At 35.8% G+C, this 144,179-nt stretch overlaps 1 protein-coding gene across 1 annotated transcript; it reads right to left on the bottom strand.

Annotated features, from left to right (window-relative positions):
• Positions 1–49,521: 49,521 nt before the first annotated feature.
• Positions 49,522–92,454, bottom strand: LOC142348161 (lactosylceramide 4-alpha-galactosyltransferase-like). The gene is made up of 4 exons (XM_075399391.1): positions 92,377–92,454; positions 90,574–90,698; positions 69,184–69,293; positions 49,522–49,904 (listed from the first exon to the last, which is right to left on the bottom strand). The coding sequence occupies exons 2-4, from the start codon at positions 90,684–90,686 to the stop codon at positions 49,657–49,659; spliced, it is 471 nt and encodes a 156-aa protein (XP_075255506.1). The 5' UTR covers positions 90,687–90,698; positions 92,377–92,454; the 3' UTR covers positions 49,522–49,656.
• Positions 92,455–144,179: the final 51,725 nt, after the last annotated feature.

A 144,179-nucleotide genomic window follows, 5' to 3' on the forward strand; every position in this document is an offset into this window, starting at 1 on the left:
TCTGACTGGTCGTCTGTAAAAGCTATGTTATTCATACAATATTTTTCAAACAAAATTTTTTCCATTTCCGATTCTCTAAGATTGTGTCAGGCATGCAATGAGACAAAAATTTTATCGTTTGAAATTTAGATTGAAATTTTTGGACCTAAAGGTGGGAAAATAAATTTGCAAGATGTTAATGTTGTAATACGTTTTTACAGTGATCGACGGTGAGTTCAGTGGGAGAATTTCTGTTTTGTCTTCCAAGGTTATGAGCTCAGTGTCACCGAAGAACGGGCAAATTCGCGCTTTCTCGTAGTTTTGATTTCAAGATCTATCAACCGTGAAATTAGCTTGCCTAGAAACTATTTTATCGTATGCACCTGACTTTGGTTTGTTCTTCCAGAAAGAGATCGATGGCTGACTTTTAACGAAACAAATAAACTATAAAAGTTTTCCTCTTTACTAAAAACTAAGTTGTCAACACTGAACTCTCAATTGAAAGTTTCTCACATCAAGCATCTCAGCCGATTTGACACTTAATGTGAAATTTTTCCACTGAAGGTAAGGAAAACTGCCCGTAAAAATTGGAAAATTCTATTGTAATTGACTTTTATTTCTTAATGAAATAGTGAAATACCTGATTTTGGAGTTTTTGTTTAGATTTTTGCTGTGCTAACTTGCGAATACTAATGGATAATTGATACCAAGTATGTGAAACCGAACATTCGCATCTCTAACCTTTTCACCCAAGTTAAATGATGATATAGCTGTTATCAGGTAAAGAAAAGTGCGTCTGCTAGGTAACCGACCACTGATTCTCAGATCCCGCACAGTCTTTTCAGTTGTTTATTGCTGCCAGCAAAACACCAGAAAACTCTGTGCCTCAAAAACAAATGTAGACTCTTACCACAATAGGAAAAAAAACAAAGTTTACACCTTTCAGACTATGAGGTGGTTACAAACTAACCTATCAACCTATTTAAGACAAAGGTTTTGGATTTTACAGGCGTTGAAGGAAATGAAATTCCTCTGTTGTGATTCTGATGATGATACTAATGAGCAGGAACGGAATCATGAACAAATTGATGATGATGAGTGGGAAGATTGCAACATTATATGTTTGCTGGTGTAGGAATAGAAATCACAATTGATATAGGTTTTGGTAGCAAAAAAAATGACTACAGCTTGCATTTGTTAAAGAATCTTGCGATGCTAATTTGATGGTAGAATTTAAAAATTAGAAAAAGAGCGTTGAAAGACACATCATTGAAGTCATCCCTTGCCAGCTAGGGAAAAATTATAAAATTGTTGACCTTTGTAAATGTCGACTCAGAATACAATAATTATAATAATCTACACGACATATGAAAATAAAAATTCTTCGGAACCGTCCATTAAGTCTCAGAAACCAGCATAGCGTATACAAACCCAATTAAAGATGGAGCCAAGTCAGACAAAAATAATGAGAGCGGGGATAATAAGAAGAGCCAAAGAGATGAAAGTAAAAATTATAATTTTTACTTTCATCTCTTAAGAGGAGACATTTAAGCGGAATGCTTCGTCATAAAGTGACAGCTACCAGCCAGTTTTTCGTCAATTTTTTATGAGTAATTTACTTTTATTCGTTGAAAGATATATGGCATTGTATAGCACTCAGGTATGGCCTAAAAAATTTGTTGACAGATCTTTCTTCTCAATCTGTTTCTATGCGAAGATGTCAATGTGAATTTTCTCGTATGAGTTATCTCTTCAAGTATGACATCTATCCAATATGTGAATTGTAGTTTTTCTAGTACTTTTTTCAAGATTTCCTAAAATCAATGTCGCTAAACATTTATATTTGCAAAATTTTGTGAAAAAAAAACATTTTATTGTCAAAATAGTATAAATTTAGTGAAGATTTAATTGCGTTATCAATTTCTTCATTTGACTGTCCTGCTATAAATTCTGCTGAGAAAGCAAATTTGCAAAACCAATTTTGTTGTTAAACGAGAAAAGAAATAATTTGGTAACTAATTTTATTTGAAGCTTGTATTTTTGCAAAATCGTATTTGATTAAGAGATAAAAAATGAGTTTTATTTTGAAATAACTACAGTTAAAAGGTTTTTCTGCCAAAAATGGTGTCCCAAAATATGAAATTCTTGAAAGTCATTTGAAAAATAAGTCAAATTTAGTCTTAAGTTTCTGTAAAAACTGCGTAGTTGGAAAAGATATTTGGATCGAAAACATCATTTTTAATGTTGTTTCGGTTAAAAAATACAATAAACAATAGAATGTTTTCGAGATTCGGAAAAGCTTTGTGTGGTGAAAATAGCCAAAATTATTTTTCTTTGTTTTAAAGGACGCATCGTTATAATATTGAAATCTTCTCAAATTAGTTTTCATAGTAAAGATTTTTAATGACAAACGTATCTTATTCAAAATTGCTTTTTTTCATGTCATTTTAAACTTAGATTGATTTCAGAAAGTATGTTTTACTGCAAAAATCCGTTTTTATTATGCTTTTTGGCAGACTAATTTGAAAGGAAAGTTTTTTCATTCAATTGTACGTTTTTTTATTGTGCAATATTGCAATATAAATTATCAATTAAGATAAAAAAACTGATTTTAATACAATTTGTCAAAAAAGCCTTTAAACGGATATGCTTACAAAATCTTGTTTAGCAGGACGCTTTAGTGGAAAAAACACAACAATTTAGTTACCCAATATTGGCGTTATCTTTTTTTCAAAAATTTCACCTTTTTTATGTAAGTTTCTTGAAAAATGAATATGCAGAACCTATTTTTGAGGCAAGAGAAAAAATAACTGAAGTTTTTTTATTTGATAGATGTGTATTTTTATGGTGCGGAAAATTTAAAAATATCTATATTCGCAATGTTAAAATTTACTGTAAAATTTGCTATCTAGAAAAATTGTTTTATAAAACATTGCAATGTTTTGAAAATTACAATGGTCAAGATTGTTTTTTTCAAACAATATTAAAATTGAAAAGTTTTGCTAAACAAAAATATGGTTTGAGAATCTAACTTTTCGGAAAATATGTTATAAAAAAGTCACTTTTAATTCAGTTTTCAAAAACTTTGTTTTTTCAATATAATTCTTGTGAAATAAAAATTTTTCCTGAAGAGTAAAAAAAATTGGTAAATTTAAATTGACGCAGGTAAGCTACACTGTTGCTAAGATACGTACTTTAACGTGAGTTCAGGTAAAACTTACCTTAAGTTTGTTAGGGTTAATTTATCTTAAATTACCTTAAAATTTTTGTAACTGTCTGCTGTACATATTTGCACATTCCAAAGAACATTACCAAACAAGATGTTGAGGTTGGCTAAAAACGTTTCTGTTTCACATCAGCAAAAGAAACAGTTTAGGCTAGAAAACAACAAAAAAGACATTTCAAATGCAAAAAAAAACGTTTTTGCTTTACTTGAACTCATTTTTAGTTTAAAAAAAATTTCACTCATTTGAAAAAGTCTTTTTAACAAGTCAGCTTAAAGTGGCTCACATACTCTTTTCGATATAAAATCAACTTATAGACGTATTCTAAAATGCAATGAGCAAAAAAAGGTCACGAGGTACCTACATTTTTAAAGCAAAACCGAGTTTTGTTTCATTCAGTGAAGCTAAATAATTGTTATTCTCAATTCACTCCTTTACCACTATTAATTTCAGTAAAAAACACTTTTGATTCATTTGTCCTCTGCTCTCCTTAATTGCAATTAGATGACCTACTACCCTGCTAAAATTATCAGTTGCCTTAACTGAGGGGAAGAATAAGTAATCAGAATGTACTGACGGCTCTTTTCAAATGCTTTCTTCAAATTTTGCGCAATTAAACAAACAACTTTGTTCTTGTTTTCTTGAATCCGTTTTTGTTGGTCATACATCAACAAAATTAGCTTCCAAAGCCACAAAGAATAGTTTTTGTTGCACATGAAGACATTTTTAGTCTTCATTGGGGGTGAATTTAAGATGAAATTCAGTTGTTATTTCAGGTTTTTCAACTTAACGTTCACCGTAATTTTCGCAAGTTTTTCAGGTGATGTTTAAAATATGTATTTCAAATTTTCAAGTGTGTTTTTTAGGTAAATTTGAGGTGTGTTTAGATAAAAGTCGAGGTTGTGACCCCGTTTTTTCTGGTGTTTTTCAGGTAAAGATGAAGCAAGTTCAGGTTAGATCAAGTAAAGCAAAACCACCTGAATGTTGAAGGTAAGTTAAGGTGTAAAATTAGCTGAACAATAATATATGTGAATTTAGCCTTTTAATAATTCTTTAACATTTCGTGGGTTTTTGTAATTGTTTTTGTTTTGCCAAATCAATAGTATCAATATGCAGTTTTTACGAAATGCCCAGAAAAAATTTGATGTCACTTCAAATTTCGGTAGAAACTTTTTTTCTCTTTCCCTTTTCTTTCGAAGGTATTGTCTTTTATTAATTGATGCCAATTTCAATACGCAATCTTCTCAGAAACAAACTTTTAGGAGAAGGTTTGCTAAAACCAATTTAGTGAAAAACTATATCTTTTTGAGATAGTGAAAACTTAATAATAATTAAAACTTTGGTTACTGCGTAATCGCAGTAGAACAGCATTAGACGCAGCATTCTCTACATTTCAGTCTGTTTTTTTTGAGCAGCATTGCTCTTTTTTGGTGACTAGAGCCAGTTTTTTGCGTCTGAAACTGTCACGTGGTACCATCATTGCAGCCATCATTGGAGAGCGAAAACTTGCATATTTAAAAAAAGCACTCTCAAAATTGACTTTCTTATACTATTTTTAAGTAGGACATTTTTCGGAAATTTATCATCATCTATTTTTAAAATAATAGTTGTTCCTGAAAAGAAATTTGAGAAAAAAAAGCATAAAAAACCTGATTACTTGTTTTAAAAATGCATTTTTCAGAATAACACATATTGGAAAAAATCAAATTTCAAAGAAAAACTCAAGTAGTTTTCTTCAACAGTTTTTTCTGAAAAGCGTATTTTCAAAACAAATTTTAAAGGTCAATGTAATATTAAAGGTCAATTTGTAATGAAAATAAGTATTAATGCAAAAAGTTTGCACAAAACTCAATTTTGCGTACATTCAGTTATCAAAATTCAAAATTTTCATGGCCGTTAGATTTTGCAAAAGATTTTTGTTCCATATTTGTTATACTCCAGTCTTTGCTGAGCGAAGTCTCCCTAATTAAAACACAAATCATTCCTTTTAAATAAGATTCTCAGTTTTTAATTAAATAGTTCGACGGCAATTTTTGGTTCACAACCTCATCTATGACTAACCTAGCTCTTTTTCTGCTGAAGTTGTTGCCATTTCTTTTGTGTACATGCTAAAACAACATCAGGGAACTTGGAAATCGAATAGGAGTCCCCTATAGCAGCCAATACAACCGGGGGTACAGATAAACGGAACAGCCAAACAATAGAAAACTGGAGAAAAACTGAGATTCAGCTATAGAAAAGTCTAAAAGCTGACAATTTTAGGGACCGATATTTGATTTTAAAATAAGAGAGAACCAGATAAAATATTGACAAAGTTTGTCACTAATTGAATTTCTATTCGCAAGTTCAGCGAGTGATGTTTTGTTTTCGTCTTTGGTCTGAACACCATTGGCAATTCATTGAACATAATAATAAGAAAGAAATATGTGTTTGCGGAGATTCTCTGAAACAACAGAAGAGATAAAGAATTATAGGAAAATTTCGTCGCAGTAAAAAGTTAACGTTATTGTCAATGCCTTAATTTACAAATAATATAGAGTAACCTAACAAGCTTTAAAATACATTTTTCAGTGTGTTCCGAAGTTAAATTACATAATTTTAAACTGAATAAAATGTACTAGTTGTTTGAACCCCCTCACCTGTTTTACAACCCAAATAAGTACAATTCATTCTAATGCTAATGCTGAAAAACCGAGCACGACTACCCAATATATGTGTAATACCCTCCCGGGTTGACCAAACTTACTTACCATAAAACGGACCATATATGGTCCATAAAAGTCCATACAAATTTCCGTTTTATGATCTTGCTATGGTTAGTAAGTTTCCATATATGGTCCGTTTTATGGATAATAAGTTTTTCTACGAGAGTTTTATTTTTTCCTACTATGGTAATATATGAATGAAAGAGAGGGCCCTGCCATATATGATCCGTTTTATGGTTAGTAAGTTTCCATGAATGGTCCGTTTTATGGTTAGTAAGTTTCCATATATGGTCTGTTTTATGGTTAGTAAGTTTCCATATATGGTCCGTTTAATGGTTAGTAAGTTTACATATATGGTCCGTTCTATGGTTAGTAAGTTTTCATATATGGCCCGTTTTATATACGAATCATATATGGCAGGGCCCTCTCCTTCATTCATATATTACCATAGTAGGAAAAAATAATGCTCTCGTAGAAAAACTTATTTTCCATAAAACGGACCATATATGCTATTAACCATAGCAAGCTCATAAAAGGTAAATTTTATGGACTTTTATGGACCATATATGGCCCGTTTTATGTTTAGTAAGTTTGTCTGGTCATAGGACGTTTCGAGAGCTGAAATAGGTAAGTACGGTACCATAAAATTAAACTACGGAATTTTGAAATTTTATGCACAAAAACGTTGTTTTGGAACTGCTTGTAGACCTTTGGTCTTCTTCTCAGCCAAACTCAAAAATTTTTATGGTCGTTGTATGTTTAGTAAGTTTCCATAAAATCCATATATGGCGTTTTATGATTAGTAAGTTTCTTTTATGGTGGTCAACCCGGGCTATACTTAATACCCTATACCCTACTACTCTATACCCTATACTTAAAAAGGATAAATTTCGGCAGTTTGAAAAACTTTTACTTTGAGCAAGAGGGCTTTCAGCAATAGCAGCCGTACAACAAGCGAAAGTAATCATAAGCCAATGCAGCAAGGTTTGAAGACAGTTGAAGACATTTCACTGAGGGATAGATTTACGTAATAGGTCTAAGATGTGAAAATATCAAAGTTGCAAGCCTGATAGTTCAGCCAAAGACACGGTCAAAAACTTCCAATTTAAGATGGGAACTCAAGCAAAACAAATTTATTCAAACTTTATAATACATGCAGCAAAGATGGCATGAGGATTATCTAAAAACTTTAGCTTTTGAAAAAGAAACAGCGCAAGTAGTGCTTACCTTCAGAGCGTAAGAACGAACAAAATGAGCGCATCTTTTAAGGTCAAACCAAACTGAAGAAAAACAACCCTAGTTGAGAAACCTGCGGTTAGAAAACGTAAGAAACCGTCAGTATCGTCGTTATTTTTCTAGCCAAAAACGACGAAAGCTCTTACGTCGGTGTCGTCGTTTTTAGACGTAACACAGATTCGGGATCGAAGTTTTTTCATCGCAAGCGAGATTCGGTATCGTCGTTTATTAAATGTAAGAAAGCATCGGTATCGTCGTTTATTAAATGTAAGAAAGCATCGGTATCGTCGTCTATTAAATGTAAGAAAGCATCGGTATCGTCGGTTTTCAAACGTAAGAAAGCATCGGTGTCGTCGGTTTTTAAACGTAAGAAAGCATCGGTATCTAGAAATTTCAGATTTTTAGAAAGGGCTGCGCCTGAAACAAATTATATTTAAGCACTACTGTACCAAACGCTAGCAATTAAGGAAACGTGTTTACGATATGAGCATTTTCAGGATGGTTTTGATGAGTCAGCAGAAACTACAACAAACAAAATTCATTACATCAGAAAAAGAAATAATAAGCCTGAAAAAAATCAACAACTGATTTGATAGAAAAACAAAACACAAAAAAGGCACGCAAAAAGTAAGACCACAAACAGAGCAAATTAGCACTTGCGAAATCTTACAAATGCTTCAGAGTTAGAACACAGAGGAGAAAATACCGGGAAAACAACAACTAGCTTCAAACCAGACAGCAACACTACATCATTAGTATAAAGCGCTAACTAAGCTATAGAGAGTTCAGGCCTTGCAACCAGCCACAATGAAGCGGAACACCAGTTCTCAGTTGTTCAATGCAATAACGTTTGAAAAAACAGTCAATACTCCTCTAATTACTTGCAGCAACATATCATTAAGTTATCAGACAAGTTATAGAAGGTAAAATTCGTTATCAAAGTTGGATTGCAATGAGTTTTCTCTCCTAGCAACAATCAAAAAATCTAAACCACCCAATATTTAAAATTCGGAAAAAATTTACTTTTTGTTGCAAGAGAATGAACCGTTCTTGAAATATTCAGCATTATACGCCTCAAAAACTCCAATTTCACTAATTTAAATCTGACAAAATGCGCTGAAGAATGAAAGAAAAGAGCAGAAAGCAGAGTAAAAAAAAGCACTGATAGACTGCAACATGAAAATTCTGCAGAAATGAACAAAACACAACCAGAGGTGCAGACAGAACACGAAGAGCAATCATTCAGTTTAGATCCAGAACTTGAGAACTTGAAACAAACAACGTCAGTTTAGGAAAAAAAACCTGCTGAAAAACCAGAGGTAAAAAAAAAGAAATTGCAAATGTAACATGTTCAGAATAGATAAAGCAGTACCATCAGTACCATTGGTATTTAAATTAGGCAACCTGAAATATTGCACACTGAAAACTTTTCTAATGTTAGAGTTAATGTTCATGTAATACTAGACAATTCATTTTTTGCCAAACACAATGTTAATAATTGTTTAACAAAATGCTACTTTAGGAGCTTCGGATGAGCACTAGAAATTCACAAATTTAAACCAAGTACTTAAGTGCTGTAAAAAAATATGGAGTCGTCACACAAAAACAACAAATTCTTCAACCAAACAATTAAGCTGTGATCCCTGAACAGTTTGAATTATTTTGGGACCTCGGTGGTGTTATAATGCTGACTAAAATCATTTAAAAACTGTAAAAATTGCTAACGTAAAGTTGAGTATATCAAAATATATCGTATCTATGCATTGTAGTATTACGAGAGCCGTTACAAATGAACGGATAATTAATCCGGCATTAGAGCGAACGTAGTTAGGCGCTAATTAACCATTCTTTCGCCGCGCGCTAAATAAACTAACGCTTGTTAAGACTACCAGTACACAAGTATTTAAACAACTCAGTTCGACTTATTTAAATAACACAACTTTAGGCCTGGATCTCCTCGCTTATATCCAGGACAGAAAATGTACGTTGTTGAACGTAGGCGGCCTGTAAAACCACAGTTTTTTTTATTTAAATTACTTCTGCTTTTGACAGTTGCAATGCAGATCTTTCCCCCCAAGTTCAATAAAGATGAGGCAGATTGCTTCAGGGAAAAAGACAATAGAGTCTCATAAAAAGCCCCCAAGAAAACCACAATTGTTGCGGTTTTAGAAGAGGGGAAAAGCAAAAAACAGGCGCCTACGAAATCAATAATTGATGCTATCAGCTTTTTAGATTTTTATTATTTTTTTGAAGTTTCAATAAATTTTCCGTGAGATAAAAAAGAGTTAATTCTCTTGCCTTCTCGGCCAATAGGAAAATTAAGAAGCACCTCACTATGAACGTGAGTTTGTGATTCGCTCCCTGCGGCCCAAACGGAGCTGAGAGGAATTTATTGTTTCTCTCAGCGAAGTGGGACGGAATAAAATTAGAGAGACAGAAACAATTTCTAGAGATCAGCAGCAGACAACTGCTTTCTTTTTTTCAATAAATAACTTGAAAATTTCAACAAGAAGATAATCGAATTAATTTGTTTAAAGAACTTAAATATCTATTTCTGTTTTTTTTTGCCGTCACGAACTGAACAACTATACATCCGAACGATCGCCTTGCAGCTCATCTTGATTTCACCACTACATAACTGGTAATTAGCAAACTGTAATTTTATATTTACTCTTTTATAAATTAAACACTTTCAGCCCCCCAACTATTTTAAATTGAGACTTATAGCACAGACAGGTCTTAGGCATATATCTTTGCCTTCGATTTGTTATATTTTTTGTCAAGTTTGACTGGCATACATAAAGAGATCCCGTATTGTGTGATCTGTAGCAGCCCAGCCAAATTTGATAGCTTTTATGTGACTAATAGAGTTAGATCTTCAAGAAATAAGCCGAGCAAATCAGTGTGAATATAACCTGATAACAAACTGGCTATTTTTAGTACTTTTTCTGCCCAGAAATGACTCCATCAGAGAAACCTTATCCTGGAAATAAAACATTTTTTTTCCTGGCTCCAAAAACTTGTTCAGACCAGGCTAATCTAGCCCGCCTTAAATTAGAAATAATGAGAATATGTATTCTGCCGGAATTGAAGCAGCTGATTCAAAAACAACACGAGTACTCCCAATAACAAGCAACATTACACCAGACGAAATTTTAATTGACTTATTTGAAAAGAGAAAAAAAAGGTTTTCAACAAAAACTTTAGAAACAAAATATTTTGAAAAACAATAATAATAAACAGCAACATAAAAATCCAAGTGGACTTACCGCAGTTATTCAGTATAGCACCACTATGTAGGAAGACGTTACTTCAAGTAAAAATTGAGTTCAACCCCTAACTGGAGAAAAAACCGATAATTTACATAAAATGTAATTTTTAGAATTGACTTGCAAAAATTGTATAACAAATTTGAAAAACGAATTCAACAGCGTAACTGATGCTGAAAAACCTGATATAGATATAGCGAACAGAAAAATTTTCTAAATGATAAAGTTGTACAAGCAACATTTAACAAAGACAGTCAATTGTTCACTGAAACTGTTTTACGACAAACCTAGACCCTATTAAAAAAAATGCTATCAGCAACTAAAAACCAATCCGAGAAGATGAAGCAAGGAAAACAAAAAGTCCATCTGACAGACCGCACTCCTTGATAAATTACCAAGGGACCAATCAATGCCCAACAAAGAAAAAATGAAAAAAATTAGAATTTTTAGCCAGTTTTTTGTTAATTTTTGCGAAACTCAGATTTGATGTTATAACCAATACAGACCTGAAACTAGGTCTGTATTAGACCCCGAAAGCAGGTGTCTCAATCTACTCTAAAGAGCTGCCAACCCCGGTTCACTTGAGTTTTGAGCTACATATTGAACTAGAATTATTGGTTTTTCTCCTCTAATGAAAACACAAGCCCAATCAATGTACGCCTAAAACTCTTGTCGCTCAAAAAAATTGAGGCCGGCTTTGAATTCGGATATAATTCTGAGAGTAAGCTACTTTTTCAAACGTTAACCTGAATACCAACTTCCCCATATCCAACATGAATGATGATGCTCCAAACTCCTTCGCATGAAAAAATAACATAATTAGATTGTTCTCGCGCGCCCTAAAATTTCTTCCATTTTGCCCATCCGTACTTTGCATGATTTTAGTTCAATCCGGGAAAAACATACAAAAATCATTTTTTCGCCTTGAACAACGAATTCCAGCCTAACACAAGAAATTGCTGTATATCCACCAACTAGATTGAAATTGTCTCCAACAAATTTCCAAATGAAAAAATAAAGAATTTTTTAGACTTCAAGATAGCTGAAAGAATTACTCCAAAAATGGCAAAAAAAAACTAAGTTATTAGAAGTACCAACGATTCCGAAAACAACTAAACAAGCAAAATGCCCGATTTCTTTTATTCAGTTATTCCGAAATTACGTTCCTAACCTATGATTGAAGACGCTGCCTTTCCTTAAACCTTTATAGAGTGACTAATTATACTCAATATTGAAAAAAAACTGAAATCAAACGCCCGAAGTAAAACAAACACCCCTTTGAACCAAAATTGTATAAACAGACAATTATTTTTCAGTTTATTTATATACCCGGTGGAATTAACTTTGCCTCTAGTTGACACTCAATGAGAGAAAACCATATGTCTGCAACATTGTGTTTAAGACTCCCTGGCCAAAACCAGTTAGGAAATTTGAATTATATGCAGAAGAAGAAAACCCTCATACAGGAATCAATGCTATGCTCGGTAAATGAAACTCTGCAAATGACATAATAAAAAAAGATCGAAAAGCCAAAAAAAACGCGGATTCTCAATGCGATTTTAAAAACGAAAGCTGAACGTAAAATTTTTTGAAGCTGAAGGGAACTATAGGTTAGAAAATCGTTTCTAGTTAAACACCGCAGATTGTATTTTTTTACTACAGGAGATTCGGGATTTAAGCAAATATATCGAGCAGAATGGACAAGTCAAAGAACAAAACACAAGGAGGACACTGGAGCTTTTCTCAATTGCTCTCAGCATAACATCCGGCGACCTCATATAAAGTACTTGTCAACAACACTAAAAAATTTTAAGCAGTTAAACAGAAATAAGATCTCTGACAATGTGGTTCACTTAAACGTCTACAATAATAAAGGGAAAATTTTTTAACAGTTCTGCAATTCTTCGCTTCTGTGGAAAGAAATATGTCGTGGTCGATAACACGGGTCAAAGAATTCAATAAGTTGAATTTTAAATCAAATTTTGAACTGAAAATAAACAAAAATTAGCTTGTATTTATAGTGGTTATCTATGCAAAAATATACAGAGAAAATTTAGATTAGCTAAAAATATTTTACATGATTGGCATGTGAATAGATCTTAACTCCGAATCCCGGAGGTGGTTTTCTATTTTTATCAACATTTCATGAGAATCATATATGGCTTGGGTACAATCGAGTTCATTAGTTGGAGGTCGGTGGATGTTAAAATCAGGTTTCTGTTGGAGGGAGAATTTACTTCTGACATATGATTGATAGGTCAATAAGATAATGATCGCGCCAAAACAAAATTAGAATTGAGTTTAGTTTTGTGGCCGGCCATTACTTATCGACACAGCAATAAAGTTCGTTAGGTAAGTTCTTCTTTCGTTCTTTGAAACTTTAATAAAGAAAAATTCTAAGTTTCTTGATGTTTCTTTGAAACCATCACATCCTCCCTCCTTTTTTAAGCAAGTTTGTGGGTATAGGTTCTCCAAATCTGTCGGGTTGTTTATTGTTTCATGTTGATGTTCGTGAAGGCTCTGAGGTTTTGGGTTGTTGGTGCTCTGCAGATGATGTGGCCGCAGAAGCTTCATCTTGAAGTGAAGGTCCCACATCTGTGCTCTGAAGTTGTTGTTCTGATTGAGATATGGGTCCCCTCCACTGCTGGTTCAGTTTTCACATTGTCCTCGTCTAATCTCGCAATTTGGTTGTCGCTCACTAGAATAGTCCTTGCTGAGATTTCGGGCTGTATGAAAGATGTGTTCAAGCCCTTCCTGATGATGAAGGTAGCAGGAACTGTCTTTGTCTTTTCGTTGGCCTTGAATAGAATGGGTTCGCACAAGTCGAAATCTGCTATTGCTGGTAGTCTCACTCTGCGTCCCAACAAAAGTTCAACTGCATTTTTGAACCTCGTCTTTGAAGTGTTGCGATGTGTCATCAGTGCCCTTTGCAGGAATGCTCCAAATGACACATTAATGTTGGGACTCCACGCTTGAAGAGCCCGCTTCACTGTCTGAACTGCTCTTTCAGCTAGTCCATTAGCTCCTGGATGATAGACGGGTGATTCCATTTTCTTAATTCCCAGTGATTCACACCACTGTTTAAGATCATCACTTACAAATTCAGGATCATTATCAGAAACTAAAGTTTTTGGTATTCCGAATCTTGCAAAGATTTGACTAAGATATATTTTAACTGTTTCTGATGTTCTATTTCCCGCGGGGAAGGCTTCTATCCAACCAGAACCCGCGTCAACAATTAGTAAGATATTGCCTTGGTCCTTAGCATAACCCCAGTCCATGTGGAGCCGTTCCCAAACGTCGGCTTCTGGCCAAGTAGAGACTGTGTTTCCCAGGCTAGGCCTGTTCAATTGACAATTCTTACATTTACTAAAAGTGTTGAACGTCTTGGATAATTCCAGGCCACCATGCTATCATTCTGACTGATGCCTCAGTTGCATTCTTCCCGGGATGTGTCTCATGCGCTTTTGCCAAAACCAAGTGTCGTAGTTTGGGTGGAATGAAAGCAACAACAACTCTGAAGATGATTCCATTATGTAAAGTAAGTGCATATTTCTGTTGTTCGAATCATTTTTCCGCTTCTGAACATTGTTTCCAATTGCCGCTTTTGATTCGTTTCAATATGTCCTGGAAGAGTCTGTTTGTTCCAAGTTCAGTTTTGTTTTGTGCTTGGGTCCCCAAATCACTGTGGGCGAAATAGATGTTAGTGATTGCGAAGCACACTCGATCGTTGTCCAATTCGTCTTCGTCAAAATTCATTCTGCTCAACGCATCTGCATGGGGTATCTGCTCTCCTGGTGTGTACCTCACCTCATAGTCGAAACCCATTAGAGCTATTGCCCATCTTGTGATTCTCGCTGATGCTGTCTTCGGGATCTCCTCGTATGGTGCAAAGAGATATTTGAGTGGTTTGTGGTCAGTCTGTAGGGTAAACCGTCTTCCAAGAAGGAATTGTTTTAGTCTTGTGACCACAAACACAATTGCCAGTGCTTCCCGCTCTATGATCGAGTAGTTTTGCTCCGCTGGAGTCAATTTTCTTGATACATATATGACTGGATGTCCTTCTTGCGAAAGAACCCCGCCAATGGCTTTTTCAGAGGCGTCAGTAGTAACTGTTGCTTCTTTTTGTTGACTATATGGCTGTAATAGTGGGTTAGCACATAATTCATTTTTTATGTCTTCAAAGGCTTTTTGTTGCATTTTGCCCCATGAGAAATCGCTATTTCTCATGTTATTTAGTGGTAGCATTTTTGTTGCAAAATCAGGAATCATTCTTCCGTAAAAATTAGCTAGCCCAACAAACGATTCGAGTTGTTTATTGTTAGTTGGTGCTTTTCCATTTTTTTTCAACATGTTTGGTGCTGTTCCCTCCTTTGAAATGGAGTATCCCCAAAAAACTAACGCTATCAACTGGTTTTGAGTTAGATTTTTTCTCATTAATAGTAAAATTTTTTGCACGTAGTCGACTCTTGACTGCAAGCATTCTCTTGTCGAACTGCTCCTTGGTAGTTCCTTACACCAATACATCGTCTTGAAAGATCACAACACCATTGATTCCTTTGAGTGTTGATTCGATGCAATTCTGGAAGATTGAAGAAGAGTTATTCAATCCCTGAGGTAGTCGGCACATCTTGAACAGTCCCTGAGATGTGTTGATTGTGCATATATCTTTAGCTTCTTCGTCAAGTTCAATTTGATAGTAGGCGTCTGATAGGTCAATTTTACCAAAGTATGAGGCCCCATGTAGGTTGTGGAAGATCGTCTCCATGTCTGGTATTGGGTAATCCTCATCCATGACCTTGCCATTGATGTGCACTTTCAAGTCCACGCAAAGTCTCAGTTCTCCACTTTTCTTTCTGTGCCAGACCACTGAAGATGCATTAGTGACTCCTCCAGGCTGTACCGGTTCAAGGATGTCTTGTCTGACCATTTGTTCCAGCTTCTCTGTGACCTTGTCTTGAAGAGGTAGAGGTATTTCTCTGGCTTTGCAGAACATTGGCTGTGTTCCTGGTATCAACTTCACATGAGCTTTGTAACCCTTCACAGCAGGTAGGTGCTCGGCTGTGATGTTGTTCACACCGTGCTTGGGTAGAAGGTCTCTACCAAGTAGTCCAAATTCTTTATCAGACTGCACAACTGCTAGTTGTTTTTGCGTGAGCTTGCTTCCGTTCCACTCAACGTCACAAGTAAGTGATCCCAGAAGCGGTAATTGATGACCATCATAAGCTTCGAGATGTCTTATCTTACCATCCAACTGAGGTTTACCAAGCTCAGTCCATATTTTTGATGATATCACTGTGCCATCTGCACCTGTGTCTACCTGCATTTTTACTTTGCAGTTATTTGTTGAGATATATTCCCATGTCACAGACATGCTAAAGAATTGTTCTTTAGTAAAAAACTTTCCCGTCTCCGATGCTGGAGATGCTCGCGCTGAAGAGACATTTTCTTCTTCGAAAAATTTATTCTGTTTATTGTACTGACCTGAATTTGGTTGGGGTTTGCTTCCACACATTTTTGAGAAGTGTCCCATCTTTTCACAGGTGTTGCATTTTTTACTTAGCGCTGGACAGGGTCTACTAGAGTGTGGCTTACCTCCACACCTAGTGCACATGTTGTTGTTTTTATTAGCCGTAATTTTTTCATTTGGTTTTCGAAAGGTCTTTTTGAAGTTGAACCCAACTCTTTCCTTCACAATAAAGGGCTTATTACGTGATGAAGAACTTGCAAAAGCCATTGCTTGACTTCTGAACTGTAAGCTTTCGGTCATTTCAGTAACCGACATTGCTGGTTTTGCTTTAATGCCGTCTAGTAGTCTAAGTTTTGCTTCAGGGTCCCTCAAACCTGAGATAAACTTTATTTTTACCAACTCCTCTTCGGGGTTGGCTGCTGTTTTCAGTTTTTCGAAAAGCTACAAAATACACCATCACAAAGTACCTAAAGGAGTCACAGCCCATCAACAGCAAGGAACTTGCGAACAATAAGCAGCTCAGTAAAATATGAATATGTTTTGTCATGAATTGTCTAAACAGCTGGCAAGTAATATGTACAGTGAAAAGCAGTTAAAACTCAAATTTCAACCAATCCGACACCTTTAAATAGTTCCGCTGAAATGCGGCAAACAAAACTCGTAGGCCCCTAAAATTTGGAAATAAAAATTTTGTGTTAGTGGAATGGACATTTTTTTTGCAAAAATGTCTATTTGCAGTACCAATTACAGACGCAATCGCCAACAGAGTTGAGCAAGAACTATCGAAGGGTTTTTTTAAGCAAAACTCCACTCCAACACGTCACACTGAGCGGAATAGGAAAGAATTTCACTTCGGAAATCTAATTATTTTGAAGAAATGGTTGAAGTCTCTGAGATCTGCTTGAAGTCACTGAGATCTTCTGACATTTATCGAGAACCGCAAAGCGGTTCGAGATATTTAGTGAGAATTTCGAAGTGACTTCTGCAGAGTCATTTAACCATGCTTAAAACACGAAACGCGCACGTTTTAAGATGACGAAAGTCAACGAAATTCAAATTCTGGCTAAGTACCAACTTCTTGCATTTTGACTTCTGACACTTTAGACTTTCGCATTGAAATATGAGCGCTTGAGTGCTTTAAGTACATTTGAAACACGCACGTGCAAGTTTTAGAATGCCAGAACTTAACAGTGCCAGACTTTAGAATGTACGATTTTCTCCATTAATGCCAGACTTTCTCAGTGACTTCATCAGAGTCACGTAACCTATACTTGAAGCACGCGTAACAATAAAACCCAATGAAAACACCGAAATACAATGTCGAAAACAGAAGATAAATAGATGGTATGGGTATGCACCTCATGAAATCTTTTTACAAAAAATCCGCCCTTTTGTTCGACATTTAACTGTTGCCGTCAAACTGATTCCATGACAAAGAATGCACTAAGCCCTTATACCTTAGGTTCTCAAGTACTGTAAGGAAGGCTGTAAGAACAAACCAACAGCTGCGTATCTGAAACACATAAAACTATGATCAAGAAATGCTTTAAAGCAAAAAGAAGAAAATTCATTTTGCTCAATACAGAACTCAAAATTACAAAAAAAAACAACGAAAAATTACCACCAAAGAACAGAAAAAGATACCACTTTATAAAAAGAAATTAGTTCCTATCGACTCAATTTATTTAAGAGAAGTGAGTAAGACAAACTTTCAAAAGGTACTTCAGAATAGATGGAGATTTTTTCGCTCGAACCGAAAAATCAGTTACGTTAGTGTTCCGAATTTAACAGCAAAACACAAAAGGAAAACAAGACGCCAGAATATCTATTAAACATCCCAGTTAATATGGGAACAATTACAACACGAAAGACAGTAGAAATGAAAATGATCATGTCACTAAGACATGTAGCAAGAGAAAACGCTGAATGAAAATTAAAATGCAACTAGCTGAACTACTATATATTCAACGAGAGTACTGAACACGATCTTTCGAGTCATATGATAATTTTTGCTACATTAACATCACAAAGATTGCAAAATATTTTGAATTTTAATCTGATATTTTCCATTCTCCATACTTGTTTGCACGTTTTGAACCTACAGCTGTTGCCATTCCAAAAGCCACCCTCAGTGATGGTACCCAGTCATCACTCCATACAACCATTACTCCTCATAATCAAAAATCGGATCAGTTGATAACTAATTTTGATCAACATCTTCAGGGCTATTAACACAACCTAAATACCAAAGACACAATCTAAGTAAAACTCAGCTATGAATCCATCTTAGGCAGCCCATTTGAGTTAAAACAAAGACTCAAATGGAATAAATCGCGCCCTAAAACTCAAGCCACAACGACATCCTGACTTACAAATAAATTTTGATCTTTTTTCAAGAGCTTTGGTTCTCTAACAGTCCCCATCTATATCTTGTAGCCAGTAACGCTTGTAGTCGATTGTAACGCTTTTACAAACCCATTTGATCAATTTCAGTGCTATCAAACCTGTTACAGAGCCTGAAACCTACCTAAAACACTCAAATTTGTTTCAATTGAGTTAGGATTTATCGTTGACCAGCTCTGTTCAACCCGTTGTCTATACTAAAGCTAGGCCAAAGTTGACCATTATATCAGATCTAGGCTCAACACCAAAAATGCTATCAAGAATCCGTCAGTTTCACTCCAATTGCCCCCAAAATATGGTTTTTGAGGTTTGTTTGATTCTTGACCCGCAAAACTGAGGGACATTGAATATTAAAAATCGCCGAGGTCACCAATTTTTAACCTTTCAGGTTCCAAGTGTTTTAGAACCAATTTGCACATTTCATAACCCAAATTAATTATAAAGCCCACGTGAGCTTTAAAACTGATAAAGGTTAAGAATTGAACAATTTGGTTCTAAAAAACTTGGAACACGAAATGCTCAAAATTGGCGACCTCAGCAGTTTTTAATTTTCACTGTCCCTTAGTTTTGAAGGCCAAGAATCAAACAAACCTCAAAACAATATTTTGGGGGCAATTGGGGTGAAACTGATTGATTTCTGATAGCATTTATGGTGTTGAGCTGAGGTCTGAGAAACTGGTCAATCTTGGCCTAGCTTTAATTATATAGAAGGGGTTGAACAGAGCTGGTCCACGATAAAAGCAAAGTTAATTGAAACAAATTCGGGTGTTTTAGGCAGTTTTTGGGTTCTGTGACAGATTTGACCGGACAGAAATTGATTAAATGGGTTTCTAAAAGAGTTACTATTGACTAGTACTGGACTAGCTACAGGACATAGATGAGGACTGTTAGAGAACAAAATTTTTGAATTAAGATCAAAATTTATTTGTAGGTCAGGATGTCGTTGGAGCTGGAGTTGCGATTTAGTCTTTGTTTTAACTCAAGTGGTCTGTGTAGGGCGGATTCATAGCTGAGTGTTGGATAGATTGTGTTCTTGGTATTTAGGCTGAGGAAATGACGCTCTAGATTTTGATTAAAATTAGTAACAACTGATCCGATTTTTGATTATTAATAGTAATGGTTCTTTGGAGGGATGTCTGGGTATTAACACGCATTAGAATTTCAATTATTTTGCTGAAGTAACCATTTTTGAACCAAGTGTTTTCGGGTTCCAAGTGTTTTAGAACTAATTTTTTCATTGCATAAACCATATCAATTTTAAAGCTCACGCTGATAATCTTCATAATACTTATTTATGGTCGAAAAATAAAAAAAAAACGTTGAATTCTGGCCAAAAAACAGCAATGCACAACAACGAGCAAACATTAGCTCTTTTTGTACAAACAAGGCCCCTTTCATCCACCTTGCTACCTCTATCATCAAATCAGCACCCCAGTTAGCTCAAATTAAGTTAGCAGTACCTAGTAAATCCCCCTGGAACAGCAAGGTTTCAACAAATATTTATTTTCTATTGAAACTCAAAAATGACTGAAAAATTTCCAGACTGAACTCATGACTTCATAAATTAGGGGTTAACACCATCCTAAAAGGGCTCGAAAACCAAAAAAAAATCAAATTCCCCAACTAATTGATTTGTTGAACCATTAAATACAGGTTGTCAGAGAGACCCATCTGGAATTTAATAAAAATTACTAATGTTTTTTTGATGCCTAAAATTTTTTATAAAAAAAAATTTAACATTTTTGTTTTTATGTGCAACAAGTTTTATTTATGTGTCAAAACACCCTTCAAAAACTATATTTTTAGGCAATTACTTTGACCAAAGTTTCATTTCCACTATAAACTTACGGTTTTTTTCTGCGTCTAGGTGCAATCTTGTGACTTCATTAGCAATACATTCAGATTCAGTTTCAAAAAAAGGCTTCAAAAAAATTTTTCTGTAATTTTTTCTAACGTTGTGTCCATCTTTTGACCCAATTTGGTATCCACAACTCCTAAAATTGTTAGTCCCGATAGTAGTCAGCTTTCGAATTTCATCTGAAAATTGGCTTTTCATTCTCTTCAATATGTTTGATAAATCTCAAGCTATAGCTCAAGAAAAACAACCCCATGGTCAAAAACTTCCCGAAAACTTTTTTATTTTGACTTATTTGCAAAAACTACAATTTGGCACAATGCTAAGGCCAAACAATTTTTGGTCCAAAATGAGTCACGATCACGAAAAATGTCCCTTTTTTCACTCAACAGCGCCCGTTACTCTAGCAGCCCCCCCCCCGTACTTTTATTTGAAAACTCAAACGCTTCTATATGCAAGGTCTCGACTTCGGTTTTATCAAAAAAGGTTTCCAGAAAACTCTCAACGTCTCATTATATAAAACAAATGTTTCACTTACATTGTATTCTCTAAGTTTGGGCTAAATAAAAATTGGATGGAAATAATTGAATTTCGTGCTCCGGTTTTGAGTCAGAAATTGGAACAGTGATATTGAAATTCATAAACAATCGAAATTTGAGAGCATCTCCGCCAGGGGATTCGAGCCACATGTTACCGATAAGCTTTGACTTTCTGAATGTATATAGTACACTGTTCTCATTAAGAACGACCAACGAACTTTTAACTACCAAGCTGAAAACGGAAAAACTAAGGGAAATGACTCACCAGAACATTAGGTTGTTACGCCTCTCTCTTCCTGGAAACAGATCACGTTCACGTGCTGAAATCAACATGACTTAAACGATAACGATGTGCTCCAGTACTTGAAAGGTATTAAAAGACATGCGAATTAATGGTACCAACTGTCGTGAAAAGAATCAAGGAATGGGCTTTAGAGTTTCCAAACTCCATTAAATTGTTGGCTGCGGAAAAATTATCGTCGAAAGATAACCACGATAGACTTGATGCAGGCCTCTTCTTTCTTTTTTTGGTTTGAACTTGACCATTCTCCTTTGATTTGTCTGCAGTAACTACCACCAATAAAAACGGTCAATTTTGACTTGAAGCAGTTCCAACTGCCGTTTATTGCATGCATAGTTATTTTTAGCAAACTCCAGTCTTGTTTTTTTTTGTTTTCTTTGCCGGTCGTTTTTGTTCTTGATTTTTTTGTTTCCTTTTTCTGTTTTTTCAACTCCAGTTGTAATTTGCCTGTATTTTTCTTCCTCTCCACAAAATTATTCGATTTGACTTATGTTTTTGTCTTTGTTAATTATTTTTGTCCTTGCATCTTCTATCCGCCTCTTTAAGTCTTCATTTTCGGCCTTCAACAGCTTCATCTTGTTTAGAATTCTTTTCTTATCCTTTTCCGCTGACTATAGCTGTTGACTAAAATCTTGAATTTGTCTGTGCTCAACCTTTAAGATTTTAATGTTCTCTTTTTAAGTCTCCATCTTGATCTGGTGTAAAAAACCCATCTAACTCTTTTTGCTTTTTGATTCTGGATTTCGATCAATTTAGAGTAAGCACCTAGCTTTTCCGCCACCAATGTTCTTCTGTATTAACATGCATGCATTTTTTGTGAGATCGAATACAACCCTGCCTTCTTTGAACTCAGCCTTGACTTCTATTTCTTCCGTAAGTTATCTAATATGACCGGATATCTACTTTTCCCAAAGTCATGTTTTCCTAAAGTGATACGCATAAAATGGGAAAATTGTCCTTGAACGGATCTCTAGTCCTGTTGACTTCCTTGGCCCAACAATCGAGTATGAAGCTCAAAAAATAACTATAAGTCTTCATGTGCAGTCGGGCTGCTTAGCATTTCCCCGATAGATCGGTTGTTGTTTTTTTGTTGCTGTGTCGTTGTTGTTGATGTAGTTGTCGATGCCTTGTTGTTGTTGAATGCCATTCGGTAATCAACTAGACCATTCTAGCTTCTGATTGCATGGCCAATATCCTTTCTGTAGTAGAGAGGCTATCTCTCACTGCTCTGAGGCACTGCATCCAGCAGTGTTTGGTTCAGAATGCTAGAAACTACACGCATTTATTCACGATAACCCTCTTAGGTCCAGGCAAGCAGAGCGAACGGATAAAAGAGCGAGGCGGCTGTCCACAATGGAACGGCGTACATTATTATTTCAACGAAAAAAAAACTTTTGTACACAGTATATGAAATAAAAGCGATGTCAATGCTGTTAACGCGAAGAGTGCAGGTTTCTCAGTCTATACCAAAATTCTGCAGCTACGTTTTACGAAATTTCTAATTATCTCCTTGTTAGCATTCGGAACAATTCTCCTCTGAAGTTTGGATTGAATTGGCTAAAATCGGGATGTGCATATTTGTTACAAGTTTCAAAGTAAACCACCTGACCAGCTTGTACTTCAGGAATATTTCAGAACGCACGCTCTTGCAATTTCTTGCCAAATCTCATTGACTAAACACACTCAGAGGTCCCGGATTCCACTCAACGGAATGATCACTTCCAGGACGCCTCCAAATGCCTTCAGTAGTTTTATACACATAAGGTGCAATGGGATCAAAAGAAGTTAGTGTATAGTTGAGAGAAACTACTTGACTGATGGGATTAAAAAATTTCTTTTGGTTGAATTAACCACAAGGATGGATATTTTCTCAGTGCAATAAAAAAAATCAGCAATATTTACTGCCACTTTTGCTCATTTTTGTAAAAAGTAACTTTGCACTAGATTTCTCTGCCTGAAAAACCACCAAAAAACCTGTCCCGAGGAACCAATTGGGATTGTCTAGATTAGAGGAGGGGATATTAATCCGTTCAGCATCACTTGTCTCCTTTCACAAAATTCCTGTCTGATGAGTTGAAAATCCGTTGTCTCGAAAAGTCAGCATTTACAGGCATAAATTTTTATCTTAATTACATAGACCAGATTTGGAATTGCATAAAAATTAAAATCTACTGATCGAGTTTTGGCTGTTGTTGGTTTGACACTGCAGGATCAGACTGTTCAATTAATATTAAGTACCTCGGCGTATTACACTCTGTAAATTACTCTACGTGAGATATGAACAATTGGTGATTTCACCACTAATATATTGGGCCTATCTAGATCCTATAAGGACACCTTTGATGTCCTCATTGATCAAAGAAAGGGGATTTCACATTGTCCATTTTGCAGATCCCCCAATAAATCATGAACAAACTCTCATCAAGGAAACATCGGTATTGTTTTCTGACTCATAGGATCCTTCTTTATTAGCAACCATGGTTTTGCCGTTCTGTCTAGGGAAACATCTTCTCTAGTAATTACTATTTCCCATCACTACTTCGCCAGTAATTGCTACCAAGCAAAATTTTACTGAACCTATTGTGTTTTTTCGATTGCACACCATCAGCACATCAAAAGCCAAGTTTTAAACCTCCTCGGATGAATCTAGCGGTAAAGTAAAAAAATATTTTCGCTCCCCTGCTTTCGGTTGTCAACGGTCAGAAAGTCACTCCATTGTCGATGTGAATGTACTCCCTAAACCCAACCGGGTTATATATGCATCAATAAGAGCATCGCAGATAGTACTTGTTTTGATCTCTTGAAGAGGCTCAAACTACCAAGAATTGAGAGATGTTATCACTAATTGTGAAGATGACATAATGGCAACTGCTGATAGGCAATGGACAATAGAATAACGCAAGATATTTTGTAAAAAAAACTTGTGAGGAGGACCATACCAACAAGGAAACGCGAGGTTTTTGTTTCGAATCCTTCCATTTTTCAAATGGATCACTTCTTAAGATCAAAACTTCAACATGTCATTTCGGGACAATAAAACTGTTTCCAAACCCGATTTAAAGTTTTAGCTACGCATAAATGAACAGCGGCTTTTCCTTTATGAAGCATAGATAAAATTTTGGAGACTACGGTTTTTGAGACACAATATTGCTCTTTTTGAACTGTTTCATCAGTTTCTACAATCTGTCGATAAATACAGTTGTCCCTCAAATTAGGAACTCACATTTATGACAGTACCTTGTTAAATCTGTTGGCTCTCCCAAAAGTTGTGACCTTTGAGGCCTATTTCGAAATATCAACCAATTACGCACCTTTCCAATGGTGTTGTTATTCTCCTGTTATCTAGGAATTTCGAATTTGACTGGGTGTTCTATTTCAACTGTTAACACATTATATGGAAAATTGTTGTACGCAACAATTCATCAGCACGTGCCAATTGTGTTCATGGTCGGTGTTTGATTGCAAATTCAAATGAACTTATCTTTTCAATCCATCTAGCTACCAAGCCACCGGGTTCTTAAACAGATTACAAGCACATGAGGGCCCGATGACCAGTTAATACATCTACTTTGCGACCAATAACATATTTTGAAATGTACTGTGTAACGTAAACAAGGGCGTATAGTTCTTGTTTTTTTGGTGAGTAAATACACTGCTCTTTCTGTAATACTTTGCTAGCATACAAAATAACTTTTCTTTGATCACTTTGGCGCTGAGTGAGCACGACTCCCATACCTAAGAGAGACGCGTCTGTACACAAAACAAAGAAGTCGGTCTGCGTAGGAGCCCTCATTATTGCCTTTTTCAAATACTCAAATGCTTTACTGTAGTCTTCCGTCCAATGGAACCGAGATTGTTTTCTCAATAATTTCTACAAAGGTTGCGCTGTGTTACCTGCTTCACTGTTTTTGGAATAAGCTATGCACTAACCATTGCTAAATCAACAAAATCAATTTAATTGCCATCCTTGGAAATGATTCGATCTAGAAAAGGGCTTATTTTTTGGAAAAGTTTAGATGTTGTCAGATGTTGATCTTCATCTTCAGTTTCCCTTTGGTGGAAGCGGGTTGGTAGATCCAGGTTTGAAACACAATAACTATCTTGTAAGCGTCCTAGAAAAACTTAGATCAATGGCAACGGCCACAAACTTTTACCCCTCCTAACCATTCAGTTAAGGATAATCTATCACTAAGTGGTTGCTGCCGTCTTTTATTGGGGTGCCGATTCCAAATCAGTTAGATAATTTGAGAGCAAGCTTTCACGAAAATAATTAAGATTTTTCACATTTTGTGTTCGTGGCTCTATGTGAAACTCTGCTCCTCCTAGCTTCCTCCTTAATTTTGATTTGAAGTTTACTTAAATCGCATCTTCCAAGGTCCTTTTGTCTCGCGCAAGTAGATGTGAATACTGTTCAACAAGTCGATATGCCGCCGAAGGCTGTTCAACTTTAAACTCTTGCGAGTCCTCTGCAAAGATTGACTCTAAATATGGTTGACAACTTTTATTGGGACAGTTTAAAGGACTAACGGTACAACTCTCAGGTTCTTAATTATCACTGATTGGCATACAAACTACTGTACAGTTCAGAATTCATAATCTTTACTACATTTGGGTATAGACATGAGCGCTGACGCAATTATGTAAAGCTCACTCCGGTTGTCTAATGGTTCAACCAAGCCAACTAAATCAACACAAATTGTTGCCCAGGCACAAAAGTGGGGTTTGAGTAGTATCTAGGTCCGACGTAGGCCTTTAAAAAATGAGACTTCCGTTTCCTGACGGAAGCATTGTATCATTAAGAACTTACACTAAGTTTTTGTCGGGTCCAAGCAACTCAGTAGTGGAGGGACTTACACCTAATAGAATTCCTGCACCTACATCTAACTGACCCAAAAAGAAATTGATTTTTTATTTTTGATCACAAAGCATATATCCATTCTAAAACTACTGGGAGACTTATATCAACAGCCACGTAGAAAGTTCCAGCAAATTTTGCGCTGTCGTGAAAGCATTCACAGAAAAAGCAAGTCTTTCAAACAAAACAGAGCGCGACTCCATTCAGTTACCAGAGCGGATTGTATATCAGACTTCCGTTTCTTCGCGGAAGCATTGTAGCATTAAATACTGACATCACGTTTTTGTCGTGTCCAATCATTTTAAGGTTGAGAAAACTACTCCAACTAGAATTTCTGCACCTACATCTAACTGACCCGAAAAGAATTATATTTTGCATTTTTGTTGTCGAAGCATATCCATTCTTTAACTACTGGGAGACTTATACCAACAGCCACGTAGAAAGTTCCAGTATACTTTGCGCTGTCGTGAAAGAGTTCACACAAAACGCGAGTCTTTCCTACAAAACAGAGCGCCACTTCATTCGGATAACAGAGTGGATTGTATATCAACTGACTCTCAACACACGGTTAAAGGTTCATACTCACCAGAACTGACTCTCGCATAACACTGATAACGGAATCTTTCAGAGAGGTTAGATGATATTCGAAAAAATAAAACGGTGAAGACGGATTGAGTTGTGAAATCCCATATATTGGGTGCCGTTGTATCATTTAGTAAGCGCGACATGACCAAGTAATTCCAATCACGAATTATCTATTACGCTTTTGTTTGTGGACAGTTTCTTCTTGTATGAGAACAGAAACCGCACTCATTTTCAACAGTTGCGACAATCATCTTTGTATGATCCTCACGGTTGTACTAATAGCACACATTGTCTTTAGTAAATTGATCGCGTCAATTGACGCTTGGTGAACGGGATGGATTCGAATGAGGTCTAACCGGTGAACTAGAGAAAATTTTTTAGCCAATTGGTACTGGCGAGGAACCAGTGTTTTCCATCAATATCTCCTATTTTTTCTTTCCCTAATGTTAAATTTATTTCAAGAAAAACACCTCTATTGATCATTATGAATTTTTCTGGGGCCCATATGATCTATATGGTGGTCTAGAGTCTCCTCCAGAGTAAGAGTTAATTTGACTGATAGCAATTTTATACATTATCGAATCCATTCGATTTATCAGTCCATCAATTGATCTTCACTCTTGAGCACCTGTCTTTGAATTATTACCAATGCCAACACTTGGCTTGGGATCTCTATTCTATAAATTATTTCTGAGTGTTCGGTTTTTTCAGAGCGCCCGACAAGGAAATGTCTTTATTCTAATTTTTAAGCAGACATTTGATCAAGCAACCCTTCTACGACGGTTTTAACAACGACATATTCTCTAATTCCTTCAGAGTCATCGGGATTTGCTTTATTTAGCCAGAAGTTGTCCATCCACGAGGACTTCAGTAACTCCCTCAGATTCACTTTGATTTCGTTTTGCAAGATCTTCTCGGAAAAACTGCAAAGGTTATAGGCATTGTTTCTCAAAGCATTCTGAAGATCTTCTGATCTTTTCCGGTACTATTGACTGCAATTGATAAAATTCTATTGAACCATCTCCTAACCTAAGTTTAAAAATCTGATGTCTCTTATCGTGTATAGATTGTTACCATCACCAATTAACATCAGCATCGCTACGAGGCGCCTACCAGTTTTGCAAATTAGCTAATAACTCCAGTTGTGTGATAAATGCCGATGGATCTTCCGCGCCAATACAATGTTCCGGCTAAAGCATGCGAGCGGTTTCTGTCGAAGTGGTCATTTCGACATGAAGCGTAGCTTTGCTTTGCTTGGGATTCCAAACCAGATTTCAAGTGTGTGCACTTCATTTTTACTAATTGATTCTGCCCATGAACTCGAAATTACCCGAATTTTTGTTTGCAAAAAACTAAACCAATATAACTTTCCTTACAACGTTGTTTTGCTTCTCCGGCATAATTAGTGATTTTCAATAGGATTTGTTCTTGTTCACAGATGTCATTTTACGACAATCTTAACTTATAAAACCTAACCCTCTTAACTTTTTGTATATTTTCTTTTGGCAATGAAAGGAGTTTAAAAATTTCTGTCACCATTCTAGCAACCCCGTTACTATTATTTAGTAACTCAAATCATATAATATGCATCAGCTCGTATTGGGTTTTGTCGAAATGAGTTACCAGAAAAATTTCCAAGTCTGTTTATTTAAAACAATTATTTCCTTTACATTTTATCTTTAAGCGTTGGTTTCAGTAAGAATTAAAATGTAAGAAGTGGAATTCAAACTCCGATCAGAGTAATTTTGAATTAGAAATCAGAAGAGTGATAATGAAAATTTATACAATCAATCTAGTGTTGAGTTTCTCCGCCTCTAGGGGTTTGCTATACTTGTATAAAATACACTGAACATGTTTAGAACAACCAACAAACTCCTAACTTACAAGCTAAAAAAACTAAGCGAAATGACTCATCAGAATATTCGTTTGTTACAATAACAAAAAATAATTGTCTTGACAAAAAGTCTATTGAACTTTCGAGACTTATTCCACTTACAGTGAAAGCGCAAACTCACAGAAAGTTTGCAATTGATGATGAAAATACATGAGGGAAAACCTATTTTCATAGCCTCGTTGTAAAAACACCGTAGGTCCATTGTCGGTATCATTAGAATAAAAATTTTAGCAAATCCAACGTCCACTAGACAAGTACTGCGAGTATACGATCACGCTACAATTAAGAAGAGCCACCATCTCTTCAAACTAAACATTCAAAGGTATCTACACTTTTAAATGTACTGTTACCGTGTCCTAATTTTAGTAACTTGATATCCATTTATTGCGAAACGCAGGATAGTGTGCTGAGAGAAAAATTCGGGAAGATAATAGCTTGATCACAGTCCATAGTTAACGCAGGATGGTCTGATCGGAAATGGTTTTGAGCTACTGTAATTTGATCACAAATAATGTGGCGCGCCATTTGGTCTAATACAACAAAATTCACTCACTGTTAGCGTTGTTCTGGTCTTAACTTTTTAAACATGGGGTAGTCTAAACTGAGATTTTTGAGCGCTGATCTGTTTGATGAGGAACAATTTCATTCACACGATAGTTAGATTGGAGAAATTTTCCAGCGCATTTGGGTCTGATTATAAAATGCAGGTGGGTTTGAACAAATGTGGCTTTAGAGCGCACTTCAGTCTAGTCACAGAATATTTTGAGCTCATATTGGTGCAGAAATATTGCTGTGACCTTTTTCGACTTATCCAGAGGTGGATTAGAGTCACTTTGACTGCAGACAACGTTTCCAGCATAGCTGAGTCTGAAGAATTTTTCGGTTTTTGTTTGCAACGGTCTGATCAGAGAGGTTTTTGGTCTGAGACGAGTTTATCAAAGATAATTTTTTGTGTGCGACACCAGCCAGGTAGTCAATTTTTCGTTAATTTCTCATTGAAGAATATGAAGGAAATCAACTGACGTTAACCGAGCTAATAAAAAACCCATAGGCAGCTTTTGACCATACACTGAAGCAGTTATTAAAACTTTTCAAACTCCTTTCTTATAATGCCTCCATCCCTGAGGTCAATCAGATCAGAGACTACTTTGAACGCAGGATAGTCTGATTAAAAAATTCTGCGACCGCTGGATAGTCTGATAAGGAAGAAATTTTATCGTAGAGTAGTCTTATCAGAACCACTTTTGGGCGAATGTTTGTCTGATCAGAGATATTTTGAGCACATTTGGGTCTGATCATGAAACGCAGGTGGGTCTGATCAGATATAGCTTTAGAGAGAACTTCAGTCTAAACACAGATTTTTTTGAATGGAGAAGAAAATTTGAACACACATGAGACTGATCAGAGTTGGATGGGTAATTGAGTTGGATTAGAGGATGTTGCAAGTTGTTTTGATCAGAAACGTTCTGATCAGAAATTGTCTGTGACCTCAGCCTGGGATATAATTTTTCTCCAATTTCTCATTGGAATATTGGAATGCGCGCGTTGAATAATTTAGCTTGCACAACAAATTAATTTCAACGCTTTGAAGTAAATCGCGGAAATCAGCGGAAATTATAATAACTGATGATATGACGTTACTCGGCATTTGGCCTTACGTTACAGATGTTACAAAATCACTCCAAACTTTCTCCTTATGCTTTGTAGTTTTAGGTCAGAAATTGTTATTGATTCTATTAGAGGACAGATAACAGACTAAAATCGAATAAATTACTCCCGAAAAACAGGCGAGTGGTCCTTTGTTTCGTAGCCTGCTTTCAGACAGTTGGGCAATGGGCGCTGGCTCATATGAGCCATAAGGCTTCAACGATGTTGTAAAAGCTTATTATAGAGCACTATTGAAATTTAGCGAGGAAACATGAAACTTCAAATTGAAAACTGATTTTAAGTAGTATACTTTTGCAACTTCAATTCAGATGCACAAGTTTTGCGATTGAAAAAGCAACATTGATTGGACAAAAAGGTGAAAAAAAATCCAGGTGATTAAATTACGTCAAATGAAGATGTTGCAAGAAAGACACTCACGACTACAATAATTGCTTCAAACTTTGCACTATGGAAATTCATCACCCGGACCCTAGTAGCCTTGTACAGCTGTACTGATTCCTCAGAGAGTCTTTTTTACTATAATTTTTGGTCTGAACAGCGTAAAAAGTGACATGATCATTATCTGATCATATTAAAAACACATACAGTAAGCGAAACTCAACAATTCACTTCTGTTAAAATGAAAATATCATCAACAGAGACCATAGTTTTATCTAACAATAGACTGACCACTCGGACTGAACGGTCTTTAATTTTTCAAAATATTCATTTAACAAATTTTCGAAAAAGAAATTGAAACCTCGAGCATGCATGCTGAGCGTGACGGTAAAACAAATACCATGTTTAAATATTAAACATTATTTTAGAAAATACCCTTTACAACCAGTAACGATCATTGAAGTGTGCCTGGATCACATTGGTACCTGGAATCGACCAATTTAGAAGTCATTTTTAACTTCACGACCGGTTCTTTTTAGAGCACAAGTCTTTTTTCGCATTAAAATGGACTACGTGCTGTTTTAGCAAATACAGAAAAACAACAATTTGTTTTTCTGTGCACACTAAAAAAGTTCAGATAAATTTACCTGAACCAAGTTCAGGTAACTAGAAGTTCAGGTGAAGTTCAGTTGTAAAAGCACCTGAAATACACCTGAACTGTATTTCAGGTAAATTTTTACCTGAACAAGTTCAGGTGTGGTTATCTGAGAATAACTTTTTTTCATGCAGCAGTGAAACAACAAAAATTTAGCAGTAAACTAAAACACAATGTCCGGCATTTTTTAAATTGTGCAAAGTTTTGAATGAATTTTGCATCAAATTTTCCCACTCTTCAGCTCTACTGATAATTCTAGTTCGAAGAAGTATTTTTGGAACCATTAAAAGTTTCTGAAATGAACAACAATAGCGACGTTTCAAAGTAACGGTTTAAAGAAACTTTAAACTTTTTAAAATCATAACAACAGGAAACGCAGTGGTTTTAAAGCGGATCAACTTTAATCGAATCATTCTCCCATAAAATTTTAAATCAAAAACAGTCATTCTTGCATAAAATACATCTCCAGAGAAATGTTTACAAAAATTCAGGAACGGTAATGACATAGGGTCCCCGTTTAGCTTCCAGTTCAATAAAAGTCTTTCAAAATCGGATTGAGATTCTTTTTAATTCGAACTAAATGCATTTTCCAACATAAGCTCTGCATCAAAACCCTGTCCTTCGAACTGAAATCTGTTTGTAAATTTTAGGTACATGTTTCCGAAACAGGGCTCTCTACAAATTATAGGGGACAAAACAAACATTTATGGAACTATTTCTTGCCGTTTATTAAGTTTTGCAAAGTTACGGTTAAGTTTAAACTAAAGGTCTCCCACTCTTCAGCCCCACTGATGCTTCTATATAGAACAAGTAATTTGAAAGCCATTTGGGGTTTATGAAGTGGATATCAATACTGAAGTTTTAGAAACACGGTTTAAAGAGACTTTAATCTCTTTAAATCATAACAACAGGAGATGCATTGGTTTTAAAGTGAATCAACTTTAATCTAATCTCTCTTCCTTATATATTATATCAAAAAACATTATTCCTGCAAAAAATTGACTTCTGGAAAACTGGATTACTCTAATATAGAAGCAGTAACGACATATGGTTGTTATTTAGCTTCCATTTTTTATAGTCAGTCAGATTCAGATTGATTTTTGTTTTAATTGAAACTGATTCCATTCTCCAACATAAGCACTGCTTCAAAGCCCTGCCCTTCGAACTAAATTCTGTTTGTTAATCTTAGCTACATGTTTCTGAAACAGGGCTCTCTACAATTTATAGGGGACAAAACTTAAAAATAAATTTTTTCCACTCCTCAGCCCTACTGATGTTTCTAGATCAAACAAGTAATTTAAGAGCCATTCGGGGTTTATGAAGTGGATATCAATACTGAATTTTTAGAAAAATGGTTTCAAGAGACTTTAATCTCTTTAAATCATAACAACAGGAAACACAGTGGCTTCAAAGTGGATCAACTTGAATCCAATCTCTCTTCCTTATATATCAAATCAAAAAATATTATTCCTGCATAAAAGTGATTTCTGGAAAACTGGATTACTCTAATATAGAAGCGGTAACGACATATGGTTGTCATTTTTATAGTCAGTCAGATTCAGATTGATTTTTGTTTTAATCGGAACTGATTCCATTCTCAAACATAAGCACTGCTTCAAAACCCTGCCCTTCGAACTGCAATCTCTTTGTTAATTTTAGGTACATGTTTCCGAAATAGGGCTCTCTACAAATTATAGGGGACAAAACAAACTTTTATGGAACTATTTCTTGCCGTTTATTAAGTTTTGCAAAGTTACGGTTAAGTTTAAATTAAAGGTTTCCCACTCTTCAGCCCCACTGATGCTTCTATATAGAACAAATAATTTGAAAACCATTTGGGGTTTATGAAGTGGATATCAATACCGAAGTTTTAGAAACACGGTTTAAAGAGACTTTAATCTCTTTAAATCATAACAACAGGAGATGCATTGGTTTTAAAGTGAATCAACTTGAATCTAATCTCTCTTCCTTATATATTATATCAAAAAACATTATTCCTGCAAAAAATTGATTTCTGGAAAACTGGATTACTCTAATATAGAAGCGGTAACGACATATGGTTGTCATTTTTATAGTCAGTCAGATTCAGATTGATTTTTGTTTTAATCGGAACTGATTCCATTCTCAAACATAAGCACTGCTTCAAAACCCTGCCCTTCGAACTGCAATCTCTTTGTTAATTTTAGGTACATGTTTCCGAAATAGGGCTCTCTACAAATTATAGGGGACAAAACAAACTTTTATGGAACTATTTCTTGCCGTTTATTAAGTTTTGCAAAGTTACGGTTAAGTTTAAATTAAAGGTTTCCCACTCTTCAGCCCCACTGATGCTTCTATATAGAACAAGTAATTTGAAAACCATTTGGGGTTTATGAAGTGGATATCAATACCGAAGTTTTAGAAACACGGTTTAAAGAGACTTTAATCTCTTTAAATCATAACAACAGGAGATGCATTGGTTTTAAAGTGAATCAACTTGAATCTAATCTCTCTTCCTTATATATTATATCAAAAAACATTATTCCTGCAAAAAATTGATTTCTGGAAAACTGGATTACTCTAATATAGAAGCAGTAACGACATATGGTCGTTATTTAGCTTCCATTTTTATAGTCAGTCAGATTCAGATTGATTTTTCTTTTAATTGAAACTGATTCCATTCTCCAACATAAGCACTGCTTCAAAGCCCTGCCCTTCGAACTAAAATCTGTTTGTTAATCTTAGCTACATGTTTCTGAAACAGGGCTCTCTACAATTTATAGGGGACAAAACTTAAAAATAAATTTTTCCCACTCCTCAGCCCTACTGATGCTTCTAGATCAAACAAGTAATTTAAGAGCCATTCGGGGTTTATGAAGTGGATATCAATACTGAACTTTCAGAAAAATGGTTTCAAGAGACTTTAATCTCTTTAAATCATAACAACAGGAAACACAGTGGCTTCAAAGTGGATCAACTTGAATCCAATCTCTCTTCCTTATATATCAAATCAAAAAATATTATTCCTGCATAAAAGTGATTTCTGGAAAACTGGATTACTCTAATATAGAAGCGGTAACGACATATGGTTGTCATTTTTATAGTCAGTCAGATTCAGATTGATTTTTGTTTTAATTGGAACTGATTCCATTCTCAAACATAAGCACTGCTTCAAAGCCCTGCCCTTCGAACTGCAATCTGTTTGTTAATTTTAGGTACATGTTTCCGCAATAGGGCTCTCTACAAATTATAGGGGACAAAACAAACATTTATGGAACCATTTCTTGCCGTTTATTAAGTTTCGCAAAGTTACGGTTAAGTTTAAAATAAAACTTTCCCGCTCCTCAGCCCTACTGATGCTTCTAGATCAAACAAGTACTTTAAGAGCCATTCAGGGTTTATGAAGTGGATATCAATACTGAAATTTTAGAAAAACGGTTTAAAGAGACTTTAATCTCTAAATCATAACAACATGAAACGCAGTGGCTTTAATGTGGATCAACTTGAATCCAATCTCTCCTCCTTATATATCAAATCAAAAAATATTAGTCTGTCAGAGTCAGATTGATTTTTGTTTTATTTGGAACTGATTCCGTTATCCAACATAAGCACTGCTTCAAAGCCCTGCCCTTCGAACTGCAATCTGTTTGTTAAATTTTGGGTACATGTTTCCGCAATAGGGCTCTCTACAAATTATAGGGGACAAAACAAACATTTATGGAACCATTTCTTGCCGTTTATTAAGTTTCGCAAAGTTACGGTTAAGTTTAAAATAAAACTTTCCCGCTCCTCAGCCCTACTGATGCTTCTAGATCAAACAAGTACTTTAAGAGCCATTCAGGGTTTATGAAGTGGATATCAATACTGAAATTTTAGAAAAACGGTTTAAAGAGACTTTAATCTCTTTAAATCATAACAACAGGAAACGCAGTGGCTTTAATGTGGATCAACTTGAATCCAATCTCTCCTCCTTATATATCAAATTAAAAAATATTAGTCTGTCAGAGTCAGATTGATTTTTGTTTTATTTGGAACTGATTCCGTTATCCAACATAAGCACTGCTTCAAAGCCCTGTCCTTCGAACTGAAATCTGTTTGTTAATTTTAGGTACATGTTTCCGAAACAGGGCTCTCTACAATTTATAGGGGACAAAACAAACATTTTTGGAACTATTTCTTGTCATTTATTAAGTTTCGAAAAAGAATTTGAAACCTCGGGAATGCATGCTGAGCGTGACGTTAAAACAAATACTATGTTTAAATATTAAACATTATTTTAGAAAATACCCTTTACATCCAGTAACGATCGTTGAAGTGTGCCTGGATCACATTGGTATCTGGAATAGGGAAATTTAGAAGTCATTTTTAGCTTCACGACCGGTTTTTCTTAGCGCACAAGTTTTTTTCATTAAAATGGACTACGTGCTGTTTTAGCAAATACAGAAAAACAAGTATTTGGTTTTCTGTGCACACTAAAAAAGTTCAGATAAGATTACCTGAACCAAGTTCAGGTAACTAGAATTTCACGTGAAGTTCAGTTATGTTGGCGCCACTTCAAATCAGCTAGAAAAGCCATTAGACAGCAAGAAATAAGGTTTGAAACTGAAAAAACTTAGAATTTGTCAACACTCAAAAATGGTAAAAACCGAAAATTTTCACAAGTCGACCCCAAAAATTTGTACACCCGATTTTGAGAAGGCAAAACCCGAGCAACCCGAAGATATAGCACAAGGTTAGAGTAACCCCTAAGCTACTCATGGACGCAACGAACGTAATTGCATCATACCAACAAGTGTGGCTATTAGCACTTAAATGGTGCAAAATTGGCATTTTTCGATATTTTGTTATTCATTGTTAATTTTCTTGAGTTGTTTATTTTAAGATACTTTAGATGACCAATAAAGGTCAAATACCGTTAATTCAAGGTTCAAGGCATCTAGAGCCACGTAATAACCATCCATGTTTATGTCAACAAAAGTAAAGGTTGCAGTAATTTGACATTTATTATGTAAACAATGACCTAAATCATTTTCTTGATTAAGCAATCAGAAATATGTAGCAATGATGTTATAAATGATAAATATTTGATTATTTACTTTAACCCAATTGTTTGATTAGTGAAACCGTATCGTATTTAGATCCATTAGAAATTGTTACCAAGAGCAGTCTTTTTGTTAAGTTTTGCTAGATCTTAAGATCTTGCGAGTTCTAAGTTAGTTGAGCTTACTTGACGAGAAGTTAGCAACAATACTAGGTACTGGCTGAAGCCTTAGAAACTTCAGCACGAGATTGAACATAGACTATCACTAAGGATTTTCTTAACTTCACTCAACCAAATTATAGTTACAGTCCTTTTAATACGTCCGAGCGACTAACTATTTCTGCGAGTTAATTAGTCAATCGAACACAGTGAAGAACCAGGCCGGCGTCAAACCAGGCTGTGATATATCGGTTCCGCTGAGATTCTTGAGCAGCCGCAACATTTGGTCCGCCGACCCGGACAACATCAACCACAACAGTGACTTGAACAGCAACGAATCTTCGATTCGACCTGGTGGACCAAAACACAACCAGCAACCAGCAAAAGTCCCAACAGACACTGGAAGACAGCTGATTGGAAGGCAAGTAGTCAACTCAAGACGTTAGAGAAAGAGCAAGCTGACCTACTCAAGTCCTTCTCCAGACACCTCAACGAGCTAGAAGGCTACCTGACACAAAACAAACAATGACGGCCGAAGGTGGTTATCAATGTTTCTTCGAGACCTACGACAACTTGGAAGACAACCAACAACGGCAGAGGTTACTATTAAAACCAAAGCAATTTGAAAACTTTGACAATGACACCAAGCGTAGATTAGAAGAAGAGAGTAATTTGGCGTAAATTAGAGAAAAAAGTTTTGCGATGGGTAGTTGACAAAGTAGCAGATCTACGCGAAATTGAAAAATGTCGCGCAGTAGTCGTTGACTACAGGAAGGATTCAATGCGAGCGTACAAATTATTGGAAGATTCTGTTCCAATCGTGAACGAATTGTTAAATCTCGAAAAGAAATTCAAAGCAGAAAATTTAAGTGACTCCGAAAAACAGATACTGTGTAATCAGGCAGAACGGTTATTAGAAAAGCAAGATGAAATTTTTGCAGAATTTCTTCAAATAATGAAGACAGAAGCTTGTCCCCAAGGGTTTGCGAATTTGAGTAATGTTAGAAGTTACTATCGAGACCTGATCAAGCAGTACAGGTGCAGCAGGGATTGTCGAAATCAAACATCGTTAGTGTCATCTACATCGGCTGGTGACAAAGGCCCAAACGAGACTGTAATTGATACAGGAAATGGAGCACTAGAAAACGCTGAGAAAAAAGTCGAGGTCTCTTCCAGGCATTGTGCTACACAAGGAAGCAGAAAACAACCAAGTACCGCCAACTCGCGATCATCGAGAAGGCGATAGATAGATGAAATGGAGCTCAAAAACCTAAGAGATAAGAAAGAAACAGATCAACGACTGCGAGAGCGGCAGTTGGAGTTGGAGCAGGAGCGTGAGGAAAAAGAACTTCGTCGTCAGCAAGAAGAGTTACGACAACGATACCGAGAACAAGAGTTACGACAAAAACAACAAGAAGATGAACTGCGTCTTCAACAGCATGAGCGAGCCCTTGAAAACGAAATAAAGAAAGCAGAGGAAGACAAAGAACAAAGACGTCTGAAACTTGAGCTGACCAAAGAAAGCTCAAGAGCTTCCGGATCAGTGGCAGATGAGATAGAAAGTGTTGGATCGAAACGAAATCACGAAAGAACAGCTGGTTCTGCAGAATCAGTGGCTCAACAGTTTGAGACGGCCACTATCTCCAAATGTTGTTATCGACCCTCCAACGAAAGTCACACAGGGCAGAGTTGACAAGCGTTTCAGCACCTACCCGAAAGCTACCCCGCTATTCCAACCGGGTGAAGGACTTTTCTCAACGCAACTGACTGAACCGAGCATTCTCAGGAAACCAGAACTCCGTAAACAAATTAGAGTAACAGACCCACCAGCACCGCCGTTGACAAGGAGGACGTTTCAGCAGCAGGGAACGTCAGCAGTTCAAGACAGAAACAGGAGTCAGAGTCCCATTAACAACTCTCGAAAGGTCTGCCGAGAGCAGAAACAGAAGCACAATGAATCAAACCACTCCCCAAGTCATTTACCAACCAGTACCAAGCAGTGGTACCAGTGGCTTTCCAAAAATAAAACTGACTGAGTTTTCAGGAGACCCACTGGAGTGGCCAGAGTGGTCAGGTCTTTTTGATGTTGTTGTTCATCAAAAGCCAATCAGCGATACAGAAAAGGTGCATTACCTCAAGACCAGTCTCACGAGTCAAGCAAAAGCAGCAATATCGGGAATGGGATTCAGCTCGCAACCATACTATCATGCTTGGGATATACTCTGTGAGAAGTATGGCAGATCAGATGTCATAGTCAACGCTCAATTCAAGAAAAAACATACTCATCCTCCAATTCGACACAACGATTCTACGAGCATCCTCAAGTTTGCAAATGTGGTAACAAATGTGGTGAACAACTTGACTCAACTTGGATACACGTCAGACCTAGATGCAGAAGCAGGGCTAAGTTCAACAACGAGAAAACTTTCTCCGCAACTGAGAGAACCGTGGATGCAGTATATGCAAGATCGTCGCATACTGAGAGGCAACCTGATTATTTTCAAAGAGTGGCTTGCCTCCAAAGCTGTAATTCATGAGAACTTGTTAGCACAGACAAACTCCGTGATAAACCGAAGACGAGTACCTTTGCATCAAACGCTGAAGAGTCAAGCAAACCCAAGAATTTTGATTGTCCCTTCAAAGAAGGACAACACCCCGTTTGGACTTGTGAAAAGTTCAAATCGATGAAAGTAAAATAACGACGAGAGCATCTTCAGAAGCTCCGACTGTGTTTCAACTGTTTGAGACCCGGTCACATGTCGAAGGATTGCAAAAGCAGGACATGCAGTGTACCCAACTGTGGAAAAAGACACAACAGACTTCTGCATAGTTACCCTGCACAAAAAGAAACCACAGCGAGTGTTTCAGATGCTACAACAGCTGTAGCAACCAACATCACACAAGGAGGACTCCCAGTGATGAGAATCAAATTGACTAACAGTCTTAAGCCTAAATGTGCTAGCAATGTGTGATTCAAGATCCTCGATTTCAATTGTAGAGAAGTCAGTGGTGTTTAAGCTTCAACTCCAAGGCCGAAAAGCGTCCTTATCAGTAGCAGGGATCCATAGCTCACAAGATGTCAAGACTGAAATAGTGCCATTAGCTGTTTCAGCCCACGAGAAGTCTCGACCATTGACAACAGTGCAATTCTACGTACAAGAAAAACCGATTTGGGAAACCAGATTGTGGAGCTGCAAGAGTTAAAAGATCGCTACCCACATCTGAGGAACTTGCCAAATCAGAACTACAATCTAAACGATGTTCAAGTTATTCTTGGACAAGACTGTTATGACAATCATCACCATTCCGAATTCAAGAAGTCGGAAGACAAAGCTGCACCATGGTCAGTGAAATCAAAGATTGGTTGGGCCTCAAGTGGACCCCTACCAGCGAAGTAAGCAGCAACTCTTGCAACCACAGCAACATCAATTGCAGATGACAAATTGGCAAACCAGTGGTGTAAGTGGTGTAAGTGGTGGGATATCGTGTCCTACGCCTCAATATGCGATGTCACAGGTTATTCAAAAGACGAACAACGAGCAATGAAGACGTTGGAACAAACGATCCAATTCAACCGTGAAAGATACGAAGTCGGACTTCTGTGGCGAGAGGAAGAAGTAAAATTGCCGAACAACTTCTACTCTGCAATAGGGCAGCTCAAGTCCTATAACGACGCCTACAGAAAGACTAGACGCTAAGGAAGCGCTACCAAGAAATCATTGACACGGATGTCAACGCTGGATACGTTCAGAAAGTTGATCAAGCTGAACTAAATGAAGCCAAAGACAAACTGTAAGGGTATTTGCCACATCATCCCGTCATAAACCCGCACAAACCCAAAAAAGTCAAAAGAGTGTGCAAAGCAGCGTTAAAGTACCAAGATATGGCCCTATACGACAAACTTCTACCTGGACCAGACCTGCTGCAGAGTTTGATCGGAATTTTTTTTTCGCTTCCGAGAACACCAATTAGCACTTTCAGCCGACATAGAAGCAATGTTTCTTCAAGTTGCTGTCCCAAACGATGACAGCCAATGTTTATGATTTCTCTGGCGAGAACATCCAGAGCAGAATATGGAAGTATACGAGTACACACGACACGTTTTGGGGGCGAAAAGCTCGCCGACTTGTGCAAATTACGCTTTGCACCAAGTGGCGAAAGATAATGCAGTCAACGACGAAAGTCTCGTCAAAACGGTTCAGCAAAATTTTGACATGGACGATTTCCTAAAGTCAGTCAGAAACCCTCAAGAAGCAATTGAAATCTACCAGAAAATCAGAGACGTTCTCATCAAAGGAGTATTCGATTTGACGAAATGGATAACAAGTGACGATGAAGTCAAGTCACAGATCCCAGAGACAGAGTGGTCAACGAAAAATGTGAAAACTTTTGAAGCAGAACCACAATCTTCTTCAATTCTAGGACTCAACTGGAATGTGGACACAGAAAGTCTTCTCGTCTGTCGTGGAACTGAGCAAGAAGTTCCGGCAAAAATAACTCAGAGAATTGTCCTATCCTTTGTCTCAGCAGTATTGGACCCACTTGGGATATGTTCACCCTTCATGATACAACTGCGTTTCCTACTCAAAAGCATTTGGGTAGCAACGGGACAAGCATGGGACAAGGAGATATCAGCAGAACACTCAAAACTGTTCAGTGACTGGTGCTCTGAGTTGAGAGAAATAAGGACAATGTCAAAAAACTGACTTTATTTTGAAAACGGATCCAAAAACCTGAGACTTCACATCTTTACCGACGCGTCAGAAGAAGCAATATGCATCGTGGCATACCTGCAAGACTAAGCAACGTTAAAACTCACCTATGTGTTAGGGAAATGCCGTGTGGCACCCATCAGACATATGACGATACCGAAGTTAGAACTTCAAGCCGCGGTTTACGGAATTCGTCTCAGAAAGCAGATTCTAAACGAGCATGATGTCAAAATTGACAATATCTTTCATTGGACCGATTTATCAACGGTCCTATTGTGGCTACAAGCAGCGCACAAGAAACAACAAGTGTTCGTTGCGAACAGAGCAGCGGAGATACTGGAAAACTCATCGATGGATCAATGGAGACAAGTCAAAGGTGTCAAAAACCCTGCCGACATAGGAACCCGAGGAATGTCCATCGAAGGCCTCAAGGAGTCCGTATGGCTGAACGGGCCGGCATGGCTCCAGGCAGATGAAGAAAATTGGCCAAAGCCATGGTGTCAAGTGAACGAAGTTGAAGCCGAGCAAGTTACCAGTACTGCAGCAACAGAAACAAAACTAGAACAACTAATTGACTGGAGACGATACATTAGCTTGAACCGAATTTGAAACTTCTTTGCCTACTGCATGATGTTCAAGAGGAAACAGAGGGGTACCCTCAAAGCAGACGAAATTCATCAAGCAGAGCAAATGCTGTTTCGATTTTTTCAAAACGAAAGTTTCCCGAATGTTTCAAAGTCGATAGCAAACAGCAAAGAAATCTCGAAAATATTGAACATCGCCAAATTGTCACCCTTCATAGAAGAAGACGGAAAAATTCGAGTGAAAGGTCGACTGAAGCATTTAAACCTCGCTTACAATGCCAAACACTCAATACTATTGACATCCTGTAGTATAACTTCTGTTGGAGAGAGCTCATCGTGACAACTTGCACGAAGGCACAGAATACGAGAGAAACGTGCTTCAACAAGAGTACTTGATCATCGGAGTAAGAAATGCTTTACGAAAAATCAAGTCGAGATGTATCAAATGCAGACACAGGAACGCCAACCCAATCAACCCACCGATGGCTGACCTACCACGAGAGCGACTTGATGAGCATGTTTTCACATTCACCCATATCGGAGTCGACTACTTAGGACCCATTGAAGTCAAGTTCCTACAACGTACCTTGAAGAGATGCTGCTGCCTCTTCACTCGCCTAACAACAAGAGCAGTACTTATCGAAGTTGCACAGTCATTGGACACCGAGTCATGTCTAGCTGCAGTGACAAGATTCATTGCAAGACGTGGTTACCCAAAAACCATCATCAGTGACAACGGAACAAACTTCGTTGGAGCCGCCAAGGAACCTAAAGCATTCATGGACGAGTGGGACAAAAGTAAGATTGAAAGCGACTTAGCTCAGAAAAAGATCGTTTGGAAGTTCAACCCACCCGGAGCTACTCACTTTGGTGGAATCTGGGAAAGATTGGTTCAAAGTTGCAAAAAGGTCATGATTGCAATCTTGGACAACCGAAGCCTTACAGATGAGGTACTCAGTACAACGATGTGTCTTGTAGAGCAAACTCTCAACGCAAGACCCCTGACAGCAGTAAGTGACGACCCAGAGGATCTGACAGCCCTGACACCCAATCATTTCTTGCTAGGACGAGAAAATGCAAGTGCACCATTTATGCCATCCAGTGAACACTACCATGATCTGAGAAAATCTTTCAAAACGGCTCAAGCATATGCCGACATGATCTGGAAAAGATGGACTCGTGAATATCTTCCACAATGGAATCAGAGAACGAAGTGGTCAAAAGAACAGGTGCGAAACCTGAAAGAAGGCGAGTTAGTATGGTTAGTAGATGATTCTGTGAAATGCTGTGAATACAAATTTGGACGAATCATTGAGATCTTCACTGGCAACGACAAAGTTGTGAGATCAGCAAGAGTCAAAATGGCACATGGAGAACTAAACCGGCCAGTCGTGAAGTTAGCGCCAGTATTCTACGATGGTGTTTCCGAGATCGAAAACAGGGCCGGCGATGTTGGCGCCACTTCAAATCAGCTAGAAAAGCCATCAGACAGCAAGAAATAACGTTTGAAACTGAAAAAAATTAGAATTTCTCAAAACTCAAAATTGGTCAAAACTGAAAATTTTTACAAGTTGGGACCGAAAATTTGTACACCCCCCCCCCCGATTTTGGGAAGGCAAAACCCGAGCAACCGGAGGTTATAGCACACGAATAGGGTAACCCCTAAGCTACTCAGGGGCCCAACGAACGTAATTGCATCATACCTACAAGTGTGGCTATTAGCTTTTAAATGGTGCAAAATTGGCATTTTTCGATATTTTGTTATTCATTGTTAAATTTCTTAAGTTGTTTATTTTATGATGCTTAAGATGACCAATAAAGGTCAAATACCGTACATTCAAGGCAACTAGAGCCACCTAATCACCATCCACGTTTATATCAACAAAGGTAAATATTGGAGTAATTTGACATTTACTATGTAAACAATGACCTAAATCATTTTCTTGATTAAGTAATCAGAAATAAGTAGCAAGGATGTTATAAATGATAAATATTTGATTATTTACTTTAAACCAATTGTTTGATTAGTGAAACCGTATCGTATTTAGAACCATTAGAAACTGTTACCAAGAGCAATTGGCTATCAAATTGACTAAAATTTGATTCTTTAACAACTTTAGTCTTTTTGTTAAGTTTTGCTAGATCTTAAGATCTTGCGAGTTCTAAGTTAGTTGAGCTTACTTGACGAGAAGTGAGCAACAATACTAGCTTGTTGGCTGAAGCCTTACAAACTTCAGCACGAGATCGAACATAGACTATCACTAAGGATTTTTTTAACTTCAATCAACCAAATTAAAGTTACTGTCCTTTTAATACGTCCGAGCGACTAATTATTTCTGCGAGATCATTAGTCAATCGAACCCAGTGAAGAACCAGGTCGGCGTAAAACTCGAGAACCAGGCTGTGATATATCGGTTCCGCTGAGATTCTGAGCAGCCGCAACAGTTGTAAAAGCACCTGAAATACACCTGAACTGTATTTCTGGTAAATTTTCACCTGAACAAGTTCAGGTGTGGTTACCTGAGAATAACTTTTTTGCATTCAGCAATGAAACAACAAAAATTTAGCATTAAACTAAAACAGAATACAAATACAAACTTTAGGAGAAACATCAGCACATTTATTAGGCAGTGTCCAGCTTTTTTTAAATTTTGCAAAGTTTTGAATAAATTTTGCATCAAATGTTCCCACTCTTCAGCTCTACTGATGTTTTTAGTTCGAAGAAGTAAATTTGGAACCATTAAAAGTTTCTGAAAAGAACAACAATAGCTAAGTTTTAAAGTAACGGTTAAAACAAACTTTAAAATTTTTAAAATCATTACAACAGGAAACGCAGTGGTTTTAAAGTGGATCAATTTTAATCGAATCATTCTCACATATATTTTTAATCAAAAACAGTCATTCTTGCATAAAATGCATCTCCAGAGAAATGTTTACAAAAATTCGGGAACGGTAATGACATAGGGTCCCCGTTTAGCTTCCATTTCAATAACAGTCTTTCAAAATCGGATGGAGATTCTTTTTAATTCGAAGTAACTCCATTTTCCAACATAAGCTCTGCTTCAAAGCCCTGTCCTTCGAACTGAAATCTGTTTGTTAATTTTAGGTACATGTTTCCGAAATAGGGCTCTCTACAAACTATAGGGGACAAAACAAACATTTATGGAACTATATCTTGCCGTTTATTGAGTTTCGCAAAGTTACGGTTAAGTTTAAAATAAAGGTTTCCCACTCTTAAGCCCTACTGATGCTTTTAGATCGAACAAGTAATTTAAGAGTCATTTAGGGTTTATAAATTGGATATCAATATTGAAGTTTTAGAAACACTGTTTAAAGAGATTTTAATCTCCTTAAATCATAACAACAGGAGACGCAGTGATTTTAAAAAGGATCAACTTGAATCCAATCTCTCTTCCTTCTATGTAATATGAAAAAAATTATTCCTGCTAATAATTGAATTCTGGAAAACTGGATTATTCTAAAATAGAAGCGGTAACGACATATGGTCGTCATTTAGCCTTCATTTTTTGAAGTCAGTCAGATTCAGATTGATTTTTGTTTTAATTGGAACTGATTCCATTCTCCAACATAAGCACTGCTTCAAAGCCCTGCCCTTCGAACTGAAATCTGTTTGTTAATTTCAGACACATGTTTCCGAAACAGGGCTCTCTACAAATTACAGGGGACAAAACAAACCTTTATGGAACTATTTCTTGCCGTTTATTAAGTTTCGCAAAGTTACGGTAAAGTTTAAATTAAAGTTTTACCACTCCTCAGCCCTACTGATGCTTCTAGATCGAACAAGTAATTTAAGAGCCATTCGGGGTTTATGAAGTGGATATCAATACTGAAGTTTTTGAAAAACGGTTTAAAGAGACTTTAATCTCTTTAAATCATAACAACAGGAAACACAGTGGTTTTAAAGTGGATCAACATGAATCCAATCTCTCTTCCTTATATATTATATCAAGAAATATTATTCCTGCATAAAAGTGATTTCTGGAAAAGTGGATGACACTAATATAGAAGCGGTAACGACATGTGGTCCTCATTTAGCTTCCATTTTTTATAGTCTGTCAGATTCAGATTGATTTAATAGGGCTCTCTACAAGATATAGGGGACAAAACAAACATTTAGGGAACTGTTTCTTGCGGTTTAATAAGTTTCACAAAGTTACAGTTAGGTTTAAAATAAAGGTTTCCCACTCTTAAGCCCTACTGATGCTTTTAGATCGAACAAGTAATTTAAGAGTCATTTAGGGTTTATGGATTGGATATCAATATTGAAGTTTTAGAAACACTGTTTAAAGAGATTTTAATCTCCTTAAATCATAACAACAGGAGACGCAGTGATTTTAAAAAGGATCAACTTGAATCCAATCTCTCTTCCTTCTATGTTATATGAAAAAAATTATTCCTGCTAATAATTGAATTCTGGAAAACTGGATTATTCTAAAATAGAAGCGGTAACGACATATGGTCGTCATTTAGCCTTCATTTTTTGAAGTCAGTCAGATTCAGATTGATTTTTGTTTTAATTGGAACTGATTCCTTTCTCCAACATAAGCACTGCTTCAAAGCCCTGCCCTTCGAACTGAAATCTGTTTGTTAATTTCAGATACATGTTTCCGAAACAGGGCTCTCTACAAATTACAGGGGACAAAGCAAACCTTTATGGAACTATTTCTTGCCGTTTATTAAGTTTCGCAAAGTTACGGTAAAGTTTAAATTAAAGTTTTACCACTCCTCAGCCCTATTGATGCTTCTAGATCAAACAAGTAATTTAAGAGCCATTCGGGGTTTATGAAGTGGATATCAATACTGAAGTTTTTGAAAAACGGTTTAAAGAGACTTTAATCTCTTTAAATCATAACAACAGGAAACACAGTGGTTTTAAAGTGGATCAACATGAATCCAATCTCTCTTCCTTATATATTATATCAAGAAATATTATTCCTGCATAAAAGTGATTTCTGGAAAAGTGGATGACACTAATATAGAAGCGGTAACGACATGTGGTCCTCATTTAGCTTCCATTTTTTATAGTCTGTCAGATTCAGATTGATTTAATAGGGCTCTCTACAAGATATAGGGGACAAAACAAACATTTAGGGAACTGTTTCTTGCGGTTTAATAAGTTTCACAAAGTTATAGTTAGGTTTAAAATAAAGGTTTCCCACTCTTAAACCCTACTGATGCTTTTAGATCGAACAAGTAATTTAAGAGTCATTTAGGGTTTATGAATTGGATATCAATATTGAAGTTTTAGAAACACTGTTTAAAGAGATTTTAATCTCCTTAAATCATAACAACAGGAGACGCAGTGATTTTAAAAAGGATCAACTTGAATCCAATCTCTCTTCCTTCTATGTTATATGAAAAAAATTATTCCTGCTAATAATTGAATTCTGGAAAACTGGATTATTCTAAAATAGAAGCGGTAACGACATATGGTCGTCATTTAGCCTTCATTTTTTGAAGTCAGTCAGATTCAGATTGATTTTTGTTTTAATTGGAACTGATTCCATTCTCCAACATAAGCACTGCTTCAAAGCCCTGCCCTTCGAACTGAAATCTGTTTGTTAATTTCAGATACATGTTTCCGAAACAGGGCTCTCTACAAATTACAGGGGACAAAGCAAACCTTTATGGAACTATTTCTTGCCGTTTATTAAGTTTCGCAAAGTTACGGTAAAGTTTAAATTAAAGTTTTACCACTCCTCAGCCCTACTGATGCTTCTAGATCGAACAAGTAATTTAAGAGCCATTCGGGGTTTATGAAGTGGATATCAATACTGAAGTTTTTGAAAAACGGTTTAAAGAGACTTTAATCTCTTTAAATCATAACAACAGGAAACACAGTGGTTTTAAAGTGGATCAACATGAATCCAATCTCTCTTCCTTATATATTATATCAAGAAATATTATTCCTGCATAAAAGTGATTTCTGGAAAAGTGGATGACACTAATATAGAAGCGGTAACGACATGTGGTCCTCATTTAGCTTCCATTTTTTATAGTCTGTCAGATTCAGATTGATTTAATAGGGCTCTCTACAAGATATAGGGGACAAAACAAACATTTAGGGAACTGTTTCTTGCGGTTTAATAAGTTTCACAAAGTTATAGTTAGGTTTAAAATAAAGGTTTCCCACTCTTAAGCCCTACTGATGCTTTTAGATCGAACAAGTAATTTAAGAGTCATTTAGGGTTTATGAATTGGATATCAATATTGAAGTTTTAGAAACACTGTTTAAAGAGATTTTAATCTCCTTAAATCATAACAACAGGAGACGCAGTGATTTTAAAAAGGATCAACTTGAATCCAATCTCTCTTCCTTCTATGTTATATGAAAAAAATTATTCCTGCTAATAATTGAATTCTGGAAAACTGGATTATTCTAAAATAGAAGCGGTAACGACATATGGTCGTCATTTAGCCTTCATTTTTTGAAGTCAGTCAGATTCAGATTGATTTTTGTTTTAATTGGAACTGATTCCATTCTCCAACATAAGCACTGCTTCAAAGCCCTGCCCTTCGAACTGAAATCTGTTTGTTAATTTCAGATACATGTTTCCGAAACAGGGCTCTCTACAAATTACAGGGGACAAAACAAACCTTTATGGAACTATTTCTTGCCGTTTATTAAGTTTCGCAAAGTTACGGTAAAGTTTAAATTAAAGTTTTACCACTCCTCAGCCCTACTGATGCTTCTAGATCGAACAAGTAATTTAGGAGCCATTCGGTGTTTATGAAGTGGATATCAATACTGAATTTTTAGAAAAACGGTTTCAAGAGACTTTAATCTGTTTAAATCATAACAAGAGGAAACGCAAGGGTTTTAAAGTGGATCAATTTGAATCCAATCTCTCTTCCTAATATATTATATCAAAAAAATATTATTCCTGCATAAAACTGATTTCTGAAAAACTGGATTGACCTAATATAGAAGCGGTAACGACATATGGTCCTCATTTAGCTTTCACGTTTTATAGTCTAACAGATTCAGATTGATTTTTGTTTTAATTGGAACTGATTTCATTCTCCAATATAAGCACTGCTTCAAAGCCCTGTTCTTCGAACTGAAATTTTTTGTGTTAATTTTAGGTAAATGTTTCCGAAATAGGGCTTTCTACAAATTATATGGGACAAAACAAACATTTAGGGAACTGCTTCTTGCCGTTTATTAAGTATGGCAAAGTTAGGGTTAAGTTTAAAATAAAGGTTTCCCACTCTTCAGCCCTACTGATGCTTCTAGATCGAACAAGTAATTTAAGAGCCATTTGGGGTTTATGAAGTGGATATCAATATTGAAGTTTTGGAAACACTGTTTAAAGAGACCTTAATCTCTTTAAATCATAACATCAGGAAACGCAGGGGTTTTAAAGTGGATCAACTTGAATCCAATCTCTCTTCCTTATATATTATATCAAAAAAAATATTCCTGCTAATAATTGATTTCTGGAAAACTGGATTACTCTAATATGGAAGCGGTAACGACATATGGTCCTCATTTAGCCTCCATTTTTTATAGTCTGTCAGATTCAGATTGATTTTTGTTTTAATTCGAACTGATTCCATTCTCCAACATAAGCACTGCTTCAAAGCCCTGTCCTTCGAACTGAAATCTGTTTTAATTTTAGGTACAGTTCAGGTGTTTTTTCATGTAAATTTCAGGTAAATTTCAGGTGTGGTCAGGTAGGGTTCAGGTGAGATAAATCTGCCTGAATTGTTCAGGTAGATTCAGGTGTTTTTTCAGGTAAATTTACCTGAACCTTTTTCAGAGTGTGACAATCAAAGATACGCAAAAGTTTGTGTCCAAGGAAATTCTTTTAGACAAAAATTAGTCGATCCAGAATCTTCATATTCGTATCTAAATGGATATATAACTCTCAAAATCTATGAAATTGTATGTGATTCTGTTAAATCTGTTTGTGCTATATTTGAAATGCTAAACTTAGTTATTTGAGATAGACATAAATATTAAATTTGGGTATAAGAATTATAATAGTTGAATCAACTGTCCTCAGGTAATATTTTTTGATCCAAACTTACAAATTAATTCCCGATTCTTTTCCAACTGTTTCGATCTATTCGATGCTCTGTTCAACACTACTTATAACATTTAAGTTATAACTAGTGCTCGCTGCCATTAAAAGAATTAATCAGAACAAGTTCAAATAAGAGAAGGAAATCGGACAAATTTTGGGTCCAATATAGGAGTAGATATCGTGTCTGGGGTTGCCATCAGGTATCGAATTTTTCATTTGTCCACCCAGGTGAAGGACATAGCTGCACCTCATGAAATCTTCGTACTCGGAAGTGCTCACGTTGTCACCAGTCAGCTTCGGGCATGGTGGATCAGGCAGGTAGATACGAAATGCGAATGAAGGTAAAATTGTCAAATCAGGGGCTGAAATATAAAGATTCAAATCAGTTTTGAAAATCTCATTCATTTTCCTCCTTTGTATGTGACTCAACATATTGTCAGTTTTTTCCTCGGATAACGAGTACGTCACAAGTTTGTTTTGATTACATAACAGATTTCAAAATCATCATTTTTTAGATGTGAGATTTTGAATACGATACAGTTTGGAAGTCTCTTGACCAGAGATTTTCCATGACAGTCCAAGTTTGATTTCATTTCAAATTAAAATCGTTTCTGCCAACAAAAATTATTTTGCAATGTCCTTGTAAACAGGAGAAAACAAGTTGATGGTCAACTTTCTGGCAAATATTTCGTTGAGAGATTTCAGAAAATAGAACACTTGTCCATTGAGCTGTCCACACTAAAAATTGAGAGGACACATAATTGCCATCGCCAAACCTACAAATCAGTGTTGTCCGCTTTTGTGAACATGAGTGAGGACGTTTTGTTACAACTTACCACGTGAAAGAATCATTTTTGAATTGTGGACAACAGTAACAATAAAGTTGCGGACAATCCTTAAAAAGTTCCGTCACTGATCTCAAATTTCACATTTTTATGTCAACAAAATCCGCAATTTGTGAGGAGTGTTAACTTGCGGCAGCTGTTCAAAAAAGAACAAAACGCAACCAACAACATTCTTGACATTGCACCCTACAGAACGCAAGGTACTGGAAATAAGAGAGAGAAAATGAAAATCAGCTAATTGTCTAGTTTCGAATGCAAATTGATTTTTTTGTTTGACATTAGATTTTGCTCATGTTTATGTAAATTAGCTTCAGTTGTTGAGCTGAGATCACAATTTGGTTAAGTTAAGTGAACGAATGTCTCTTTTCGTTTCGGCAGTTTTTCAAATTCCGAGACTGAAACTAAATATTAACCTTATGGAATTTTTACCCCAAAAAAGATGTAGGATTTAGGGGGGTAATGGGGGGAATTTTTAGCCAATTCCCCCTCAAAATATTTACATTATTTTGGTGGTAGTGGGGATATTACGATGCAAGAGGGGGTAATGGGAAAAATTTTTGGGGGTAAATTAGGGCAAGAGTAGGGGGGTAATAGGGGGTTAAACGATGCAAGAGTAGGGGTAAAGGGTCCATTACTCACTCAATTTTGCGTCGTTTTACCCCCATTACTCCCTACTCTTGCGTGGTCTTACCCCCATTAACCCTACTCTTGCATCGTGTTACCCCCTATCTCCCCCATATTCTTAAAGCGCTTTATCCCCTCGGCGTCCCTACTCTTACATCGTTTTACCTCCATAGTCGCAGAGTGAAAGACTTGAACCCACAACCTCTGTCCCCTAAGCCAGTTCACCTTAGCCCTCAGACAACCGATGCTTGCCCAATATTACCCATCCGTTATCTTACATCGTTTTACCCCCTAAAACTACGCAATTAATCTGAAATTTACTCACCATTACCTCCTTCCTCTTTCATCGTTCTACCGCCTAAAATTATTCCCCAATCTTACATCTTTTTGTGGGATATTTTTGGATGGTTAAATTTAACAATCCTCCCTTACTCCCCATTGCCCCCCTAATGTTACATCGTTTTACGCCCTAAATTTATCCCTTAATCTTGCATCTTTCTAGGGGGTAACTTTTGGGGGCAAATTCCAAAAATTCTCCCATTATCCCCCTGTACCCACCTAATCTTACATTGTTCTACCCCCCCCCCCCCCCCTATAAGTACCCCCTTAACCGTAGATTTTTTATGGGATAATTTTTCGGGGTAAAATTTAAAATTTCCCCCCACTACCCCCCATTAGCACCCCAATCTTACATGGTTTTACCCCCCATAGACAATAAGCCTCTACTCTTACATCAGTTTGGGTGTAATCAGGGGATAATTTCGACACGGGAAAGACTCTTTTCTTGAGTTCGATTGGGACCTTTTACGACTTGTTACGGAAAGTGATTATGCGATTTAGACATTGTTTAAGAGAACAGCTAAAATCTAGCATAGCAATATCTCCTTTGCACTAAACGCACTGTATTTTCACACATGCCGTTGTCATAAACGAAACTCGGCGTCTAGACAAAAAATTACCCACAGCACGCCCCAAGACATGGCAGACACTTATTAACGTTCAATTAAAACCTAAATCTTGCAAAATTTATGATTAATGTAACTTCCTGGTCTCCGACATCTACTGCGTTGTTTTTTTCAGTCTTCGAATTAACCTGTGGGCGAGGTTCCCTTTTTAATTTGTCAGTTTGATCGAAGCTTGATTGAATAAAGTCCGTATTTCTTTTGTAAGGTGTCTTGGTAGCTGGTTAAGGAAGCTGGTTGTTGGCACTCTTCCCTACTCCAGAACAACGGACAAAAAGGACGTAAGAAAGATTTGATATCTTCTGTTTTCCACGAAAAAAAAATCGTCTCTAGGTTCGGTTTGTTCGGTATGTTTGGCTTCAAACGTAAGAAATCGTCGCTATATTTGATTTTTTAGGTTCCGTATGTTCGGTTTGAAATTTCAATTTCGTTGTTACTCATTTCAGGTGCTGATGGGACAAAACATAAAACAAAAAATTAAACAGATCACCATACACTAGAAGGATAATTTGGCCTTAATTCTAGTCGAAAAAACTGATTGAAAGCTTTTAAAAGCGGATTTTGTCAAAGTAACCAGATAACCCTATTGCAATAGAAAAGGACATAACAAAATCAACATCTCTAGAACAAAAGAAAGAGTCTTATGCGGTGGATTAGATTATCTTATTGCAAAATATTATCCATACGGTTTTTGCGGTCCATAATGCAATCTTTTATCATATTTTTCTGCAATTGAAAGCAAAGTAAATTAATTAACAGCCTGAACTGAAATATATGAAAATTATTGGCTTGAATATTTGTTAATTATTATCTACGTGATTGTCTTGAGCGTGATCCAGAAAAAACTCAAATGCCAGTTTAAATGCCGATGACACGTGCAAGGAGCAGAAGATCTCCAAACAAAAAAGATCGCGATAAAGCAGATAACATTAACGAATATCTCATAAAAATCAAATTCCCACTGAACACGGAAAGCAAGTTTTGCAAAAAAAATTGTGTTGAAAAATTACACACAAAAACACAATAATTGAGCAAAAAGAACATTTCAAATACCTGTGGGGTCACGATAGACACTAATTTGCGTTTTGCAAACTACTCAAAACATGTTGTCTCAACAGAGTTGGTAGTTAGGAAAACTATTCAGACTTTTTTTTGATTCGTCATCCACCTAAATTGAACGATTCTGTTGAGGACAGCCCATCGGCCCAATTGTGCCCACCCATATTCTCATTGTGAAATTATGTATTTATACAAGTAACTTCGAATTTATTTATTTATTTCCTTATAAATTTATTTTTTGCTCTTTGTGGATAGTTTTCCATAAGAAGGTTCCCATGCTTGATTTTTTTAATAATTCAGGCTATTTTTGTAGTTCAGGTCTTGTTTCTTCTATATTGAAGTCAGCTTCTAGGCATTTCATGATGTAAAATAATAGCAACTAATCCTACGTACTTTCTAATTTTTATCTAACGCTGTCTATTATTTTCTGCCCGTTTGTAAAAATTTCACACTTTTTTAGCATTCAATTGTTGCTTTTTTAGTTGCTCGAGTTAGAGTATGGATAAAAGACGTCACTCATTGGAGACTAATGTTGTCCTCCCTCCGAAGAGAATTTTTGCGTGGGACTCAAAAAAGACCTTCCGACGTCTGTCTTCGTTGTTTCCTGGTGACGTTTACTGTTTATTAGATACCCAATAAATTCTACCCAGGCCTAGGCCTTGACTTATGAAAAGACATTAAAAGTCTAGTAGTGGGCCCAATATTGACTAAGATTACACGGTCGAGTTAAAGTAGAGCTGATATCTTTTCATGGGTTGAGCTAAAGTCTTTTCATAACGAAGAACATCCAGCTATGGTCTTTTTATGGGTACACCATTAGTCTGTTCAAAAGTCTGTGTTCTTCAGAATTTGAAATTTTTATCTTTGTTCTGCTACTGAATATTTAGAAGTGGAACTGGAGCAAAACTAAACAGCTGTGCACCAGAGCAGTCCAACTTAATAAACAGTTGGAAAACTTCCAAAAACCTTAAGAGTTTTGTCATATCTTAAGATAAAGAGTTATGGTAGCTTGAGTATATTATCACATTACCTGATTCAATGAAACCAGCTAGCTTAAGTGTATTGGTCCTAGTCCATTAGCCGTGACAAAATTTCGGCATTATTCAGTTTGTTTTCTCTTCCAAAATTACTATCTTTTTTTAAAAAAATGATGCAGGTTTTTGAGGGATTTGTGGTTCTTCTGAATCGTAAGAGATGAAGGAGCATACATGCTGACCACGTTATATGCAATATTGCATGTAAACTTTAAATGCGGAAAAGCAGACTTATGAAAAGACACATGTTTGACCCATGAAAAGACATTAACTCGACTTTGTTTGCAAACATTGTGTGGAGCTTAAGTCCTGCCAAATTTTTGGGTCAATCCAACGTGTTCTGTAAAATTTTGGGTCCAACCAAAGTCTTTTGCAAACAATTTGAGTCGAGCTAAAGTGCAGAATGTTTTAAAGTCCAGCTAAAATATTTTCATTTCTCAAATGAGGCGAGTATGGTCTTTTCATATTACATTTCGGTTGAGCACTGTCTTTCTTCATAAATCTGTACCTAGACCTGGGTACTGCTGTTAAGGTGTATTATTTGTTAAGCTGTAGCCTATTTGGGAATGGTTTCTATTAGAAAATATTTGTAGCATTCTTTTAATTTTCTACCTACCAGCCGTAAAATCCAGTTTGGATTCTTTGATTATCGTCTTGAATTGTTTTTATAATTTGAATTCTAATTTTTGTCTGTTTTAAATCATGAAGTTCAGTTCAGTGTCAATTGCTCAAATTTTTTTTCAATGTTGGACCCTTGTGTAGTATAGAAACCTTGTCCAAAGCCGAGCGTTGAATAATTTATTCAAAGTTGATTTTTGTATGAAGTTGTTATAGTAGTAGTAATGTTTTTACTGGGATTTTAACGTGTGGGGAAAAAGCGTTACTGTGAATTTAACGGGTGGGGACAAAAAGTGTTACTGGGAAAGCAACGGGTGGTGAAAAAAACGACACAGAATTTTTAATGGGCAGGAACAAAAGCTTGTAAAAATTGTTTCAATTTGTGCAAGTGACAAGAACTTAAAGAAATTTTCAGAAAATTTGGGTTCATGAGTGTGGTTGAACTTGTAAAAATTATTGGAAAAAAATGGTGCGGTGAATCAGTGAAACTTGTCAAATTTTTCCAAAACTTTTTGTTGTTTTATTTAAAAATTCGGAATCCTTTTTCTATTCTAATGAGACTAATGAAGGACTGAAAGGCAAAAATGTCTAAAGTGATGGAATACTGACGTAAAAGAAGAAAAGATAGTTTGAATTTGATAAATTTTGGTTCCAAAGTAAGGAAATTAACAGCTTTGCGAGTCTGAGACCTTACAAGGGGTATTAATTTTATGGTTCTTATAGAACATATGTTTGAATTAAGTCCAAAGTAATGAATATTGAAACTCGCTGAATTTCAAACTTGGAGAGAAAATTCAAGTACAGTTTCGAACAACTAAAAAAAGCGCATGAGAAAGAATGGAGTACAGAATATTGTGAAAATTGACTGAACGTTTGAAGAAATTGTGGTTTAAAATTTGTCTGAAAGTTGGTTTAAAAAGTGATTTTTTTTGTTCATTACTGTGTCGCAAAACGCATGATATGGGGGTTATTTGAATTTTGGCAAAATACGGGTTGCAAACAGTCTGAATGGAGCGCCTAAGGTGTATTTTTGGAGTCACTCTGCGCCGAAAAGTTTGGTGTTTTCTGGCTGTAAGTTTTAAAAAAAATTGATTTTTGCCGTCAATAAGCATTTTTTTAAGTCTTAAAAGGTGTAACAGATTGGTACGGGAAGTACTCTTGAGAAATCGGTTTCGTTTAAAGTTTTATTTAGTGAAACTGTAAGTGTACTTTCACTTACAGTTTTTTGTATTTTTTGATAAAAAAGATCAAAAGTGAGAAAAACTGGTGAATATTGAGGTAAGAATGTAGAATTAAATAATTTTTTATGCTAGTTAAAATGGCATTAGCAACGAAGGTCATAAGGTAAAAGTTTGTTCGGACAAATAATGATCAGCAATTGATTGTTGTTTGTATGTTACTTTTTGTTAATTTTTTGTCATTTTTGGCATTTTTTGATAAAAAAATGAAAAACTGATGTTTCTTGGGGCGTGAATAAAAACAAACAGTTTGTTCTATGTTGAAAAACAATTTACGATAAATTTTTGTCATCAACAGCTTGGCGAAACAAATAATAGTGACTAACTGGGTGCTGAAAGTTAATTTCTGTTACTTTTTTGTGTTTTTAGTTGAAACCATCAAAATTTTCCGGACTAAAAGTTAAAAAGAAAAATCCGCTTAAGTAGATGCTTTCAAATTGAACAGTTTTCACTGTTCAAAGATTTTTTTATTATTTCTGTTGAAATTGTGGATGAAAATTAAGAAACAAAAAGAACAAAAAAACCATATAATTAAATATTTTGCCGGCGATTAAAACCTTTATGTTTCTAAAAGAACCTCATTGAACTGTTCTTGTATGATTTTACTACATGGTAGAAAATACTTGGGGGTGGCAACCATAAAACTCGGTTTATCTTGAGTTTGAGTTCACTTTTTAGCATACCTGTGCAATCGACAATGTGAAATCGAAGTGAGGAAAAGCGCGTTTATTAGTTTTATTGGTATTACTTTTTGTTTTCACTTCAATTCAAAGCTGGTCGCATTTCCTACATTTCTCTTACTGTGTGTTGATAACATTAAAAGTGTATTTTTTGTCCTCTACTGAAAAAAATACGACTCAAAATTTTTCCTTTCAAGATAATAGTGATATCTACCGCGAAATTCGTGCTCTAGAAAACGATTTGTTGTTGCTTCAAAGAAACGTACAAAACCACGAGAACATATACTACTCTACAATTCTCCAAAAAGGACTCCAAGGAATTTCGTTTTAACCAATGAATAACACTCTCAGTTGCTTAAATCGATCTTATTCGCCAGAAATACAAAAAGATTCAAGATCTATCGTTCTGAGGAACCGCAAAGAACAAAACAAAGTGAAGGAAACAGTGGTGACTCTCATCTCAAAAAAAGACCCCAGTACAAAGCCAAAATAGCAAAAAAAAATCACGAAAAAGAGTTGCAAACAAAGCAAGTGAAATTGATAGAGAAAATTAATTACTAAAATGGCGGAGGCAATTTTTGAGCGCACTCAGTAATATATTAGTCAGTTTGCCCAAAAATATCGTTATTTTATATGTCAAAGTCAGCCTATATTTGACCATACATTAACAAAGAACTTTGCCTACAACTTGCATATGAACGATGATTTTTGTAAAATGCTTGGATTTCATTATCATGTTAATGCCTCGAACGATCAATTTCTTGGTTCTTTCAAGTCTACAGCATCCAAACCGCTCATTATACCTTGTCTCTTCACCTGCTTCAAATTACTTAGTAAAACTAATTTAGAGAACTCAATTTTTGAGAAGAAATAAAAACCAGAATTAAAAAAGCGGTGAGCTACAACCAGCAAAACCAATTGAATTTTGCAAACTCTAAGAAAAAACTACCTGAAATTGATTTTGTTTTCACTAATAGTATTCAGTCCAAAAAGTATTTTTTGCCTACTTGTACTATTGATAGATTTTATGGTGCTTATAATGGTGTCATTTAGGTTGAGTTTTTCAAAAAAACTTGATATTCTAAATAGTAGCTGTCATTGTTTGCATGTTTACTGTATTTTGATTTTGATAAGTTTCATTATTTAATTGAACTCTTTTAATTAACAATTGTGGTCGCTGTTGTCTTTGAAGTAAGAATTGAAAAAGTTAATAAAAAGAGTTGAAGCATATGATCAGCAAAGTTTAGCAAATCATTACCGTTCATATTCAACAACAAAAGATATTCGTAGTCAAATATCACATGCGCAATACAAATGCAAAACAGTCCACAGAGTTATGAGTTTTGATTTCGACTTGGCTAAGTTTGAGTATTTGAGTGAGGTCGTTGTACAATTTTGACAGTTTTGTATCGGGATTCCAAGTGGGTCCGCCAAATAAATTTTGTTTTCGTGAAGCAAAAGATCATCCAATGATTTCCTGCATATTGTGCTGTTGGAGCATTAACTTCGATAAATCCTTCTCTTGCTAGGTTTGTAAAATTTTCTGCTTAAAGTTCTTAAAATAATTCTTCAAAGGAATACTTTTTTCCAACGAATAGTGCTTTTCATCAACCTCCTTCGCTGGGGTAGTTGATAATTGAGTTTTTTGTCATCTTTCGTTGCGAATTAACATAAAATGTTGAGCTACTTTCACCCAGAAACAATATTTTTTTGTTGGCTGCCAATGTTTCTTCAAATGTAAATTGAACCGAGATTGAACAATCTGTAATTTCTGAATAAAAGAAATCATGAGAAGCCTCCTGCCTTGAAATTAAATGAAAAGCTGGGATTGGGCTGATTGGGATAATTGTCCATAGTTATGCCAGGCTCCGCTTTGTCAAGAAAACCCAAAGTTTCCAAAATCGTGAAGTAAATGCAGTGGTTGAAAGTTGTTGAGACCGGTGTTCCAACTATAGGTTGACCTTTTGCAACATTTTGTCTCAAATTAAATTTCTGATAGTGAAAAAGGTTAAGGCGATTAGTTCCGAGGTATGGTTGAATTGTTGCCATTGCAAATACCATACTTCGTAATAGTTCTCTCGAAAAAAATCCTCGTATCTCCAATTTCTTATTCCAGTTGTAGCAAAAAATGTTCGTGGCAAAACTTTTCTTTTGCGATACACGGCAGGTGTTCTTAGTAGATTTTTCTCAAAACAAGAACCGCTACTCTCATATTTCTAACGTTCACATTATCTTCAATTATTTTGACCTTGCAATGTTTGTTTGACTCTGAAATTACAAAAAAAAATACGCAGAGTGACACCACTAAGTAAGAGCTAATCACAAGTTAAAATATTGCTTGCCGGCTTTTTTTACTGAGGTAGTTATCCTGAGAGTAAGCTAAAAGAACTTTCCGGACAACTACGCCGTCACCGATCGTCGGTGCCACCAATTTTAGCTGGGTCGTCTTCCTCATAATATCTCTGACAAACTATTCCTTTTGTTTTTTTGCAGTTTTCCCTGACAAATATTTCGCTTCAATGATACCTTTATGCACAAAATTTCATTTTTTAATGGAAATTTTAACACTATTACAGTGAATGCTGAAGAAAATAATGTAGTGCCTTGTTGCTTAAGTATGACGCGTCTATAATTGTAGCGTCAGTGCCTGTCCCTAAATCCGTGTCATTGTTTCGGGAGATTTTGTTTTTAATTTCAATGAAAATTTTTTGTAAACCTGTGAAAAAGTTCGAATTCAAACATTGGACAGTCCGGGGAACAAGATGGTCAAACATTTTCAATAAAAGCAGAGTGCAAAGTAATAAGTAGAGGCTGTTTCTCAAACAAATCATGTGTGGTGTGTTTTGCCTCTGCGGGCAGTAATTTAGTAGTCATTTTGAAATTTAGAGAAAAACTTGACCGACTTTTCTTACAGCTTTAGATCCGCATGTGCTTTCACTTTTTTGGTTGTTTTGGAGATTTTTTTAAACTAATTCTACCAGCTCAGGAACTGCTTTAACAATTAATTCACTTTCAGTCTTTTTGGCTATAGGCCAAAAAAACTTTCTTGCAATTGCAATAAGGCTCTGCCAAAACCTGCTGCTATGTCCGCGAAAACACTCCCTCATTGGCGACAATGTCTTCAAAAGTATGCTGACACTGATTGCTATTGATAGTAGGCTTCCATCTAGTCATTTTTTTGAAAAAAATTCACAGTCAAAATATTTCTTCCTGTTCGAGCAAATGGAACTAATTGTCCAGTTTCTGACCGCAATAGGATTTCATTTAACTGGAAATTTTTTGATAAAAATTTTTTGTATTCCAAGTTGCTGAAAAAATACTGTGTGTTGGCTCTATTTCGCAGAAGCTAGCGTCTTTTAGTCCTTCTTTTGAATCAGTGACTTGGATAAGAGGGGCTTCAGTATCACCTACGTATTGATACTCCATTATTTTAAAGTAAACAAAAACCAGTTGCTTCCCTGCAGAAAAATCAAATGGATAATCACCACCATTTTTTTTTAGTTGTCATCTGCCATAGTCAGATTTTCTAAAGTGTCAAACATCTTATATCCAATATGATAACCAGACTCGTCATGAATGCGCTTAAAACCTAGTGTGCTTGGACTTTTGTTATCGAGAAAAATATTTCTTATGTTTTTACCAGAAAAGAGGAATAAAACTCCATTAATTATTTTAAATTGATAGTCAATATGAGGTAATCCGGCAGCTGTTTTTAAATTTCTCAAAAAAACGGTCACATTTTTCATAGGAACCAATTCCAATAATACCTTGTTCTCCTGAATTTCGTTTGGAGCCAGCATCAAATAAAATAATTTTCTCATAAATTTTAAGGCCTTTTTCGGACGAAAATATCTTCAAATCGTTTTTTGCTCACTTGATTTACTGTTGCACGAAAAATAGTTTCACTTAGTGCAACTCGCCAATCCGCCTCCAGACTAATTTCTTCGTTGAAATACTTTTTGAATGAGGACAAAATGTTTTGGGAAAAAATACTCAAAGAGGCTGAAAACACTATGTGAACAGTGAATTCATTCATGTTTTGTTCCTTCACTTCTATTGTCTCTAACTCTGACAAAGTCTAATTCTTAAATTTTTCTCCTGACTGGCTTCTGAAATGCGTCAATGAGACTATGAGTAGGGGTTTTGCTGAAGGTTTATCGTAAGTTTCAAAAACTTCTTTGGTAAAAGTTTGCATATATCCTTTTGTTAAAAAAACTGCTTTTGTATTCGCTTAAAGTCCCAAACGTAAGTTCCTCAGAGCTCTGCAAATGATAAAATTTTGAGTATGTCATCTAAATATTTGTAAAGCAATTTCTTGACCGATTGTAATTCTTTGCGCAATTGCCGATTTGTTCTTGCTGAAATTTTTGTAAACTTTAAATTCAGTTTTCAAGCAAAGGGTGCTGAAAGAGCCCTACAATCTGTACCAGTTAATACTCACAACTTTTTAGGTCGCTTGTTCTCCATCATTTTCCTGAACGCATTAGCTGTTGTTGTGGCGTGATATGATCTCAAGGGTTAGACTCGTAGATAACGTGAGAGACAGGCAAACGCAATAAACATTTTTTTTGCGTTTTTTTCTCTTTTTCTAATTTATCCAGATAAACCAAGTCTAGCTCCCAATTTTTGTTTATGTCGTTGGGAAAAACTTTCAGTTTTGGAATCTGTTTTCTATAGATTTTATGCTTTGTGCGGGCATTTTTGCCCTCTGGAAAATAATTCACTCTACTTGATTTCAAATTTCTGCTTTTTTGTAGACTTTTGAAGCATCCATATGCTTTGGCTTCTTTTATGTACCTAACTCAAGCTTTTCTCCTCATTCGTCGAATGACTCCCATTCGAAAGAAATTTGAGCCCTTGTATGCTGAACTCAGGGTTCAATTAGAAATTGTGAGGATTATGTTTCATAATCTGATATTTTGAATAAAAATAAATTCTTCAGCAGTTGACATGGTTTAACTCAAACGGATAAAACAGAGCTTAATGATGAGTTGAATCAGTTCAAAACCGGTTTTTGTTAGTAAAAGCGCTCGTCGTTTATCACTTGAGGAATTTTTCCTGAGAACACCTTCAAATATGTTTCTGTAATTTTCTGAGTCTTTTACTTTTACTCTAACATGACCCAGCAAAAAATTGTGAAGACATTCACATAAACCAGTATAACATCACTATCACAACTAAGCAATTTTTTCCATAACTGTTTTGGTTCCAAATGCACCATTTGCTTCGGTAAAGAGTTTTTTCTCTTTCATTGTTTAGAGGGGCTGTTTCTGCTTTATTAGAGGGACGTTAGAACATTGTAGGACCTTGCTCAAAAAATTTGAAGAGTATCGTAAATATTCAGATTCACAGGTTTTCGGATCACGATCGATAAGCAAATTCCCAAACGGTTCTTTCGTTGCCAATTTATAGCATTGTTTTAAAACCTTAGCAAGGTTTAGCTGCTTGCCTAAAAATTCAACTTGTTGAATATCATCGCAGGTTGATTTGAAATAAATGATATTTGTTGTGTTCAAGTCTTTCGAAAAAGACCACTTGCTCTGCTGATAAAGGTCGTGGTATATAAATAACATTAATGCTTTTGTGACGCCCTGCAGTGGCCAATTTAACAAAATTTTTGTCGATATAAAGTTCAACGCACGAGTCGCCGATCATCAGAATACAATTTACAAGGCCGTTCAAAAACTCTAAATATACATGCTCTTAAAAATAATAGAAGAGTGTTTTTCATTTTAATGTATATTTGTTGAATTTGTCTGTACAAATATATAATATTGTTAAACTTTGGGTAAAATGTGTTTCCACTCAACATTTTGAAAACAACTCTTCATTGCTACAGCCTGAAGCCTTTACAGCGGCCATGAAGACCCTATCTTGCGTAGATATAATTTTATTCAAAGTCTTGGATATGGTGAAATGTATCCAACAAGACTTTGCAATATTGATATCCAGACTAATTTTTTTTCAATTTGGTTGCATCACTGTTAGTTTAACAATACAATGTAATTTTAGCAGTAATACAAACAACAATTGTACAAAAAATACAACTTCTGACCGTGGTGAGATTGTCTGATTGCAAAAATTCCATGAAAGTTTGCTGCTATTTTCTTTTTCGAAATAACTTTCTTCAACAACAGCGTTAACTTGATCAATTGTTACTCTCTCCTTCTCTAGACAATAAAAAAAATTGCTTAAAAATGTATTGAGAAAAAGTGATTTCACATAAAAATAACTCAAAGCAATTGAGCTCTGCTAGAAATTCTTTCATATGAACCATAAAGCAATCAGAGAGTCACAGGTTTTGTAATAATGAACAAATTTGTGCACTACTTCTTCCTTAACCAAAATTTGAATCTCTTTTGGCAGTGAATGACCATTCGTGTCAATTGCTCCAACAACCGGGTGCTTCGGCATCGGTAATAGTCACGGAGGACAGACTCTGAGTTGACTTTTCGACATTATGCTTTCTCCACTGACTAAAACGTTCAAAAAGATATACTAATTGAGTGAATGATCGTCCCCGTAACAAAGGTGCAAAAAGTTGAATTCGGTAACAGTGGTGATTCCACTATCGGCAATTCCTCTCTCATTTATTAACCATTTGAAAAAGAAAATTGCCTTTTCTTGTACACAATGTTTGTTGAAGTTGTTTTTGCCCTTTGTATGATTTTGACAATTTTGTGTAGATTAGTTCACAGATATCGAAGGACCTGCAAGTGAATTCAGATCAATGATAGAGCGCTCAGGCAAATCAGACAAAAAATTAACCTACTGAGTTTTAAATTCACTCTGATTTCTTGGCGGTAATTTTTTTTATTCTGTGATCTAATCCTTCAACGTCTAACATGACTGTTTTGCTGCTGCGGATTCCAATAAATCATAAATTGACGGATGAAAAACTTTTGTAAATAAGGAAAACAATTTTCTCGACAAATGACAGCTAAACAAATGCTGCTTTTCCGCCGATGCAAATAAGAGTAACCATGTCCTTGATAATATATTTCGTCCAAGTAGTCACTTTGAGCAGGAAAACAATTGAAACTTACACTGTTCTTGAGGTATTTCAATGAAACGGATAAATATTTTCCTGGATTTTGTTCAAACAGTTTCTGCATACATTTGGATTTTCAAGACTCTGCATGAAATGATTGCAAAAATAACAAAATGGGTTATTATTCATTGCGTTGGGAAAATAAATTATTATCATCAGACAAACTGGGATTTTATTTATTAAGCATATACTTAACCTTGGTTATACAAAAGCAAATTCCTTCGAAAACGTTTCAAGGTAAGGAATCCAAAAAAGAAATCTCCCAGCATATGTTGGTCTTAGATTGCATGTATCTTCTCTTTTAGTTTATACAGCACACTAGTAACTGCGCACTTACAAACGAACACACACCCAAGACACAAACACGTACACAAATAACGCTTAAAATGCGTTATATTGTTGATAACCGTTGATAGTAGAGAATTAAATGTAGTCTAGTAGAATGAAGACTCAATAGCAAGCATAAATGAGCTGGGTCCTCACTAAATCCGTTCTGAATAAAAATGAAACTTGGTGCTGGAACAGAAGATAAAACCAACATATAATCAAATGATAATGCTTTATAAAAAATTTGACCGATAAAGCCTTCCTCATACCAAAGCTGTTAGGTATTTAAGCAGCATACTTAATTAATTAAATACTCTAGGTAAAAAAGTAATAAAATTGATGTGTTCGCGGAACATAGCTAACTCGAAAACATTGGAAAAATACTATTCTGAGCCTCACTTAGAACACAAGGATTTGAGTTTAATAAAACTTGGTGTAACAGATACTTGTGTAACCTTTTTGCAACACGAAGGCATCGAATTGATTGAAAACGCCTTTAAAAAACCTATAACTTAATTTTTATTTTTCTAATTTTGACTCCAACTTTCACTTGCTGTGCTTCACTCCCCTTACTTTTTAGTAGTACTGTCACAAGAGTTTAGCTGCAATTTCCTTTTTTTGTTCGGTTATTCTGCCAAAATGCTGCTAAAACCAAAAAAAAATTTTCTAATGTTCCTCTAGATATCATTCTAAAGGCTGAATCAACGCCTTACAGCCGAACAATTGCTGACGAGACAGCTGGATGAGTGGGCTACAGTAAATCATATGGCTGTGCCTATTGTGATAGTTATTTTTATTCATTCATTTCGCTTTCAGAAAAGCTTTATGGAAGGAACTCAATACCTGCTCGATTTTGTAATGTATTATGCCAGAGAGTTTGTATTTGACCCGGACACATTGGAAGATGAAGTACAAGACCTTTTCTACGATTTTGACGTAAAAGAAATTCAACTGTATGACAATCAAGAAGGCTACTGGAGAGATCCTGAGCTTGTCGAAAGCATTTGAAAAATGAAACCAAATAATGAGAGCACAGAAACTTTTGGTGAACTTGCCACGTTCCGTAATACAATTACCTGAAAACCTAAAAACACGCAAGTTGATGTTTCGAGTATCAAAAGTCTTGCGACTAACCCGTTAGCAAGTGTTTTGAACCAAAGAAAGGAAGAATCGGTTTCAAGTACGAAAACTAAATTAAACTTTTTCCTTTGTTAGTTTTCTATGTTGCGTGTGTTATTCCTCTGTGAAGCGGACTTTTAGTTCATAATTTTACTTCCAGATCATTTCAAGTATCAAACTATAGGGAAAAGAACTTATTAAGGGTAAAAGTCGCCATTATCTTGGAAGGAAAATTTATCAGTCAGTTTTCCTCACTTTGGTTTTACTTTGTCGATTGCACAGATATGCTAAAAATGGATCTCACACTCAAATAATTTAAACTTACACTGTTCTTGAGGTATTTTAATGAAACCGATAAATATTTTCCTGGATTTTGTTCAAACAGTTTCTGCATACATTTGGATTTTCAAGACCCATATCTTCGTTTACTAGATTGACTCTGCATGAAATGATTGCAAAAATAAGAAAACGGGTTATTATTCATTGCTTCGGGAAAATAAATTATTATCATCAGACAAATTGGGATTTTATTTATTAAGCATATACTTAACCATGGTTATACAAAAGCAAATTCCTTCGAAAACGTTTCAAGGTAAGGAATCAAAAAAAAAGCTCCCAGCATATGTTGGTCTTAGTTTGCATGTATCGTCTCTTTTAGTTTATACAGCACACTAGTAACTGCACACTTACAAACAAACACACACCCAAGACACAAACACGTAAACAAATAACGCCTAAAATGCGATATATTGTTGATAACCGTTGATAGTAGAGAATTAAATGTAGTCTAGTAGAATGAAGACTCAATAGCAAGCATAAATGAGCTGAGTCCTCATTAAATCCGTTCTGCATAAAAATGAAAGTTTGTGCTGGAACAGAAGATAAAACCAACATATAATCAAATCATAATGCTTTATAAAAAATTTGACCGATAAAGCCTTCCTCATACCAAAGCTGTTAGTTATTTAAGCAGCATACTTAATTAACTAAAAACTCTAGGTAAAAAAGTAATAAAATTGATGTGTTCGCGGAACATAGCTAACTCGAAAACATTGGAAAAATACTATTCTGAGCCTCACTTAGAACACAAGGATTTGAGTTTAATAAAACTTTGTGTAACATATACTTGTGTAACCTTTTTGCAACACGAAGGCATCGAATTGATTGAAAACGCCTTTAGAAAAACCTAAAACTGAATTCTTATTTTTCTAATTTTGGCTCCAACTTTCATTTGCTTTGCTCCACTCCCCTTATTTTTTAGTTGTACTGTCACAAGAGTTTAGCTGCAGTTTCTTTTTTTGTTTTGTTATTCTGCCAAAATGCTGCTAAAACCAAAAAAAATCAGTCTAATGTTCCTCTAGATATCATTCTAAAGGCTGACTCAACGCCTTACAGCCGAACAATTGCTGACAAGACAGCCGGATGAGTGGGCTACAGTTGGCTGTAGCCTATTGTGCTAGTTGTTTTTATTCATTCATTTCGCTTTCAGAAAAGCTTTATGGAAGGAACTCAATACCTGCTTAATTTTGTATTGTTTTATGCCAGAGAGTTTGTATTTGACCCGGACACATTGGAAGATGAAGTACAAGACCTTTTCTACGATTTTGACGTAAAAGAAATTCAACTGTATGACAATCAAGAAGGCTACTGGAGAGATCCTGAGCTTGTCGAAAGCATTTGAAAAATGAAACCAAATAATGAGAGCACAGAAACTTTTGATGAACTTGCCACGTTCCATAATACAATTACCTGAAAACCTAAAAACACACCAGTTGATGTTTCGAGTATCAAAAGTCTTGCAACTAACCCGTTAGCAAGTGTTTTGAAACAAAGAAAGGAAGAATCGGTTTCAAGTACGAAAACTAAATTAAACTCTTTCCTTTGCTAGTTTTCTTTGTTGTGTGTGTGTGTTATTCCTCTGTGAAGCGGACATATAATTTGTAGATTACTTCATAATTTTATTTCCAGATCATTTCAAGTATCAAACTCTAGGGAAAAGAACATATTAAGGGTAAAAGTCGCCATTATCTGGGAAGGAAAATTTATCAGTCAGGTTTCCTCACATCGGTTTTACTTTGTCGATTGCACAGATATGCTAAAAACGGATCTCATACTCAGACTCAGCCAAGTTTTATTGTTGTTCTACCTATATTTGTCTGCCATGTAGTGAAGTCTGTCATGAACATTTCAAAGGGGTCCTTTGAAACCTAAATTATTAATCGCTCCCAAAAATATCGAAAACTATTTGTTCTTATTCTCTCATACTTTTCATCCACAATCTCAACACAATAACAAAATGGACATTTTACACTAAAAACTGTTCATTTTGACACCACCTACTTTAGCAGATTGTTCTTTTTTAACTTTTGGTCCGCGAAAAATTGGTAATTATATCTAAAACTGCAAAAATAAATAACAAAAACATACATTCAGCGCCAGTTTCAAACTGATATAGCGCATGAGAATGAATTAAGGACAAATATCGTGAAAGTTGACTAGAAAACTGAAGAAATTGTGGTTTAACAGTTTTCGCCGAGCTGTTTAATGACAAAATCTTCTTTTAAATTTTCTTTTAAAAAAACACAAGTATTTGCCAACTTTTTAAACCACAATTTCTTCCATTTTTCAGTCAGTTTTCACGATATTTTGTCCTCTATTCTATTTCTTGCGCTATATCAGTTTGAAACTCTACTTGAAACTTCGCTTCAAGCTTGAAATTCAATGAGCTTTCATATTCAAAAAATCGCGCTTAATTCAAACATATGGGCAGTTCCATCGGGTTAGTCATTTTTGTTTTTCAGTCCTTCATTAGTCTCATTAGGCTAGAAAAAGGATTGAGAATTTTAAAGAAAAAATCACAAAATTTTGGAGAAGTTTCACTCATTCATCGCACCAAATTTTTTCCAAAAATTTTAAGTGTTTGTCCCCACGCGTTAGAAATCCAGTGTCGGATTTTTGACCCCACCCGTTAAATTCCGAGTAACACTTTTTTGTCCCCACCCGTTAAAAATCCAGTGTCAGTTTTTTGTCCCCACCCAGTAAATAACATGACAGCTATTGGTTTTTATTGGTTGTTGTTATAATATTTATTATATTTGTTGTTATATTATAGCTTGTCTGTCCATCTGAACAATTCTGTCCCTCCTCAACACTTCATGTTACATCGCAAGATCTTGGCATTTTACCATTTTTTATCATGTTTCTTATCAAGTTTCGTGTCACTGTGAATGTTTGTTTTTCGTCTGCGTCATCTTCTTACGCTTAAATTTGATGAAAGGAAATGCTTTGAAATTCGCTATAATGATTGAACTATCGTGACTTTTCCGGTTCCCAGAGACCATTTCTGTACCTTCTGTGTTTTCTCAAATTATTCTTGCGTTCGAGCACTTTTATAAATTGAGTTGATTGTCTTCATTAAACTGTGCGACTTTTTTTTTGGTCCAGAGAGTTCTTCAAACCTCACTTTAGCATGATGAATCATCAACTATTATAGCCAGAATTTAATATATATGCTCTCTGAGTAGATTGCTAAATATGGTCTGGATAGTCTTGTCAGAACTTATTGAAGAGTCTGCAAATTCTGATTTTACGGCATAGATACTCAAAGCAGATCAACTTCCACATTATGTACAGCTGATCAGACCTACCAGATTGTCAAACACCTCCCTGTCTTCCCAACAAATTTTGCAAATACATGTACGATTTTGAGCTGCATTATAAACTAATTATAGACTAAATCTATGTCAAGGAGGTGTTGTTATTGACATAGAGACTGAAAAGGTTGAGGTAAATTGACCTGAATAAACACATGAACATAGATAGCTGTATCGTTCGGGCTGATTGTTCTCACGTGAACAACACATGCAGCTGCCGACATTTTTTTGAAAATTTCAGGTATCATTTGCTGAATTTTTACATATACATTGGTGAAAAATACTTGAAAAATGCCAGAACACCTCCCGCAATCTACTTGTTTACTATTATCTGAATTTAATTTAAAATTTCATTTTAAATTATAATGCAGCGCCCTTCTAACAGTTTAAGCAGATTTTGAATCGAAAAATAATAGCTAAAATGTGATTACTGTTAACTGGCTCCGAATCCAGACCACTGTCTCTTCCTAAGTATTGGTTTGCTGCCTTGTGCACCAGAGGAGGTCCAAGGTCAGTCCATTGCAATCCGTGTCTGTAGTCTCTGTTCAATAATTTTAAGTACTCCTGAAGAAACCGATTCCCCTTCACAAAGTGCATGTTGCCCTGGTTCAACATATTTGATTTCTCTTTGTTTTGAAGCTTGCAATTCTTACTCGGAAGTCTAGAACACTCGTAAAAAAAATTTCGAATTGTACTTATTCTATGCGGAATATCAAAATAAGTTACTACCCTTAAGTTACCACCCCACGAATTTAGCACCCAATTTGACCTGATCATGATGTCTCAACAGGGAAAACTTGTTACGGCCGTAGTGCGTCAGGAACAAATGTTTGATCAAAACGGTATAGAGATCTTGGAATGTTTTCTATAGCCCGAAGAAAGGCCGTAATCAGGTTTGTGAGTCACCGTATTCTGACCGTAAAAATATTTTTAGGCAGCCGTACTTAAACCGTTTTATAAAACAAAAAACTGCGACACAAGAAACTAATAAAAACTATTTTTAGTTTTTTTCTGAAAGCTGTAAAAATTCAGAAGTCGTCAGATATAACTTTGAAACAGCTCTTTTTTATGACAATTTTAAGTATTCTAAAAAATACTTTATGAAAAGGAGCACCTTGTTAACGGAAAACTTGATGAAGCCCTTGATCTTTGTAATGGGTTTTTGTTTGTTTTTCAGAACTTTGAACATCTTATCCATCGCTAAAGCATTGAAAACGAACTCAAAAGAGGTAAAGAAAATTAAAATTTTTTTGCAGTTACGTTTTTGAAATCAGAACAAAAAACTTTAGGATCCGATAGAAAATCTTATACGGCCTAACACGGCGCCGTTTGAAATGTCGTAAGGTTTCTGTTGCAATGTATAAGTCGTAGTAATTTTTGTGGGCAATCTGGATATACCAACTTTTATCCAAAATGCGAAAAAAAAACTTTTACACCTTTAATCCCATACACTTGTGCGTTGTCTAGATAAGAAATAATCAGATAAATGTTTACCGTTTGGTGTATCTAAGCTACAACTACCTTCAATTCTTGCCTACGAGTTACGTTGATAAGTTCAGCAGCTTATTTTCTTAGCACTTGACAACTTTTGTCCTAGTTTCTCTAAGTACACCTTAGAAAAGTTTGTAGTACGCAATTTTTAAAGACTTTTTGCTGTGGCACGAGTGTTGGCCGAGTGTTGACTGGAGTGTAGGTTGTAACCTACTTATAGAACTAAAGTATGGATATAATTCCAACTCTAACTCAGTTATTTGGGAAAGTGGCAGTGTCAATCTAAAGGTGCTAAAACACTCTTTCGTAGCGTGAATTCATGGTCTATAATCGTCTAGTTAACACCACTTTTTACATCGTTGAAAAAAAGATAACTGCTTATTATATCAGCAAGACGCCTTAAGCAAACTAACTCAAAAAGGCAAATCTAGCAAACAGTTGTTTGCAGCTCTGAGTCTTAGATCCGTCGTCGGCTCGTTTCTAAAACCTCAAAATCTTATGCCTAAAAAGAGTGCAATCGATTTACTTTAAAAGTAGGCTCAAAAAAATTATGTCATTTGCACTTTTTTCGAGCAATTTACGTAAAATAACGCTTTGAACGTTTTTGAAATGACGCAAAAAAAACTTCTTGGTGGATGGATTGTTCATTTCATTTAAAAAACGCATTGCTCAATTAGTTGCTAATACAATCTCAGCACCTACATATTCGCATTCTTTACCACAGTTTCCGATGTCTTCAGATTAAATATAAAACGATTTTATGATAGAAGTAGGACAGATTGAGAGCTCTATTTAGACAGACTAACAAGGCGACTCGGTAATGTGCAATTGCACATAAGGTTCCAAACCCTCTCATCCACAATTTTGGCATGATTGTCTACCAAATGAGGAACATAGAAAAACCCAAAAATTCAAGCATTTTTTAAAAATTTGGTGTATGAACAGAAAGGTAGCGTCCAAAGCAAATTACTGTGGTGGAGTGAATAATGGTGCATTAGATTGATGAGATGTGCAAATATTAAGAAAGCGAGTGAAGGCGAACAGCAAAATCAAACAACAAAAAATAATTACATCAAAAACTTCATGTCCGTTTAAAAAAAAAACTTACTAACAAAATCAATATACCGTCAAATAAAACGGATATTAAACAACACAACTTTTAATTTACCAGAAAAGATCTGGGACTACTCAATGAAAAGACTTGGTAACAATTAGACAGTAAAGAACAAAAACAGTAAAGTTGTAAGTTTCGCTTTTTTTAAGCAAATAATTTCAAAGCAATGAAAACCATTAGAACTCAACTAAAATAACCCATAAATGTACGATTACAAATTGTTCTATAGAAGTAATTAAGAACTGCTGGTATTCAGTTTTTTATGCGGTTAGAAAAAGAACAATAAATAGACAACATATAATCAATTAAAGCTTAGCAGAAAATGCTTTCGAAACCGTAAAGCCATACTATGGCCATCAAAATATGTTTGATTGCACTTTCTGCGAGAACTGATAATGTCTTATGTAACCTCTCATTAATGAAGCAAGGTAACAAGTAGATAAAAATGGAAGGAATGCAAAATTAAGTAACACTTTAATTTTTTATCGAAAAAAATATTTCCAAAGACATGAACGCCATTAATTACAGGAAGAATTAATTAAATAGATTCATTTATTCTTCCAAAGCAAGCCCTAGAGTAATGATATTATCCAGATTATGTCTTACGTCTACAAAAGTAACGTCAAACATGACAAAAATCCAAAGTTAATTTCCTTTTTTCCGTGTCGAAGCCAGTAAAGTCAACGAATTCTTTAAAAACTTTAGATTGTGTGACACCAATCCCTCTTAAAACCTTCTTTCGACAACAATATTGTCATAATTGGCTTATAATTAACGAGACTAGATAACAAACAAACAATAAAAGGAGCAAAACTACGAAATTATAAAGTGTCTCTTTTTAATTTATAAAACAATTGTTTTCAGAGTCAAGAAAGCCATCAGCTATCTACTAATATCAGAAAATTGAATCATCTATTCTTCCATAAAAAACCAATGAAACCGGGTCATTGTACAGGAGTTTTCTTACGACTAAAAAAAAACAAAGTAAAAAGTAAAAAGAACAGTTAAAGACAAAGTTAGAAAAATTCAAATAATTTCTTTGAGAAAGTAGCGTGGAAGCCGTTAAAATCATAATCTATATCTTCAAAAATTTTAATATTATCAATGGTGCATTTTTTGAAAGCCAATAATGTGATATATGAACTGTCAACAATGTGATAATGTGACAAAACTAGAAAACTTGAAAACTGGTCAAATACCTAAACAAATTTTAGAAAATTTGAAATCTAGTAATATCAAAGCCACAGAAAAATAATTTGAGGCCTAAAACCGCAATATTGATCGAATTTGATTTCAATAGAAAAATAAATTTTTATTCATTGCTGACAATAAGCTACAAGTTGACCAAATTGAGGCAAACTTCAATAGGTCATTATTTTTTTTAAAAACAAAATACTTCTAAAAGTCAAAGCAACAATAAGCTTTCAAGTAGTCAACTAAATACAACAAAGTAGAGCCATATAGGAATCCATCTGGACCTATCATTAGTGACCTTTGGTTTGAATTGTTCTGTTATTTAATTAATGTAGAAAAGATCGACTTTTTTAATAAAAAAGACCGAATGATTACAATCGGAGTTTTTTTGGATTATACCAGTCCAAGATTGGTAGAAAAGTAGCCCTGCTAATGCTGTTTGTCTTTTGGGAACACTTAAATTTTCGAATATTCTAGATATTGATATTTTGTTAGTTAAAAACTCAAAAATAGATGCTGCGTTTTTGCTAATCAACGAATAAATTCGGCAAAAAACGGCAAAGTTTTAATTACAGAGCACTCTCAACGGAATTTGGAGTAGAAAAAAACCCCATTTTGAGTCTCAAAAAATTGCGTTAGCGGTGTTTGGGTCTGTACTTCCTCTAAATTGAAGCAAACTGGAATAAAGAAGATTATTTCGTGCTGTTTTTGATGAAATATTCTTAATTTTGAAATATTTGACCAGAACTGTTGACGAAAAAATTAGCTTAAATTAAAGTTTTTGTCTTTACAAAAAAATCAACAATAGTTTCTAAAAAGATTTAAAAACTTTAGCAAAATAGGGGAAGTTTTAGTCAAAAAGTCCAAAAAATTAGAACAAAATTTCTTCGGAATTCACTCTATTTTCTTGAATTTTAAACCTCGATAACTCCCTGTGAAAAGCGAAAAATAAAAAAATGTTTTCTATTCCCTTTTCTACGCTGGAAGAGCTTTCTAATGATATCAGTCTCAGCTCTCTACGATTAATATATCGATCGGCCAAATTTGACTGAAAAAAAAACATAGCCGGTAGAATACCGGAAACGACTCGATTCTTCGTGCTAAATAATCTCTACACTAACTTGGACAAAATCAGAATATCGAAAAAAAAACAAAAGAAATAACAAAAATATTAGACCAATATAACATAAGCGTTAAAATTTTTTCAGTTCAGGGGTGTGGGTAGTTGCTCGTGGGGGGGGTTGGTAGGTTGGGGCAGATAGGTGGTGGTGGGGGGTGTAGGTATGTGGGGTGGGGGTACGTTGCGAGGGGAGGGGTAGATAGGTACATGGGGGGGTAGATAGGTACGTGGGGGGGGATAGTTGTGTACGGGGGGTAGGTGGGTACGGGGGGAGGTAAGTGGGTACGGGGGGAGGTACGTTGGGGTTGGGGGGTAGATGTGTGTGTGTGTGTGTTTGGGGGGGATATGGTACGTGAGGGAGGGGGGGGGGGGGGGGGGGTAGGTACGTGAGGGGTAGTTTTTTTAGGGCGGGTTAGGTAATTAAATGGGATCACATTTTCTCAAATTTAGCTGTTCACCTTGAATTACAGACGGTTACCAATTGCTAAACATTACAAACTAAGCTATTGTTCAGGTCCAATATTCGGAAACGAAGGTCAACAATCAAAAACGGAGGTAAAAGCTCGAATAGAAAAAACTCAAAATTCAGGTCATGAACAAACTTGCTTTCTGCTAAAAAAAAACCTGTAGAATATCAATACTCCTCTTCAAGTCGTAAAAAGCCCATTTGAATATATAGTTCCTTCCCCCTCAAGAGAGGTCAGAAAAATTGAGAAAATATCAGAGACAACTAAAACAACAGCAGAAAATTTCTAATCACTTTAAAAAGAAAGGGTGCCATAGCCGATAAAAAAGATAAATTTGTTTATTAATTGTCAGGAAATCTCAAAATTGTCTCCTTAGTCAGCAAACGAAACTGGTAACTAATATAAATAAGAGAAAAAAAACAAAATCATGAAAAGAGCTAAATCAACTTATACAAATGCCAGTTTCTGGCATATAAAATTGTGAGTTCAAAAGGCAAAACCAACTTCAGAACAGGTTCTAATATTTTAGCATAAACAGATCTTAGATAAACATCTTTGTGTTCGATATGTTTTTCCATCGGATTGAACTGGTAAAAATATAGAGATCCCGTATTGAAGATCCGATTCGATATTGAAAAAGCTGTGATTAGAGAATAGTCGAATGATTTGTAAAGCAACGGTAAGAACATTGCGGATGTACAGTTACAAAACGCGAACTGCAAAGAGAAACGAAATATCCGCACAGATTTGAACCCTGATACGAACTCGGCGGTGTATAATTTTCCTCGTGGCAGCCAGTTGTGGGAGCAGCTGTCAAATTTGGTCCGCCGACTGGGGCAGTGGAAAACAAACTGCTATCCAAACTGTTTACAAGTGTACCAAAGGCACATTCAAACAGCCGAGCGAATCAGCAAAAGAACACCAACGGGTCAATTTGAAAACTTCTTTTCAGTAGAAGGGTTGAAATGCAAAACACAACACAAGCAAACAGGCAACAAGAATTGAATTGGTTTTTACAAGACAAGCTTGACAAGAGAAAAACTTTGACAGAAGAATCTAAAACTAAGCGGAGACCTGGCTACAAAATAATTGAAAATTTTCAACAAATAAGTAAACTTGTAATTAATTAAGAACAAAGTGTTAACTACTCATAAAGGGAACTATTGAAAAAGTTAGAGCGTCCTAACAAATACAATTCATATCCTCAAAATTTTTTTGAAAACAAGAGACGATTCGAAGCAGAGATCAGAAAAACCATTGACAAAGCTTGGCTTGAGTATATAAACAAGATTACGCAATAAAAAACATTTTTGATTCAGTCAAGACAATTCAGGAGGTTAACAGTAAAAATATTAAAAAACTCACACATATGGAGAATCAGTTTCACAAATTGATCAAAGCAACGCATTATCAAAGGATCCAGATAAATCAACAACTTGAGTGGTCACGACTCAATTGGGAAAATAAAAAATTTAGATCTAAAGACGAACGTGCTCAAATGCGACAACATTTTCTCGAAGTGGAGCTTGAGCTAGAGCGCATATTAAAAAAAATGGCAGTAAAGTACGATGGCCTACATTTACAGCCAGTCAGCTTGCGTGACAATACAACCCTCAATTGAGAACCAAAGAAAAAGTGTTTCAGACCGGACCGAGAAAAGTAACAGCATTTCGACCTCAGTGAGAACAAAATCAATCAGTTTTGGCAAACCGGCAGAGACAATGCACGATTAAAAAATGCATGCAATCGTTCTTCTGGCTGTGAGAACGGAGATGTTTCTCCCTAAATTGGATCTAGAACCAGTTGTATGCAATCCGGCTGCAGTCAACTCCTAGAAGTGAAACTCAACAGCTTTGAGGGAAATTCACTGGAGTGGCCTGACAAGTCTAGCATGTTTATCGTAAACGCAAACAAACGCAAAGTTCCTGATTCGGAGAAAATGATCCACATGAAGACGCTGCTAACAGGCCAACTAAAATCTGCAATCTCGGGAAAGAGGTACTCCGGACAGTTTACAGTGCTGCCTAGAGCAACCTAAGAAAAAAAGGAAGACCACGTGTAATTATGGAGACACAAATTGAGAGCCTGCAAAAAGCAAATCAAGTTAATCCTGATGATTCAGCAATCTCGATCTAATTTTCGCTTTTGGTTTCGAACTTTGCAGACGTACTTAAAGAGTGCCAACAAAAGGGTGATCTTCAATCGATCTCAGCATTGTTTAGGACAGTTGACAAGCTAGCACAAATACTGAAAGAGAATTGGTGGTTCTGTGTTGATGACAAGGACGACCACAGACCTCATTGAAGCTTTTTTATGAAACAAATATAAAGAATGGCAATGGCGCTTGAAGGTTTCTCAGCGTCTTAACGTGAGCAAAAACTTGAAGACAGAAGTAATGAAATAATACAAAAGGAGAAAAAAATTTTCGATAAGACGAAATTTTAGTGCAATTTCTGACGTAAAAGAAACATAGCCAACTGAAAGCGATCAATGTCGGCTTGCTGATGGAAGCCATCATAATTGAAACTGTCCATTTTGTGGGGAGGGTACGTGAGGGAGGGGGATAGGTACGTCGGGGGTAGTTTTTTGGGGGCGGGGTAGGTAGTTAAATGGGATCAAAATTTCACCTTGAATTACAGACTGTTACCAATTGCTAAACATGCTTAGTCATGAACAAACTTGCTTTCGGCTAAAAAAAACCTGTAGAATATCAATGCTCCTCTTCGAGTCGTAAGAAACCCATTTGAATATATAGTTCCTTCCCATCAAGAGAGGTCGAAAAAATTAAGAAAATATCAGAAACAACTAAGACAACTGCAAAAAATTTCTAATCATTTTAAAAAGAAAGGGTGCCATAGCCGACAAAACAGATAAATTTGATTATTAAGTGTCAGGAAATCTCAAAATTGCCTCTTTAGTCAGCAAACGAAACTGGTAACTAATATTAATAAAAGAAAAAAACAAAATCATGAAAAGAGCTAAATCAACTGTTACAAATGCCAGTTTCTGGCATATAAAATTGTGAGTTCCAAAGGCAAAACCAACTTCAGAACAGGTTTAATTTCTTAGCATAAACAGATCTTAGATAAACATCTTTGTGTACGATATGTTTTTCCATCGGGTTGAACTGGTAAAAATATAGAGATCCCGTATTGAAGATCCGATCCGATATTGAAAAAGCTGTGATTAGAGAATAGTCGAATGATTTGTAAAGCAACGGTAATAACATTGCGGATGTACAGTTACAAACGCGAACTGCAAAGAGAAACGAAATATCCGCACAGATTTGAACCGCTGATACGAACCGGGCGGTGTATAATTTTCCTCGTGGCAGCCAGTTGTGGGAGCAGCTGTCAAATTTGGTCCGCCGACTGGGGCAGTGGAAAGCAAACTGCTATCCAAACTGTTTACAAGTGTACCAAAGGCACATTCAAACAGCCGAGCAAATCAGCAAAAGAACACCAACGAGTCAATTTGAAACTCCTCTTCAGTAGAAGGGTTGAAGTGCAAAATACAACACAAGCAAACAGGCAACAAGAATTGAATTGGTTGTTACAAGACAAGCTTGACAAGAAAATGCAAACATTGACAGAAGAATCTAAAGCTATGCGGAGACCTGGCTAAAAAATAATTGAAAATTCTCAACAACCAAGTAAACTTGTAATTAATTAAAAACAAAGTGTTCACTACTCATAAAGGGAACTATTCAAAAAATTAGAGCGTCCAATCAAATACAATTCATATCCTCGAAATTTTCTTGAAAACAAGAGAGGATCAGAAGCAGAGATCAGAAAAACCATTGACAAAGCTTAGCTTGAGTACATAAACAAGATTACGCAATAAAAAACTTTTTTAATTCATTCAACACAATTCAGGAAGTTAACAGTAAATATATTAACAAAACTCACACATATGGAGAATCAGTTTCACAAATTGATCAAAAAAACGCACTATCGAACGATCAAGATAAAACTGCAACTTGAGCGGTCACGACTCAATTGGGAAAATAAAAAAAATCAGATCTAAAGACAAAAGTGCTCAAATTGCGACAACAACTTCTCGAAGTGGAACGTGAGCTAGAGCGCATATTAAAAAGATTAACAGTAAAGAACGATAACTTACATTTACAGCCAGTCAGTTTGCGTGACGATCCAACCCTCAACTGATAACCAAAGAAAAAGTGTTTCAGACCGGACCGAGAAAAATAACAGCAATTCGACCTCAGTGAGACCAAAATCAATCAGTTTTGGCAGACCAGCAGAGAGGTAATGCACGATTCATAAATGCATGTAATAGTATTTCTGGCTGTGAGAACGGAAAATTTTCTCCCCAAATTGGATCCAGAACCAGTTGTCTGCAATCCAGCTGTAGTCAACTCCTAGAAGTGAAACTCAACAGCTTTGAGGGATATTCACTGGAGTGGCCTGAGAGGTCTAGCATGTTTATCGTAACCGCAGATAAATGCAAAACCCGTGATTCGGAGAAAATTACCCACTTGAAGGCGCTGCTAACAGTTTACAGTGCTGTCTAGAGCAATCTAAGAAAAAAAGGAAGACCGCGTGTAATTATGGAGACACAAATCGAGAGCCTGCAAAAAGCAAATCAAGTAAATCCTCATGATTCAGCATTCTTGATCTAATTTTCGCTTTTGGTTTAGAACTTTGCAGACGTACTTAAAGAGTGCCAACAAAAGGGTGATCTTCAATCGATCTCAGCATTGTTTAGGACAGTTGCCAAGCTAGCACAAATACTCAAAGAGTATTGGTGGTTCTGTGTTGATGACAAGGACGAGCACTGACCTGATTGAAGCTTTTTTATGAAACAAATATGAAGAATGACAATGGCGCTTGAAGGTTTCTCTGTGTTTAAACGTGAGCAAAAACTTGAAGACAGAAGTAATGAAATAATGCAAAAGGAGAAAAAAATTTCGATAAGACCAAATTTTGGTGCAATTTCCTACGTAAAAGAAACGCAGCCAACTGAAAAAGATCAATGTCGGCTTGCTGATGGAAGCCATCAAATTTGATACTGTCCATTTTGGGGGGAGGGTACGTGAGGGAGGGGAGTAGGTACGTGGGGGGGCAGTTTTTTTGGGGCGGGGTAGGTAGTAAAATGGGATCAAATTTTCTCAAATTGAACTGTTCACCTTGATTTACAGACTGTACCAATTGCTAAACATAACAAATTAAGCTATTGTTAAAGTCGAAAGTTGGAAAACAAAGGTCTACAATCAAAAATGGAGGTAAAAGCTCGAATAAAAAGAAGTCAAATTTCAAGTCATGAACAAACTTGCTTTCTGCTAAAAAAAACCTGTAGAATATCAATACTCCTCTTCGAGTCGTAAAAAGCCCATTTGAATATATAGTTCCTTCCCCTCAAGAGGGATCGCAAAAATTAAGAAAATACCAGAAACAACTAAAACAACTGCAAAGATTTCTAATCATTTTAAAAAAAGGGTGCCATAGCCGATAAAACAAATAATTTTCTTTATTAATTGTCAGGAAATCTCAAAATTGCCTCCTTAGTCAGCAAACGAAACTGTTAACTAATATTAATAAGAGAAAAAAACAAAATCATGAAAAGAGCTAAATCAACTGTTACAAATGCCAGTATCTGGCATATAAAATTGTGAGTTCAAAAAGCAAAACCAACTTCAGAACAGGTTCTAATATTTTAGCATAAACAGATCTTTGATAAACATCTTTGTGTTCGATATGTTTTTCCATCGGATTGAACTGGTAAAAAATATAGAGATCCCGTATTGAAGATCCGATTCGATATTGAAAAAGCTATCATTAGAGAATAGTCAAATGAATTGTAAAGCAATGGTAAGAACATTGCGGATGTACAGTTACAAAAGCGAACTGCAAAAAGAAACGAAAGATCCGCACAGATTTGAACCGCTGATACGAACTCGGCGGTGTATAATTTTCCTCGTGGCAGCCAGTTGTGGGAGCAGCTGTCAAATTTGGTCCGCCGACTGGGGCAGTGGAAAGCAAACTGCTATCCAAACTGTTTACAAGTGTACCAAAGGCACATTCAAACAGCCAAGCAAATCAGCAAAAGAACACCAACGAGTCAATTTGAAAACTTCTTTTTTGTAGAAGGGTTGAAGTGCAAAACACAACACAAGCAAACAGGCAACAAGAATTGAATTGGTTGTTACAAGACAAGCTTGACAAGAGAAAAACTTTGACAGAAGAATCTAAAGCTAAGCGGAGACCTGGCTACAAAGTAATTAAAAATTCTCAACAACCAAGTAAAATTATAGTTGTTTAAGAACAAAGTGTTCACTACTCATAAGGGGAACTACTCAAACAATTAAAGCGTCCTAACAAATACAATTCATATCCTCAAATTTTTCTCGAAAACAGGAGACGATCAGAAGCAGAGATCAGAGAAACCATTGACAAAGCTTGGCTTGAGTATATAAACAAGATTAAGCAATAAAAATCATTCACAATTCAGTCAACGCAATTCAGGAAGTTAAAAGTAAAGATATTAACGAAACTCACACTTATGGGGAATCAATTTCACAAATTGATCAAAAAAACAACGCATTATCGAACAATCAAGATAAAACTGCAACTTGAGCGGTCACGACTCAATTGGAAAATTAAAAAAGTTAGATCTAACAATGAAAGTGCTCAAAATGCGACAACAACTTCTCGAAGTGAAGCGTAAGCTAGAGCGCATATCATAAAGATTGACAGTCAAGAACGATAACCTACATTTACAGCCAGTCAGTTTACGTGACGATTCAACCCTCAACTGATAGCCAAAGCAAAAGTGTTTCAAACCGGACCAAAAAAATAACAGCAATTTGACCTCAGTGAGACCAAAATCAATCATTTTTGGCAGACCAGCAGAGACGTAAGGCACAATTCACAAATGCACGTAATCGATCTTCTGGTTGTGAGAACAGGCAAACCAAGATCTGCAATCTAAGGAAAGGGTTACTCTGGACAATTTACAGTGCTGCCTAGAGCTATCCAAAAAAAAGGAAGACCGCGTGAAATTATGGAGACACAAATAGAGACCCTGCAAAAAGCAAATCAAGTAAATCCTCATGATTCAGCAAGCTTGATTCAGTTTTGGCTTTTGGTTTAGAACTTTGCAGACGTACTCAAAGAGTTCCAGAAAAAGTGTGATATTCAATCGATCTCAACATTGTTTAGGACAGTTGATAAGCTACCACAAATAGTCAAAGAGAATTGGTGGTTCTGTGTTGATGACAAGGACGAGCACTGACCTGATCTAAGCATTTTATGAAACAAATATAAAGAATGGCAATGACGCTTGAAGGTTTCTCAGCGTCTTAACGTGAGCAAAAACTGGAAGACAGAAGTAATACAAAAAGAGGAAAAAAAATCGATAAGATCAAATTTTAGCGCAATTTCCAACGTAAAAGAAACGCAGCCAACTGAAAGCGATCAATGTCGGCTTGCTGATGTAAGCCATTATCTTTGAAACTGTCCTTTTTGCAAGAACCTCAAGTATTAACTATTAAATATTAACGATTGACACGCCGCATTAAAAAAGCAACGCTTATGCTATGTATCGCTGGGAAAAGGTAATGCAATAAAGGATTGCACAGTCAACGCGTGCAAAATAAACGGATGTATCAAAAATGAACAACTAAATGCTACACACAGAACTCTCTAGGGACGAGGGCAATCACGCAATCAATGGAAGCGCTGCAACAATAAATCAAATTAAAGAAGTTACAAGCTTTCTTCAGATAGACCCTGTCTCAATCGAGAGTGGACCCAACCGACCGAACATAGATCTTTTTCGGCACCGATAATCCGCTAAATTTAGCCGAATGCAGGGAAGTCAGGATCCGAAATGCTTCTCCAATAATTAGGCGAAGGCATTCAAAGTATATTCACTCGAAGCATTTGTCCGCCCGTCGATTTCATTGAGAATTACAATCTATAAAAACAACAAAGAGAACAAAAATTTAAAGCACTTGAAAATACTTCCAAACAGAGGTCTCAATTTGATGGGAGATGGCATCATTCTAGGTGAAGATGCCTATGAACTAAATAAAGCATTAGACTACAAGATAGAAAAACGGTCTGAACCTGTCGCTGTCCTAACGGAATTACGATGTGTAGTCAGTGAACCATAAGGCGCAGGAGAAGAAAAATTTTTTTCTCATTTTAGGACGTTACGACGTTAAAATGGCGAAAAGTGCAATTACGGAAGAGGCTCTTTCAACCACAATGTGTAATAATGAGCAGATGTTGAATTCAAGACTTCTGACGCCAGTTAGCTCAAATGCTAGCAACTTGGAAGCTATAAAGCCAAACCAATTCCTGCATGGCAACACTTCCTCTTTGTCTAAAAGACAAAATATTAGCCGGGCCCGTTCTAATACATGGATTTATCGGCACTTTTCAGTTATCAAGAAGGATCAAAAGCCCTATCCGTGGATATTGAATCTGTGTTCTTGAAATTGCAAACTCCTAAACAATATAAAATCTTCCTCAGATTCTTATGGCGACCAAAAATGAACAAAAATCTGGGTGTAAAAAATTCATCGACAATTGCAAACTGCGCTCTGAAGCGAGTGTCAACCAACGACCAGGACGAGCCCCAATTGGCAGCAAAAGCAATTCTAAACAACTTATACTTGGACGAACTCATCGAGTCAGTCGACACTCCTGAAGAAGCAATCAATGTTTTCAAGCAACAGCAACATCTTCTATCCAAAACATTGACTTGAACTTAAAAAAAGTGGATCACCAACAGCAGTAAATTGACAACAGAAATCACAGAGGACTTGAGATTGTTCAGCAACACAAACCAAGTGGAAGTAAAACCCAGTAAGGTCAGTTCATTCGCGCTTGGAGTTCAATTGACTCTTGCTGGAGATGATCTGCAAGTTTGTAGAGGCAATAGCAAAGATGTTGAAACTCTAATCACCCAAAAGTTGATCTTGTCTCTATTTTCTTCAATATTTAATCGTCTTTGTCTGTTTGCAACATCCAATGTTCAAATGAGTACATTCCTGACGAGAATCTGGACCAAAAAAACGGCAAACTAGGACTGCTCAGTAGAAACTAACAAATAATTGGAGTTCCAGAAAAGACCAGTTTCCAGAAACTGCAGAAAACAACATTGGCAGAAGATAAGTCAGCACAACCAAGATTAAAGTGGAAATTCTTGTGTTCGCTGACGCATCGAAAGGCACAGTTTCTGCAGTGGCCGCGCAAGTCAAGGAATACTCAGCAGACTTAGCATTTGTAGTGGGACAATGCAGAGACTCATCAATCCGAAATCTTTCGAACCCAAGTTTAGAACTAGAGACAAACGACAGTCATGGCATTGAGATTAATCGAACAAACCTTTAAGCAACACGAATCATAGTTTCAAAATTGCAATCTTCGGACAGACTCCACTGTGGTTCTGCAGCAAACAACAATTTTTTGGGGTGAACCAAATTGCTGAGATATGGGATAAAAACAATTTTTCGCAGTGAAATCAATCGATTACTTTCAATAATCTAGCCAACATCGAGAGTAGAGTCAACAATGCTGATGAACTCAAGATAAGTGAGTGGCTCATGGGGCCGGCCTAGTCGAAGCAACAAGATAACAAATGGCCTGTGCAGGTGAATTTAATAATCGCTTCCGAAGGAAAAACGGAGAAATGGCCTTCAAATCCACCGAACAAAAGAAAAAAATTGTTCAATGGAAACAGTTCAGCAAAATCAATCGACTGGTAAACACATTTGCATATGTGCAGCGAGCATTGAGCAAAACAAACCCGGCAAAAGAGATAATTATCATTGAAGAGAAGTAAAAAAAAACCTGGGCAGCCATCTTCAGTTATTTCAGCAGAAACTTTTTGCTGATGAGATGAAATCTCTCGCGGTTGAAAAGGAATTACCCAAAAGCTTTAAAATCCCATAATTTTTGCCATGCATTGACCAACAAGGACTTTTCATGCCCATGGCAGAATAAGTAAATGTCACTTTATTTTCAAATGAAAAATCCAATACTGTTACATTGGAAATCTATTGTCATTGAACTGTTCATAAGAAATGAACTCAAGAACACTAATCACGAAGGCACTGAGTATCTCCGAAAAACAGTTCATCAGATGTTCTGGATCCTCGTCATTTGAAATGCTTTGGAATCGATCAAAAACAAATGCAATACGTTTCGAATAGGAAGAACCCAACAGTAGCTCCAGTAATGGCAGAGGTACCGGAAAAAAATTTTATCGCATCAACAGTGTTCTTCTTTAAACTTGGGGTTAGACAATTTTGGCCGCTTTACAAAAAAAATGGCGCAGAAAGGCAAATCGATGGTTTGTATTCTAAATGTCTAACAGTACAACCCGTCCATATAGATATAGTCTAAATATTGGATACTGACAATTGTTTGAAGGCATTTATGCGGTTCGGAGATCGAAGAGGCAAACTGTCTAAAATGCTCAGCGACCACGGGAGAGTTTTCATTGGTGCAGATCGAGAGTTCAACGGGTTTGACGTAGCATGGAACAAAGAAAGAATTGAAGAAAATTTACTATCAGATGGTATCAGATTGTGATTCAATCCACCTGCAGCACCTCATTCTGCTTGTTGTGACGCTCGCCTCAGTACTGCCAATTGACAAGGATGTTTTCACGAAAGAAAACAGGGCCAACGATGTAGGAGCTAAAATCGCAAAATTTGTTTGGAAGGAGAAAATAGGAGAAGCAAACTCTCATCTTAAGCGGTGGCAGAAAACATACGTCTTCATTAAAAAACAGCAACAATATTGCTAAAATAAGTTGGCTTGTGTATAAATAACGAGCGGCTGTGTCTGGCGTTTTAAACATTCTTGGGCAGCAAATTGTTACTGTGTTTTTCATTAAAAAATGTCCTTGAGCGGTAATTTGTCACAGTGTCTTCTATCTAAAAATTATTGGAGCTGCAATTTAACTGTTACGAACCCTGGCTTCTGGTATATTCACTCGTGAGTACAAAAGCCAACGCCAAGTTATGTTTAAGTTTAATGTTTTTTTGCATCAACAGGTCTTGAACCTATATTTTTGTCTTTGATTTGTTTTTCAATCGGATTGAGCTGATATACATATAGAGATCCCGCAGAGGAAAGATACAGCTAAAAAGCGAATTGAAAAAAAAACAAAAATCCGGACAGATTAAGAACCGCTCAAACCAACTGGGTGGTGTAAAATTTTCCAGATTAGGAGATCAGCCGTTTGAACACAAGTGGAGTCAAAGTTGTGTCCTCATTTGTTTGGAGAGCAAGCATTCCTGATATTTTTGGAGAACAAGCTGTCAGAAAATAGACCTCAAAGGAACTGATCAAAAACTTTAAAATTTAAACGCGTTGAACGAATAGGAAAACCAATGAGAATTGTCATTAATTTGATTCAGCAACAGTAGAACAAAAAAAACAATGAAAACGAGTGAAATTGTAGAAATCACTCTATTTTTAAAAAACAATATTCAAATTATTTAAACAGTTAGATAAGAATGGTAGAAGTGAGAGAGCAAAAAAATTCACTATTAGTTTCTTGAAATCAATTGGTGTCAAAACTGTTAAAGCTTGTAAGCTTGAATATTTAAGTACACCTAGGAATAACTCTTTATTCAGTCAAACAACTTTGACTTTAGATGGACAAAGTGACAGAACAGCACATCTATCAAGATGAAAAAAAGCTAAACAGTCATTAGTTTTCTTCTATAAATTGGTTGCTTTGAAATGTATAAAAATAGTTTGAATCGTATGGATTAAGAACAAAATATGTGACTATTTACTGACTCAAAATCTGTCATTAATCAGAAGATAAACAAAAAAGCGGTCAAAATCAAAAACAATCGCGGCATTTGTTTTGAAAAGTTTGCTGAAACTGTTTGTTTTAAAGTTCAATTGGCAAATGAACTCACGAATGTCTGATTAGTGTGCCCTTGAGACATCTCCTCAACAAGATTATACAAAAGGACAACAATATAATTTTCAAAATAGCAATTGTCAAAAACTTAATAATTGTCTTCTTCGAAAAAAAATGGGGTTAATTTGACCAACCCATGAATCAGAATTTAAATTAAGAGGCAAAATCACATACGTCTTATTAGACAATTTGGAAAGTCAGAGAAACCTGCCTTTAATCGGCTAAGTGTGGGAACAGCATACCCTAGAGCAGGTTGATTGGCACCCAGGGCTGAAAACACTCAAAAAAATAACAAACCTTTTCAGAATTTTTAAAAAATTTATAGATTTGCATAGACTTGCATGTCTATGTTTTAAACATATAATGCCGAACTGGTCATAAAAAGGAATCATGTTTTGCAAAAGACCTGTATCAACTTTCACAAACTTCAATTTTAGACTGGTGCTGCAAAAATTCAACAAAAAAAGAGAAACATTGCCACATTTTGCGTTCAGAAACTCTAAAAATGACATTCTGAACTTGAATTACGGGCTTTCTAGTAGCTTCACCACTCTAAGCACTGGAGAGACAACTAAATGCGGCTAAGGGCCTCTAATGAAACTTGGTGCCCGCTGAACTCCAGCTGTTTATCCCGTTTTGAAAGCTCAAAGTTGTGAAAGAAGTTGTGAAAACATCTAAAAAAAACTGAGCACCTATACAATCCAGTTCTAGGATTGTGAAAACTTAAAAAAGGCGAGTCATCAACTACAATTCCAAACATTCTCAGTTACTGAACAAAAAACTAAACTGGACTAGGAGCGAATTGTGAAATCCATTAAAAAACATAGTCAAAAAGCTATAGAAACTACAGTTATTCACGAGTCAGATTCTGGAACGTCAATTGAAAACCACTAGCTAGGAAGCGATTTCTAGTGCAAACAATTTTTTCTGACTCTACTCTAGAATTAGAGCAAAAAAGTAAATGAAAGCATCAGTAAATCAATAAAAATTAAAAGAAAACAGGACAAGTCTTGCAGTACGATCTCTCGAATCGATTTAAAATTTAAGAACTACTGTATATGACCAGCAGACGAATTGCCTAATGCCAGCCAAACAGACAAAAATTCTCACAAGTAAATTGAATAACAAAAAAGGTGTTGCTGAAATTCTTGACGTTTTATTCTGAAGGCCAAGTTCTGATCTCCTTAATCGTACCCATTAACCCACGCACAAGCATTGCAAGAGTTTTTTGGCATCTACAGAAAATTTCAGGAAATAGGATAATTTTTTTTCAAAAGAAACTTAAAATTACAAAAAGTTATTGAAACTTGCTGAATTTCGCGCTAAAAATATCTTATAAATTATTTTTTGTTTGTGGGATCTATCCAGTAAAACATTGAAAAGACCTGAAAAAAATTCATTGCCCATCTAAATCAATAAACTATATGACAAAAATTTCAAAAAATTTGAAAAAAATATAAATCTTTTCAACTTTTTCAATGTCTCCAGAAACAGTACTGTTACTCGATTTCAATCCTAAAAAGGTTTCATTTTCGATAAACTTCAGTAAAATTGAAAAAAGAAAAAACTTTAAAAACGCGAAAAAAAATGCAAAAGAATGGATGACTTTGCGTAAACATATTGCCCAAAGAAAGGAGGCAAAAAGCAATTATGCCCTTCAAAATGTCATTATTGACAATGACAAACGTCGATTCATGACTAATCAGACAAAACTCAGATAATGACAATTATGTGTAAAAAGTTTCACAACGTTGGTCTCCAAAACTCCAATAAAGGACATTTTACAACTTTGAATTAGTGCCTTTCTACCAGCCGTAGCAAAATAGGCACTTGAAAGACCACTAAAACCAGCTATGGGCTTCTAATGAAACCAGCTATGTGCGTCACTGGGTGTTACCTGTTCATCCCGTTTTGAATTACCTGTTTATCCCGTTTTGAAAAATCAAAGCGATGGAAAGTCGTGCGAAAACATCCCACAAAAAAGCCCCTATTCAATCCATTTCCTGCATTTTAAAAACGTTTTTATTCGAAGTGCTTATAACAGGTTTTTTGTAACAGGAATGGCCAGGTTTGTACAGACGCCAAATCAAAATGTATTAAGTTTATGTGACCTTTTAGTGTAAATTTTTTAAATAGAAAGTAACTTTTTAAAAATTAGTGCAATTTTAAAACTGCTGCTTAAGATGGATTTTCATTTTTGGGGCAACGTTTTGTTTGTGGTGCAATTTTTCTAGCTGAACTAGTAGATTGTTACAGTCCTAATGAGTTTTTTGAAACTTGAGCGTTCAAGTCCCTGACTAGTAATTTTGGAGTTTAAACTCCAGAAAAGGAGTGTGTTGACTTCTGGTTGTCTTAATGCTGGCAGAAGTTCATTTTCCAATTTCCAAAAGTAATTCAGTCTTTTCCATTTTAGAAAGCTTTGAATAAACAGGATGAAAAATTATGCTATAGTATAGCCCTCTCAATAGTATGCCCTCACTCACTAGACTGGGGCAAAAATGGAGAAAGATTCAATAAATCCATCAACTGAAATTCAACTTATCTCAAAGTCGTTGCGATATTCATTATAAAGGTTATACTTCAAAAACTTTGCAATATCAGCCAGATTTAAGTTTTGTCAGAACGAAAGTATATTTTTGGTAGTTTTTGACTGGTGACACGCGGTCAAAACTGTTTTTGACGGCTTTTTAGGCCTAATAAAAGATGGGTTTTGACCGTTTTAAAGAGTTAACAAAATACAGTTTTTGGTTTTTTCTTATATTTTTTTCTGGAAAAACAGTTTCTGGTATTTTTTAACCGAATTGGCTTTTTTTGATTGGTCGTTCTGGAATACGATCAGTCAATTTTGAACAGTGTGCACTGAACTGTAGCCCTACTATAGTCTGATCGGAGGTCAAATAAGTCTGGGTCGGTCTGATCAGAGGCTATTACGGCCTGGACCACAACATGGGATGTCCTCTATCCGAATGTCAAAATCTGACTGTTAATAAAATCAGACAAAATTGACCAAATTATACATCAAAAAAGATGCAAGTTTGTAGTTGGAGCGTTTTGAAGCATAAGAAAGACAATCAAAAGCCATAACGATGGAAAATTTACGTTTGAAAAGACTTCTGCGCATTTTTCTTTTTTGGGCAACTGTTGTCCTCAATAAAAACAATGTTAAGATAGACGTGGAAAAAAGTGACGAACAGAGAATGGTTTTGACCGTCTTGACTACGGATAAGCTTAACAATTATCCAGATTTAGATCATGTATTAGCATCAACCAATGTTGCTCAAATTTTAATAGTATTTTTCTGAGACCCAAATCAAACCATATATTTTCCTTGTGAACCGAAATTTGCGGTAGTTGCGATTGTTAATTGTATTCATAATCCACGATTAGTTTTACGACTTTTTGTAATTAGTAACCAAATATGGGTAGTCGCAAATTCTAATTGTTCTCCTAACCCACAATCAGTATTATACAGTGCATCTGTGAATTTCAACACCATTGACGGACAGTTGAAAAATTGTCTTCTACACAATAAGAATTGACAAGGAGATTTTCGTATAATTGACACCACAATATTATTTCTCCAACTAACTTGTTTAAATCTCCTTTTTTGTCCCAAATCACAGCAAATTTTGTGAAACTGTGTGAACCATGAATTTAAAAACTAGGTCGGGCTAAAAATAACTGTATTGAGGAATCAAAAAGACAAGAAGAACAGAAAATAGCTCGTTGCTCTTACAATGAAGAAAAGACAAAGCAATGAAGCAATATTTTGCGATCTCTGAATAAATGCCATATTACGTTTTAAAGGTCCAAAAAAAGCAAAACTCAATTGGTTTGGCATTTTGTGGAAACTAGTGACTTGTTTTGTCAGCTTTCTATATTCTGCATAAATTTTTTTCATAATGGAATGTAATTAATTAAAACGTGTCAATAAATTATTTGTAACTTATAAAAAAAGGTCAAATTTTGCTAAAGTTATTCACGGATAAATTTAACCGAATTCCACTTTCTTGAGAATGTGATTGGTTCAAAACTTTCTTGCCCGAATTTTATTGGTAACTACTTGAAAACCAATTCAAACATGGAATTATTCTTGTCAACGGTGCAATGGATAATTACTAAATTGCTGATTTTATTGTCTTCCTAATCCACAATAATTATCTAAAGAGACATTTCCAAAATTATTCAACAATTAGATTTTGTTTCATTTTAGACTAATTGAAAACAAGTTAGTAATTAGACTCTTCAACTGTGAAAAAAGTGAAGCGTGGGGAAAGTGTCACTATTTTCACGCTAGACCCAGAAACGCTCCTTGGAAAGCCCACTTGCGGCTATATCCAGTTTTAAGGCATAATTGAACTAAATTCGATAACCGTAACTAATTTCCACACGCACACAAAACTAATCTTAAAACATGGCAGGTGAAAATAGTGACAAAATTTCTCGAGAAACCGACATTGACCACGTAATGCTGTCTATTTTTGTGCAAATATCATTACTACTGTTAGTCAAAGGTACTCACGAGTATCGATAGTCTATGACGAGAGAATTCCGTATGCGTGTCAAGTCTTTCAATGTGAGAACATCGGTGTCAAGATAGAAGCCCCCATATTTGTACAGTAACGCAGCTCTCATCAAGTCGCTCAGCTACCAATCGAAATGTTCAGGGAAATTTAACAATATATTTTTTTCAATGATTTAAGAGTTCTACTTTTTTTCACCCCTATTCATTTAACCCCCTATCATTTCTCCCCTCTATCATTTCATCCCGCCAATTAGCAGTCGACATTAAAGGCATGTTTTGTCATAATTAGGTGGATAAATTAATCGCACATTCGGTTGTGATGGTTTGATATCAAGTCCCACGGGCCGCTGAGGCATGTCCAAATGATTTGATTGCGAATTAAATTATCCTTATTTTATAGAAAGATTAAAATCGGGGTGAAATGATAGAGGGTTAAAAGATGGAGGGGTTAAAAGACGGAGGGGTTAAATGATACAGTGGTGAATAAATCGGGGTTAATTGATAGGGGGTTAAGTAAATAGGGGTGAAAAAGCGGGACACCGATTTAAGTACAATGCTAGTTTTTTTTTCCTTAAATTTATCTGAAAGATGGTGAATGCGGGTTTTCTTAAAATTCATTTCAAATGTCGGCCACTGATTTTTCTTCGAACAAAACTTCAACGATTTTTCTATTTTCATTACAAGTTGTAATATCTGATTCCAATTTATATGATTCATCTCTCTCTTGAGTCATGATTTGATGTCAAATGAAAGGACATGTGAGCAAAAAAACAAATTCTGTCAAAATTTCCTGATTCTGTAAAAAAAAGTTGCGGAATATTTTTTAAAGAATATTTGCACGTAGGTTAGGAAGCATAACCCTAGTGATGAGTGAATTTAAAACTTGCAAGAATTTTGCAAGCTGATTCAAAACTTGCAAGATTCTTGCAAGAATCTTGCAAGATATCAATCAAGGCAAAAAAATAAATCAGGTTACAATTGTTGTAGAAAACATCTTTGAGGCAAATTATTGTTTATTGAGCAAATTACGAAACCGAATTCAATAAAAAAATTTTTAGCCCGGATTCAAAATCTTGCAAGAATCTTGCAAGAACCTTGCAAGTTTTTGAATTCTGAAAATTTTATGTTTGTATTTTTGGTAGCCTTGTTTGTGACCCCTTCGCGCATTAGTCTTAGCTCTTTCGGGTCTTTTTTCTCTTTGATGGCTAGAGACCAGGTACGCTCCTTATGGAGCACAGTAATGCACCGGCTCTAGACCTCAAAGAAGCTAAAAAAGGCTCACGCTAAAGCAAAGACAATCTTACTGCTGCAAAAATCTGCACCCTTTCTGTGTTTGCCCCCTTTCCCAGCGTTTGAATCGATAATCTTGCAAGATTCTTGCAAGTGAATCGAAAAACTTGCAAGAATCTTGCAAGCAACTTGGTACCCGTATGCATTCACTTGCAAGATTGCTTCCAAGTTGCTTGCAAGTTTTTCAATTCGGCGATCACTAGGGAACCCTGAGAATAAAAAAAAACGTCCATAAATACAGTATGGTACCAAAAAGCAACGTAAAGCAGGATTTCTCTTCTTTAGCCATATTCGTGTACGCGTCTTTAGTTGTTGCTTTTTTGTTCCATAGTGTATCAAAAAGTATTAGTGCAATTTTCAAGTGTTTTTATTATTTTTTTTCTCGTGTAGCAATAATGCAACGCAATCACTAGAGGCATCTACCAGTCCCAAAATGTACTCACTTTTGTCGTTGCGTTCCACATTTGTATCTTAATGATGTTTTAAGGAATATTCTTTTTGCCAAATTACCCTTCAGTGTTGTAAGATTTTTCGTTTGGCCGAACTTGAGCGGCCCGTGGAATTTGGTATGTGACTATAACCACCAACGTTAGATCAAATTAATAAACTAAGTGTGAAAAAAAGTGTGAAAAAAATCTTCAAGAGAATTTAATGAGTGATTTATTGACAAACAATAGAAGAGTATTTAAATTTCACGCATTAATATAATATGCTGATCGCTTTAGAAAAATCGGACATCTGTGGCATTTAACCAAATTGTGTTTAAACTTCTATTTATATCAACTATTTATAGTTTCACTTTCTCATAGCCACCCCCCCCCCAATTCTCATGTTATATATCCCTAAGTAAAGTGCTTCTAACCCTTTAAACTGGATCTCATTTTTCCTTAATTGGTTAGTTTCGAAGCAATGCCATATTTGGTTCCTTTTCCATCTAGGACGATAGATTATAATCATGATGAAAATTTCATTGATCTACACGTAGTATCTACACACATGCAGTACTTAAAATTAACCGTTTTAAATCTCTCGATTAAAAAATGCTTAATTGGAAAATACTCAGTGGAGTAAATAAACTGATACAATAGGAGTTAATAATTGTTGTTCCGACCCCAATAAAGTGGGAGGGAGCAACTTTATACTCAAATAGGTTTCTTTTTCAGTCATTTTTCGCCGATCGATATATTCATCCCACAGTATTGTGAGTGGTATCATTAGAACGCTTGTCAAGCGTGAACTTCATATTACAAAGATGTTCTTGAATATCACTTTTTCCAAGGAGTTATCCAAGGAGGTTCATATTTTTCGTAATTTTTGCTTACATTTTGATTATCTTTGCTGAAATATGATAAAAAAAATATTACCGATATTCTCATTTTTTAACGTTTAAAGATAGAATAGAGTTGACAAATAGTTTGAATCAACTGTCTTGCCAAAATTTGAAGCTATATTTTTAAAAATTCACCATTTTTTCGTTTTTTTTTTTTGATAAAAAGGCGTCAAATATGCCCATTTGTTCAACTTTGTTCAGTTTGTGCGGTTGTGCAAACATGAAATTTACTGAAACAACTTCCCTCATTCAGTTAAGTGCTAATTACACCTCTGGATAATATGAAAGGTTTCTTAAAATAACATTTTAGTTTATCTCGTTAGTTTAAACCGATATTTAAAATAATGCATAGTTTATTTCTGATACATTAAGATTTTCGTTTCCCAAAAAAACCATTACCCAACTTTTGAAATCAAAAAAGTTTTCTAACAACCGGGCAACAATAGCTAGGCCATCTTTGGTCTCATTCTTGTTTTCTTGCAATGAAAAATATTCGGATTGTATTCTGGAATTAACCCTTTTGAAATACTTTTTGCAATTTCTTTCATCCATATTAAAAGTAAGTACATTTTCAAATAAATTTCAAATATTATGTGCCAATAAGATGTAGTGAAAAAATATTGTGTTTTGTGAGTAAAACTCATGGTTCCTATGGCTCCGACATATTGTTTTCGTAAATTTTACTGGATTCATGAGTTTTGCCAGGAGTTGATGTTCTTGCTGTGGTCTTATGACTGAGCCTAATTTATCAAATGTCTAATTCGGTAACAATACAGCTATCAAAAAGAACTATCTTATGCTTTCGGCTGATACAATGGTTTTTTGGTAATATCACTCAATAAGTATCCAAAACTCAACATCCGTTTGTGATATATTGGTCAAATTAAACTTTTTGGTCAAATTAGCTTTATCGGCAACACTTGGAATATTTTTTGTGGAAAAGGAGAGTAAACAACAGTAATACAAGTTTTGGCCTAAATCTTAATTTTTATAGCTCAAAAAGTAATCGGAGTGTAGTGGGAGGCTGCAAAATTTGAAAAAAAGTTTTGCCTTTTTTTGTTTTTTTGTTAGTTGCAGACCAGAATAAATTGAAATCAAATGTCATTTTTGGCAGGTAAAATCTAAGTTCAAGGTGTGGTCAATGAACAAATGCAATAATTTGAGCTCACTGCATACGGTTTTTTTTGTGTTAAACACCATTAGCAAAAATTTGTTCAAGAAAATTTGAGTTCTGCCTGTATTCAGTGTCAATGTGTAGTCTTTGACTTAGACTCGTCAATGACAAGTAAAGTGGGCTTCCAGAGCACTAACAGTTGAACCATTTTTGAAATGAAAGCTTACGACTGTTATTCCCTCCGGTTTTTGAAATTTGTTTTCAAATAGAAAATAATGGTTATTTGAGATTTGCCAATTTCAATTTTATTTCAATTTTTTTGAGAGTTTCTTTTGTTGTCCTGTCCTATCATCACAGTAATTGTACCTTAAAGACAAGTTTCATATCACACTAACGCACCTGTAAAAAAGTGCAATTGATTATTTTCAAGGTTTTTTTTTGTTTATTTTTTATTTTTTAATGTTTATTAATATTTTGTGAATATATTTCGATCTAATAGGCTTCCACACCGTTTCGTCACAAAACTGAATTGGCTTTTTGATTTTTGCTCGTATTCGCACTTTATGCAGCATTATGAATAATGAAAGGTCTCAATGAATTGTAAGAAGCCAATGAACTGTTTCAGTTGAAAGCTAATTGCTTTCACGACTGTGATTTAAATTGTTTAAAAAATGTGTAGGCTTATTTTCTATTTGCACCCTTTTTGTTTTCCTGTCTACTTGTTATTTATTCTCAATAAACACAGTTCCTTTATATTTTCTGGTGAAAAGAGTCGGTATGTTAAATCTATCTGTACTATTTTGACTTTTAAGAACAAATAGATAGATATTCGGTTTTGGCTGTAAATAATGATTATTGTTGTTTGTCTCGTCTCTTATTTTCCCTATTGGCAGGTATCATCGGCTTTTTTTATTATCTATGGTTTCTGTTGCCCTGTGCTTAGAGCTTAAAGCAATTTTTTAAGTTGATAAAACAATGAATTTTGAATATTAATTGATGTTTTGAAAGTTTTCTATCTCTTCCTCATTTGGTGGTCAAACAAGTCAGAAAATTGGGTTATCGGGTCGGATAACTATGTGCGAACTCACATTATCGAGCCTCCGTTTTTATATGTGCTCCTTCAACGCCAGGAAACACGCAGACTAGATATGAGCCAGCTTAAGAGCTGACAAGGGAATTAAATATTAACCAAATAATTGAGGCAAAGGAAAAATTGTCAATTTTTTGTGTTTTAAATTTAGATGGGAAACAGAAATTCAAAACAGTAGATCTGCATCCCGGGTTGTTCTGGTCTATCGTAATTAAGATAGACCAAAATAACCCGAGATACCGATCTGCTGTTTTATATTTTTTCCCATCTAAAATTAAAACACAAAAAATTGACATTCATTTCTTTGCCTCAATTATTTTTTAAACAAATGATTTTATATTTACCTTTAATTTCTGAATTCAGTGTGTAACATGGTGACAGGAGTTGTACTCTGTTTTTACAGTAGGAATGTAGTCCCATTAGTGGACAGTTGTCATTGCTTTGATTGTCAGATCTACTATCGAGTCTACTATTTTAGAGTCACCCCCCTATCAGAAAGTTTTCCTCGTACTTGTGTTTTTTCCACCGATGGGGTACGTGTTTATGATGATAAAAAAGACGTACGTGTGGATACATGATGAGATAAAAGCTAAAATTTCCAATTTTGCTCGCACAAAATTGTCTTCTGATATTGAAATTATTTAAAAAATGGTTAGCTGTTGGTTGTATTGTTAGGCCGTTACCTAACCGGCTGCAAAGATTCGACAAAATAACTTGTATATTCATTTATGGTTCTGTTAAATCTTCTCTACACCTGGGCTAACACCTCATAAGGTCTGTTGATTTATTTGGAGTACTAGATTACAGAATACACAAACACAGGGGGGCGAATTAGAGAACTACGCCCTAACTATTTGAACTGAGAGAATTTCTAAGGCCAAAATAAAATTGCTGAATGCAAATTTCCTTCACCATGCAATTGTCTTCAACTATCATTAAATGAAGACGTGTTTAGTTTCTGTGGTATGCCCCAGGTTACCCACCTTAGACGAAACTTTGAAAACTTACTAAGACTTATAAGCTGCCGTAGAAAACTTACAAAACTTTGTACGGCACCGTATAAGGCCGTAATAAGTTTTCTACGGCACCGTAGCCAATTGATGTAAATACTGATTTTTAAATTCTAAATCCCTAAAATCAACTTTAAATCTATCGCTTATCTAATACAACTCACTTTTTCATCACTTTATGGCACTGGGTATAACTTTTTAAATCTCTGAAAAATTACAAAACTTAGTACGGTGCCTTATAAGGCCGTATCAAGTTTTGTAATTTTTCTAAGGTAAAGTTTTTGAACTTTAATTTGCTCTGCAAGTAGGCCTTGTGGTCAAAAAAATTACCTCGAAACAGTTCGAAGTTGCAAAAACTTCTTACGCTTCTTCTAAGGTCGTACCGAACACTTTGGAAGTCTAATGATATCTTTTGCAGTTCATGTCATTGATCAAGCAAAAAAAACGTTCAAAAATCCATCAAAAGCGTCAAAACTGAGATTTCGTTCCAAAGAAGACCAATGCTTACGTATTATGTCTCAAAGAAATGATTAGCTGTAAAATGAAGTTCGAAAAAAAAATTTGCGGTTTAAGTGAATCAGATAAAAGTAGCAATTTTTAAACATGAAACTGTCAGTACCACTTATATAGCTGGTGAATAATTCCTCAACTACAAATGCAGGGTTTACAAGAAGGAATTGAAAAAATATGTGTTTGATTCGCGTTCTGTTCAATTAAATCTGTTCTTTTTTCAGAGAAAAAATTTTTCAAGAAAAAAATTTTTTACTCAAAGTTGGGCTCATTTGAAAGTTCATTTTCGAGTTTTTTTGAGCATTCACAACCACTAAAGTCCTCTTGCAGATCTACAGTCAGATTACTAAAACTATGTAAAAGAATGATTGAACAAGAATAATCAAATGCGCAACAATAAATACGTTTGATCGCTTTAAAAAATTAAATCAAAATTTTCTATTTTTTGAAAGTTCTCTATAGTTTTGGCATCTAAATGGCTAATCAACAGTGCAATTTCTGGCCACTAGGCTTTCACTGCTTGCAATTGAATTTGTTTGTCCTGAAACTTTTTTGTTGAACTGTTACTCAGGATGGATTCCTGAAAACAATGTCCAATCTCAGATTTTATTGGCTGAGGTGTGCTTTTTTTAATCGAACAGGTTTTTCAGCGTACAATTTGTGTTTTCCAGACAATTCTCAAGTCCCTTAAGCTAACTATATCACTGGTTGCTGGTAATTCAACGTTTTTTCCAATTTATTATTTTTGTCAAATTTCTGTGTATGTTGTTTTGTATCAAAACTGATAAAACACCATAACCTTCATGGTGAGGTTTGAAAGTTTTTTCATCTCATCATGAAGAATTTACTTAACAAGAAACAAAAACAATTGGACTGAATTGCCTCGCAGAAACACGCCAGAGGCACCGTTTAACGCCGTCAAGAATGTTTTTCGGCATTTTTAAGCTTTAAAAAAAGCTGAAAAAATGTGGTATAATTGAGGTGTTTGTTAATATCTCTCGAAGTACTGTACAAAATTTGTTTGGCAATGTCGCGTGTTGTTGGTACTAAACTGTTTCTGTTTTCTCTGCTAACTGCAATGAAGCTGGTAAAGAGGTATTCAACTCCAAATTTGAAAAATTCAACATTTTTATTTTCATATAGACTTTATCGTCGATAACGTGTTTCAAATACTCGTTTTCGCAAAAATAGTTCAACAACCGTTCGAATAGTTCATTTTGAACCCAACAAAAGTGAGTGAACTGGTAAGCACTGAAAAAAGTAAAATAAAAGCATCCAGAGCGTTCTATCTCATGATATATATTATTTTTTTTGAATTTTAAAACTGTAAAAAATATTTTTCTTAGAGTCCCTTCATTATGAATCATTATTAGGTAGCAAGTACTATAAAAACCAGATTTATTTAGTTTGTTGAGAATGATAAACACATAGCTGCTGCAAAATAGTCAATCATTCGTTTTGTGTTCCGATAACAACGTTTTTCACTGATAAAATAGACACCTGCCGAAAATCCTAAATGGTCAAATTGCTCAACCTTGTAAACCCTTCTAAACTCATTTTATAGCAGAATGTGACATCTGTTGAAAATTACACAAGCTTGAAGCGCGATATAGAGCTCAAAATTTGGGAAAAACTGAAATCAGAATGAAAATTTTGTGATTTGTAAAAGTTGCAAACAAGTGAAGGTAAAGTTGATCAAGGACTGTTTTTGAAACTTTTTCAATAGGGTCTCACTCCCTAATAAACGCACAAGCAAAACAAATCCAACAGTGCACATATCTTACCATTTAAGACCTCATTTCGTTGTTTTTTTAATTATAAAACTGGTAAATATGAAGCAACTTTTTTTCATCCTTAATAATCCAAACAAAAATTTGTATTTCAAGGGAACTCAAACACCAAATTTTCATTTCAGAGCAGTCCTCATAGTGTCAATCAACGTCATACAACTTCATTTTTTGGAGGAACGCAGCACTTGAACTATGCTGCACTTTAAGAACTAAAAAAATAAGTGAAGATTTAAAAAAAATCCCGTTTTGTTTTTCAATTTGAAATGATGTAGTCGTTCTCGTAATGATCGTTGTTATTACTTAAAAATTGTGTTATTCACCCCTCTGTTGGGTCCCTGAAGCTATCTCAATCATAGAACAGGTTTTATTGTGTTTTTGATGGACATTTTGCATTGCTTTTCTTTAAATTTTTGTCTTTTCAGATACCGAAAGTCAGGTTACAGTTTATTGTTTCATCGATATCTCCTAAAGTACTGAATCAAATTCAACAAACGAGGTGGCATTTTGTTTCTATTGACCTGTTCCTGCTAGCCTATTGTAGTCTTTTTCTTGCGTCTGCCTGTGCAAATAACAATTAGGGTGTAAACTTAAAAAAAATATCATTTTAAGCGTTATTATGAATTTATGTGGTTTTTATTGTAATAAGGGTTGTTGTTACTTGCAAATTGTGTTATTTACGCTAGTGTCGGGTCCATGAAGCTATTTGAGTCAATAGTTTTTAGCAATTCAACAATTTTTCTGTTTTCACGATTTCATCAAATTTCTGTGGATGTTGTTTTATGTCAAAACACACAAAACATCATAACCTTCATGGTGAGGTGGGAAATTTTTTCCCACCTCACGATGAAGGTTTGCAGTGAACTAGAACGTGGAAGTGGACCAGAATTACACCCACAAATACGCCGGGAACGCTGTTTCACGTTGTTTTACGTCGGTTCCGGAGATCTTGGGCTTCGATTTTAGCCCAAAAAATGGGATACAGTACAGTATTTTGTTAATATCTTCTAAAGTACTGAACCAAATTAAACGGGAGTGGTCGCGTTTTGTTGGCACTGAACCCTTCTTGCTTGCAGTGTTTGGTTGGTTTCCCAAATCGGCCTAATCAAAAAGTTATTAATGTTCAAAGTTGAAATAGTTCGAATTTTTGGGCTATTCTGGGTGACCCAAATTTCGGTACAACAAAACACGCGATTTACCCAACAAGTGTTAGTGTTTTAGAATCCCCAGTTAGTGGGGAGTCTCCCCATATATATTTTGTATCCAGTTTTATGTAGTCCAGATGGTCAATTTTAGCGTTACATGAGCAGTACCTGTCCTATTTGCTCATTTGGTACGGCACCTTTATGTTGGAATATCTCCTCGTAGAGTGAACCGATTTTTGATCTGTTTGTTGATTTGAACTCAGCTTGAGCCGTACTTGAATCCCTGTAAATAGCGTTTTGTTTCTTTCAGCCGTTTTCGAGAAATTGGCCAGGACACATACCTCCATTTTGAGCTATTCGTGTCAGGTACTTTTGCTGTACCTACATGTTAGACCACTAAAACTAGCTCATTTAGACTCGATAGTTAGTTCGTTAGACTCGTTTGATAATGCTGATTGTCGCCATATATATTTTACACCCCATTTTATGTAGTTCAGAAGGTCAATTTTAGCTCTGAATATGGGGTATCCCTCTTCTGGGGTCAGTTGGTACGGTACCTTATTTTTGCTATAACTCCTCGAAGAATGCACCGATTGGGCTCATTTTTTAATATGATGCGTATCTCAAGCAGTGCTTCAAACTGTACTAAGGGCGTTGTTTTCTGTTCAGCCGTTTTAGAGAAATTGGCCAGTAAACTTGCCCTCGATTTTAGCGCCAGAAGAGGTTGTCACCAGCGGGTGACACCGCCGTTTTGACACCTTGAAGCTTTGAAGTGTGTTAGAAAAATTAGTGTTTTGAATATCCAGTCTAATGTAGATTCTGAATATGTATACTTTATATAGCGTTTTCTGATGTTTTGGTGTTCAATTTTAGCTCTGAAAGTGGTGTACCTCTCCTCTAGGGTTATTTGGTACGGTACCTTATTTTTGCTATAACTCCTTGAAGAATGCACCGACTGGGCTCTTTTTTTAATATAATGCGTATCTCAAGCAGTGCTACAAACCGTATTAAGGGCGTTTGTTTTTGTTCAGCCGTTTTTGAGAAATTGACCGGGAAACTTGACCCCAGATTGACCCCTGAGGAGGGGAAACACTACATTGATGACAATTTTACGGACATAGAGCTTACTTTCAGAGTTGTTTTAGTAGCTTGTTAGACTCAGTGTATGCCAGTGGTACTGTCAGCAAAATTTGGTTGTTTTAGTTAAATTATTTGTTTGACATATTTGTCATTTTGGATGATTCAGGTCACTTTTTTGGTCATTTGGTACCAAAGGCTCGATCGTTAATAACTCTGCGTACAGTAATTTTTTTTCCTATTGAGTTGCACAGTTAGAGAGCTCATTATGCGTGCTTTCTTTTGATATAATGAAACCTGCAAAAATATTCACCAGAAGTTGTAAATTTGTGTACGAGCATGGGAAACGTCCCTATTTTCGATCGGACTCGGTCGATTTTTGCTAATAACTCTGTGTATAGAGGGAACTTTTTCATTTTGTTTAGTGATATGAACAGCTTAGTTCAAGACGGTTTCAATGGTATACATGTCACATAGTGTTGTTTTCAAAAAGTAGTGAAATTAGCCCGCGAGTCGACCGTAATTTGGGTCATTTTGGACGTTTCTGACGTCCGTTCGTGACGTAACTTCATCGTAACTGATTCTCGTATCCATTGCAAAATGCATTTCCATGCTCTCTGAGTTCCATGGCATTGTTCCAGAACTCATGCCAAAATTTGGCGTTGGTCGGTTGGTGTTTTTTTGGGGGGGGTCGTTTGGGGGGTGGCGGTTTGGCGCCGGGTGGGGGGGGGGCGGTCGCTTGGTGGGGGTGGCCGTGCGTCTCGTGTGTTGTCTTTGATGTTCTTTTATGTGTACTAACCAAATGTTTTTTCAGAGTTTGTTTTTGCTTTGCTTCTCTTCTGTCTGCTGTCGTCTCCTGCCAGGTGAGTTCTTCCCGCTTCTTTGCTCGCTAGCTTGGCTAGCTGTTGCTTTCTTTCGGTCTGGTTTGCTCTGCACCGCAGAGCTGCGGTTTTCGGACCGGTTTTTTCGGTCCGTGTTCCCACATCGTGGGAATGTGTTCTTGCAAAGCAAGAAGGTTCGTTGAAGCTTTGCGCTCGTCTTGGATTTTCAGTTTTGCGCTTTTTTTGTTTGCTTCCGCTTTTTTTTGGTCTGGTTTGCTGTGCATCGCACAGCTTCGGTTTTTACAGCTTAGGACTTGTTCAAAGTTTTGATATTCTACCTAGGAGTGAAATAGTCCTAGTAGGCTCTGAAAAAGGGCTAATTGTTGATCTAGCTGGTCTGAGAAAAAAGTACTTAATACGTTGTCAAATTTCGAGCTCAAAAGTTTTTTTTTGCGTTTTCATAAAAAGTCGCTTTCCGTATAGTGAAGGACTTGTTCAAATAATTTGAGGGTCCATGTAGGAGTGTCATAGTCCTAGTAAGTACTGATAGAGGGATAATGGTTGATCTAGCTGGTCTGAGAAAAAAGTACTTAATACGTTGTCAAATTTCGAGCTCAAAAGTTATTCTTGTGCGTTTTCATAAAAAGTCTCTTTCAGTATAGTGAAGGACTTGTTCAAATAATTTGAGGGTCTATGTAGGAGTGTCATAGTCCTAGTAGGTTCTGATAGAGGGCTAGTTGTTGATCTAGCTGGTCTGATAAAAAAGGACTTAATACGTTGTCAAATTTCGAGCTCAAAAATTACTCTTGTGCGTTTTCATAAAGTCTCTTTCAGTATAGTGAAGGACTTGTTCAAATAATTTGAGGGTCTATGTAGGAGTGTCATATTCCTACTAAGTTCTGATAGAGGGCTAATTGTTGATCTAGCTGGTCTGAGAAAAAAGTACTTAATACGTTGTCAAATTTCGAGCTCAAAAATTACTCTTTTGCGTTTTCATAAAAAGTCTATTTCAGTATAGTGAAGGACTTGTTCAAATAATTTGAGGGTCTATGCAGGAGTGTCATAGTCCTAGTAGGTTCTGATAGAGGGCTAATTGTTGATCTAGCTGGTCTGAGAAAAAAGTACTTAATACCTTGTCAAATTTCGAGCTCAAAAATTACTCTTGTGCGTTTTCATAAAAAGTCTCTTTCAGTATAGTGAAGGACTTGTTCAAATAATTTGAGGGTCTATGTAGGAGTGTCATAGTCCTAGTAGGTTCTGATAGAGGGCTAATTGTTGATCTAGCTGGTCTGAGAAAAAAGTACTTAATACGTTGTCAAATTTCGAGCTCAAAAATTACTCTTGTGCGTTTTCATAAAAAGTCTATTTTAGTATAGTGAAGGACTTGTTCAAATAATTTGAGGGTCTATGTAGGAGTGTCATAGTCCTAGTAGGTTCTGATAGAGGGCTAATTGTTGATCTAGCTGGTCTGAGAAAAAAGTACTTAATACGTTGTCAAATTTCGAGCTCAAAAATTACTCTTGTGCGTTTTCATAAAAAGTCTCTTTCAGTATAGTGAAGGACTTGTTCAAATAATTTGAGGGTCTATGTAGGAGTGTCATAGTCCTAGTAGGTTCTGATAGAGGGCTAATTGTTGATCTAGCTGGTCTGAGAAAAAAGTACTTAATACGTTGTCAAATTTCGAGCTCAAAAATTACTCTTGTGCGTTTTCATAAAAAGTCTATTTTAGTATAATGAAGGACTTGTTCAAATAATTTGAGGGTCTATGTAGGAGTGTCATAGTCCTAGTAGGTTCTGATAGAGGGCTAATTGTTGATCTAGCTGGTCTGAGAAAAAAGTACTTAATACGTTGTCAAATTTCGAGCTCAAAAATTACTCTTGTGCGTTTTCATAAAAAGTCTCTTTCAGTATAGTGAAGGACTTGTTCAAATAATTTGAGGGTCTATGTAGGAGTGTCATAGTCCTAGTAGGTTCTGATAGAGGGCTAATTGTTGATCTAGCTGGTCTGAGAAAAAAGTACTTAATACGTTGTCAAATTTCGAGCTCAAAAATTACTCTTGTGCGTTTTCATAAAAAGTCTATTTTAGTATAATGAAGGACTTGTTCAAATAATTTGAGGGTCTCTGTAGGAGTGTCATAGTCCTAGTAGGTTCTGATAGAGGGCTAATTGTTGATCTAGCTGGTCTGAGAAAAAAGTACTTAATACGTTGTCAAATTTCGAGCTCAAAAATTACTCTTGTGCGTTTTCATAAAAAGTCTATTTCAGTATAGTGAAGGACTTGTTCAAATAATTTGAGGGTCTATGTAGGAGTGTCATAGTCCTAGTAGGTTCTGATAGAGGGCTAATTGTTGATCTAGCTGGTCTGAGAAAAAAGTACTTAATACGTTGTCAAATTTCGAGCTCAAAAATTACTCTTGTGCGTTTTCATAAAAAGTCTCTTTCAGTATAGTGAAGGACTTGTTCAAATAATTTGAGGGTCTATGTAGGAGTGTCATAGTCCTAGTAGGTTCTGATAGAGGGCTAATTGTTGATCTAGCTGGTCTGAGAAAAAAGTACTTAATACGTTGTCAAATTTCGAGCTCAAAAATTACTCTTGTGCGTTTTCATAAAAAGTCTCTTTCAGTATAGTGAAGGACTTGTTCAAATAATTTGAGGGTCTATGTAGGAGTGTCATAGTCCTAGTAGGTTCTGATAGAGGGCTAATTGTTGATCTAGCTGGTCTCAGAAAAAAGTACTTAATACGTTGTCAAATTTCGAGCTCAAAAATTACTCTTGTGCGTTTTCATAAAAAGTCTCTTTCAGTATAGTGAAGGACTTGTTCAAATAATTTGAGGGTCTATGTAGGAGTGTCATAGTCCTAGTAGGTTCTGATAGAGGGCTAATTGTTGATCTAGCTGGTCTGAGAAAAAAGTACTTAATACGTTGTCAAATTTCGAGCTCAAAAATTACTCTTGTGCGTTTTCATAAAAAGTCTCTTTCAGTATAGTGAAGGACTTGTTCAAATAATTTGAGGGTCTATGTAGGAGTGTCATAGTCCTAGTAGGTTCTGATAGAGGTCTAATTGTTGATCTAGCTGGTCTGAGAAAAAAGTACTTAATACGTTGTCAAATTTCGAGCTCAAAAATTACTCTTGTGCGTTTTCATAAAAAGTCTCTTTCAGTATAGTGAAGGACTTGTTCAAATAATTTGAGGGTCTCTGTAGGAGTGTCATAGTCCTAGTAGGTTCTGATAGAGGGCTAATTGTTGATCTAGCTGGTCTGAGAAAAAAGTACTTAATACGTTGTCAAATTTCGAGCTCAAAAATTACTCTTGTGCGTTTTCATAAAAAGTCTATTTTAGTATAATGAAGGACTTGTTCAAATAATTTGAGGGTCTCTGTAGGAGTGTCATAGTCCTAGTAGGTTCTGATAGAGGGATAATTGTTGATCTAGCTGGTCTGAGAAAAAAGAACTTAATACGTTGTCAAATTTCGAGCTCAAAAATTACTCTTGTGCGTTTTCATAAAAAGTCTATTTTAGTATAATGAAGGACTTGTTCAAATAATTTGAGGGTCTATGTAGGAGTGTCATAGTCCTAGTAGGTTCTGATAGAGGGCTAATTGTTGATCTAGCTGGTCTGAGAAAAAAGTACTTAATACGTTGTCAAATTTCGAGCTCAAAAATTACTCTTGTGCGTTTTCATAAAAAGTCTATTTCAGTATAGTGAAGGACTTGTTCAAATAATTTGAGGGTCTATGTAGGAGTGTCATAGTCCTAGTAGGTTCTGATAGAGGGCTAATTGTTGATCTAGCTGGTCTGAGAAAAAAGTACTTAATACGTTGTCAAATTTCGAGCTCAAAAATTACTCTTGTGCGTTTTCATAAAAAGTCTCTTTCAGTATAGTGAAGGACTTGTTCAAATAATTTGAGGGTCTATGTAGGAGTGTCATAGTCCTAGTAGGTTCTGATAGAGGGCTAATTGTTGATCTAGCTGGTCTGAGAAAAAAGTACCTAATACGTTGTCAAATTTCGAGCTCAAAAATTACTCTTGTGCGTTTTCATAAAAAGTCTCTTTCAGTATAGTGAAGGACTTGTTCAAATAATTTGAGGGCCTATGTAGGAGTGTCATAGTCCTAGTAGGTTCTGATAGAGGGCTAATTGTTGATCTAGCTGGTCTCAGAAAAAAGTACTTAATACGTTGTCAAATTTCGAGCTCAAAAATTACTCTTGTGCGTTTTCATAAAAAGTCTCTTTCAGTATAGTGAAGGACTTGTTCAAATAATTTGAGGGTCTATGTAGGAGTGTCATAGTCCTAATAGGTTCTGATAGAGGGCTAATTGTTGATCTAGCTGGTCTGAGAAAAAAGTGCTTAATACGTTGTCAAATTTCGAGCTCAAAAATTACTCTTGTGCGTTTTCATAAAAAGTCTCTTTCAGTATAGTGAAGGACTTGTTCAAATAATTTGAGGGTCTATGTAGGAGTGTCATAGTCCTAATAGGTTCTGATAGAGGGCTAATTGTTGATCTAGCTGGTCTGAGAAAAAAGTACTTAATACGTTGTCAAATTTCGAGCTCAAAAATTACTCTTGTGCGTTTTCATAAAAAGTCTCTTTCAGTATAGTGAAGGACTTGTTCAAATAATTTGAGGGTCTATGTAGGAGTGTCATAGTCCTAGTAGGTTCTGATAGAGGGCTAATTGTTGATCTAGCTGGTCTGAGAAAAAAGTACTTAATACGTTGTCAAATTTCGAGCTCAAAAATTACTCTTGTGCGTTTTCATAAAAAGTCTCTTTCAGTATAGTGAAGGACTTGTTCAAATAATTTGAGGGTCTATGTAGGAGTGTCATAGTCCTAATAGGTTCTGATAGAGGGCTAATTGTTGATCTAGCTGGTCTGAGAAAAAAGTACTTAATACGTTGTCAAATTTCGAGCTCAAAAATTACTCTTGTGCGTTTTCATAAAAAGTCTCTTTCAGTATAGTGAAGGACTTGTTCAAATAATTTGAGGGTCTATGTAGGAGTGTCATAGTCCTAGTAGGTTCTGATAGAGGGCTAATTGTTGATCTAGCTGGTCTGAGAAAAAAGTACTTAATACGTTGTCAAATTTCGAGCTCAAAAATTACTCTTGTGCGTTTTCATAAAAAGTCTCTTTCAGTATAGTGAAGGACTTGTTCAAATAATTTGAGGGTCTATGTAGGAGTGTCATAGTCCTAATAGGTTCTGATAGAGGGCTAATTGTTGATCTAGCTGGTCTGAGAAAAAAGTACTTAATACGTTGTCAAATTTCGAGATCAAAAATTACTCTTGTGCGTTTTCATAAAAAGTCTCTTTCAGTATAGTGAAGGACTTGTTCAAATAATTTGAGGGTCTATGTAGGAGTGTCATAGTCCTAGTAGGTTCTGATAGAGGGCTAATTGTTGATCGAGCTGGTCTGAGAAAAAAGTACTTAATACGTTGTCAAATTTCGAGCTCAAAAATTACTCTTGTGCGTTTTCATAAAAAGTCTCTTTCAGTATAGTGAAGGACTTGTTCAAATAATTTGAGGGTCTATGTAGGAGTGTCATAGTCTTAGTAGGTTCTGATAGAGGGATAATTGTTGATCTAGCTGGTCTGAGAAAAAAGTACTTAATACGTTGTCAAATTTCGAGCTCAAAAATTACTCTTGTGCGTTTTCATAAAAAGTCTCTTTCAGTATAGTGAAGGACTTGTTCAAATAATTTGAGGGTCTATGTAGGAGTGTCATAGTCCTAGTAGGTTCTGATAGAGGGATAATTGTTGATCTAGTTGGTCTGAGAAAAAAGTACTTAATACGTTGTCAAATTTCGAGCTCAAAAATTACTCTTGTGCGTTTTCATAAAAAGTCTCTTTCAGTATAGTGATGGACTTGTTCAAATAATTTGAGGGTCTATGTAGGAGTGTCATAGTCCTAGTAGGTTGCGATAGAGGGATAATTGTTGATCTAGCTTGTCTGAGAAAAAAGTACTTAATACGTTGTCAAATTTCGAGCTCAAAAATTACTCTTGTGCGTTTTCATAAAAAGTCTCTTTCAGTATAGTGAAGGTTTTGTTCAAATAATTTGAGGGTCTATGTAGGAGTGTCATAGTCCTAGTAGGTTCTGATAGACGGCTAATTGTTGATCTAGCTGGTCTGAGAAAAAAGTACTTAATACGTTGTCAAATTTCGAGCTCAAAAATTACTCTTGTGCGTTTTCATAAAAAGTCTCTTTCAGTATAGTGAAGGACTTGTTCAAATAATTTGAGGGTCTATGTAGGAGTGTCATAGTCCTAGTAGGTTCTGATAGAGGGCTAATTGTTGATCTAGCTGGTCTGAGAAAAAAGTACTTAATACGTTGTCAAATTTCGAGCTCAAAAATTACTCTTGTGCGTTTTCATAAAAAGTCTCTTTCAGTATAGTGAAGGACTTGTTCAAATAATTTGAGGGTCTATGTAGGAGTGTCATAGTCCTAGTAGGTTCTGATAGAGGGCTAATTGTTGATCTAGCTGGTCTGAGAAAAAGTACTTAATACGTTGTCAAATTTCGAGCTCAAAAATTACTCTTGTGCGTTTTCATAAAAAGTCTATTTTAGTATAATGAAGGACTTGTTCAAATAATTTGAGGGTCTCTGTAGGAGTGTCATAGTCCTAGTAGGTTCTGATAGAGGGATAATTGTTGATCTTGCTGGTCTGAGAAAAAAGAACTTAATACGTTGTCAAATTTCGAGCTCAAAAATTACTCTTGTGCGTTTTCATAAAAAGTCTATTTTAGTATAATGAAGGACTTGTTCAAATAATTTGAGGGTCTCTGTAGGAGTGTCATAGTCCTAGTAGGTTCTGATAGAGGGATAATTGTTGATCTAGCTGGTCTGAGAAAAAAGTACTTAATACGTTGTCAAATTTCGAGCTCAAAAATTACTCTTGTGCGTTTTCATAAAAAGTCTCTTTCAGTATAGTGATGGACTTGTTCAAATAATTTGAGGGTCTATGTAGGAGTGTCATAGTCCTAGTAGGTTGCGATAGAGGGATAATTGTTGATCTAGCTGGTCTGAGAAAAAAGTACTTAATACGTTGTCAAATTTCGAGCTCAAAAATTACTCTTGTGCGTTTTCATAAAAAGTCTCTTTCAGTATAGTGAAGGACTTGTTCAAATAATTTGAGGGTCTATATAGTAGTGTCATAGTCCTAGTAGGTTCTGATAGAGGGCTAATTGTTGATCTAGCTGGTCTGAGAAAAAAGTACTTAATACGTTGTCAAATTTCGAGCTCAAAAATTACTCTTGTGCGTTTTCATAAAAAGTCTATTTTAGTATAATGAAGGACTTGTTCAAATAATTTGAGGGTCTCTGTAGGAGTGTCATAGTCCTAGTAGGTTCTGATAGAGGGATAATTGTTGATCTAGCTGGTCTGAGAAAAAAGAACTTAATACGTTGTCAAATTTCGAGCTCAAAAATTACTCTTGTGCGTTTTCATAAAAAGTCTATTTTAGTATAATGAAGGACTTGTTCAAATAATTTGAGGGTCTCTGTAGGAGTGTCATAGTCCTAGTAGGTTCTGATAGAGGGATAATTGTTGATCTAGCTGGTCTGAGAAAAAAGTACTTAATACGTTGTCAAATTTCGAGCTCAAAAATTACTCTTGTGCGTTTTCATAAAAAGTCTATTTTAGTATAATGAAGGACTTGTTCAAATAATTTGAGGGTCTCTGTAGGAGTGTCATAGTCCTAGTAGGTTCTGATAGAGGGATAATTGTTGATCTAGCTGGTCTGAGAAAAAAGTACTTAATACGTTGTCAAATTTCGAGCTCAAAAATTACTCTTGTGCGTTTTCATAAAAAGTCTCTTTCAGTATAGTGAAGGACTTGTTCAAATAATTTGAGGGTCTATGTAGGAGTGTCATAGTTTTAGTAGGTTCTGATAGAGGGATAATTGTTGATCTAGCTGGTCTGAGAAAAAAGTACTTAATACGTTGTCAATTTCGAGCTCAAAAATTACTCTTGTGCGTTTTCATAAAAAGTCTCTTTCAGTATAGTGAAGGACTTGTTATAATAATTTGAGGGTCTATGTAGGAGTGTCATAGTCCTAGTAGGTTCTGATAGAGGGATAATTGTTGATCTAGCTGGTCTGAGAAAAAAGTACTTAATACGTTGTCAAATTTCGAGCTCAAAAATTACTCTTGTGCGTTTTCATAAAAAGTCTCTTTCAGTATAGTGATGGACTTGTTCAAATAATTTGAGGGTCTATGTAGGAGTGTCATAGTCCTAGTAGGTTCTGATAGAGGGATAATTGTTGATCTAGCTGGTCTGAGAAAAAAGTACTTAATACGTTGTCAAATTTCGAGCTCAAAAATTACTCTTGTGCGTTTTCATAAAAAGTCTATTTTAGTATAATGAAGGACTTGTTCAAATAATTTGAGGGTCTCTGTAGGAGTGTCATAGTCCTAGTAGGTTCTGATAGAGGGATAATTGTTGATCTAGCTGGTCTGAGAAAAAAGTACTTAATACGTTGTCAAATTTCGAGCTCAAAAATTACTCTTGTGCGTTTTCATAAAAAGTCTCTTTCAGTATAGTGAAGGACTTGTTCAAATAATTTGAGGGTCTATGTAGGAGTGTCATAGTCCTAGTAGGTTCTGATAGAGGGATAATTGTTGATCTAGCTGGTCTGAGAAAAAAGTACTTAATACGTTGTCAATTTCGAGCTCAAAAATTACTCTTGTGCGTTTTCATAAAAAGTCTCTTTCAGTATAGTGAAGGACTTGTTATAATAATTTGAGGGTCTATGTAGGAGTGTCATAGTCCTAGTAGGTTCTGATAGAGGGATAATTGTTGATCTAGCTGGTCTGAGAAAAAAGTACTTAATACGTTGTCAAATTTCGAGCTCAAAAATTACTCTTGTGCGTTTTCATAAAAAGTCTCTTTCAGTATAGTGATGGACTTGTTCAAATAATTTGAGGGTCTATGTAGGAGTGTCATAGTCCTAGTAGGTTCTGATAGAGGGATAATTGTTGATCTAGCTGGTCTGAGAAAAAAGTACTTAATACGTTGTCAAATTTCGAGCTCAAAAATTACTCTTGTGCGTTTTCATAAAAAGTCTATTTTAGTATAATGAAGGACTTGTTCAAATAATTTGAGGGTCTCTGTAGGAGTGTCATAGTCCTAGTAGGTTCTGATAGAGGGATAATTGTTGATCTAGCTGGTCTGAGAAAAAAGTACTTAATACGTTGTCAAATTTCGAGCTCAAAAATTACTCTTGTGCGTTTTCATAAAAAGTCTCTTTCAGTATAGTGAAGGACTTGTTCAAATAATTTGAGGGTCTATGTAGGAGTGTCATAGTTTTAGTAGGTTCTGATAGAGGGATAATTGTTGATCTAGCTGGTCTGAGAAAAAAGTACTTAATACGTTGTCAAATTTCGAGCTCAAAAATTACTCTTGTGCGTTTTCATAAAAAGTCTCTTTCAGTATAGTGAAGGACTTGTTATAATAATTTGAGGGTCTATGTAGGAGTGTCATAGTCCTAGTAGGTTCTGATAGAGGGATAATTGTTGAACTAGCTGGTCTGAGAAAAAAGTACTTAATACGTTGTCAAATTTCGAGCTCAAAAATTACTCTTGTGCGTTTTCATAAAAAGTCTCTTTCAGTATAGTGATGGACTTGTTCAAATAATTTGAGGGTCTATGTAGGAGTGTCATAGTCCTAGTAGGTTCTGATAGAGGGATAATTGTTGATCTAGCTGGTCTGAGAAAAAAGTACTTAATACGTTGTCAAATTTCGAGCTCAAAAATTACTCTTGTGCGTTTTCATAAAAAGTCTATTTTAGTATAATGAAGGACTTGTTCAAATAATTTGAGGGTCTCTGTAGGAGTGTCATAGTCCTAGTAGGTTCTGATAGAGGGATAATTGTTGATCTAGCTGGTCTGAGAAAAAAGAACTTAATACGTTGTCAAATTTCGAGCTCAAAAATTACTCTTGTGCGTTTTCATAAAAAGTCCATTTTAGTATAATGAAGGACTTGTTCAAATAATTTGAGGGTCTATGTAGGAGTGTCATAGTCCTAGTAGGTTCTGATAGAGGGCTAATTGTTGATCTAGCTGGTCTGAGAAAAAAGTACTTAATACGTTGTCAAATTTCGAGCTCAAAAATTACTCTTGTGCGTTTTCATAAAAAGTCTATTTCAGTATAGTGAAGGACTTGTTCAAATAATTTGAGGGTCTATGTAGGAGTGTCATAGTCCTAGTAGTTTCTGATAGAGGGCTAATTGTTGATCTAGCTGGTCTGAGAAAAAAGTACTTAATACGTTGTCAAATTTCGAGCTCAAAAATTACTCTTGTGCGTTTTCATAAAAAGTCTCTTTCAGTATAGTGAAGGACTTGTTCAAATAATTTGAGGGTCTATGTAGGAGTGTCATAGTCCTAGTAGGTTCTGATAGAGGGATAATTGTTGATCTAGCTGGTCTGAGAAAAAAGTACTTAATACGTTGTCAAATTTCGAGCTCAAAAATTACTCTTGTGCGTTTTCATAAAAAGTCTCTTTCAGTATAGTGAAGGACTTGTTCAAATAATTTGAGGGTCTATGTAGGAGTGTCATAGTCCTAGTAGGTTCTGATAGAGGGCTAATTGTTGATCTAGCTGGTCTGAGAAAAAAGTACTTAATACGTTGTCAAATTTCGAGCTCAAAAATTACTCTTGTGCGTTATCATAAAAAGTCTCTTTCAGTATAGTGAAGGACTTGTTCAAATAATTTGAGGGTCTATGTAGGAGTGTCATAGTCCTAGTAGGTTCTGATAGAGGGCTAATTGTTGATCTAGCTGGTCTCAGAAAAAAGTACTTAATACGTTGTCAAATTTCGAGCTCAAAAATTACTCTTGTGCGTTTTCATAAAAAGTCTCTTTCAGTATAGTGAAGGACTTGTTCAAATAATTTGAGGGTCTATGTAGGAGTGTCATTGTCCTAATAGGTTCTGATAGAGGGCTAATTGTTGATCTAGCTGGTCTGAGAAAAAAGTACTTAATACGTTGTCAAATTTCGAGCTCAAAAATTACTCTTGTGCGTTTTCATAAAAAGTCTCTTTCAGTATAGTGAAGGACTTGTTCAAATAATTTGAGGGTCTATGTAGGAGTGTCATAGTCCTAGTAGGTTCTGATAGAGGGCTAATTGTTGATCTAGCTGGTCTGAGAAAAAAGTACTTAATACGTTGTCAAATTTCGAGCTCAAAAATTACTCTTGTGCGTTTTCATAAAAAGTCTCTTTCAGTATAGTGAAGGACTTGTTCAAATAATTTGAGGGTCTATGTAGTAGTGTCATAGTCCTAATAGGTTCTGATAGAGGGCTAATTGTTGATCTAGCTGGTCTGAGAAAAAAGTACTTAATACGTTGTCAAATTTCGAGCTCAAAAATTACTCTTGTGCGTTTTCATAAAAAGTCTCTTTCAGTATAGTGAAGGACTTGTTCAAATAATTTGAGGGTCTATGTAGGAGTGTCATAGTCCTAGTAGGTTCTGATAGAGGGATAATTGTTGATCTAGCTGGTCTGAGAAAAAAGTACTTAATACGTTGTCAAATTTCGAGCTCAAAAATTACTCTTGTGCGTTTTCATAAAAAGTCTCTTTCAGTATAGTGAAGGACTTGTTCAAATAATTTGAGGGTCTATGTAGGAGTGTCATAGTCCTAGTAGGTTCTGATAGAGGGCTAATTGTTGATCTAGCTCGTCTGAGAAAAAAGTACTTAATACGTTGTCAAATTTCGAGCTCAAAAATTACTCTTGGGCGTTTTCATAAAAAGTCTCTTTCAGTATAGTGAAGGACTTGTTCAAATAATTTGAGGGTCTATGTAGGAATGTCATAGTCCTAGTAGGTTCTGATAGAGGTCTAATTGTTGATCTAGCTGGTCTGAGAAAAAAGTACTTAATACGTTGTCAAATTTCGAGCTCAAAAATTACTCTTGTGCGTTTTCATAAAAAGTCTCTTTCAGTATAGTGAAGGACTTGTTCAAATAATTTGAGGGTCTCTGTAGGAGTGTCATAGTCCTAGTAGGTTCTGATAGAGGGATAATTGTTGATCTAGCTGTTCTGAGAAAAAAAGAACTTAATACGTTGTCAAATTTCGAGCTCAAAAATTACTCTTGTGCGTTTTCATAAAAAGTCTATTTTAGTATAATGAAGGACTTGTTCAAATAATTTGAGGGTCTATGTAGGAGTGTCATAGTCCTAGTAGGTTCTGATAGAGGGCTAATTGTTGATCTAGCTGGTCTGAGAAAAAAGTACTTAATACGTTGTCAAATTTCGAGCTCAAAAATTACTCTTGTGCGTTTTCATAAAAAGTCTATTTCAGTATAGTGAAGGACTTGTTCAAATAATTTGAGGGTCTATGTAGGAGTGTCATAGTCCTAGTAGTTTCTGATAGAGGGCTAATTGTTGATCTAGCTGGTCTGAGAAAAAAGTACTTAATACGTTGTCAAATTTCGAGCTCAAAAATTACTCTTGTGCGTTTTCATAAAAAGTCTCTTTCAGTATAGTGAAGGACTTGTTCAAATAATTTGAGGGTCTATGTAGGAGTGTCATAGTCCTAGTAGGTTCTGATAGAGGGCTAATTGTTGATCTAGCTGGTCTGAGAAAAAAGTACTTAATACGTTGTCAAATTTCGAGCTCAAAAATTACTCTTGTGCGTTTTCATAAAAAGTCTCTTTCAGTATAGTGAAGGACTTGTTCAAATAATTTGAGGGTCTATGTAGGAGTGTCATAGTCCTAGTAGGTTCTGATAGAGGGCTAATTGTTGATCTAGCTGGTCTCAGAAAAAAGTACTTAATACGTTGTCAAATTTCGAGCTCAAAAATTACTCTTGTGCGTTTTCATAAAAAGTCTCTTTCAGTATAGTGAAGGACTTGTTCAAATAATTTGAGGGTCTATGTAGGAGTGTCATAGTCCTAATAGGTTCTGATAGAGGGCTAATTGTTGATCTAGCTGGTCTGAGAAAAAAGTACTTAATACGTTGTCAAATTTCGAGCTCAAAAATTACTCTTGTGCGTTTTCATAAAAAGTCTCTTTCAGTATAGTGAAGGACTTGTTCAAATAATTTGAGGGTCTATGTAGGAGTGTCATAGTCCTAGTAGGTTCTGATAGAGGGCTAATTGTTGATCTAGCTGGTCTGAGAAAAAAGTACTTAATACGTTGTCAAATTTCGAGCTCAAAAATTACTCTTGTGCGTTTTCATAAAAAGTCTCTTTCAGTATAGTGAAGGACTTGTTCAAATAATTTGAGGGTCTATGTAGGAGTGTCATAGTCTTAGTAGGTTCTGATAGAGGGATAATTGTTGATCTAGCTGGTCTGAGAAAAAAGTACTTAATACGTTGTCAAATTTCGAGCTCAAAAATTACTCTTGTGCGTTTTCATAAAAAGTCTCTTTCAGTATAGTGAAGGACTTGTTCAAATAATTTGAGGGTCTATGTAGGAGTGTCATAGTCCTAGTAGGTTCTGATAGAGGGATAATTGTTGATCTAGCTGGTCTGAGAAAAAAATACTTAATACGTTGTCAAATTTCGAGCTCAAAAATTACTCTTGTGCGTTTTCATAAAAAGTCTCTTTCAGTATAGTGATGGACTTGTTCAAATAATTTAAGGGTCTATGTAGGAGTGTCATAGTCCTAGTAGGTTGCGATAGAGGGATAATTGTTGATCTAGCTGGTCTGAGAAAAAAGTACTTAATACGTTGTCAAATTTCGAGCTCAAAAATTACTCTTGTGCGTTTTCATAAAAAGTCTCTTTCAGTATAGTGAAGGACTTGTTCAAATAATTTGAGGGTCTATGTAGGAGTGTCATAGTCCTAGTAGGTTCTGATAGAGGGATAATTGTTGATCTAGCTGGTCTGAGAAAAAAGTACTTAATACGTTGTCAAATTTCGAGCTCAAAAATTACTCTTGTGCGTTTTCATAAAAAGTCTCTTTCAGTATAGTGATGGACTTGTTCAAATAATTTGAGGGTCTATGTAGGAGTGTCATAGTCCTAGTAGGTTGCGATAGAGGGATAATTGTTGATCTAGCTGGTCTGAGAAAAAAGTACTTAATACGTTGTCAAATTTCGAGCTCAAAAATTACTCTTGTGCGTTTTCATAAAGAGTCTCTTTCAGTATAGTGAAGGACTTGTTCAAATAATTTGAGGGTCTATGTAGGAGTGTCACAGTCCTAGTAGGTTCTGATAGAGGGCTAATTGTTGATCTAGCTGGTCTGAGAAAAAAGTACTTAATACGTTGTCAAATTTCGAGCTCAAAAGTTATTCTTGTGCGTTTTCATAAAAAGTCTCTTTCCGTATAGTGAAGGACTTGTTCAAATAATTTGAGGGTCTATGTAGGATTGTCATAGTTCTAGTAGGTTCTGATAGAGGGATAATTGTTGATCTAGCTGGTCTCAGAAAAAAGTACTTAATACGTTGTCAAATTTCGAGCTCAAAAATTACTCTTGTGCGTTTTCATGAAAAGTCTCTTTCAGTATAGTGAAGGACTTGTTCAAATAATTTGAGGGTCTATGTAGGAGTGTCATAGTCCTAGTAGGTTGCGATAGAGGGATAATTGTTGATCTAGCTGGTCTGAGAAAAAAGTACTTAATACGTTGTCAAATTTCGAGCTCAAAAATTACTCTTGTGCGTTTTCATAAAAAGTCTCTTTCAGTATAGTGAAGGACTTGTTCAAATAATTTGAGGTTCTATGTAGGAGTGTCATAGTCCTAGTAGGTTCTGATAGAGGGATAATTGTTGATCTAGCTTGTCTGAGAAAAAAGAACTTAATACGTTGTCAAATTTCGAGCTCAAAAATTACTCTTGTGCGTTTTCATAAAAAGTCTATTTCAGTATAGTGAAGGACTTGTTCAAATAATTTGAGGGTCTATGTAGGAGTGTCATAGTCCTATTAGGTTCTGATAGAGGGCTAATTGTTGATCTAGCTGGTCTGAGAAAAAAGTACTTAATACGTTGTCAAATTTCGAGCTCAAAAATTACTCTTGTGCGTTTTCATAAAAAGTCTCTTTCAGTATAGTGAAGGACTTGTTCAAATAATTTGAGGGTCTATGTAGGAGTGTCATAGTCCTAATAAGTTCTGATAGAGGGATAATTGTTGATCTAGCTTGTCTGAGAAAAAAGAACTTAATACGTTGTCAAATTTCGAGCTCAAAAATTACTCTTGTGCGTTTTCATAAAAAGTCTATTTCAGTATAGTGAAGGACTTGTTCAAATAATTTGAGGGTCTATGTAGGAGTGTCATAGTCCTATTAGGTTCTGATAGAGGGCTAATTGTTGATCTAGCTGGTCTGAGAAAAAAGTACTTAATACGTTGTCAAATTTCGAGCTCAAAAATTACTCTTGTGCGTTTTCATAAAAAGTCTCTTTCAGTATAGTGAAGGACTTGTTCAAATAATTTGAGGGTCTATGTAGGAGTGTCATAGTCCTAATAAGTTCTGATAGAGGGCTAATTGTTGATCTAGCTGGTCTGAGAAAAAAGTACTTAATACGTTGTCAAATTTCGAGCTCAAAAATTACTCTTGTGCGTTTTCATAAAAAGTCTCTTTCAGTATAGTGAAGGACTTGTTCAAATAATTTGAGGGTCTATGTAGGAGTGTCATAGTCCTAGTAGGTTCTGATAGAGGGCTAATTGTTGATCTAGCTGGTCTCAGAAAAAGTACTTAATACGTTGTCAAATTTCGAGCTCAAAAATTACTCTTGTGCGTTTTCATGAAAAGTCTCTTTCAGTATAGTGAAGGACTTGTTCAAATAATTTGAGGGTCTATGTAGGAGTGTCATAGTCCTAGTAGGTTCTGATAGAGGGCTAATTGTTGATCTAGCTGGTCTGAGAAAAAAGTACTTAATACGTTGTCAAATTTCGAGCTCAAAAGTTATTCTTGTGCGTTTTCATAAAAAGTCTCTTTCCGTATAGTGAAGGACTTGTTCAAATAATTTGAGGGTCTATGTAGGATTGTCATAGTTCTAGTAGGTTCTGATAGAGGGATAATTGTTGATCTAGCTGGTCTCAGAAAAAAGTACTTAATACGTTGTCAAATTTCGAGCTCAGAAATTACTCTTGTGCGTTTTCATGAAAAGTCTCTTTCAGTATAGTGAAGGACTTGTTCAAATAATTTGAGGGTCTATGTAGGAGTGTCATGGTCCTAATAGGTTCTGATAGAGGGCTAATTGTTGATCTAGCTGGTCTGAGAAAAAAGTACTTAATACGTTGTCAAATTTCGAGCTCAAAAATTACTCTTGTGCGTTTTCATAAAAAGTCTCTTTCAGTATAGTGAAGGACTTGTTCAAATAATTTGAGGTTCTATGTAGGAGTGTCATAGTCCTAGTAGGTTCTGATAGAGGTCTAATTGTTGATCTAGCTGGTCTGAGAAAAAAGTACTTAATACGTTGTCAAATTTCGAGCTCAAAAATTACTCTTGTGCGTTTTCATAAAAAGTCTCTTTCAGTATAGTGAAGGACTTGTTCAAATAATTTGAGGGTCTGAGGGTCTCTGTAGGAGTGTCATAGTCCTATTAGGTTCTGATAGAGGGCTAATTGTTGATCTAGCTGGTCTGAGAAAAAAGTACTTAATACGTTGTCAAATTTCGAGCTCAAAAATTACTCTTGTGCGTTTTCATAAAAAGTCTCTTTCAGTATAGTGAAGGACTTGTTCAAATAATTTGAGGGTCTATGTAGGAGTGTCATAGTCCTAATAGGTTCTGATAGAGGGCTAATTGTTGATCTAGCTGGTCTGAGAAAAAAGTACTTAATACGTTGTCAAATTTCGAGCTCAAAAATTACTCTTGTGCGTTTTCATAAAAAGTCTATTTCAGTATAGTGAAGGACTTGTTCAAATAATTTGAGGGTCTATGTAGGAGTGTCATAGTCCTAGTAGGTTCTGATAGAGGGCTAATTGTTGATCTAGCTGGTCTCAGAAAAAGTACTTAATACGTTGTCAAATTTCGAGCTCAAAAATTACTCTTGTGCGTTTTCATGAAAAGTCTCTTTCAGTATAGTGAAGGACTTGTTCAAATAATTTGAGGGTCTATGTAGGAGTGTCATAGTCCTAATAGGTTCTGATAGAGGGCTAATTGTTGATCTAGCTAGTCTGAGAAAAAAGTACTTAATACGTTGTCAAATTTCGAGCTCAAAAATTACTCTTGTGCGTTTTCATAAAAAGTCTCTTTCAGTATAGTGAAGGACTTGTTCAAATAATTTGAGGGTCTATGTAGGAGTGTCATAGTCCTAGTAGGTTCTGATAGAGGGCTAATTGTTGATCTAGCTGGTCTGAGAAAAAAGTACTTAATACGTTGTCAAATTTCGAGCTCAAAAATTACTCTTGTGCGTTTTCATAAAAAGTCTCTTTCAGTATAGTGAAGGACTTGTTCAAATAATTTGAGGGTCTATGTAGGAGTGTCATAGTCTTAGTAGGTTCTGATAGAGGGATAATTGTTGATCTAGCTGGTCTGAGAAAAAAGTACTTAATACGTTGTCAAATTTCGAGCTCAAAAATTACTCTTGTGCGTTTTCATAAAAAGTCTTTCAGTATAGTGAAGGACTTGTTCAAATAATTTGAGGGTCTATGTAGGAGTGTCATAGTCCTAGTAGGCTGCGATAGATGGATAATTGTTGATCTAGCTGGTCTGAGAAAAAAGTACTTAATACGTTGTCAAATTTCGAGCTCAAAAATTACTCTTGTGCGTTTTCATAAAAAGTCTCTTTCAGTATAGTGAAGGACTTGTTCAGATAATTTGAGGGTCTATGTAGGAGTGTCATAGTCCTAGTAGGTTCTGATAGAGGGCTAATTGTTGATCTAGCTGGTCTGAGAAAAAAGTACTTAATACGTTGTCAAATTTCGAGCTCAAAAATTACTCTTGTGCGTTTTCATAAAAAGTCTCTTTCAGTATAGTGATGGACTTGTTCAAATAATTTGAGGGTCTATGTAGGAGTGTCATAGTCCTAGTAGGTTGCGATAGAGGGATAATTGTTGATCTAGCTGGTCTGAGAAAAAAGTACTTAATACGTTGTCAAATTTCGAGCTCAAAAATTACTCTTGTGCGTTTTCATAAAAAGTCTCTTTCAGTATAGTGAAGGACTTGTTCAAATAATTTGAGGGTCTATGTAGGAGTGTCATAGTCCTAGTAGGTTCTGATAGAGGGCTAATTGTTGATCTAGCTGGTCTGAGAAAAAAGTACTTAATACGTTGTCAAATTTCGAGCTCAAAAATTACTCTTGTGCGTTTTCATAAAAAGTCTCTTTCAGTATAGTGAAGGACTTGTTCAAATAATTTGAGGGTCTATGTAGGAGTGTCATAGTCCTAGTAGGTTCTGATAGAGGTCTAATTGTTGATCTAGCTGGTCTGAGAAAAAAGTGCTTAATACGTTGTCAAATTTCGAGCTCAAAAATTACTCTTGTGCGTTTTCATAAAAAGTCTCTTTCAGTATAGTGAAGGACTTGTTCAAATAATTTGAGGGTCTCTGTAGGAGTTTCATAGTCCTAGTAGGTTCTGATAGAGGGATAATTGTTGATCTAGCTGGTCTGAGAAAAAAGAACTTAATACGTTGTCAAATTTCGAGCTCAAAAATTACTCTTGTGCGTTTTCATAAAAAGTCTATTTCAGTATAGTGAAGGACTTGTTCAAATAATTTGAGGGTCTATGTAGGAGTGTCATAGTCCTAGTAGGTTCTGATAGAGGGCTAATTGTTGATCTAGCTGGTCTGAGAAAAAAGTACTTAATACGTTGTCAAATTTCGAGCTCAAAAATTACTCTTGTGCGTTTTCATAAAAAGTCTCTTTCAGTATAGTGAAGGACTTGTTCAAATAATTTGAGGGTCTATGTAGGAGTGTCATAGTCCTAGTAGGTTCTGATAGAGGGCTAATTGTTGATCTAGCTGGTCTGAGAAAAAAGTACTTAATACGTTGTCAAATTTCGAGCTCAAAAATTACTCTTGTGCGTTTTCATAAAAAGTCTCTTTCAGTATAGTGAAGGACTTGTTCAAATAATTTGAGGGTCTATGTAGGAGTGTCATAGTCCTAGTAGGTTCTGATAGAGTGCTAATTGTTGATCTAGCTGGTCTCAGAAAAAAGTACTTAATACGTTGTCAAATTTCGAGCTCAAAAATTACTCTTGTGCGTTTTCATAAAAAGTCTCTTTCAGTATAGTGAAGGACTTGTTCAAATAATTTGAGGGTCTATGTAGGAGTGTCATAGTCCTAAAAGGTTCTGATAGAGGGCTAATTGTTGATCTAGCTGGTCTGAGAAAAAAGTACTTAATACGTTGTCAAATTTCGAGCTCAAAAATTACTCTTGTGCGTTTTCATAAAAAGTCTCTTTCAGTATAGTGAAGGACTTGTTCAAATAATTTGAGGGTCTATGTAGGAGTGTCATAGTCCTAATAGGTTCTGATAGAGGGCTAATTGTTGATCTAGCTGGTCTGAGAAAAAAGTACTTAATACGTTGTCAAATTTCGAGCTCAAAAATTACTCTTGTGCGTTTTCATAAAAAGTCTCTTTCAGTATAGTGAAGGACTTGTTCAAATAATTTGAGGGTCTATGTAGGAGTGTCATAGTCCTAGTAGGTTCTGATAGAGGGCTAATTGTTGATCTAGCTGGTCTGAGAAAAAAGTACTTAATACGTTGTCAAATTTCGAGCTCAAAAATTACTCTTGTGCGTTTTCATAAAAAGTCTTTCAGTATAGTGAAGGACTTGTTCAAATAATTTGAGGGTCTATGTAGGAGTGTCATAGTCCTAATAGGTTCTGATAGAGGGCTAATTGTTGATCTAGCTGGTCTGAGAAAAAAGTACTTAATACGTTGTCAAATTTCGAGCTCAAAAATTACTCTTGTGCGTTTTCATAAAAAGTCTCTTTCAGTATAGTGAAGGACTTGTTCAAATAATTTGAGGGTCTATGTAGGAGTGTCATAGTCTTAGTAGGTTCTGATAGAGGGATAATTGTTGATCTAGCTGGTCTGAGAAAAAAGTACTTAATACGTTGTCAAATTTCGAGCTCAAAAATTACTCTTGTGCGTTTTCATAAAAAGTCTCTTTCAGTATAGTGAAGGACTTGTTCAAATAATTTGAGGGTCTATGTAGGAGTGTCATAGTCCTAGTAGGTTCTGATAGAGGGCTAATTGTTGATCTAGCTGGTCTGAGAAAAAAGTACTTAATACGTTGTCAAATTTCGAGCTCAAAAATTACTCTTGTGCGTTTTCATAAAAAGTCTTTCAGTATAGTGAAGGACTTGTTCAAATAATTTGAGGGTCTATGTAGGAGTGTCATAGTCCTAATAGGTTCTGATAGAGGGCTAATTGTTGATCTAGCTGGTCTGAGAAAAAAGTACTTAATACGTTGTCAAATTTCGAGCTCAAAAATTACTCTTGTGCGTTTTCATAAAAAGTCTCTTTCAGTATAGTGAAGGACTTGTTCAAATAATTTGAGGGTCTATGTAGGAGTGTCATAGTCCTAGTAGGTTCTGATAGAGGGCTAATTGTTGATCTAGCTGGTCTGAGAAAAAAGTACTTAATACGTTGTCAAATTTCGAGCTCAAAAATTACTCTTGTGCGTTTTCATAAAAAGTCTCTTTCAGTATAGTGAAGGACTTGTTCAAATAATTTGAGGGTCTATGTAGGAGTGTCATAGTCTTAGTAGGTTCTGATAGAGGGATAATTGTTGATCTAGCTGGTCTGAGAAAAAAGTACTTAATACGTTGTCAAATTTCGAGCTCAAAAATTACTCTTGTGCGTTTTCATAAAAAGTCTCTTTCAGTATAGTGAAGGACTTGTTCAAATAATTTGAGGGTCTATTTAGGAGTGTCATAGTCCTAGTAGGTTCTGATAGAGGGATAATTGTTGATCTAGCTGGTCTGAGAAAAAAGTACTTAATACGTTGTCAAATTTCGAGCTCAAAAATTACTCTTGTGCGTTTTCATAAAAAGTCTCTTTCAGTATAGTGATGGACTTGTTCAAATAATTTGAGGGTCTATGTAGGAGTGTGATAGTCCTAGTAGGTTGCGATAGAGGGATAATTGTTCATCTAGCTGGTCTGAGAAAAAAGTACTTAATACGTTGTCAAATTTCGAGCTCAAAAATTACTCTTGTGCGTTTTCATAAAAAGTCTCTTTCAGTATAGTGATGGACTTGTTCAAATAATTTGAGGGTCTATGTAGGAGTGTCATAGTCCTAGTAGGTTGCGATAGAGGGATAATTGTTGATCTAGCTGGTCTGAGAAAAAAGTACTTAATACGTTAATACGTTGTCAAATTTCGAGCTCAAAAATTACTCTTGTGCGTTTTCATAAAAAGTCTCTTTCAGTATAGTGAAGGACTTGTTCAAATAATTTGAGGGTCTATGTAGGAGTGTCATAGTCCTAGTAGGTTCTGATAGAGGTCTAATTGTTGATCTAGCTGGTCTGAGAAAAAAGTACTTAATACGTTGTCAAATTTCGAGCTCAAAAATTACTCTTGTGCGTTTTCATAAAAAGTCTCTTTCAGTATAGTGAAGGACTTGTTCAAATAATTTGAGGGTCTCTGTAGGAGTGTCATAGTCCTAGTAGGTTCTGATAGAGGGATAATTGTTGATCTAGCTGGTCTGAGAAAAAAGAACTTAATACGTTGTCAAATTTCGAGCTCAAAAATTACTCTTGTGCGTTTTCATAAAAAGTCTCTTTCAGTATAGCGAAGGACTTGTTCAAATAATTTGAGGGTCTATGTAGGAGTGTCATAGTCCTAGTAGGTTCTGATAGAGGGCCAATTGTTGATCTAGCTGGTCTGAGAAAAAAGTACTTAATACGTTGTCAAATTTCGAGCTCAAAAGTTAATCTTGTGCGTTTTCATAAAAAGTCTCTTTCCGTATAGTGAAGGACTTGTTCAAATAATTTGAGGGTCTATGTAGGATTGTCATAGTTCTAGTAGGTTCTGATATAGGGCTAATTGTCGATCTAGCTGATCTGAAAAAAAAAGTACTTAATACGTTGTCAAATTTCGAGCTCAAAAATTACTCTTGTGCGTTTTCATAAAAAGTCTCTTTCAGTATAGTGAAGGACTTGTTCAAATAATTTGAGGGTCTATGTAGGAGTGTCATAGTCCTAGTAGGTTCTGATAGAGGGATAATTGTTGATCTAGCTGGTCTGAGAAAAAAGTACTTAATACGTTGTCAAATTTCGAGCTCAAATTACTCTTGTGCGTTTTCATAAAAAGTCTCTTTCAGTATAGTGAAGGACTTGTTCAAATAATTTGAGGGTCTATGTAGGAGTGTCATAGTCCTAGTAGGTTCTGATAGAGGGATAATTGTTGATCTAGCTGGTCTGAGAAAAAAGTACTTAATACGTTGTCAAATTTCGAGCTCAAAAATTACTCTTGTGCGTTTTCATAAAAAGTCTCTTTCAGTATAGTGAAGGACTTGTTCAAATAATTTGAGGGTCTATGTAGGAGTGTCATAGTCCTAGTAAGTTCTGATAGAGGGCTAATTGTTGATCTAGCTTGTCTGAGAAAAAAGTACTTAATACGTTGTCAAATTTCGAGCTCAAATTACTCTTGTGCGTTTTCATAAAAAGTCTCTTTCAGTATAGTGAAGGACTTATTCAAATAATTTGAGGGTCTATGTAGGAGTGTCATAGTCCTAGTAGGTTCTGATAGAGGGCTAATTGTTGATCTAGCTGGTCTGAGAAAAAAGTACCTAATACGTTGTCAAATTTCGAGCTCAAAAATTACTCTTGTGCGTTTTCATAAAAAGTCTCTTTCAGTATAGTGAAGGACTTGTTCAAATAATTTGAGGGTCTATGTAGGAGTGTAATAGTCCTAGTAGGTTCTGATAGAGGGATAATTGTTGATCTAGCTGGTCTGAGAAAAAAGTACTTAATACGTTGTCAAATTTCGAGATCAAATTACTCTTGTGCGTTTTCATAAAAAGTCTCTTTCAGTATAGTGAAGGACTTGTTCAAATAATTTGAGGGTCTATGTAGGAGTGTCATAGTCCTAGTAGGTTCTGATAGAGGGATAATTGTTGATCTAGCTGGTCTGAGAAAAAAGTACTTAATACGTTGTCAAATTTCGAGCTCAAAAATTACTCTTGTGCGTTTTCATAAAAAGTCTCTTTCAGTATAGTGAAGGACTTGTTCAAATAATTTGAGGGTCTATGTAGGAGTGTCATAGTCCTAGTAGGTTCTGATAGAGGGATAATTGTTGATCTAGCTGGTCTGAGAAAAAAGTACTTAATACTTTGTCAAATTTCGAGCTCAAAAATTACTCTTGTGCGTTTTCATAAAAAGTCTCTTTCAGTATAGTGAAGGACTTGTTCAAATAATTTGAGGGTCTATGTAGGAGTGTCATAGTCCTAGTAGGTTCTGATAGAGGGATAATTGTTGATCTGGCTGGTCTGAGAAAAAAGTACTTAATACGTTGTCAAATTTCGAGCTCAAATTACTCTTGTGCGTTTTCATAAAAAGTCTCTTTCAGTATAGTGAAGGACTTGTTCAAATAATTTGAGGGTCTATGTAGGAGTGTCATAGTCCTAGTAGGTTCTGATAGAGGGAGAATTGTTGATCTAGCTGGTCTGAGAAAAAAGTACTTAATACGTTGTCAAATTTCGAGCTCAAATTACTCTTGTGCGTTTTCATAAAAAGTCTCTTTCAGTATAGTGAAGGACTTGTTCAAATAATTTGAGGGTCTATGTAGGAGTGTCATAGTCCTAGTAGGTTCTGATAGAGGGATAATTGTTGATCTAGCTGGTCTGAGAAAAAAGTACTTAATACGTTGTCAAATTTCGAGCTCAAAAATTACTCTTTTGCGTTTTCATAAAAAGTCTCTTTCAGTATAGTGAAGGACTTGTTCAAATAATTTGAGGGTCTATGTAGGAGTGTCATAGTCCTAGTAGGTTCTGATAGAGGGCCAATTGTTGATCTAGCTGGTCTGAGAAAAAAGTACTTAATACGTTGTCAAATTTCGAGCTCAAAAGTTATTCTTGTGCGTTTTCATAAAAAGTCTCTTTCAGTATAGTGAAGGACTTGTTCAAATAATTTGAGGGTCTATGTAGGAGTGTCATAGTCCTAGTAGGTTCTGATAGAGGTCTAATTGTTGTTCTAGCTGGTCTGAGAAAAAAGTACTTAATACGTTGTCAAATTTCGAGCTCAAAAATTACTCTTGTGCGTTTTCATAAAAAGTCTCTTTCAGTATAGTGAAGGACTTGTTCAAATAATTTGAGGGTCTCTGTAGGAGTGTCATAGTCCTAGTAGGTTCTGATAGAGGGATAATTGTTGATCTAGCTGGTCTGAGAAAAAAGTACTTAATACGTTGTCAAATTTCGAGCTCAAAAAAGTTATTCTTGTGCGTTTTCATAAAAAGTCTCTTTCCGTATAGTGAAGGACTTGTTCAAATAATTTGAGGGTCTATGCAGGAGTGTCATAGTCCTAGTAGGTTCTGATAGAGGGATAATTGTTGATCTAGCTGGTCTGAGAAAAAAGTACTTAATACCTTGTCAAATTTCGAGCTCAAAAATTACTCTTGTGCGTTTTCATAAAAAGTCTCTTTCAGTATAGTGAAGGACTTGTTCAAATAATTTGAGGGTCTATGTAGGAGTGTCATAGTCCTAGTAGGTTCTGATAGAGGGCTAATTGTTGATCTAGCTGGTCTGAGAAAAAAGTACTTAATACGTTGTCAAATTTCGAGCTCAAAAATTACTCTTGTGCGTTTTCATAAAAAGTCTCTTTCAGTATAGTGAAGGACTTGTTCAAATAATTTGAGGGTCTATGTAGGAGTGTCATAGTCCTAGTAGGTTCTGATAGAGGTCTAATTGTTGATCTAACTGGTCTGAGAAAAAAGTACTTAATACGTTGTCAAATTTCGAGCTCAAAAATTACTCTTGTGCGTTTTCATAAAAAGTCTCTTTCCGTATAGTGAAGGACTTGTTCAAATAATTTGAGGGTCTATGTAGGAGTGTCATAGTCCTAGTAGGTTCTGATAGAGGGATAGTTGTTGATCTAGCTGGTCTGAGAAAAAAGTACTTAATACGTTGTCAAATTTCGAGCTCAAAAGTTATTCTTGTGCGTTTTCATAAAAAGTCTCTTTCCGTATAGTGAAGGACTTGTTCAAATAATTTGAGGGTCTATGTAGGAGTGTCATAGTCCTAGTAGGTTCTGATAGAGGGCTAATTGTTGATCTAGCTGGTCTGAGAAAAAAGTACTTAATACGTTGTCAAATTTCGAGCTCAAAAATTTTTCTTGTGCGTTTTCATAAAAAGTCTCTTTCAGTATAGTGAAGGACTTGTTCAAATAATTTGAGGGTCTATGTAGGAGTGTCATAGTCCTAGTAGGTTCTGATAGAGGGCTAATTGTTGATCTAGCTGGTCTGAGAAAAAAGTACTTAATACGTTGTCAAATTTCGAGCTCAAAAGTTATTCTTGTGCGTTTTCATAAAAAGTCTCTTTCCGTATAGTGAAGGACTTGTTCAAATAATTTGAGGGTCTATGTAGGATTGTCATAGCTCTAGTAGGTTCTGATAGAGGGATAATTGTTGATCTAGCTGGTCTGAGAAAAAAGTACTTAATACGTTGTCAAATTTCGAGCTCAAAAATTACTCTTGTGCGTTTTCATAAAAAGTCTCTTTCAGTGTAGTGATGGACTTGTTCAAATAATTTGAGGGTCTATGTAGGAGTGTCATAGTCCTAGTAGGTTGTGATAGAGGGATAATTGTTGATCTAGCTGGTCTGAGAAAAAAGTACTTAATAGTTTGTCAAATTTTTTAGTTGACCGAACCAGCGGTAAATCTGGGACCACCCAGCCCCGGGTATCAGGGGACACCACCAAGTGTAAACTGGGAACACCACCACAGGTCGAAGTGGGACCACCCAGCCCCGGGTATCAGGGGTATAGGCTTTAGGGGTTAATTTAGGTTCCAGGTCAAATTAGTTTTTTTTTTGCTTTAGATGTCGAAACGAGTTGGTGTTCCTTTTGCGAGTGACCCGGAGGCTGTTCGACGTAAGAAATTCAAAGAGACGTTTTCGCCAGCACAAATTCAGGGAAAGATTGTTAAAGCCAAAGCTGATGGTCGCTCTCTAGAATTCATCTACTGCAATTTCTCAAACGAGAAAGAGGTGCACACTGCCATTATAGGTGACTCTATTGTAAATGGAGTTTGTATCGATAGTTGTTCTGTATTCTCCTTGTCTGGAGGAAAAGTCAATGACTTCTACGAACTTTTGCCCACCATGAGGAGCTACAGGAATGTGATTGTTGCCGTTGGAAGCAACAATTTATCTTTGTGGGGTGAAGCTGGGGAAGATCCACATCTTGTGTTGGAGCAAGTTAAAGACCTACTTTCCTCAATTGCGTCACTGGAGCATCGGCCAAACGTTGTCATCTGTACAGTTCTCAAGCGTTTACATGCAAAGCATAGCAATATCAGTGATTTCAATGCCTTAGTTGTGAACTCAAATATGAGGTATCTGAAGCTTCATAGAGAAGTCCAGAGTTCTACTTGTTTTAAAGACGACGGCGTACACTTAAACGACAGAGGCTTGCAGCAGCTAGCATGTGCCTTTAATAAGGGACTGAGAGATCATAAGTTGAAATAAAGTGCCTGTTTTGCCCTTATTATTTGATGTTTGATGCTTCTTTGTTGTTTGAATATTTTTTGATCAATTGAAGTTAAGCACTTTCTCTTAAACCAAACATTTTTAAATTTTTTTAGTTCCATAATTTACTGAAACATAAGGTTTAAAAAGGTGCATCTCTTGGGAAAAATTGTTTGGTCTTGAACCATTTGTAAGTGATCACCTCCGTATCATGAGATTCATTTTTTGGGAGCAAATGTTTTATAGGTTCTATTTATCTTCTAATGGAAACAGTTAGAGGGCGGTTTGCCTTCTTCTGTATCCTCTGAACCTCTAAATTTTGGGAGCAAATATTTTATAGGTTCTATTTATCTTCTAATGGAAACAGTTAGAGGGCGCTTTGCCTTCTTCTGTATCCTCTGAACCTCTAAATTTTGGGAGCAAATATTTTATAGGTTCTATTTATTTTCTAATGGAAACAGTTAGAGGGCGGTTTGCCTTCTTCTGTATCCTCTGAACCTCTAAATTGAATTAACAATAACTGAATCACATGGATCTGAAGCACCAACTTTAATACTTGTTAATCCTTGATTTTCACAATTCTCCACATGCCCGTCGTGTTTAATAGTCTATCGAAGCTTTCCTTGTGCGCTTTCAATATTTTAAATATTTTAGAGTCAGTATTATTTCTAAATAATACTAATGCTTTGCTGTGACTTTTTATCATATTGGAAATTTGAGGACAGTTTGTCTGCACAACGTAGTTCTTTAAGAGATTGCTTTTTGGTTTTTGCATTGAAATTTGACATTTGTCAGGCAATTGTTTGATACAGAAAATCAGTTTGAGGGCGGTTTGCCTTCCTCTGATTTTTTCTAAGTGTTAAGTTAAATCTTTTGTGTGAGCGGGTTGCTCGCGCCTGGTACTCAAACTTTTTTACGGGTGGTGTGTCTGCACACAGTGTGTCTTAAGGGCAGTCACTCTCATGTTTGTCTGATTTCTCAAAGTGCCAATTTCAATATTTTGGGTATAAGAAAACAGTAAGAGGGTGGTTTGCCTCCTTCTGGATTCCCTAAAGAGTTAAGTTTAATGTTCTGTGTGAGCGGGTTGCTCGCGCACTTAAGTTAGAAAATAAATATGCAGGCTGTTTGTCTGCGGAAAGTAGTTCTTTAAGGGAATGCCTTGCGATTTGTTTTGTATATTGGGATTTTTTAGACAATTGTGTGCTAGTGAAAAGACATTTTACCGCCTTCTTTTATCCTCGAAGTGATAAATGTATCTAATTTTCAGTTATCCAGTAGTTTGTCTCCATATTCTGGGCTTAGTTTCGTTTTGCATTGACGTTTCAGTTACTCGAAATGCCAGCATCTTTTTCGCAACCAGCACTTAATCCAAAAAATAGAGAAAACAGGGGCCTAAAAACACGAGATTACGAAGCGTTAGTTCCCGACGGGGATCTACGACGTGCTCTGAAGCTAAGCTGGATTTTCTTCTGTAGGTACGATAAGTCCGTGTTCGGGTTAAATCTGAACCACCGTTCATGGCCTCAGGCTTGGGGTTTTTATGATAAAATGAACATAAACAAGCGCACAGTGATCAATATGAAAACTGAGATTGGCTTGCATGATTGCCAGTTCGTGGAGATGTGCCTGGAGCGAGATTAAAAAGTACGTTCACTCAGGGCTCTAGATATCATTAACGAGGCGAAGATGAGAAACGAATCAATTGCTGAAATCACCTTATCACTTGAGTTAGTGTTTTTAATTTTACTACTTTGTGGCTCTTTTCCACACTCACAAGTGATAAGTGATGTAATTTTTTGTTTTTGCCACAGAGAGGAGAATGATGAAAACATCCCCTCAGAGCGGTCGGTCGGTGATCTGTTTGAGAAGGATCTTGCTAATAGCCAGAATGATCTTACTAGTACTCAAAAGAAGAAGACTAAAGCGGTGACAGAAGTGCCTCAAAATTCTACGGCAAAACGATTCGTTTCGGAACCCGTAGTTCAACTTGGTGTAGAGGAAAGCATTGAGCGAGTTCGGGAGAAAAATGGGGACATTGCCCTGGAGGAGAATAGTAAAGAATCGGAAATAAATGAGGTTTTATAGATTGTTCTCTCCTTTTTTAAAACTTTTTTTTGTGAGCGGCACTTTAATTCATAGCCTTTTCTTTCTTCTCTTCCCTGCTATTTTTCTTGCTGTCAACCATCCATGCTTTTAAGTAGCAAAATTTAAAGTGAATATTTGCGCAAATTTAGTTCATAAGCCTATTTCGTTTAGAGTCTTCTTTCGGGTATAAGAGAGATAGTTGAGAACCAAAAGAAATACATGGAGGAGATGGCTGCGAACCAAAAGAGGTTACACGATCAAATGCTTAAGATCAGGAAAGCAGAAAAACGGGAGTTTCTGAATATATTAGCGGTTCACCTAAAAGTTGACACGTCGGATCAACAAGAACCTTGCAACAGTTCAAGTGACCCATCTCTGCCTCCACTGATTTACAAAGGCTTTGATCTAATGTCCATTTACGCTTCTGAGAAGTCTAGTATCTTCGGACGTGAGCTGGCCCGTCGACTTTTTGGCCATGGAAAACAATGCGAGCTAATTCGACTGATCATTGGCAAGCAAACGACCCGAGAATCTTGCCGAATTCCTTGCGATGAGGAAAGGTTCAAACTTTTCAAAGGTACCTTTGTTTTTGATCCCTTAAAATTTACTGTTGAGCTTAACATTTTCAAATGCTCCCAAACATAGTCTAGCAATTATATTAGTCGTGTTGCTCTTTTTTGCGATTTTTTTCTTGACCGATTTTTGTCTGACCCATTTGGCTTTCGTCCTCAAAAACGAGATAAACAGGTGGCGGGCATTATGTGCTCTTAGAGCTTTTCAGCTCATTACCCTGTAGCCACGCGATTCACAGCGAGTGTTTTTGAGACTTACTTATGGTGCGAAGGGTGGTTCTTAGAAGTTGAGGACCCCCCCCCCCCTGCAACCACCGTTGCCCACAAGCCCCCCCCCCCCGCGGTTGCCCGCTCAGCAGCCCCCAGTACACCCCCATGGCTAGCTACTGACAAATTCAACCGCTCGCAGGTCATTTGAGAGCATTTCTGCTGACGTTCTTCTGTTTAGAATGTGTCACGAGAAAATATCCGCGTGCTCCCGAGGCGGCTTTTGCTAGTGCACGTGATGCAGCTAATCAGTACGGACTCGATCAAAAAGGAAAGCATGGCATGGAGTTCATAAATGAGATGATGACACAACCCAGAGTTCAAGACACTGACGACGAGCAAGAATCTGAATAGCCACTTCCCCTTTGGCCACTTTCTATGTTCTAACGGCCATCTTTGTACTTTCAAAAACTCTTGTCTTTAAAACTGTCTACATAGAGCGCTAACTGATTAACATGGTTCTGAAGCTTCAACTAATGTTTATTCTTGATTTTCACTAAATGAGTTTTACAATATTCAACATATTATTGCTCGTCTTGTCTAATAATCTATTGGAGCTTTCCTTTCGCGCTTTCAATTTACTTTAAATTTTGGAGGCAGTAATGCATTGCTGTGACTTTTTAGTTTTGAAAATCTTGTTTCTGAGAAGTGCTTTCATACGTTATGGACTGTTATTGCGTTATTCTGTTATTTGTAAACTTAAAAATTTCTTGTTTCCTTTCGTCCTTGTTCTTCGTAATAGTGATCGCTTAAAAAGTGCGTTGTAAGTCTTGGGTTTACCTTGGGTCAAGTGTTATAGGCCACTGTTTGCTATGGGAGAACAGTTAGGGGGCGGTTTGCCTCCTTCTGTATCCTCTGAAAAGCTAAATTTAACTAACGTTAGCCGATTCACATGGTTCTGAAGCAGCAACTATTTTGTTCATTCTTGATTTTCAATATAATTTTCACAATATTCCACATCTTATTGCTTGACTTGTCTAATAGTCCACCGGAGCATTTCTTTTGCGCTTTCAATATTTTATATATGTTAAAAGCAGTATTATTTCTGAAGAATAGTAATTATCTGCTGTGACTTCTTAGTTCTGGAAACCTGTTGTTTCCCCGAAGCAATTTAAACAATGGAAAGATTTTGCGTTATTCTGATATTTGTAAACTCAAAAAGTTCTTGTTTACTTTTATGTTTGTCGTTATAGTGTGTACCTAATAAAATACTTTGCAAGCCTTTATTTTTTCATCAACTCGAATACTCTGACCTTTACTGCGGTCAATATTTTTTAGATCAAGCGTTATTGGCAACTGTTTGCTTTTGGAAAATAGTTAGAGGGCGGCTTGTTTCCTGAAATTCTTGAATAGTTAATTCTAATGTTCTGTGGGAACGGGTTGCTCGCACTTTGTTATCATATTGGAAATGTGAGGACAGTTTGTCTGCACAAAGTAGTTCTTTAGGAGATTGCTTTTTGGTTTTTGCATTGAAATTTGACTTTTGTCAGGCAATTGTTTGATAGAGAAAATCAGTTTGAGGGCGGTTTGCCTTCCTCTGATTTTTTCTAAGTGTTAAGTTAAATCTTTTGTGTGAGCTGGTTGCTCGCATCTGGTACTCAAACTTTTTTGCGGGTGGTTTGTCTGCACACAGTGTGTCTTAAGGGTAGTCACTCTCATGTTTGTCTGATTTCTCAAAGTGCCAATTTCAATATTTTGGGTATAAGAAAACAGTAAGAGGGCGGTTTGCCTCCTTCTGGATTCCTTAAAGAGTTAAATTTAATGTTCTGTGTTGGTATTCAAGTTTGAGTTTTTAGCCCACTGTCGTTCTTAGGAAAAACAAGAGGACGGTTTGCCATCTTTTGGACTCTCAACGTTCTGAGTTTAATATTTTTGTGAGCGGTTTGGTTGCATTTGGTAATCAAACGTTTGTGCGGGCGGTTTGTCTGCACACAGTAGGTCTTTAAGTAACCCCTTTTATGCTGGTATTCAAGTTTGAGTATTTAGGCAATTGTGTTCCGCACGTGAGAAACCAATTAGAGGGCGGTTTGCCTTCTTTAACGTGTTAGGTTTGCTTTCTTTGGGATTCTTCAACGTGTTAGGTTTAATATTTTGTTTCAGCAGGATGCTAACACCTTGTAATCAAAATCTGCTTGCACCTGGTAATCAAAAATTTGTGCGGGCGGTTTGTCTGCACACAGTAGGTTTTCAAAGAATTCACTGTCCATTGTGTATTCATGTTTGAGTATTTAGAACATTGTTTGCTCGTGGGAAAACAAATAGAAGGCGGTTTGCTTTGTTTTTGTCTGTGCTAAAGTAAGTATTTTGTGTGAGCGGGTTGCTTGCACCAGGTAATCAAACATTTGTGCGGGCGGTTTGTCTACAAACAGTAGGTCTTTAGTTTAGTCCTTTTCGTGTTTGTATTCAGCTTTGAGTTTTTAGGCCATTCTGTGCTCTTGGGAAAACAATTAGAGGGCGGTTTGCCTTCTTTTGGATTTCTCAATGTATTAGTGTTAATAATTTGATGCTCAAATAGAGCCTCTTCTACATCAATGTTTGTGAAGGTTATAAACTTAATAAAATTGAACTTTTCACCTTGCTTCCTTAACGATTTGAGAAAAATTCGTGTTTCTCAAAATTGTTCTCTACCGTGAACTTTTAAACTTCAATCTAGAAATAGTTTCGTCTGAACGCTTTAAAGTAGGGTTAAAATTTTTCTTTTCTGCCGGTAGAATTCGGGATAAAATGTATCCTGTTTTGTACGCAGGCATTACATTTCTGGCACCCAAAAGGCCGTAGTTGATTCGTTTTTGTTTTAAGATTGATGAGCGTCTTGAGTAATCAAAAAAGGCATCTTCAGCTTTGCCAGATAGATGGTCAGATCTGTCGGTGTTTTGGGTTCTCTAGTCCTGAAATTCAAAATTTCGTTGACCTGATTCCACACGAATTGTATTGCGAACAGAAAAGAGAAGATCGACATTTAACAAAAATGCATAATTTTCTGCAAAAAGCGTATGACAATCTCCAAGTAGCTCAAATCAATTTGAAGCCGGATGATTTTGGTGGTTATGGGCTATGTTACTCCGGCAGCGCTTCAATTTCAAAAGGTCAACGACTTAATGTGTATGGCTATTTAGAGTTCATTCCTGAAGCCGAAGAGAGAACTTTTTCTAATTTGTCTGTAATGGCTCCTCGTGAAGGCTCCAAACGTAGCCGAGTAATGGTAGGACCCGCTAGGTTTGTTAATCACTGCTGCAGGCCAAATTGTGAGTACTTGGCGGTTGAGTTAAATGGAAAAAAGGCTGTGCAGATTTCAGCCATTACCGAAATTTTATATGGGACAACTTTGTCGACGTATTATGGTGAGAATTTTTTTGGCAAATGCAACAAAGACTGCAAATGTCCTCATGTAGATTTGCATCGTGTTGAAAGTCCTGTTTTGCCATCTGAAATGGAATCAGAAAAACCTTCATTTGAGTTGAGAACACCAGCTCCACGGATTCAGGCAGCAACGGTTCTCAAAATGCGAAATGTTAAGCGCAGGTTGAACCTAAAATATCCTTTAGCGACGGCAAAAAAACCTGTTATTGCTGATCTCAGGTATTTAAGCGATGAAAACAGTGAAAGTGAAGCAAGTGAAGTGTCAATAATAGAACATCCTACAAGAAGTTCTCCATGTCTCAGTGCCGCTGAAAATGCAGAAAATATCCAGAACAGTCCTCAATTATTTGACAGTGGCGATGATGTGGACGAGGATATAGCGGCAGAGTATATGTCGGACGATAGTTCGGAACAAAACAAGGATTATGAGGAGAAAGAGGTTTATGAAGCATTGGGTGCTGGATCTCAATCTTCATGCGAAAACTTTGTTCACTGTGTGGAGAGTATTATAACCAAGCATGGAACATCTGACAAAGAGGCTGTTGAATGGCTGCAGTTAACTCGCTTGGCTTTTCCCAATTTTATGGTACCAGCTTTCAAAACTCTCAAAAGAAGAAACCTTTTGCGTATGGAAAATCACATTGTGAAGAAGAAAAAATGTGCAAACGGGGAATGGCATGTGCTCAATTTCCAAAGCGAGCTCCAGGAAGTTCTGCGTCGCAATTTCGTGCATATCGAAAAGTACGAAAACGAAAAGAAGGAAGGTAGTGATTTAATTCTACCTAGAGCACTAAGTAGGGACAATCGAAAACTAATGGTGTTTCTGGTTCTGAACACAGATGGTGTCAAAATTATCAAATCAAAAAATAATTCTCTTTGGCCTATATGGTGCGCTGTTGCAAATCTTCCGCCAATTTTGCGTTCCTCCTTCAACAACATTTTACTCTGCGGTCTGTGGTTTGGTACAGAGAAACCAGACTGGCCTGATTTTTTGCAGGTAATGCTTTTTTAATGTTTGTTTCATATGCCTTTCATCAAGTAAAACTAGTTGCTTTTCACGGGTTTTGGTATCGTGTTGAAGAGGCAGCAAAATTTGTCGCTCTAATTTTCTCTGATGAAATTTCCACTTGTCATTCAGGCTTTTTCCAAGCTTCAGAATGATCTGAATTTCATATTTGAAAGTCTTTTAATTTTCCATTGCAGGCTGTTGGTGAGCAACTGGCGCAGTTCGAGCTTAAACTGTCTGATGAGACGTTTGTTGTCATTCCAAAGCCAATTCTTATTGTGGCTGATACTCCTGCAAGATATTCTGTACTGAACTGGATATCTTTTAATGGTTATTATGGTTGCTGTTACTGCTATAATTCTGGTACACGAATTGGTAAAACACACTATTATCCCCATCAACCCTATGGCATGCGTTCTATAGAAGATTACAACGCAGATTTGCGAGCTGTTACCACTAATCCGTCACTGAAATCATCACGAGGTGTTAAGGGCCCGAGCTCGTTGTCAAAATTTGTGCCCAATTTACCGTTATCTGCTCTGATAGATTATATGCACCAGGTTGCGCTAGGAGTTGCGCGCGTTGTCCTTGACTTACTTAGAAAAGAGATTAAAGTTCAGATGCGAGAGGAATTGAAAAGAATCGTTAGCAAAATAAAGGTGAGTATCTTTAGTAGAACGTTGGAAGTCTTTTAAACAGTAGTGTTTTCTGTTCATAAACGTCTTTTGAGAATTGCAGTTTTTAAAATTTTAACTTTGGTTTTTTGGTTTGGAATTTTTAAACATATATATGCGGATTGTGAATTTTGTTTAGGTTCCGTTTGAAATAAGAAGATGTCCACGATTGCTTACTGACCTGCAAAACTTCAAAGCAAGCGAGTGCAAGGACTGGCTCCTCTACCTTGGTCCTCCTATTTTATACGGTAAAGTGAGCAAGGAGGCCTACACTCGCTTTATGTTGTTGAGTTACTCAATTCGCTTGCTGCTTACGAATTCTTGTTATTGCGATGAAGCGGAACCTCTGATTGAGAAGTTTCTCGACCTAACTGTGGCCCAATACGATGAATTTTGTTTTACAATAAATGTTCACTTCTTGAACCATTTATGCTGGCAAGTCCGGAATTACGGACCTTTGTGGTGCACATCTGCATTCATGTTTGAATCCGCCAACCATCTTCTTAGTAGACCCTTTACTGGTACTGTCAATCACTTGGATCTCATAACTGAACGATATTTAAGGCGAAAAAAACTTCTTTCAACCAAGCTAAAGAAGGATAATTTGGTTGGATTTGCTCAAACATTAGGGAATACAAGCAAAGAATTTATTGAGCGACGCGTTGTGGATGAAACTGCTTTACCTTTGCATTACAACCCTGATGATGACTGTCTTCGATCAACAATGCAAGTAAACTGTTTGAAGTTGGACTCGCTAACGTACTCAACCAATGCAAATGCCTATATAAGCTTTGAGGACTGTTCAGTTCTGAAGTTTGGTGAAATCGTTGTTTTCGAAAAGTCCGAAAACTCTACTTGTCTTGTGAATTTGTTCAATGTAAAGCAAACTATCGGCGTTGAAAAATGTTCAGCTCCACCTGACGTCATTAGCTTTGTCGTTGTTGAGTACTCGGGTTATCAACAAGAAGTGTTTGTAAACTCAATAAAAAACAAATTGGTAAGAATTGATGTCGATGACAAAGTTTGTCTGTCTGTTTTATTGGACCACTTTGAGCATGATTAATTTTGATGTTATCTTTGAATCAATGTTAATTGCGTTCTCTTCTCAAATCAGCAGTTCTTTTAAAGTGAATTTAGGTGTATTAATTATATGCTTTGATGGAATCAATGATTTTTTGTACAATTAAGCTTTCCAATTATCATTTTCTCCCGGATCACTGAAGAAAAATCTTTGTTTTTGATGTGTCAATGTTACCCTTATTCAGTTTGTGGGAAGAACAGCTTGTTCAGTACGAAAATTAAGGACCATAATATATGTAGAATAGGCTCCAGTAAAAGAAAGGCTTCATCTGTCTTTTAAAAAAGTCTTCTCCCGAAACTCTTATAAATTTAGAGGTCTGTTGAATCTTGGATATTTTAGTTTTTTGGCCATTTATGGCGTTCCCTCGACTGTATCCACTAGTTGAATTGCAAATAACGTATAAATTTTGTCAACTTTCAAATTTTGCAAAAAATGTTAGGATTTTTGAAGAGAAAACTTTTTTCGAAAAAGTGGACTCATTTTCATTTTCTTGGTCACCTAGAGCAAAAATTGGTGAACGTTGATCAATAGTCTACCTAGTCTGTACCACTATTAACACAAATAAATTAGATCACTAAGTGGTGTTATATCTTTTTTTGTTTTTTTGTTTGCTTTTTTGGTAGGTGTACTGACTCCGCTATTATATAGCCTTTTTTTTTGAAAATATATCTCTTAAGTTGGGTTTATTTCGGCCCTATGACGTTGGGAACCTGTTAGTTAGCACTAGTAGACGTGTCTAAATGAGAAAGGACTATAGTTTATGCAGAAAAGGCTCCAGTAAAAGAAAGGCTTTCTCTATGTTTTAAAAAAGTCTTCTCTCGAAACTCTTCTAAATTTAGAGGTCTGTTGAATCTTGGGTGTTCTAGTTTTTTTGGCCGTTTATGATGTTCCCTCGACTTTACCCACTATTTGAATTGCAATTAACGTATAAATTCCGTCAATTTTCAAATTTTGCAAATGTTAGGATTTTTGAAGAGAAATTCTTTTTTGAACAGTTTGATTCATTTTTACTCTTTCTCGGTCACCTAGAGTAAAATTTGGTAGTCTTTGACCGTTTATCTTTAGTCTACCCGGTCTTTACACCTATGAACACGATGAAAATGGGTCACAAAGTTGTATTTTATCTTTTTTCTTTGTTTTCATGTTTGCTTTGTTAGGTGTACTGACTCCTCTAATATATAGCCTCTTTTTTGCAAATATTTCTCTCAGTTGAGTTTATTATGGCCCTATGACGTTCGGAACCTGTTAGTTATCAATAGTGGACGTGTCTAAGTTGAGAAAGAACCATAATTTATGTAGAAAAGTCTCCAGTAAAAAAAGGCCTTCTCTGTTTTAAAAAGTCTTCTCTCGAAATTCTAAATTTAGAATCTTCTTGAATCTGAGATATTTTAGTTTTTTTGGCCAATTATGGTGTTCCTTCAACTGTACCCACTATTTGCAATGCAAATAGCTTAAAAACTGCGGAATTTCACAATTTCTATAAAATGTTAAGATTTTTGAAGAAAAGTCGATTTTTGAAAAAAAAAGTGGTCATTTTTACTTTTTCTCGGCCCCCTATAGCCAAATTCGGGAATGTAAATCAGTAGATGGTTAATCTACTCATTCTTAAAACTAATGGACACGACAGAATTTGATTTTCAAATAGTATGGTATCTTTTTTCTGGGTATCCATGTTAGCTTTATTATGTGTATTGACTCCTTTAAAATATAGCCTCTTTTTTCGCAATTATCTCTCTAAGTGGGACTTATTTCGGCCCTTTGAGGTTCGGAACCTGTTAGTTATCACTAGTAGACGTGTGTTAGTCGAAAAAGGGCCATAATTTATGTAGAAAAGGCTCCAGTAAAAGAAAGGCCTTCTCTATGTTTTAAAAAAGTCTTCTCTCGAAACTCTTCTATATTTAGAGGTCTGTTGAATCTTGGATAATTTATTTTTTTCGGAAATTTACGGTGTTCCCTCGACTTTACCCACTATTTTAATTGCATATAACGTAAAAATTCCGTCAATTTTTAAATTTTGCAAAAATTTTAGGATTTTTGAAGAAAAATCGTTTTTTGAAAAAGTGGATTCATTTTTACTTTTTCTCGGTCACCTAGAGCAAAATTGCATAACGTTGACCGTTGACCATTAGTCTACCCTGTCTGTACACCTACTAAGATGACGAAAAACGGTCACCAAGTGGTATTACATCTTTGTTCTTTGTTTTCATGTTTGCTTTGTTAGGTGTACTGACTCCTCTAATATGTAGCCTCTTTTTTTTGCAAATATATCTCTAAGTTGGGTTTATTTTGGCCCTATGACGTTCGGAACCTGTTGGTTGTCAATAGTATACGTGTCTAAGTCGAAAAAGACCCATAATTTGTGTAGAAAAGGCTCCAGTAAAAGAAAGACTTCCTCTGTGTTTTAAAAAAGTCTTCTCTCGAAAGTCTTCTAAATTTAGAGGTCTGTTGAATCTTGGATATTTTATTTTTTTCGGCCATTTATTGTTTTCCCTCGACTGTACCCACTATTTGAATTGCATATAACGTAAAAATTCCGTCAATTTTTAAATTTTGCAAAAAATGTTAGGATTTTTGAAGAAAAATCGTTTTTTGAAAAAGTGAATTCATTTTTATTTTTTCGTGGTCACCTAGAGCAAAATTCCGTAGCCTTTGACCGTTGACCATTAGTCTACCCAGTCTGTACGCTCAATAGCATGAAGAAATGTGGTCACAAAGTGGTATTATATCTTTTTTGCTTGTTTTCATGTTTACTTTGTTAGGTGCACTGACTCCTCTAATATATAGCCTCTTTTTTTCAAATACTTCTCTCAGTTGAGTTTATTTTGGCCCTATGACGTTCGGAACCTGTTAGTTATCACTAGTAGACGTGTCTAAGATTGAAAAGGACCATAATTGGTGTAGAAAAGGTTCCAGTAAAAGAAAGACTCTCTCTATGTTTTGAAAAAGTCTTCTCTCGAAAGTCTTCTAAATTTAGAGGCCTGTTGAATCTTGGATGTTTTATTTTTTTCAGCCATTTTTGGTGTTCCCTCGACTGTGCCCACTATTTGAATTGCTTTCAACGTAAAAATTCCGTCAATATTCAAATTTTGCAAAAAATGTTAGGATTTTTGAAGAAAAATCGTTTTTTGAAAAAGTGGATTCATTTTTATTTTTTCTCGGTCACCTAGAGCAAAATTTCGTAGCCTTTGACCGTTGATCATTAGTCTACCCAGTCTCTTGACCTATGAATTCGAGGAAATTGGCTCACAAAGTTGTATTATATCTTTTTTCTTTGTTTTCATGTTTGCTTTGTTAGGTGTACTGACTCCTCTAATATATACCCTCTTTTTTTGCAAATATATCTCTAAGTTGGGTTTATTTCGGCCCCATTACGTTGGTAACCTGTTAGTTATCACTAGTAGACGTTTCTTAGTCGAAAAAAGACGTTAATTTGTGTAGAGAAGGCTCCAGTAAAAGAACGGGTCTCTCTATGTTTTAAAAAAGTCTTCTCTTCAAAGTCTTCTAAATTTAGAGGCCTGTTGAATCTTGGATGTTTTAGTTTTTTCGGCCATTTATGGTGTTCCCTCGACTGTACCCACTATTTGAATTGCATTCAACGTAAAAATTCCGTCAATTTTCAGATTTTGCAAAAAATGTTATGATTTTTGAAGAAAAATCGTTTTTTGAAAAAGTGGATTCATTTTTATTTTTTCTCGGTCAATTAGAGCAAAATTTCGTAGCCTTTGACCGTTGATCATTAGTCTACCCAGTCTCTACACCTATGAGCTCGACGAAATTGGGTCACAAAGTTGTATTATATCTTTTTTCTTTGTTTTCATGTTTGCTTTGTTAGGTGTACTGACTCCTCTAATATATAGCCTCTTTTTTGCAAATATATCTCTAAGTTGGGTTTATATCGGCCCCATGACGTTGGTAACCTGTTGGTTGTCACTAGTATACGTGTCTAAGTCGAAAAAAGACCATAATTTGTGTAGAAAAGGCTTCAGTAAAAGAAAGACTTTCTCTAGGTTTTAAAAAGTCTTCTCTCGAAAATCTTCTTAAATTTAGAGTTATGTTGAATCTCGGATTTTTTCGTTTTTTTGGCCATTTATGGTTTTCCCTTGATTGTATCGAATATTTGAACTTAATTAACGTAAAAATACCGGCCATTTTCATATATTGCGAAAAAATGTTAGGATTTTTGAAGATTTTGTTTTATTTTAAATTTGTCTGTTTTGGAGAGACCTTTTCTGGCCTAGTATTTTTTTAGCTAGTGCTCTGCTCAATTCTCCTATAGCTTTAGTTTGTAACTCCGCCGTAGCCGGTCCCCAGCCCGGATGAGAAAGGAGGAGGGAAACACACCCAGAACATACTGGAAAAGTCTCAAAAGTCGTGTTATTCAACTTGACTGGATCCTTTTCCGACAATTTTACAGGTTTTATTTTATATTATAGTTGTATGTTTTGGAGAGAGCTTTTCGGGCCTAGTTTTTTTAGCTAGTGCTCTGCTCAATTCTCCTATAGCTTTAGTTTGTAACTCCGCCGTAGCCGGTCCCCAGCCCGGATGAGAAAGGAGGAGGGAAACACACCCAGAACATACTGGAAAAGTCTCAAAAGTCGGGTTATTCAACTTGACTAGAGCCTTTTCCGACAATTTTCCAGCTAATATTTCACCCTAAAAACCTTATTAATCTTGCTACGGCCTTGCTACGGCACCTTATTAGTCTTGATATGGCATTAGCACGGCACCTTATAAATCTTAGTACGGCCGTAGTACGGTGCCGTAGGAAACTTGACAAGACTTAGTAAGTTTTTTTTCTAAGACTTATCCGGTGCCGTAGTAAGGCCTTAGTAAGTTTTCCAAGTCTGGTCAACCTGGGGCACCTCATCTCACAAATGTATTTGATAATCGCGTTATGAAAAACTTTTGTTATTGTTTCCGCCCATCGGGTAATCTACGTAAAAGCTATGTTCACCTTGTGAAGCTACAATTGACTGTGTGCCAACTAAATTCTACGTATGTATTTATTGTTCGTTGGCCTTTGTCCGCTTATACAGCCAAAAAATATTCCATCTAAAAATCACTCTCTTGTATTTTATTACCTGATTGAAACAGAGAACACTTCAGTATTGCAAATTGTTTTTTCTAGCCCTCTTAGTACGCCCTGTAAGTATAAATTAACCGACCGAATAGTTTAAGACATGGCGAAGTATTAAAAAAATTCCAGAACTCCGCTAGGCGTAGACACATTTTGGGAAAAGCAGACACCGAAGCCCTTGGGAAGAATGCAGGTCATGGACGAAGATTGCATTACTCGAAACGAGAATATTGAACTTAGAATACACCTAGGCCCTATGCGGTACACGCGACTCATATCAGTTACGTTTAGCATCCGATAATCGCGTTACCAATTAGTTTCTCTGATGCTCCCTCCTATACGGTTTACACTTTAAGTACGCTGACCTCTGTTTATTTCTACATGATATCAACGGTTGTGCAACCCTGCTGTGTTCTTATTGCGCGTTGTCTGTACTTACAAACTAACGTCTGAACATCTCAACTCTCCTCTTAAGTTCTCAAATAGAACTGTTGCAATTAACATAGTGCAAATTTTATTCTGTTCTTCATATCTGTAATACACTGAATATCGTTGAACACTTCTCTCTTGTACCAGTTTCGGATCCGCTTATGATAGGGCGCTAAAAAAACACAACAAAAACACAACACCCATCCATTCTGGGAAGGACAATTTCTAGAAACCCCCACATCTTGGAAAAAATTGCCATCAAAAGCGAAACACGCGATATTAGGAAATGAAAATATTGATCTCGGAATATTTATAAACCCAAGACCTAAGACGGTAGTAATCTCAAACGAACCAATATAGGGAGAAACAATTCTGGACCCCACTACAACACTCTAGCGCGAAAGGCAAACTCGCAATAAGAAACTAAGAAAAAATTGGAAAAGAGATGTCGAAGAAGAATAGAAATGAGCATAATGTGTGGCATAAACACTGGAGTGTTGCAGACAAGAAAACGTGTGCACTATAAATTCAATGCATTGGAAAAGAATATGGCGAACAATTGCACAGAGAAGACCCACATGTGAACATCAAAAACATTGAAATGCCAGCTCTCTGAGACCTGAAGGAAAAAACAATTATAAGGGAAAAAACCTTACATTTGGTTGACTCAAAATGTGAAGTTGCGAACAAGGAAAAGACTTTTTTTTGCTATTCCGGAAATCGCAGAAAACTGTTAATTATATGACCTCGAACAAGAATAATTACAGACACAGTCATCCTTATCATGAGGAATCGTAATTTTCAAGGTCTGATCACGCCCTAAATATGCAAGACGTTTCGAACAAAGTATCCATAACCAAAAGGCTATTAAAAGGGAACCAAGCAAATTGATTCCATTACACTCTTTACACATGGATCCAGATTCAAACATCAATACATGAACGTCTAACAGACCATTTATATGATATTCCAATAGAAAATACGGAAATTATCAACAAGAACTAGTCAGAATAACAGTAGAAACTGTGGATTTTCATACGATAAAGATTACAAATCACGTTATCCACGAACAGCTAAATTTTTGAAAAGCGCAACGTAAGAAACCACTCGCATGGGCGTGCAGAAGTAGCCCCAAAAAACACCCAAAAAAAACACAAACGTGAGAGTTAATAAGCTAATCGATACAGCCTCAGAAACTACGGCCGTGAAATCACTAAGCGAATACAGATTCAATGAACAATGCTGGTCTGTTACGTCTGAATAAGACAACTACTAACTAATATATGTACCTTATAGTCAATTAAACCGAGCATATTTAAAATCAAAGTTGAAAACATTGAAGTAGAATTATTAGACGTCTCAGGTAGCCCGTCACTAAT

This window comes from Convolutriloba macropyga, chromosome 10 (assembly GCF_964194025.1).
Source record: "Convolutriloba macropyga chromosome 10, txConMacr16.3, whole genome shotgun sequence".
In the NCBI taxonomy this organism is placed as follows: Eukaryota; Metazoa; Xenacoelomorpha; order Acoela; family Convolutidae; genus Convolutriloba; species Convolutriloba macropyga.

Coding starts and splice junctions, on each gene's coding strand:
- LOC142348161 (XM_075399391.1), bottom strand. CDS start 90,686: ATGAGAGCTGCGTTACTGTACAAATATGGGGGCTTCTATCTTGACACC. Junction 69,294..90,573: donor GTCATAGACTATCGATACTC/GTGAGTACCTTT, acceptor ATTATTGAACAG/AGACTACAGACACGGATTGC. Junction 49,905..69,183: donor GGATTCGGAGCCAGTTAACA/GTAATCACATTT, acceptor TTTATATTTCAG/CCCCTGATTTGACAATTTTA.